The sequence below is a fragment of the Motacilla alba genome, chromosome 24 (genome assembly GCF_015832195.1).
Source record: "Motacilla alba alba isolate MOTALB_02 chromosome 24, Motacilla_alba_V1.0_pri, whole genome shotgun sequence".
Classification (NCBI taxonomy): Eukaryota; Metazoa; Chordata; class Aves; order Passeriformes; family Motacillidae; genus Motacilla; species Motacilla alba.
Window position 1 is genome coordinate 1,928,700 of NC_052039.1, and position 142,891 is coordinate 2,071,590.

The following is a 142,891-nucleotide window of genomic DNA, read 5'->3' on the forward strand; positions in this document are numbered from 1 at the left end:
CTTTTTGGAGGGGAGCGGGTGAGATTCACCCCAAGCAGCCACTGCATCTCTCTGTTGTTTTATTGATGGTTTCCAAGAGGGAGCCATCTATTTTCCCTCGCTCTCCATTGGCCAACCCAAAGGACATCAGTGCGTGTTAGAGCCTGCTCCCAAGTAGGAAGTACAGACAGTGGAGCGAGTATTTTCTGGGTAGACATCTCTGGGATAAACCAGAAGGAGGGATTTGGAATGCTGATTTTTTTCAAGAGGCCATTTGTTCTGGAAAAGTGTAGAAAAAATTAAATTGTTTTGGGTTCCTGGCCTTAAATGAAATTTGTTTGTCCACCTTCCCCCTTGCATCTCTGACCCCACGGCCATCCCTTACACATCTTTAGTGCCCCTGGCTCGTGCATCCCTCTGTGACTCTTTGGAGCCCGTTTTAACAGATCCCTTATCCTATTAACCTGTTCCAAAGAATTCTGGGGTTCTTTCGAGTGACTCTGACCCCCACCCAATGTCTTTAGGAAATGGGCAGAAATTCAGCACTTCTCGTTAAATCCGCTCATGATGGCATTTTTCATTAGGGAAGGAGATGGAAAATTGGGAGAAAAAAACTATGGCCAGGCTGACCCAGAAAAATCTGTCCCTGTGGCTTTTGCAATAAAATGTGGGAGAATTTGGCTGTAGGACCCAGTGCTCCCAATGACTGTGATTCCAGGGAATCCTCATCTTCAGGTCTTTGGGAGAGAGAAGGGCTCCTGATCTCTCATGCAGACCAAAATTTGGGTTGGGGGAGCTCTGTCAAAAGTCCACCCCCCCTCCAATTAGCAATAATTAACAGATATTTCCAAAATAAAGAGTGTTTTGCCTGGGGGATAATACCACAGGAGGGGTTTGGGATGGGATTTCACTGGATACCCTAAATGCCAAGGTTGTGCTGGGGGATGGACGGGTTTGGTAACCCCCCCGGGGGGCTTGGTGGAGGGGGGGCTCCGGGGTGGCCGGGGTGGGAGCTGGGGTCACCGAGGCCACGGGGGCTGGCTCTGAATCTGGGGGGGCAAAAGCATTGGTGGGGGGAGGGGGGCGCGGAAATATGGAGGGGAGCAGATGCTGCTGGGGGGGCAATATGTGTTGGGGGAATAAAATGTGTTGGGGGAATAAAATGTGTTGGGGCAGTATGGGTGGTGCGGGGCAGTGTATCTGGGGCATAAGGCGGGGCGGGGATGCCGCTGGGGAGGCGGAGGGGTGCGGGGGCAGTGCGGGGGCACAGGCCGGGCCGGGGCGGGCTCGGGGCGCGGTCCCGGGGGGTCCCCGGGGGTGCGGGGCGGCCGCGCTGGGGCGGGAGCGGCGCCGGCCAGCAGGGGGCGCTGAGGGCAGCGCCGAGGGGGCGTGGCCGGGGGCGTGGCCGGGGGCGTGACCAGCCATAGGGGGCGTGTCTCGGCGCGGGGGCGTGTCGCTGCGGGCGGTGGGCGGGGCGTGTCGGCGGCGGCGCGGCGGGGCCGGGCGGGCGGGCGGGCGGCGAGCGGCGGCCGCGCTGTCAGGCCGGTGTCGGTGTGATGAAGATTGGCGGGCAGGTAGGGCTGTCACTCACGGCGGGGCCGCCGCGCGGGGGCGGGCGGAGCCGCGGAGCCCGGCGGACAAAGCGGCGCGGGCGGCGGGGCACGTGCGGCGGCGGGGACACCCCCCACCCCCCATCCCCTCCGGTGCGGGAAGTAACTTGCCGTTCCCGCCGCCTCCCCGGCCGTGCGGGGCCGGGGCGGCGCGGCTGTCCGTGCCCGGTGTCCGGTTGCCCCTGCGGGCTGCGCTCCGGCCGGCTGTGCCGCTGCGGTTCTCCGCCGTGCCCCCCTCGGCCGGGCGCGGTGGTTTTGGGGGCGCGCAGCGATCGGGGCGCGGTGCAGCCCCTGCTCCCCATCCCCCGGCCGGCTGCGGGGGGCTGCGGCGAGCCGGGGGGTGTCCGGTGGTCGCGGGTCGCGCACCCCCAGCCGCTCGCAGCCCCCCCAGAGGCTGCAGCCCCCCCATACAAGTTGCCGCCGCTCTCCGCTCGCAGACCCCGGGAGGCTGGCGGGGCTTTCCGGGGGCCGGGCCGTGCCCCGCGGCCGGCTGCACCCCCTCCCGCCTGCCGTGCTTTCAGGGGGGCTGCGTCCCCCGGCGGCTGCAGACCCCCCCCTTCCCTCCCCTCCCCTTCCAGCGCCCCCCGGGGGTCGCAGCCCCCCGCGCTCGCTGCCGTGACCGGGCCGGCCGCGGAGCCCCGGGCGCGGGCAGCGCTCCCCGGCGGGGCTGCCCCGGCGCCTCGGGCCGCTCGCGGAGCCTCCCGGGGCTGCAGCCCGCCGGCCCCCGGCTGCTCGCAGCCCTCTCGCCGGGATGCCAGCCCCCCCAGCAGGGCTCGCAGCCCCCCCAGCTGGCCGCGACCCCCGGGGAGGGCTGGAGCCGCGGCTCGGGGCGGTTGCTGGCCGTGAGTTGCCCCCGGGCAGGGTGGGTGGGTGTTCGTCCGCAGCATCCCAGCTGTGCACAGCGCCCGGTGAGCTCGGGGCGCCCCCCAGGACCCCCGGGGCGCCCGCTGGGCCGGGGACAGCGGCGGCACCTCGCCGGGCCTCCCTCGCAGGGCTCGCCGCCGGTGCCCGAGCGTGGCCCTGGCAGTGCCGCATCCCGCCGGCTCTCCCGGGACGAACCCCGGGCACCCCGAGATCCCCCGGGTGCCGCCTTCTCCTGGCGCACCCTTTCCCCCAGGGCCCCCCCTTCCCCCCGGAACGCTCCGCGGGACCCCTTGGCAGCTCCCCCCATCCCGCAAGGTTGGGGGAATACTCCAGAAATCCCTTTTAGTGCCTCTGCAGCAATGCAGGGAGGGCTTCTTCTTAATAATAATAATAATAATAATGCTTATTATTATTTGAAATTTATCCTGGGATTTTTTGCGTTTCGGTCTGCGGCAGGGTGGCTCCGCCGGTGGCATTGTGCAACTCGGGAAGTTTTGCCGAGGCTTTGGGGTGTCCCTCCACTTCAGCCCAGCCCTCGCCAGGTGTCCAAGCTCAACTTGGGCTCCGGCTCTTTGTTTGGGCTCTTCCCGGTTTTTCTCGCTCCCAAGGATCTTTTTTCCCACTATCTCGCCGCCCACCGGGTAACGGGAAACCCTAAACCCGGCAGGATATTTTCAAACTCCCAGCCGGGGAGATTAGATTGAGGAAAGGGGGGGGATGGATTATTTTTGGCTGGGATGCGGGACAGCTGTCTGCCGGGGAGAAGCAGAAAATAGAAGAGGAAATGGCTTAATTTGGCTTTTTTCAACTTATTTTGCCTTTAAATCCTGAAAGGTTTTGGGGTTGGGGTGGGAAAAAGCAGAGTGTGGCTCAGAGGACCTGGATTCGATGAAACTTTTGGGCATCATGCCTCCAAAACTGCTGACTCGGTGTGGCTGGCATCATCCCCTTGTGGAAAAGTGGGTGCTCCCTGAAATGAAACACCCCAAAACCTTTGGGGTCTGATGTCCGGGGGCTCTTTCCAGCCTCGTGTGAATGGGGAGAGGGGTTTGGGTGAATCAGTTGGATTTTGGATGAAAAAGCAGCGCCTTGTTTTGGGTTTAAGCTGTATGGAGCAGGCGGATGGTGGGATCAGGATTCCCCCTTATTTTTTCCCCCTCCTCCCTCCTATTTTATTTAACTCCCTGCACTGAGATTCCTTCATTAGGAGCAAAAGTTAATTGCTTGAGGCTAATTACAGGAGAGGTTAATAGGGGAGCTGGCGGTGTCAGGAAGAGAAGGCGATGCCGTGTTCCTTAGCATCCCAAAATTGGGCTTTTTAAGGCACTTTGCAGCCCTTGCCCTGCCAAGCCAGCCCGTAAGCCCCTTCATTTTAACCCGAGATCTTTGCAATGTTAGATATTTATTTATAAATAACATTAAACACTCCCTGATATCATGGGGCAAAGGAAAAACAGGGAGAAAAGTGATGCTGAGTTTCCCCACTGAGCTTGCAGGAACATATTCCATTTTCCCTCCATCATTTTTAGGAGGGAGAAATAAAGGAAATATAATTTTTTATGGAAATCTCCCTTTCTTTAAGGACATTGCCTTTTAAAAAAAGTTCCTCCTTTTTTAAGGGAAACTTTTTTTTATGTGAAAAGTGGTTTTTTTTTTTGAAGGAAGTCACCTTTTTTTAAGGAAATCTCTTTTTTTTTTTAAGGTTTTTTTTTTGGTTTTTTTGGGTTTTTTTTGGTGTTTTTTTTTTTTTTTTTTTTTTTGTTTTTTTTTGTTTTTAAGGAAATCTCCTCTTTTGGAATAAATGCATGAAGTTGTATTGGGAGAAGAGTGTTTTACCCCTCTGGCACATCAGGAATCACTCTTTTTCCAACTCAAGGATAAAACAAGACCCTCATGGGGCAGCTTTGGATTTCGGGTGATTTTGGCTTTTCCAGGGAACTTCTGAATTACTTCTTGTCTTCTTTCCAAGGTGATGGACAGCACCTGTAAATCTCTGAGCTGTAACAGGGCTTTTTGTCCTCCCACAAACCTTAAGTGTTGGCTCGGTCCTGCTGGGAAGAGCTTCCTTCACCCACCATCCTCATCCTCAGGGGTGCAGGACTGTCCCTCTGGGTGCCACCTGCATCCCGGCTGGGTTTGTGGGATGGGTTCTTGGGATATTTCCTGAAGACGTGGAGGAAGTTAACCTGGGATGCTGGCAGACCCCAGTTTGGCACCAGTGATCTTCCTGGAGCTGCTGGGGCTTGGGGGAGTCAGGGAAATGAGGCAGGGGGATGGCGTGGGGCGGCCTCGGGGGCATGGGAGGGGTGCAAGGAGCACAGCCCACGCTTCCTAAAGTCAGGAGGGAGCTTTGGCCACCGTTAGGGATAAACTAGGGGAGATTTGGCACCTGCAGTCCTGGTGGGAAAGCCAGATCGAGCATCAGGATCCTCCTTGTTTCAGGCTGATGCATCCCAGCATCCTGTGCCCAGCTATTCCCCATCCTCACTTCTCTGCAGCATGTGGAAAGCTGCTTTTTTGGGGTGGTGGTGGGATGATTTACTGGGTCCAGGCAATTCCCACTTCCATTTAACGTCCCGTGCACTGTCGAATAACTTGATTCCCAAATAATTTTTGCCACCACCACAGAGGGTGTTAACAAATGCCCTCTAATTAGCCCCAAAATAAATTAATTCCCAGCATCATTAGTCAGATCATTAAGATGCCGGCTCCAAATAATAATCCGGAAGGATGGGAATTAATCCTCAATTAAATTTAAACTCGGGTTTATCTCTGCCTCCAGCCTTGGAAGGCCTGAGGTGCTGCTCCAGGTGATGCCCGTGGGCAAACCCGGATGGGATGGGATGGGATGGGATGGGATGCAGCCACCATCCTGCTGGGATGGAGCCGTGCTCCCAGTGGGATGAGGTTGCCTTTGCCCAGCTGTGATTTGCAGCTGTATAAATAAGAAGGGAATTTGGCCTCAGTGCTTCCCAACTGCTTGATTATATCCTATTTTTTTGGCTTTTCCTCTTCCAAGGAGGAACACGAACCCTGGGTAGTCCCAGCTCTGGTTCTTTGGTGTTTGTGAAATAGTTGAGTTGCAGAGGACCTTCAAGACCATGGGGTCCAGCTGTGAAATCCACCACTAAACCACTTCCCAAAGCACCATGTCTACAATTTTAAAGAATTTTTATTTACTTATTACTTATTATTTTATGTTAATTAATTTTTAATTTCGTTTTATTTAAATTTTTTGTTTTCTTTTTATTATTTAATATTATTTAAATTTTTGTTTGTTTTCTTTTTATTTTACATTAACTGCTTTATTTTTGGTTTCATGCTTGTTTTATTTTTTATCTTCATTTTTTAAAAAAACTTTTATTTCATTTTTTTCTGCTTTATCCCTATTTGATTTTTTTTTTACCTTGACTCTCATTTTCCAGGCCAGGCTTCCCCCACCTTTCAGCATCCTGTGCCACCTGTCCCATACAAAGTAAAAGCCCAGATATCCAGGCAGCCTCACCAAAAACCCTCAGGTTTCGGTGTGCAGCACTGCTGATGCTCCCCAAAACCCAGATTATTTTGGTGCAGGTGGAGTAGAGAGAGCGAAACCCGGCTGTGTCGAGGGGAAAAAATCCCCCACTGATGTTCAGTGCGGAGCTTTTGGCTTTAACAAGGTGTTACAAAAACTGTGCAAAGTGTTATTACTGAGCCCAGAGTTCTTGGCCAGGCTCTCCCCTCGCTGGCCGTGCCGGCTGCCTGGATCCCTGCCAGAAATCTCAGAAAGCCAATTAAAAATAATCCCAATTTTGGCCCGGCCATGGGAAGCTTCTATTTTATTTCTTCCCCCGTTTCGGGTTTGTTTGGAGATGTGTTTGGGAGTGGGGTTTCGAGGGGGAGTCCCGGGAGGGAGCAGGAGCAGCCTCAGCCTCCCCAGGACCCGGAGCTCCGTCAGCCTTGGCTCAGAGCTTCAACCCCTTGGAATGTTCTCCATGTCAGGAAAAGCTGATTTTGTTTTCCTTTTCCCCCCATTCCCCCCCCTTTCCCCAAATTTTCCTCCTTTCCCCCTTCCTCTCCCCCTTTCCTCCTTTCTCCTTTATTTTTTTTTACTATTTTCCTTTGTCTTCTTTTCCCCTGTCTTTTCTTTTTCCCCTTTTCCCTTTTTTCAGTATTTCCTTTTTTTTTGTTTTCTCCTATATTTTCTTTCGTTTTTTCTTCTTCTAAAATATTTTCCTTTTTCTGATTTATTTTTCCTTGATTGTCCTTATTTTCCTTCTTTTCCTTTAAAAATTTTTTTCTCTTCCTCTTTGCTTTGTTTTCCTTTCTTTTTTCTCCCTTGTTTCCCCCCCTAAAAAAAAGGGAATATTTAATGTTTTTTTTCTCTTTCCCCCTCTGTCTTTCTCACTCCTATTTTTTCCCTTTTCTGCCCTTTTAAATTTTCTTTTTTGACTTTTCCTCTTTCCCTTTTTCTTCTTATTTTTTTTTTTTTAAACTTCTATTTTTACCTTTGCTATTTTGCCTTTTTTTCCCTCTTTGTTCCCCCTTTTCTCCCTCCTTTTTGGCAGCCCAGCCCTGTCCAAGCAGCAAACCCAGCATTTTCCATCCCAGACTCTCTGATACCCCCCCAATGCCACACGCTCTGCCACCAGCAAGGCAAAACTTGGCCAAAAAATGAAAAAAAATCCAAAATTGAATTGTAGCAGTTCCCTTTCCCATTTCCAGATCAGCAGTGTGTTATTCCCAGGATTTTTTGGTGGAGGCAGGACCATCCTCTCCCAGCTCCATCACTCCCAGGTACATGAGGGCACTTCATGGCTTTAGAAAGCCCTTCAAATGTTTTTTTTAAACACTGCTTGAAGCTTCCAAGGCAAGTTTGAGAATAGCAATTACCAGCTCCCGGATCCCTGGGCGAATTCCCACGGCGCTGGTGGATGTAAACCACTTTAGACATTTTTAATGCTCCTGAGCAATAAATTTAAAAGGGAATTTATTGTTCCAAGCTGCTAATTTCTCCATCCCGTACCGCTGCCTGTTGCCGCTGCTGGTGCCGAGCTGGGAGCCTGCATGGAGGTTTTGATGCTATCCCTGGAAAAAAGTCTTTTCCCTGCTTGATTTTTCTCCTTTTCCCCACTTGATTTTTCTCCTTTTCCCCCTCTTTTCCCCTATTCCCACCATCTTCCTGCTGCCTCTTTCCAAAGGGTGAGTGAGGCTGGTGAGCTGAGCCCTCTCCAGGTCTTGTATTTTATTATCCCCTTCATCAGCTGATAATAAATAATTATAAATAATTGGCTTGGGGGTGGTGGGTGGAGGTCTCCCCTCCAGACCATGCTGCCTCCCATGCTCTCCATCCCACCTCTCATCCTGCATCCCCTCCCTGACCTTGCTCTGACTCACCCCATTTAGACAGAATTATACAAAAAACCCCCCAAAATCTGGATTCTGAGGAGGTGAACTTTACTGGAGGAGTTAAAAAGAAAAAAAAGAAATAAATTCTTATTATTTTTGATCTCAATCCCAAGAAAATCCCACTTATATAAAATGCCTGCAAAGGTCTTTTAATGCATTTACGGGCAGAAATTGCTTGCTTTATATCTTGCTGCCAGATCCAAGGTCTCGTAACTCCTGCAATTAATTAATTGCTCTGAAACAAAATATAATGAAGAGGGGCACTTTGTCAGTGGGATGGTAAAGAGCAAACTTAACTGTCATAAAAAATGAACGATAAAAATAAATAGTAATAGATACTCAATAACCAGTAAAAAGTAAACAGTAAATAATCAAAGATAATAACATGAATTAAATTCTAACTGGTGTCAGAGGGTTGTTTTCCTATAAGGTGATGCTGATGTGCTTTTTAGATTTAGATTTGGTTTAGATCCCCATCCAACGCCAGGGATGCTGGGGCCAGTTTTAGGGATGCCAGGGCAATTCTCATGGGTGCAGTTTTAGGGATGCTCCTTCAGTTTCAGGAATGATGGTGCAACTTTGGGGATGCTCGTCTGCCTTTAGTGGTGCTGATCTAATTTTAATGCTGCTGCTGCAGCTTTAGGGGTGCTGGGGAAATTTTAGAGATGCTGCTGTAATTTGAGGGGTGCAGGTGCATTTTTAGGGGTGCAGATGCATTTTTAGGGGTGCTAGTGCAATTTTAGGGATGCTGGTGTGAGTTTAGTGATGCTGGTCCAACTTTAGGGGTACTTATGCATTTTGAGGGGTGCTGGTGCATTTTGAGGGTTGCTGGTGCATTTTTAGGGTTGCTGGTGCAGTTTGAGGGGTGCTGGTGCAGTTTTAGGGGTGCTGGTGCATTTTTAGGGATGCCTATCCATCTTTAAGTGTTGCTCATCTGATTTGAGCAATGCTGCTCCAGTTTTGTGGGTGCTTATCCAAATTTGAGGCTGCTGGTGCAGTTCCAGGGATTCTGGTGCATTTTTACCAGCACTTGTCCATTTCTAGTGGTGCTCCTCCAGCTCCTGGCTGCGACTCCCCCAGAGCAGGAGCCCTCGTGGGCACATTCCCCATTCCCACTCTCCCCCCTACAAACCTGACCCCCCCAGTCCCACGGTCTCAGCCATCACTTTTTATCAAGTTTTTTTTCTCTCTATTTGAGCATTTCAGTGTTTTCTCCTCATACCAGGAGCCACCTCTTGCTGTTGGGGAGCTTTTCCTTTTTTTCAGCATGACCTTTGCCACCTTAATCCCACCCTGTACCATGCTAAATCGTTCCTCCTTGCCTAAACAACCTCCAAAAGGGTTTGGTTTTTTTTCCCTTTTCTTTCTCTTTTAAATTTAAACACCCCAAACAGTGGAGCTGAAGGTCCTGGTGAGAGTATTTATGCTAAAACCACTAAATAAAGCGATTTAGTCGCATCTTTAATAGCTGAGTACCTGGCAAGTGGCCAAGGTTATCTCAAGGTAGAGACATCAGGGGGGTTATTTTCCCTGCAACCATTTATCCAGGGATTTGGCTCAACAGGGGGAAAGCCGGAGAGATTCCCAGTGCTGTTATCCCTGCAGGAATTGCTGGGAGCGTTTCCACCCTGGCTCAGTTGTGCTTGGAGAGGGGCTGGGTGCAGCAGGGCTGTGATGAGTTGGGAAGGGCTCCAGGATTGGGAAGCGGTTCAGTTGGTGTTCTGGTTCGGGGTAAATCTGGTGTAAATCTGGTGTAAATCTGGTGTAAATCTGGGGGGTGGTGGGCTGAGACCCCGCTGAGGTGGGATTCAGTTCCCTGCGCAGCATTCCCATCGCCCAGCTGCTCCAGCCACGCACCCCACACCCCAGTCCTGCCCCGGGGGGCTGCTCCCCACACCCTGGCATGGCTGCTGTGGGGTGGGGGCACCCCGTGCCCCCTGCAGCCCCCCTGAGCCCAGCAGACAGAATTCCCCCCTTTGTTTCCCGCTGCCGGCTCCTCTTGGGGAGGCTGCAGCGCTCAACAAGCCCCTCTTTGTGCTAATTTAATTAATGGCCGGGGCTGAGGGCACTGGGGATGAGACACCGTGGCTATAAATACCTGCTGGGGGGCTGGCAGCCCAGCAGCAGCTCAACCAGCATCGAATGAATTCCAATTAATTGACTCGGAGTAAAACCCGATGGATCGATTCGGCCTCGGAAGCCAAAGGTCGATTGGGTTCTAACAGAAAATCATCAATGGATCCATTTGGAGCAGAAAGTCAGGAGCTGGTTTGCTCCTAATAAAAATTTCTTGGCTGATTTGGGGTGGGGAATCGTGGGTTGATTGATTTCTAGTGGGAAATTTGTTGATTGCTTCATAATAGAAAATAGTGGGTTGATTCATAGGAAAAAAATATGGATTGATTTATACCAGGAAATTATTGATAGATTTGTAATAGAAAGCAATGGATTGATCAGGCTGTAACAGAAAATAATTGATTTAGAATAAAAATAGTGGTTGATTTGTAGTAGACAATTATCAGTCAGTTGATTGATAAGAGGGAATTATTATGCAGGAGAGCAGTGTGAGTCTGGGCAGTTTTGGGGGAGGAAAATCTTGTCCCCCACAGCAAAGTGCAGCTGGTGATCAACCTGTTCATGCGTTCCTTAAGGAAAATCACTTTTCTGCTGCTAACTAAACATCCCCGTGGTGATTCCCAGGGAAAAAATCCCACTGGGATGCACGTGCACACCCTCCTGGTGCTCCTGCCAGGGCCTGAGTGCATGAGCTTGGTGGATTTTCAGTTTCCTGGCAAATTCCTTGTCCCTGTGCTGGATTTTTTTTGGTTACAACCTGAGTTTCAAACTTTACATTTCATTTGCAAGCGGGGAAGGGGAATAACACGGGCTAAAGCTGCAGCAGTGGAGTCTAGAAGAAATTTGAAACTTGCTGCTGGGTGAGTTTTAGCTGCCAAAAGTGATGTTGGTCTTCCAGAGGAGATGATTTTTCCAGCTGATAAATGATAGTTTTAATAAAGAGATTGGGATATGTTAGTGAACTTTTATGAGGTAGTATAATATATAATAATATATATATATAATGTATATATATATGTATATATACATATATAATGTATAATATATACAATATATTGAATATATATAATATATTCAATATATAAAAATATATAATATGTATAATGTATATAGCATATGTAATAATCAATATAATTAATAGAAATATGTCTAATATAAAGTTCTTTTAATGTACAATAAAATGAAGCTGTGACATGGCTGTGAGAGTGGGGATAATCCTAAATCTGAGATTTTTAGCCCCAAACAGCAAAAATCCTCATTCAACTCATTGCACAGTAGGGGAAAAAAAAATCTATGAGTAACAGTTTTCTTCCAAATTATTTTGCTGTTTTGGCACATGGAGCATCACCTCTTTCTGCTGCTCTGGGTAAGGAACCCTGAGCATGTCACTGGCAGGGAGCAAGTTCTTATTTATTTATTTTTAATGTGCATGGGAAAACTCCCCAAACGCAGTGCAAACATCCACCAAATCCCTCTGTGATCCCAAGCCCTGGATCTCAGCTGCATCTTTGTGTCCACTGTACCATTAATTAACAAGATTTCCAAATATTTGCTGAAATCCAGAGTGCTTTTTGCCCCTGGTGTGCATTTATTCTCCTTCCTAGAAATGAAATAAGGCAAATCTTTAACCCCAGCGATTTGGGTGCCTGTTATTCCATTTACCATTTCTATTTCCATCCCCTTTAAGACGGGGTGTAGCCCCCGTTTATTTTAGGGATGCTGGGTCCGTGTCACATGAAACTGAGGGGAATTGTTGGTGAAATGATATCCCCGATCCTAAAATAGCTGCGTTCCCCGCGATCCCCCGCTGGATCCTGCAACCTGAGCCCCGGCAGCCTCGGGCCAGCGCCTCCCTCGGTGACATCCCGCCTTTATTTACATGAGCTCGCTCCTCCTTTTGCTGTCAGCCCATCAAAACAGCTCGCGCTTGCAGCTCTGGTTTAGTTTTCCACGTGAACAGCTCGAATCCTTGTGGGAAAAATCTGGGAATTGAGAAAATCTGTATTGGGTGCCTGATTCGCTCCCTGTGCGTCGGGAGCTGGAGCATCCCCAGGGACAGCCTGGGATAATCCTGTATCCTTCCTCACAGGGGGCTGGAGCATCCCCAGGGACAGCCTGGGATAATCCTGTATCCTTGCTCACAGGGGGCTGGAGCATCCCTGGGCCAGCCTGGGATGATCCTGTATCCTTCCTCACAGGGGGCTGGAGCATCCCTGGGCCAGCCTGGGATGATCCTGTATCTTTCCTCACAGCGGGCTGGAGCATCCCTGGGCCATTCTGGGATGATCCTGTATCCCTGCTCACAGGGAGCTGGAGCATCCCTGGGCCAGTCTGGGATGATCCTGTATCCCTGCTCACAGGGAGCTGGAGCATCCCTGGGCCAGCCTGGGATAATCCTGTATCCCTGCTCACAGGGGGCTGGAGCATCCCTGGGCCAGCCTGGGATAATCCTGTATCCTTGCTCATTTTATGCACGGGGGGCTGGAGCATCCCTGAGCATCCCTGCTCCAGCCCAGGATGATCCCTGATCCCTGTATCCTTGCTCACAGGGGGCTGGAGCATCCCTGCTCCAGCCCAGGATGATCCCTGTATCCTTGCTTACTGCCCTGTGCACAGGGGGTTGGAGCATCCCTGCTCCAGCCTGGGATAATCCCTGTATCCCTGCTCACAGGGGGCTGGTGCATCCCTGGTCCAGCCCAGGGTGATCCCTGATCCCTGTATCCTTGCTCACAGTGTGCACAGGGAGCTGGAGCATCCCTGAGCATCCCTGGTCTGGCCTGAGATGATCCCTGTTCCAGTCTGGGATGATCCTGTATCCTTGTTTGGTGCCCCGAGAACAGGGAGCTGGGGTATTCCTGAGCATCCTTGATCCAGCCTTGGATAATCCCTGTATCCTTGCTTGGTACCCTGTGCACAAGGGGCTGGAGCATCCCTGCTCTAGCCTTGGATGATCCCTGATCCCTGTATCCCTGCTCACAGGGAGCTGGAGCATCCCTGCTCCAGCCCAGGATGATCCCTGATCCCTGTATCCTTGCTCACAGGGGGCTGGAGCATCCCTGAGCATCCCTGCTCCAGCCCAGGATGATCCCTGATCCCTGTATCCTTTCTCACAGGGGGCTGGAGCATCCCTGCTCCAGCCTGGGATAATCCACCATTCCCATCTTCCCCAGCCCTCAGTGGCTCCTCAACAATAGGAGCATTTTTTAAAACAAAATATCCCCCCTGGGCATTTTCAGGAAAAAAAAAATTGGGATTTTTTTCCCATAGGAAAAAGCTCCCGAGCCTGCAGTGGGGTTTGGGGTGGTCGGAGGGAGCCATCCCAGACAGGAGCTGGCTGTGGGATGCTGCTGGAGCAGCTGGACTCTCACTGCCAGCATGATTTGAGGCATTAATAAAAACCACTGGGTTTTACTGGGATTTTCCTGGGTTTTTTTGCCTCCTGGGCAGGGCCGTTTGATTGGAAAACACGGATAATTTGAATTTTTCCAAGCGTTGCTGATGCCCACTCACATCTGTGTTTGCACAACTTCACAGAAATACTCCACATCCTCTTCTAATCCCAGTTTTCCTGGAATGAAGAGCTTTACTCCTACCCGAATTTATGGGCTGAAGTTTGTTGTGGTGTTTTTGGGGTTTTTTGTCTTTTTGTTTTGTTTTAATCCACAGGGAAAGTTTGGGATGAGTCTTATCTCCATCCCTTTAGGAACAGGGATATTTGTGCACTGGATTTTTGTTCCAGGGCAAGCAAAAATCACAAAGTAATTAAATTTTTACTGGGATGAGGCAGGGCTGGGGAAAAAGTTGGATGGGAGGGAGTGAAAATAGGGATTGGGAATCCCTGGGTGGTGTCCTACACCAGCATCCCTGTCCTGCTGGGCTGGAGGTTTGGGTGGGATTTTTTCTGCTTTGTGGTGGGGAAATTGTTTTCCTTTCTCTGTGAGGGATAAAAAGAAAATTGGTTAAAAAAAAGGAAGTAAAGAAGGAAAAATGGTAATGAGAAACAAAAAATGGGGGAGAAAAGAAAATAGAAGTAAAAAGAAAAAAGAAATTTGGTAAAAAAATAAAAAAGAAAAAGTGGGGGAAAAAGGGACATGATAAAAAGGAAAGGGAAAATTGAAAAAAATGGTTAAAAAGAAGCAATAAAGCAAAACTGGAAAGAAAGAAAAAATGGATTAGAAGCAAAAGGGAAAACGGGGAAAATAATAGAAAAAGGAAATGAAGAGGAAAAAAGAAAAAGGAAAGGAGGAAAATGGGAAAAAAAATTAAAAGGAGGTAAAAAGCTGCTACCCCCAGTTGAAGGTGGAGTCCCATCCCGGTGTTTTTCAGCAGCATTCCTCTCCATCTCTGCCTTGTCCCGCGGCAGGTATCCCCTCTCCTGCTGCCTGCAGCACTCCAGGGCCCTGGAAGATGCTCCAGCTCCTTCCTGTCCCCTCCCTGCCCTGTCCTGCAGGTCCGGGAGTGACCTCGGGACACAGCAACCCCCCTGGCGTTCCCGGGCTCTGTTCGAGTTCCAAAGCTGGGATTAAGTGGACACGATTTCTTCCCACAGCCCATTAATTTTGCTTTATTGCTGGCCTGATGGCCATTACCCTTTTTTTTCCCCCCGCCAGCTCCTTCCCCCATTAGGTTTGTACAATTAGCAAAATGCGAGCCATTATTGCGGCGTGGGGGCTGCAGATGGGATTTTGGGATGCTCTGATGGCACTGAGGCATCCCAGGAGCTGCCCCACACCCTGCAGGGATGTGCATCACCTGCTCCTGGCAGCATTTTGGGATGGAAAGCCATTCCTATAGGTGAGGGATGGATGCAGCCATGTCCTGAACCTGCTCCTGGTAGGATTTTGGGATGTAGCTGAGCTGAGGATGGATGGGGCCACGTCCTGAACCCGTTCCTGGCAGGATTTTGGGATGTAGCTGAGCTGAGGATGGATGAGGCCATGTCCTGAACCCGTTCCTTGCAGGATTTTGGGATGCAGAGCCATTCCTGTAGCTGAGGGATGGATGAGGCCACATCCTGAACCTGCTCCTTGCAGGATTTTGGGATGCAGAGCCATTCCTGTGGCTGAGGGATCGATGCAGCCATGTCCTGAACTCGCTCCTGGCAGGATTTTGGGATGGAAAGCCATTCCTATAGGTGAGGGATGGATGAGACCGTGTCCTGAGCCTGCTCCTGGCAGCATTTTGGGATGGAAAGCCATTCCTGTGGCTAAGGGGTGGGTGAAGCCACATCCTGAACCTGTTCCTGGCAGGATTTTGGGATGGAAAGCTGTTCCTGTAGGTGAGGGATGGATGCAGCCACGTCCTGAACCTCTTTCTGGCAGGATTTTGGGATGTAGCTGAGCTGAGGATGGATGCAGCCACGTCCTGAACCTGCTCCTGGCAGGATTTTGGGATGCAGAGCCGTTCCTGTGGCTGAGGGATGGATGAGGCCACATCCTGAACCTGCTCCTGGCAGGATTTTGGGATGCAGAGCCATTCCTGTGGCTGAGGGATGGATGCAGCCACGTCCTGAACCTGCTCCTGGCAGGATTTTGGGATGCAGAGCCATTCCTGTGGCTGAGGGATGGATGCAGCCATGTCCTGAACTCGCTCCTGGCAGGATTTTGGGATATAGCTGAGCTGAGGGATGGATGCAGCCACGTCCTGCCCAGGCTGGGCTTGCCCACAGAGCGTCCCAGAGCGAGGCAGGAGCGCTGTCACCTCTGTCCTGTCTTCTTGTGTCACCTGGAGAGCCAAGTGTGAAAACACCCACAGCTTCAGGGTAAAAAAACCTCCTGTAAGAGCTGGACATAATAACAAAATCCCTTAAAATAACTTCAAAAATGGCATTTGCATCACTCGGTGCCCGAGGCACCTGGGACCCCTTCAGGGCACCTGGGGGAAGGACTCCAGCAGGGCACCCAAGGTGGCAGAGGCCATGGGGTGGCACCTGCTGGGCACACACCCTTACAGGGCACCCTAATTAGCAAAGATGCTGTGGGGCACAAAAAATAACGATGCCAACCAGGCACCCAAATCAGGGAAGGTCATGGCAGGGCCTTCTAATTAGCAGAGAGGCTGGTGTGGCACCTGCATGGGCAGAGATGGTGGCACGGGACCCAAATTAGCCAAGGGGCTCTCGGGGTGTGTGGGTGAGCCGAGGTCCTTGCAGGGTTCCCAAATTAGTGACCTCATCAGAGTGCCCAAATCAGCTCAGCTCCTCGCAGAGCACCCTGATGAGCAAAGACCCTGACGTGGCACCCTAATTAACAGAGTTGGTACCCCAGTCATCAAGGGTGCTTGCAGGGCATCCAAATTAAGGATTGCAGCCAGGCCCCCTAATTAGCAAAGGGGCCTGTAGGGTACCCCAGTCAGCCAAGGTCCCCATGCAGCACCCCAATTAGCAAAGGTGCTCACAGGGCACCCCAATCACAGCCTCAGCCACACCAAAGGTCTGTGCAGAGCACCAAACTCCAGACCCGTTGTCACTTTTAGATAGAAATTCCCCAAAACTCAACCAGAAGGAAATTCCCCAAAACCCCACAAGTGTCAGACATCCTGTGCTGCCAGGCTGGTCACTCCCAGCTCATCCCAAAATGGAGTTTATCATGCCTGATGCCCAAGATCTGTAATTCCCATCCAATTTTCCATAAAAACAGAGCTTTTCAGTAAAATCTGACCTTCAGATGAAACCAGATTTTAAATACAACCACATTTTTCAGGTTCTTTTTTTTGGTGTCCCGAGAGCGGGATCTGGTCAGCATCTTTAAAGGATAAACTCCTTTTGGCTGACAAAAAAATCAAGTGGGTTTTGCTCAAAACTCATAGCAATTTGTGGCAGAAGTTGGACAACAGTAAATTGAGCCCGAGATGTAGGAAAAATTGGTGGATATTGCAAAAAAATTAAAATTGCTTAAATTGCAGCCTCTGAGTACATTTTAAATTAAGGGCAGTGCAAATAATATTCTATCTATCTATATATATTATATATTATATATTATATATTATATATTATATATTATATTATACATTATATATTATACATTATATATTATATATTAATTATATAGTATATAGTATATAGTATATATTTATTATATATAAAATAATATATATATAGATAATATATAAAATATATGTTTGTTTATTTATTTATTTATTTTTAGGGGAATATAAACTATATTTATGTTGGGGAATATATAGAAAATACTGGCAAATCCTGTATGTATTGAAGAAAATGAGATAATATTCCCTGTATATATATATATATATATATATATAGGGAAATACAATGTTTTATACATCTATATGTATATCAATATGGTATATTGGAGAGTATAGTGGAAGAACATATTTGGGAATGCAGTATATGGGGAATATATGTACTGGGCCTTGCCAGCTGGGATTTAATTTGGGTTTCTCAGTTACCTGTGTGACATCAGGTGGGTCATTCCTTCAGCATCCTTCATCCCCCTGCTCCATCACCTCGCTCCACCTGGAGCCTGCTGCATCCCTGGGTGGTTTTCAGTGAGCTCATCTTCACTCTGCATCTAAATCTCCCAAATTTCCTGGTTTTTTAGGTGGTGATGGCGATATTGTGTCCTTCCTCCAGACTTGGGAGCCGGTGGGGGTGGGAATCATCACTTTAGGGGTGCTCAAACTTGGAGCTGGATGGGGTGAGGTCCCTAGGGATTCCTCTTGAACAAGAGCTATATAAATGTGATTACAGAAATAAAACCCGTGAGTGTTGGCTGGGCACCGATTTTATGAGGTTTTGGCTTTTTTTCCTCCCATTTTTAAGGCATCCTGCAGGACTTCCTGGCAAAGGGAAAGCTTCTCTTGCCCTGAACTGATGATTTTTACAGGTGGCTCTGTGACATCCTGCCAAAGTGGGGGGTTGAAGAACAGTGGGTCCCTTCGCACTCCTCGGGCCGTGTCCTCACCTGCGGGGTCAGTGCTGGTGAATTCTGGAGCAGCCCAGGCTGTGCTCTCAGCTCTTCCAGCTTCCCCTGCACCTCTGGGCTGCCTGAGCAATGCCCTTGGTGTTCTGGCACGTGGAGGCCACGGCGTCACTGGGGACCAGCGTGAGAACACCCACAGCTTTAGGGTAAAAATCCCTCCTCTGAGAGCTGGAAATCGCAACAAAATCTCTCAAAATCACTTCAAAAATGGCATTTGCATCACTCAGTGCTCAGTGGTGGGATGCAGGCACATCATCCCGTGGGTACCACTCACAAATTTTGGGGGTTGCTGCTCCCGCACCTCCAAAATACCTTTTATTCCCCCTGTTTTCTGGGGTGATGAAACGAAAAGCTAATTGCAATTTGCATGATGCAATCAAGGTGAGCTGATGAGATGCTCAAGGGCTTTTCGGGAGCACAGGGGGGGTGGGGGCGGGGGCGTGGTGTCCTCCCACCGCCCCCCCATCCCAAGCCCCCCCATCCCAAGCGGAGCTGCCTGTTGGAGCAGCGCTCTCGATTAATGGCTCTGGTTAATCACCCCCCTGTCCAGAGCAGGATTGTCTTACGGATAATTTCGTTTGCCTAACGAGATTTTCACTAATTAAATCTCCTTTCGGTTGGTGAGGTTCTCCCTGCTGGATAAGGGGAAATGTTTGTGAAGCCAGCGCCGCTCCCGGCTAAATAAACCTTTCCACTTGGCTACTGAAAAATTCCCGCTGGGAATGCGGGATGCAAACACTGCTTTGGCAAATTAATTCATTCTTGCAGCCCTGAAAATGATTTTCCATCTCCCCCCAAAAATTTAGAGGAGTTGCTCCCTGCAACCCCTTTGTGGTCACGCATTGGGATAGTTGTGCATCCAAAAATAGATGGATTTCTGGTGCAAATACCAAATTCCAGAGGGGTTTGGCTTACCTGGGATGGTTGATCAGGAAAAGGCAGAGTGGGGTTTGGAGGATCTGAAGTGGCCCCAAAATCATCATTGGCGTCTTGTGGTGTTGCAGCAAAAGTGGATTTGTTGAAGAATAAATTGGATTTTCTCCAAAGGGCCGCAATGCCAGGATAGCAGAATCCTGCAGAACCAGGAAAATCAGGAAAATGGATTCAGGAATTTCAGGAAGGAAATTCCTGCCAGTCCCATTCACTCCCAGGCTGTGCATCTCTCTGTCAAGGTGTTGGTTTTCCTCCTGAAGATTCCTGTTTCTGCCAGCCTCCATGGGAACCTCTGAGCAAATTCACTTTGGATTAAATAGAATGCAATGGACTAGAATAGATCCTTGTAAACGAGATATTCCCAAATTCCTCAAATCTTCTTCTTGCTCAGTAGATCTCACGTGAGATCCAGAATGGAGCCGTGTTCCATCCCGGGGGTTATATCCCACATTTCTCTCCAACGGGAAGTGATCCTTCAGGGTTGGGATTTTTTTTTTCAGGGTGTCTTTAGGGGCTGAACTGTGGGTTGGGCCTTAAAATCCATATATTTTATATAAAATAGGGGCTGAACCATGGGTTTTCCATAAATTCCATGTCATGCATGTATTTATATAATGATGTGATACGATATACAATGTAGTATAAAATATCTGTGACATATAGTATCATAAATATATGAGATATTGTAGATTATAATAGATATGAAATACCCAATATAGCTTTAGAATATAAATAATATGTATGAGAATGATGGTAATAGACAATATAGACTATAAAAGATAAAATACAAAATATAATATAGACTAGATAGAATATAGATACCTCTATTATATGTATGCAGTATTATTAGATGTAGGATAAGCTGTGTTATCTCTATATTTTTAATATAATAAATATTATAGATAACAATTATATTGTGTGTCTATATATTATATATAGTGTGGTATATATAAAAATAAAAATATAAAATAATGTAATATGTAATAATATAAAATAATATACATAATACAGAATGTATAGTATAATACTATGATATAATAATATAATAATATAGTAATACTATATGATATAACAATATAAAATAATATACATAATACTGAATGTATAATATAATACTATATGGTATAATAATATAATAATATAATATAATAATATAATAATATAATAATATAGTAATACTATATGATATAACAATATAAAATAATATACTAAAATAAATTCTATATACTATTTTAATATGTAGTTAAACATATAGGTAATGTATAATAGATAAAATATACATAATATATTATACATACGTAGTCATAGATATGTAACATTTGTAACTGTATATTTAAATATAAGATATTATTACTTTTTTTTTTTTATTGAGAGAAAAAAAGTGAATTTCAGGAAATCTAATGGGATTTTAAGGAGTGGGAAGGTGGGACATGCTCCCAATGCCCATGCACACTCCCTTGCACGCTCCCTGCTCAGTCTTTACTCCCTCCCTGCTCCCTCCCTGCTCGCTCTGGTGCTCTCTTGGAGTGGCTGCCTGGGACAGAGGCTAGACAGAGTTAGGAGAATCAAGTGGGAATTTATGAAAGGCCTTTAACAGATTCCCCTTGGGCAGTCAGAGCCTCCCAGAGGCTGCACGCAGCATGGACAGTGGCCATGAGTTTTGCCCACAATTATCAGTTTGGTCCATTTACATGTCAGGGGTTAATCCTCCAATTCCAGCTTCAGCTAATGAAGTCACATTCCCCCAGTTTGCTCCTCCCCAATTCACTTCTGTTTACACTTTTTGGGGCCTGAGGCTGTCGGGTGTCCTTGGTTCTCAGGCCGGGCAGGGTTGTTGTGGCTGAGCAGACGTGAACAGAGCTTACCCACGCTCTGCGTGGAGTTCAGAGTTGTCGGAACTCAGAATGTCCCACAGACATTCTCGGACGTTCCAGACCCAGGTCAAAAGCATCTGAGACCCTGGCATGCAGCCAGAGACCCCTGTGGCTTTGAATCTGACCCATGGAACAGTTTACCAACTTTGCAGGAAGAACAAGAAGTCACAAAAGTTTAGGTATTGTAGTAGAAGTAGTCACGAAGTGAAAGGAAGGATTTCTGAGTGCTGTACAGGGGGGTTTTAAGCCAAGGGGTCCAAGTTTTGTACATGGGGGTCAGGGGTTCTAAGATGGAGGGATTTGGGTGTGCCCTGTCCTCTTTCTTTCTCCTTCCCAGCCTCCATGTCTTTGGTGGTGTTGGCACTCACAGATTGGTTTAGAGTAGAAAGTCACTGTTCAATATAGATAGTAGGCATTGGGGAAAAAGTATAAACATGTAACACGTAATATATGATATAAAAGATGGCACCAGCCCCCTGGGAGGGCAGTGTGCCTTTGTCTGAGCTGCTGAACGGGCCACAGCAGTTCAGGAGAAGAATCTTTTAGATAACCAACAATAAACAACCTTGAGAACAGACAACAGAAGACTGCTGAGTCTTTCTTCGAAGGCACGGGTTGGAGGAGGGACTTTTCCATCTTTTGGGGTCACCCCAATCCAGGGGTGAAACCCCACACAGAGTTAGGAATTGTCCAGTACAGGATCTGAAAAACAGAAGAGCTCAGACTTGAGGCGTCGTGTGCTCGCTCCCTGCTCGCTCCTTGCACAACTCCATCTCCCTCCTTTCCTCCCACACCCCTGCCCGCACACTCTCTCACCACACTCCACTACTCCTCCACCAGGAGTATTTCTTTTTCGGTCTCAAAAGCCCCAAAATAGCCCAATTTCCCCCCAGTTTTCCAGAGCTTTGCCCACTGTCTCCCCAGCAGGACTCAGCCTGCCGGTACCCACTGGAGCATCCCAGCTCGGTGGTGGAGACATTTCACAGCTCCTCAATATTTGTGCACGTGGCTTTGCAGAATATTTAATACCATCTAGTCATATGTTATACCATTCAATAACGTTTAATGTATTTGAAATAATTTTACATAATTTAAAATAATTTAATATTATTTAAGAACACATTATTGTGGCATGAGCATCACCTGTGGCTTATGGGAGGCACCAAGGCTAAAAAAGTCACAGGGAGAATTGTAATAATCCCTTTGGGAGCAAAATAATTGGTGACTGAGGAGAAATATGGAAAAGTAAAATAAAGTAAAATAAATTAACAAAAAAACCTATGTATTAACGAAACATTAACTCCCAACATGAGCTGACTTCCATGGGAGCTGGGAGTGGGGGGTGCTCTGCTAAAAAATCCCAGTAGAAGGAAAAGAAAAGAAAATAAAAATGTTTTATCTCTGCTCCCATTCTGTGATAATGATCTTAACGGAGTTGGGAACTGGCAAGGAAAAAAACGTGTGTAGTTTTTAAATGAAAGTTGCCTTTGCTCCAGAGGGCTGGGGCAGAGATTTGGACTGTTTGACCATTTAGGGGGCGATATTTCAATAATTATTCAATATATTTTATTATTTGGGGGAGTAATTTATTATTTTTGAGGTGTAGATTGTTGTTTGTTTGGGTTTTTTGTTATTTACTTAGGGTTATTTTATCATTTACTTTGGATATTTTATTATTTTCAGTGTATTTTGTTATTTATTTGGGGTATTATTTTATTTTGGGGGAATTTTGTTTTTTATTTTGAGCATTTTATTATTTTGAGGGTATTTTGTTACTTCTTTTGAGCATTTTATTATTTTGGGGGTATTCTGTAATTTTTTTAAGCATTACATTCTTTCTGTATTTTATCATTTATTTGGGGTCTTTTTAAATTAAAATTTTATTTTTTTTAAATTCGTTTGGAGGTGTTTTATTATATTTTGGGATATTTTTATCATTGGCCAGGACGTTTTATGAATTTGGGGGCCTATTTTATTATTTTCCCAGATATTTTATATTTGGGGCCATCCTGGTCAGGGCTTGGGATTGCTCCCAGCATTTTTGACTTTTCCCACCTGCCCCAGCCTTTCTACTCTGAGTAGAACAGAAATTCTAAGGAGAAATAGAGCTCCCCTTGCAGAATTTTTCTAGATTTGGGAAAAGCCTGGGGTAGGGCTCTGCTGCAGCCCTTTGGAGCTGGGTTTTGTGGCAGATATTGCAGAGGGGAGAGCTCCTGGGCGTTTTCTGTGTGGAGCCGCCTGGTCTGAGGCCGTCTTCAGCTGCAGACACCTGGCTGAAAGTCCTTTTGTCACAAACCCTTGTTTCAAGTGTTTTTTGGTGCAAAGCCCCCGTTTGAGAGACCTTTTTGGTGCAGACACCCCTTGAAAGGATGTTTTACGATGCAAGGACTGTTTTTGATTCAAACCCTCTATTTTAAGGGTGCTTTTCTGGTGCAAACACTTCTGAGGGAGTTTTTTTTTGGGGTACAAACCCCTTTTGGACAACCTTGCCTTCAGACCCCTGTGTGAGGGTATTTCTGCAAAGCTCTAAGGACTTCTTTTTTTGCTGAGAACTGCTAAAAATACATTTTTGGGTGCAAGCCCCTACTTTTTGGACATTTTGGGGTACAGTTCCCTGCTTGAAGGACCTTTTTTTCTGCAAACCTTTACTTCAGTGGCTTTTTTGGGTGCAAACCCCCAATTTTAAGGGCTTTATTTCCCTAAAAACTGTTTTGGAGGAGCTGCTAAAGCACCACTGGGTTGGGATGAGAATGGGAACAGAGTGTGGATAGTTTTGCAGGGGACAGGGATTATTTGGTGGAAAGAGAAAGGATTTTAGGAGCAGAGAAGGAACCCACCGACAGCTCCTTGTGTTGGGCTTTGAGTGCAATTGATCCCTTTTCCCCCAAATCCACGTCCTTAATGCCTTCTGGTCCTAATGTAAATAATGCAGGCTTTACAACAATAATTGTATTTTGCAAAAATAACTGTATTTTCTCCTCCATCTGATGAGGAGAAATTCCTGTTACCCAGTGATGCTCCTCGATGACGTCCTGTGAGCAAGAAACCATTTCACTTTGCAGCTTTTTTTTTTGGCTTTAAATCCAGCCAGGTGATGCAGGAGCACCACAAGCATCCCCGTGGGCAGCATTTCCCATTCCAGCCATTTGTTTCACTCCTGATAGCTGCGTACAGGTGGGGGAAATCTTTTCCCTGCTGGTTTTTGAGTAAAAACCCAAAGTTTTCTCCACTTTCCCCCCACTCCTCCATGCCGAGCGCTCGCCACCCCGCTGTCTGTTTTTCCTCACCGAGGTTCAGTTCTAATTATGTTGATTTTCTCCAGCCCACCCCCCTCCTGGCAAGCTTATTAGGGGGAATATTTTTATTTATTATCATTTCGCCCAACTCCTGCCAGCATTTCCAATTACTCTCGCCGCTTCCTTGTAATTGTCTTTCCGTAATGGCTGCGAAACAATTGCGCTAAATGAGGTGGCTCCGGCAAGATGAGGGTTTCACTTCATTAAAGGCTAATGGATTCCCAGCTCCAGCTCTGTGGGCTAAAAAAAAAAAAAAAAAAGATTAAAAAAGACGAGATTTAAACAAGTTCTCTTATCTTATTGGGGTAACTTACCCCGGTGTGCTGGGGTTGGAGTGGGATTTGGGTGCTGGATGTTCACGGCGTTGCTCGGGTGTTTAGTGGGTTTTTCCCAGAATCTTTTGAGGGATTTTTAAAAAGGGTTATTTCTCTAAATTGCTGCTAATCTGCAAAAAGCTTCTTCCTTCTTTTTTTTTTGCTGCGTATATACTGATAAATTACATTTATTGCCATAAATATTATCATAGAAAGGTTTGCTACGTAACGTTGATATATAACCTGTAATGAGTGAATCTAATATACAAATATTCATAAATAATTAAATAACTACATGGCATAATCCTGTATCACAGGAGTTGATTAGGATCTATTCACATTGATATATTTATTTATAATGCTTGATGTATAGTGATATACTGATTATAGAATATGTATTAGATTGCTGTATAATGCTTGATATAATAAGGAATTATTATCTTGCTATATATTATTTATAATAGCATTAATTAGAAATACTGTATATCTAGCTATATGTATTTCTCAAAATCATCTATTTATTGCTATAAAATATCCATTTCTGCTGCCAGAAATTGGCCCCACAGGCAGGGGTAGAGGCAAAGCTTTTGGGGGTTTTGGTTGAATTTTGGAGCCTCACTGTTCCTCAGGTACACATTATTTGAGTGTTATTTTTATTTCCAAAAACCTTAAGATTTTGAAATATCTCACTTTTTTTTCCCATCCCTCCTCTTCCTTTTCCCTTCTTTTCTGGGATGCAGATGTGCTTCAGGTGCTGGGATGGACCTGGGATCCATCATGGTACCATGTGGAGTTGAGTGTCGCAGCCCAGGGAAATTATTTTCCTTAAATATTAAACAAAAATCAATTCCCCCATGACCTTTATTTTTGGCTTTTTTTGGGATTTTTTACTTTGAAAAGCAAATTCAAACCCCTGGCCATTGGATGGTGCTCAGGGCTGGAGCATCCTGGCACAGATGGGGGAGTGGGGCTTCGTGGCAAAGGGAAATTCAGCTGGTAACCCAGGGAAAACCCTTCCAAAAAGCAGAATTCACAGGGGAGTGAAACACGAGCCAGAGCCACCCCCACAATTAGCAGCTGCTTGTGGGGATGTCAGAAAATTTGGAAAAGCGGGTGAGAACAGCCAGCTTGTTTTGTGCAGTGTCCCAAGCTGGTTTGGGCAGCACAGTGCACCCCAAAACGGAGGGGAAATGCTTCAATGGGGGATTGCTGATCACGGAAAATGCTGATTTTCACCAGTGTGGGGGAGCAGAGAAGGCCAAAAACTCGAGAAAAGTTGGGGATTTTCTGAAAGTTTGACAAATTAATGAAAAGCAGCAGCAGAAGGGGTTAATGCTTATGGAAGTCAGATATATATGTAATAAATATACAGTTTATAACACCTCCATTCCATTGGTTCCAGCCATTGGATCCATTATATTGGATATTATCTGTAAATCTATATGTTGGAGACACACTGAATGTGTTGGATGTATTGGATATATTTGATATATTGGATATATTGGATATATTGCATTATATCCATCTATTGGATGGTGTTGGATGATTATTTTGAATTTTATATGTATATATATATATATATATATATATATATACATATACTATATATATATCTATATATCAATATCTATATCTGTGGGAGATATATATATACACACATATATATAGGAGATATATACGTGGGAGATAGATATAGATATATATAAACATTGGATATATTGACTATACATTGAATATATTGGATATATTACATTATATCCCACTGGAAATATTACTTGAATGCACTGCATGTATTATATCCTTATATCCATATATATATTATATATTAAGCCACACAATTATATAAATTTAATATTATATCCATTGGAAATGTGAGGTATAATATATCAAATATATTAATCCAATATAAACATACCTTTTTTTCTATCTATCCTCTTTCTGTCTCCTTTCCCTCCTAACATCCTCTCTCTCTGTATGGGATGGGTATGTAAATGTTCTTTTAATGTATATATATAAATAGAAATTATATATATAAATAGAAATACAGAAATATAGAACTACATCTATATAATATAAATATACAAATATATAATTATATAAATAGATATAAAAGATAAATAAATATTTTATATATATACATATATATGGTCCAATTATCTTTATCTTGGATGCTGCCCTTTGCATATTCATCGTGCTACAATTCCAACTCTTCTGGGTGTTAAACCACTGAAATATGGATTTGCCCACCAAACCAAGGGAGCAGATCTTGTATTATCTCAGGAAAAGCCCTTTTTTTTAAATTTAAAAATGCCTCTGAACACCTCTTGACTGGCACTGCATCCTTCACTGATCTTTGTATCCCAGGTTTCCTGCAGCTCTGCCTTGCACACAGCTGGTGTCTCCCCCAAAAACTGCCTGTGCCTTGTGAGAGAAAAAAAACTAAAAAAAGAAAATAATAAATTTGGACATAGGAACAAGGGTGTCTCAGTGTTCATAGTAGTGGAAATATTGAACATCAGGTCCTTCCGGGAGTTACGGGAAATTCCCACCCATGAGCTGCTCACCCTTATTCCTCTAAGAGATAAAATGAGAGAAAATTCCTTTAAAAACTGCAAAATGTTTCTTTTTAAGACCCTACCCGACCTCCAGGCCTCACCTTCCAGCACAGTGTGTGTGTGTGTGTTTTTCCTGGCATTTTCCTGGTTTTGGATAAGCAGTCGCCCATCAAAATACACTGGATTTATCAATCCCCAACCCTAAAAATCCATTTTCTGCACACCTTATTACTGTACCTCTTGTCCTGATCCCTCCCAAGCTCTAAACTGTAAAACAAGAAATCCTGTACATACAATCCTATATAAAAGAGCTTCTATTATAAACTCTTAAGATATTTATGCACTCTCACCTTACAATTAAACCACAAAAATGAAAATTATTCATATCATTACAAATAGATTCTTATAGAATATTTAACTGTAAGGGGTTTTTAGGCACTTTCTGAAGCTGTCTAAAGATAGTAACTACAAAACTGGGGGGACTCCTGATGGGGACAGCTCAGGTCTGATTTAATGAACTGGAGCTGCCGTGGGAGGTTTAGAAAGCAGAAAAAAACCCTAAAATTGGGGTGACGAAACGGGGGCAGTGGTGGCAGCTTGGACAAGGCTTGGAGCTGTGTGTCTCACCATCTCATTTGGGGCAAAGAAAAAAAACACGTGGTTTTTAAATGAAAGTTGTCTTTGCTCCAGAGGGCTGGGGCAGAGATTTGGACTATTTGACCGTTTAGGGAGCTATTTTAATAATTATTCAATAGATTTTATTATTTTTATTATTTATTATTTTTGAGATGTAGTTTGATGTTTATTTGGGGTTTTTGTTATTTACTTAGGGTCATTTTCTTGTTTATTTGGAATATTTTATTATTTTGGGGGTATTTTTTTATTTGGAGTATTTTATTATTTTGGGGGTATTTTTTTATTTGGAGTATTTTATTATTTTGGGGGTATTTTGTTAGTTACTTTGAGCATTTTGTTATTTTGGGAATGTACTATTTTGGGAGCATTTGTTATTTTTTTGAAGCATTTTATTTTTTCTGTATGCTATAATTTATTTGGGTATTTTTTCATTTTTTAAAATTTATTTGGAGGTGTTTTATTCTATTTTGGAATATTTTTATCATTGGGGGTGGACATTTTATGAATTTAGGGGCCTGTTTTTATTATTTTCCTGGGCATTTTATATTTGGGACCACCCTGATTAGGGCTTGGGATTGCTCCCAGCATGTTTGGGGTTGCTGCTGGTGTTTCAGCATCTGATTTGGGGTAAAACTGTGGATTTTTTGCCCAAGTGCTGCCAGCTGCTGCTGCAGAGCTCCATTACGCCAGCGCCGGGTGCCACCAGGTCTCCATTCCGTGCCTCGATTGCTCTTGCTAATTTGCACCCTGTCCTTTTGGGGCTCCTCGTCACCTGGCACCCAGCCAGGGTGGATCTGCACCATTGCCTTCATCCCTGTTTCTCGAGCATCCTCATCCTCGCTGTGTTTAATATAACAGCTGGGTTCGGGGCTGCATCCCTCCAAGCTCTCAGCCTCCTGTTTTCCCAAAGATTTTAAGAGCATCCGTGCCTTTGCTTGTGCCTTCCTGTCTCTGGGAATGCGGCACCGTTTTAATCAGCAGAATAATTCAGGAGATTCTTTGGGATGATTTCGGTGGAGAGCCTTGATGGTGCCAGGCTGGTGCAGCCCCGTGAGCCAAAATCTTTAATTATTGCAGGTGTGACCTTGCTGGGATGAGTGTCCAGACGGCCAGGGATGCTCACTTCCCAAAAAACCCTAGGACAGACTTGATGCAGGGTCTCCTGACGAAATCATCACTTCCCAACTTTAATTAGGCGCTCCTCATTAAGCACAAAGCTCGTAGAACTGTGGCCCAAACTTCTCCAGTGCTGGACTGTGACATTACAGCTCTTAAATGCACGGAAAAAGAGGCTGGAGGGGTTGCAGAGCATCACATCTCACCCTGTCAGAGCTGCATCCTTGTTGAAGTCATTAGAAAACCATTTGGAAATTAATTCCTTTTTAGGATGCGGCATCAAATGGGGCTTTAGCAACACTTAGGTCTTAATTTATCTTCATCCCAGGGCAGAAAAATATTGTAATGTGGCTTCCTTGTGTTAAAAGCTGAACAGAAGAATTAATTTCTGTCCAGTCTGGACACTGGGTGTAATTGGGGTGGGTGGCTGGGGACTGGGTTTCTCCTGCAGCTGGTGCATTGCTATTGGGTTTGCAGGAAATCCATGATTTTTTTGCAGTTTTCTCTTTCCTAGCGTTACTTCTGAGGCTTAAATCTAGCTCAGGTGTGCCAAGGGAGTGGTGAAAAATTTTATGTTTCCAGGAAAAATCACCTATTTTTTAAAATATAAACGAATAAAAAAAGCAGTGAACTGAGTCAGAGCATGAGGCTTTTTAACAATTTTATTTTTGAAGCTGGGTAAAGACTGAATTACTCTCTACTTCAGACATCTCATTTGCCAGTAGAGACAGGTGTCAAAAACCCCCCAATCCCCAAAAAACACCCAAATCTTGAGGTTTTCTGATGAGTTCAAGAAATAAATACAGAGTTTTGGGAAGGTTTTGGTTGGTTTGGGGTTGCTGGAAACCTTGGTCGAAAGCTGAATATCCCTTGAAAAGGAGCATCACCATTTAACAACCAAACCCTGCGCTGGGGGCAGAAGTTAGTAACAGTGTGTTCTGCAAGAAATTTTTGATAAAAAGCACTTTTTGAGCAAAACACCACTGAACTGATGTGCTCGAGCTGTGTCACGAGTTAAATGGCAGCAACAGATGATTTTTGCAGAAAAAACTCGTGGGTAGAAATAGCCCCTGGGCTTTGGGGGGGTTGAGCTGACTTCCAGGCACGCCTGCCCCGTGCAGACAGCCCCAGGCTGCCCTCAGCTCTGCAGCCAGAGCGGGCTGGACCTTTTGTGATCCAAACTGTGCCAGAAAATAGCTCTGCTTATCCCCAGCTAGTTCAGTCAGGTTAATAAAAAAACTCATTGCTGCCTCGCCAGAGGGGCTGTGGAGGGCTGCAGGACCTTGCCAGGCTGTTGGCAGCCTGGGAGACATCAAGATTAGCATTTTTTAAAACGTTGGATGAAAATGGAGATTGCTGAGCTTTGCTTTAGGCCAGTGTCTTTGCTTTGGTCCTGGCCACATCTTCAGTTTGCTCTGCTAGTGGCCTTGGCTGGTTCCAGGCCAGCACCCCTGGACTGATCCCAGCTGACATCCCTGCTTTGGGCCCAGACAGGATTTTGGTTTAATTTTAACTGTCAGAGAATCCCAGAGTGGTTTGGGTTGGAAGGGACCTTAAAGAACATCCAATTTCACCCCTGCCATGGGCAGGGACACCTCCCACTGTCCCAGGCTGCTCCAAGCCCCAGTGTCCAGCCTGGCTTTGGGCACTGCCAGGGATCCAGGGGCAGCCACAGCTGCTCTGGGCACCCTGTGCCAGGGCCTGCCCACCCTCACAGGGAGGAATCCCTTCCCAATACCCCATCTAACCCTAATGTCTGGCAGTGGGAGCCATTCCCTGTGTCCTGTCCCTCCATCCCTTGTCCCCAGTCCCTCTGCAGCTCTCCTGGAGCCCCTTCAGGCCCTGGCAGGGGCTCTGAGCTCTCCCTGGAGCCTTCTCCTCTCCAGGTGAGCACCCCCAGCTCTGCCAGCCTTTCCTCCCAGCAGAGCTGCTCCATCCCTCTGATCATCCTGCTGCCTCCTCTGGCCTGGCTGCAGCAGCTCCAGCTCCTTCCTGTGCTGGGAGCCCCGAGCTGGAGGCAGCTCTGCAGGTGGGGTCTCACCTGGGGGGCAGAGGGGCAGAATCCCCCCCTGCCCTGCTGCCCACGCTGGGGATCAGCCCAGCACAGGGGGGTCAGGGCCAGGGCCTGCCCAGCTCTCACCCACCTGCACCCCAAGTGCTTCCCTGGTTGTATTTCCCTTTCTCCTCTGGTTGTTTTTCCATTCCGTGCAGACTGCCACTTCTCAAATATGATGCGTAGTGGCTCGACCGCTTTTTCTGCCATTTTCCTCAGGAAATACATCCAGTGGATGCATCTTACCAGGTTCCACGGATTTATGCACCTTCAGGTTGCATAATGGATGCATTCAATGTTCTTGGACCTGATCTGCAGGCATGGTTTTAACTTTGGCCCTTGTGGACATCCTCATTTTGTATTTAGCTGGAAGTTTTAGTTTGATAAGAGCCAGTATCCCTGGATTGATTCTTGTATCCATGAGCTAATCCTGCCCAGCATGCTTGGTTTGGTGCTTTTCAGCATCCCTGGCTTGATACCATTCCCACACTTTGATTTCAAACATCACTTCTCTCCTCATCCGTGTCCTCAGTTTAACACATTTTCCAGGTTGTACATGTACATGTATCTTTATAAATGGGCATTTTTTCCTGCCCATTCCCGTTCTTTGCAGCAGTTTTTCATGGAAGAGCATCCTGGTGAGAGAAGGGTGGCAGTTCCCCAGCTGGTGTTAGTGCAGGGGGCACGGTGGTCATGCATGCAGTCAGACCTGACAAGGTCAAGCCAAGGGTTTGTTTTCCTTAAAAAAAAATGAGCCCAAAATTACCAACAAGCCGTTTTACCGAGCTGAGTAAGAAGTCAGGATGTGCAACCCCAATCCCACATCAACCCTGTTGTTTTCATCTCTTGACTGAAAATTCAAGCCAAACTGCAGGAAGAGCCCTTTTCCCTGGCTTTTCGGGGGTGCTGCAGCTTCAGCGTGGGGATGCTGGCCCCTCTCTGCTCCCGCACCCGCGGAAAGCTGCGGCAGCCGGTTGCATAGTCGGGCTGTAAAGATAATTAAGTTGCATTTCTGTGCGTTGTTTACTGTTCCTGTGATCCAACTGTTCCCCCGAGACTCCAGCTCGGGGCTCGTTTTTGTTTTGCAAACCTCCTCGCGAGTGTGCCCTTCACTCTGCTTCGGGAGCGATTTTCATTTTACTATTATTAAACCATCCCAGACGTTGCCTTATTATGTGCCTCGGAGCTGAAATTCCTGAAGGAGGGGGGGAACACCGCTCACATCTGGGCTTGTTCTGCAGATGTTTGCTCTGCTCGAGGAAGGAGCAGACATTAAAGGCTGACGTTGGAGTGATTTTGCCCCGGGATGGGTTTGCGCAGGTCGGCGCGGGATGGAAATGGCTTTGGCACAAAGAGGAACCCCAAAACTTAATTCATCCTAGGCGGGAGATGGGTGCGAAAAGATCTTGTCTTGGCTTCTTCGGAAAGAAATTCATAGTTTTTTTCCTCCTGAAAAAATAATTTCAAAGGAGAACCATAATTAAAAATTAATTAAATAAGTAGAATGAATAGGAAGGATCTGCGCCGCTCACCTGGGGAGCCAAAACCTGAAATTTTGGCACGGCCTCACGATCAAACCCTATTTTGCACTTTTTAAACTCTGAATGGGATCCCAGGAGTGCAGCCAGGGCCTGGGCTAGAGCAGGGATGGATTTTGCTGGGTAGCTGTCGGGGTGTTGGCTCCGGCTCCGTGTGCATTTGCACCTCTGCGTGTGTGCTTGCACATGCGTGTCCCACGCGTGTTTGCCTTTGCCCGTGCGTGTTCCTCGGGCGTTGTGTGTGCTTGCACATGCGTGTCCCACGCGTGTTTGCCCGTGCGTGTTCCTCAGGCATTGTGTGCTTGCACATGCGTGTCCCACGCGTGTTTGCCTTTGCCCGTGCGTGTTCCTCGGGCGTTGTGTGTGTTTGCACATGCGTGTCCCACGCGTGTTTGCCTTTGCCCGTGCGTGTTCCTCGGGCGTTGTTGTGTTTCTGTTGGGTTGCTCACAGGTGTGCATTGGCCGCCAGGCTGTGGCTGCACGGGTGTGTGCCCGTTTCCACGTGCATTTCCAGGTGCACGTCTGCACCCCGCGCACACCTCCCGGTTTCCCCCGTGCCGTGGCGCATTTGCAATGCAATACATTTGCATATATGCAAACACACGGAGGCACATAAATCTGCATAGAAAAACATCCGCTTTTGCCCACTAAGACCTGGGGAAGCAGAGCAGTGTGCACTGAGCTGTCCTCACGCGTGGCCATTCCCACACCCAGCTCTCGTGATTTACACACCCTCGATAACTTTCTTCCCATTAGCCCTAACCCACAGACTCGGGGAAGTTTAATTTCTTCTCTCTAGTAATCACCATTAAATAGAAATTGTCTTTTTCTGTGTAAACACGTCATTAGCGAAGCTGCTTTCTGCAGGGTCCAGATTTCATTTTTATTAAAATGAAACATTTTTTCGGCTCCTCACTGTGTCCGGAGATGAAGAGGATAATTTTAACCCGTTGGGTTGGCCACAGATAATTGCACCGGCGTTTGATTGGGGCGATTAGGGAAATATCTTCTTTTCATGCAGAATTTGCATTTTTCCCTCTTCCTTCTCTGGAGCAGAATCGTGCTTCCCTACCCAGCCAGTTTTAATGATTGTTATCAATCCTAATAAATAGCTTTTCTTCTTCCCTTTATTGACTTCTCTTTTAGGGCTAAAAACCAGGTCCTGGTAAAAACTTGAGGCGGGAAAAGGCACCAAATTTCAGCTCCTTTTTGTGAAGTTGATGCTCAATAAGGGGATTATTTTTTTTTTTTGGCACTGAAAGCCTCCCTGAAGTGATGCAATGGAGTTTTGCAGGGGGAGAGACGTGGGTTCAGTACCAGCATCTTCCCTTGCCAGGTGTGCAAGGGCCACATCCCCCCCAAATCTGGGCTCTGCACTGATTTTACAGTGGCCCCAGGCCCAGCAGGTACCTCTGGGAAAAGATGTTTTCCCCACCAAATACCCTAGAAAATCCTGAAGCTCACACATAGATAAATCCATCTGTTTGATACATCTCACATCAGACAAATAATATATGGCAATGATAGATAACAGACATTGGAATAATGCATAATATATGTTATTCCCATCACATCATGCATATATAACCATGAGGAAAGAATACCTATATATCACAGATATGGAACCATGTGAGGATATGATAGAGGCTAAATAATTTATTGTTCCCATATTTTATAATAAGTATCATATGATATAAAATAGATTAATGTATAATCTGTAATTGGAGTATAACTAATAAATATTGACCCAATATATTATATATTATATATTATATATTATATATTATATATTATATATTATATATTATATATTATATATTATATATTATATATTATATATTATATATTATATATTATATATTATATATTATATATTATATATTATATATTATATGATATATATTATATATTATATATATTATACATTATACATTATACATTATATATTATATATTATACATTATATTATATATTATATATTATATAGTATATATTAATTATATTATATATTATATATTATATATTATATATTATATATAACATTTATAACATATCTATAATTATATTATATAATATATAATATATAATATATAATATATAATATATAATATATAATATATAATATATTATATATTATATATTATATACTATATAATATAATATATTATATTATATATTATATATTATATAGTATATAGTATATAGTATATAGTATATATTAATTATATTTTATATTATATATTATATATAACATTTATAACATATCTATAACATATATAGCACATACAACATATATATAATATATAATAACACATATATAATATACATAACATATATGTAAGGTATAACATTTATGACATGTAATACTAGAGAACACCTAAACTTCTATAAATGTAATCCATAACATAAAACATATATAATATGGTATGTGATATAAAATATATAATAGAAGATGCACAGTGGCATTAGGTGACGTGGTGGCCTCCCCCCTCTCCCTCTGCCATAATCACACCTTGAATTTCTGCCTAATTTGGGATAAAAACCCCTGAATTAATTCTGAACATACACCTATGTGCCATATAGAATCCATTCATTCCCTTTGCCTTTGAAAATCAAGTTTACCCTTCCAGCGCTACCTGGAGAACCATATTTTCACATGTGGGAGAAACAGATTCCCCCAAGCCCAGCTTTGAGCATCCTCCAGACGCAGATTCCCTGCCGGGACGGGGGTCCAGCCTCTCCCCCTGCCCCTGGCTGCTGCTGTTTCCCGTATTTATTTAAAATCCCAGCCCCAGGAGCGTGGCCAGCGCGGCCGCTCCGATGGTGTTTGCACAAGCCCACTGGGGGCCAGCGAGGGATTGTGGGGCGATGGGAAAGCTGCTCTTTTTCCCAAACTGCACCAACGAGCTTGCCTTTTGCTTGCTTTTTTCCGCCTTTCCTTGCTCTGCCCCCACACCTTTCCCTCGCTTTTTTGTTGTTTTGCTTTTCCTCTGCTTTTTCTTGCTTTCCTTTCCTTTTTGCTTTTTCATGCGTTTTTAGCTTTTTTTTTTTTTTTTTTTAATGTGGAGGCATGCAAGCAGCCAGGCCTCCTCTCCCAGCTAGGAATTCGAGGTGAAAAACCCCCTTTTTGGGCCCACAGCCTTGTTTTTCCCCCAGTTTTTGGGGCTTGGGGGGACATTGCTGCCAAAGGAAAGCGTCACCTGGGTAAGTAAATTCCCGCGGTTGCTTCTCCACCCCACGGAGTGTCCCACTAACATCCACAACGCCCCAAAACGGAGATTTTCCTCAAAATGCAGCAGGATTGTGGCTTGGTCCTCTAGAGAAATGAAATTATGCGGCATCCCCGCTGTTTTGGGAGAAAAGGCAGTGGAAATTGTTATTTGTGGCAACACCAGGGTGCCACGTTGTCTCTGTCACCTGAAGTTTTGCAGCTGGGACTGGGGGGAGTCCAAAGCATCAGCCTGAATGTTGTTTTAAGGAGACTTAACCCTTGTTAAACTGGTTGATGTTGAACTGATTCAGCTCTTCCAAAGCTCCAAACCCTTGGGACAGTGTTGGAAAAGCATCCAACAAACCCACAGCACCCCACGGAAACCCTTCCAGCCCTCAGCACTCCTCTGGTGCTGGCAGAAAGTAATTTTATTGTTGTTGCCAATAATTAGTTGCAGTAACTCTGTGTTTTTTTTGATACTGGGAGGGGATTCCCTCTTCCTTTTGCCTTTGGAAACTCAAGTTTAATGATTGGAATCTTCCTGTGTGATGTGGAATATTGATGTCCCCTTCTCACTCACGATCCTTTCGTTATCACTCAGCTTTGCCAGGCTGACCATTCCCTGTGCTGGTGATCCCAAATTTACTCCTTATTAATGAGCAAAACATTATTTATTTTCCTTTGAGTGTGGCTTTTCCCTGTTTGGGCTGAGCAATTTCACTCAACAGCAGCTCCAAAAGTTGCATTAAACCTTTTCGAAGCTCTTGCTGCCACTGAACTGGGGATTCTCTGCCTGAGCATCATTAGCTCTGGGGCCTGATTATTATTATTATTATTATTAATATTTCTTAACAGATTGCAGTGTATTTTGAGCAAATAAAATTAACCTCGGAAGCTTTTTTTTTAAAAAAAAAAAGATGCAGAAATGAATTTTGTATCTCTTGGCCCTGGATGATCAACTCCTTGCCCTGATTCCAGGAATTATCCGTGGGGCAGATTCCAAGGCTGGATGGTGAGAGGTGATTCCACAAGCCAAGACTAATCCTTGTTTTTAATTTAAAAGTCACTTAGATTATTGAATTACAGATTAATGTATCTTATTAAATTATAAAATTGATATTAAATGAGAAAACAATTTCTATTTTAAAATTTACTCTGCATTGAAATTTTAAAATTTATAAATGTATTCCTGGCTTGGAGATGCTTGCAGCTGTGGGAAAATATCTGTGAGGATGTTAAACCTGGCAGAAGTCTTGAAATTTAGTTTTTTTGCTCCAAAACCCTCAAACCCACCAAAACACAGATGCGAAAACAGGGATTTAAGGATCGAAATTAGTGTAAGGTTTAATTCTGGTATTTTCAAACTCCAGAGTTTATGTTCCCATGGCAACCGGTATTTTTATCCTCTTGGTTCAGCGCTTGTGAGATGGGTCTGTTGGGAAATATTTTCCCTCTGGGACCCATGAAGATGTTGGGGTTGGGTCACAAGAAGCACAGAAATAAATCCCCACCAGCCAATAAGAAGAGGCAGGATTCTGGAGGTTGTGCCTTTCTCCACAAACCAGAAAAATACAATTTTGGGGATGCTTCAACCCAACAGTCAACGGGTCCTTGTGCCACTCTCCAAAATGCGCCAAAACTTGTGCTGGAAAAATCTCATTTTTCTTTCTCTGCGTTGTTGTTAGATTCTCTGCTTTGGGATGAGCTTTATGGGCTGAGTTGGAACCCCAGGAACTGACAAAAGTGAGGGGAAATATCCCAAATTTTAAATGCAGTAACATTATCTAGACCCAAAAGAGTCTTTTTCTCTGGGAAATTATTTATATTGAGCTGCTTTTGCTCAGTCAAATCTCATAACCACTTATTACCTGACATTGTTTGCTGGCTTGGTTCGTGTTATAACAATTTCTCAAGCTTTTCAGATCTGTTATGCATTGTAATTTTATTTTTTTTCCCCACTGGAGATGAGCTACTTGGTGGAATTCCTCACAAAAAGAGTAAAAATGGAAAATATTTGAGATTTTGTGACTTTTCCAGAAATGGACTTGGTGGTAGGAACCAATACCTGTGGATTGTGTTGGCAAAATGAGATGGAGTGGGAGAGAGAAATGCAGATTTCAAGATGGAAAGGACATTAAAACTGGAGGATTTTGCTCCTAAACCCCCAAATGAGGGGAAGTGCACTGAAAAAAAAATTCCAGAAATTTAGCCAAAATCTAGATTGGGCCAAGGTTACTACCCTCTTCTCTTCATATTGAAATCCTAGATATTAATTAATTTTTAATACTGTTTTTTTTCCTGTGACCAGGGTGTTTCCAGCACCAACTGGCTCCTAACCATGGGTGAAAACACTGAATTAAGGAAAAATTACAGATTATTGTGCTGTATTTTTTCTCTTGCCTGACTCAAACAATGCTGTTGGCATAGAAACAGCCTTTTGTGGAAAGGTCACCTGTGAGGAGGGTGGTTGAGGTGTAATTCAAGGAGATTACAGGGGATTAGGCTACACTTATATATATATTTTTATAGAGATAGGGTGTGCATATCCCACTGCCCATATATTCATGGACACCTGCACAGCTACATGCATATATATATATATTTATATATATATTTTTTAAAGGGAATGTGATAAGGGAGCAATATCCAGGAAGCTTTGCTAAATTAAAAAGTCGATGATGAAGGGGGTGGGGTTTTTTTTTCCTTTTTTTTTTCCTTTTTTTTTTTCCTCTATGTGGTTTTTTTTCCCCCCCATTTTTCCCCCCTCTCCCTGCCACATGTGGTGGGGCGATATCAGAACCCAGTGCTGCTCCTCTGTGTTTTTCTCTTGGCTTTAATTAAACCTCAGGCAGAGCTGGAAAAATGTGGCGAGACGAGATAATTGCGCCTATTCCCCGCGCGGGGCTGCAGCCTGGGCTCGGGGAGAAAGAGGAAAATAGAAATTTGGAGGAGATGTAAAGGTGATGGAGGGTGGCTGAGCTGCGCCATCAAGGATGATGGAGCTGTGAGATTTGGAGCGAGAAACTTGGCTGATAAAAACTACCAAAACTACCAGTTTTCATCCCATTTTCCAGCTCTGCACCCTGCCCTTGAAACCAGAAAAATAAACAAAATTCTTTTTCTTTTCAATTTTTTTTTTTTTTTTTTTTTTTTTTTACTGTGACTGCCCTGGATTGCTTGTCTTCTCTTTGCTTTCCTTTCCTATTTTTTTTTTCCATTTGTTTTTTTGGTAACACACGGGCAAGGCAGGAATTTGAAAGGTTAGATCACTGGATAATTGCATTTACATTGGATAAAGCCCCCACACCCCGTGCACGTGTTCCCTGCAGCCAGCCAGAGTGTGCTAAAAACCTCCCAGCTCCATTTCCCCCAGACTGGCGGGGTAAGGTGTCATCAGTGCAGAATACAGGGAAAATAAATTCAAATCCCCCCCAAATTCTCATTTTTTAGAGGAGAAGAACCATCGTTTTTTGAGGCTGTTTTCCCCACTCTTTGGGAAAATCAGTGCATTGGAAATGGTTCTGTGTGGTGGAAGGAGCTTCCTGCACCCTGGAAATAATTGGCAAAAAAAGTGTTCAGAGAGGCTACAATATCAAAAATCCCTTTCTCTTCTCTTGCCATCAAGCTCTAGCAGATTGTGGTAGCAAATATTTGGCTCAGATTGCTTTCTGGTGATTACAGCTTGTCAGAAAATATTGTTTGCATCCTAGAGGAAATATTGTATTTTAACTTTGTTTTCATTCCAAGAAGTCAAAATATTGATTTATATATATGTATATATATATATTTAATTTTTTTTTTTCCTTTCCATGGTAAAATTCCAAAAGTGTTTTCTGTTTGGACACATGGAAGCAAAAAACTACCGGCACCGTCTGCAGACGTGAAATGTTTTGACATTTTAAAATGTTAGTTTCCAATTGACATTTCAGCATAAAATAGCATTAAAATGGCACCGAGTGAAGCTGTTGATTCAAACCAAAAATTAAATTTCATTGAGGCATTTCAAAACTGAATGTTTTTCTCCATTCTGAACTAGCACTTTGGGAAAAGGAGCATTTATTGCTGAAGAAATAAAATGTTTCTCCCCAGTTTTTTGGTATTAAATAGTCCTGACCCACTTGGCTGTAGGATGGTGGTCACTGCACTGGGTCACCCTCAGCTGCCGACTGAGGCAGGGATGAGACAGCAAAGAGGGGATTTTTCCATGTAAATGCAGTTTTGGATAAATCACCACGTATTCCTTAGCAGGAAAAAAAAATCCCCAAATAATTCACATCAACTGAAAAAAAAAAAACCCAGAACTTGCATTTATTCCCACATTGGTTGATGGCCAATGGTATTGGAGGTGGGATTTTGGGATTTGCCTATTCAGCAGGGAGCAGCTGTGTAGGAGATCAGCCAATAATATCTCATCAGAGAGCTGAAAAGCTGCAGCAACCCTCAAAATCACTTTTATTTCTCTCAGTCCTTGAAGCTCCCATTTCATGGGAAAGCAATGAGGGCAGACTTGGAGCACTGTGTCTGGTGTGGCGAGTGGATTGTGCAGCTTCAGCAGCTCCCAGTTTATTGATTAACTCAGTTTCTTGTTCAACTTCAGTCCTTGTTTGGCAGGTCGTGATTTTGAGCCGGTTTTGGACATCTTGGAGGATCCTCTGGTGAAGGCAGACATTGGGGAGGGGAAGGCAGGGAGGGATTTGCAAGGTGTGGTGGTTTTGGTGTTTCCTCTGATGCTGATGGAAGGGTTGGAGGAAGGGGCTCTCCTTTCACTCCTCTGTCTTGGAAGTGGTGGGGAAGATCTTCTAGTGAGGGTTTTGGTGGGAGAAGCTGCATTTCTGAATGCCCAAAAGGTGGTGACCTTCTGCAGCTGGAGAAAGTGGAAGGAGGTGTTAGTCCTTCTCATGGTTCTTCTTTCATCACCCCAACCAAGAAAAACAAACCCCTCCTGGTTTTGGGTTTGGGTCCTCTGGTGGTGCCAGTCAGCCCCTCCAGTGGAAATCCTCACTTTTTTTCCCTGAGACGTTTTTACCCTCTGACATTTTCTCACAGACTGCTCCTCCTGGAACAGACCTCACAGCCTCTTTCCACGAGTTAGAACTAAGAAATATTGAATAAAGAGGCGATTTAAGCTTTGGGGAAAATTCCCTATGAAAAATTGCCATTTCCACTGGGTCACACAATGGCTCTTTAGAAAGATCTCAAGTTTGACCAGAATTGATGGCCAAGGCTACAACTGCAGAGTGTGCTTTCCACCCAAATTGCCAAACGAGGTTATAATTAGTCTCTAGAGATTTCTTTCAATATCTGAAATCACTTAATAGTAGCATTTGATTTTTATGGCAGCCTTTAGGCAGTTGGCTTGAGTCAAGATTCTACCCAGAGTAGTCATCGATGCAGGGCTGGGTCGTCTCTGTGGGATCAACAGTTTACTCGTTGCCTTTGTGGTCATTAACTCAGGGCTGGGTCTTTGAAGGGTTAATTGATGTGTTACCTGCTGCTGTTGTAGTTATCAATACAGTGCTGGGTCTTCTCAGGAGGGTCAACGTTGCTCGTTGGTGTTGTTTAATAACAGCTCAAAATGTGCCACTAAAGGCTTCACGGCCACAGTTTCTGGGGGAAGTAGAGCATCTCTTTTCAAATTCTTTCCACAATTTGCCCTTTTCTTGCTTGGAATTTGACTAAAAATAAGGAAGTTCTCAAATTGCATTGGGAAGAAAGAATTGCAAAATGACGGGCCAGGAACGTCTGTCTTAATGTTGAATTCTTGGCCATGAACATTATGGCTTCCATTTGTTTTCTTTCAGTATTAATCAACATGAATTAATGTGTCAGTGCTGTGGGTTGATACCACACCTGACACTCCAGAGAGTAAATGCCACACCCATGCTTGCTCTTCAGCTGTCAGCTTTCATTTTGATGGGAAAAATCCCCCAAACATTTCTCTTTCCATGAGAAATGTCTGATTTCCTGGAACTGCATTTTTCATGGAAGACCTCTTGATTTTTTCGCTGTGCACCGAGCACGGACATTGGCAGTAACAACTTGTACCAAGGGGTACTGATCACATGCAGCTCAAATCCATCACAGCCTTACTGCAGGCTATTAATACTTTATTAACTCCATTTAAACTCTGCCTTAATGCTCCTGGTGTGACAAGTGGCTCTGCGTAGAAATTATTAAGAAAAGACGGTTTTTAATCGAATTATGGAGTGGTGCTGGGACATGTATGCAGCCCACACTGTGCCCTGCGCAGCCACATTTATGAAAATATTCTGTGTACATTTGCATGCAACAGAATATTGGATCTGGGGGGATATGCTCCCAAACTATCACTGGAAGAGAAGTGCTTCTCAGGAGCTTGTTTCCAGCTGAGCCAACCCAAAGCCTGGGGTTTTGCATGAGCAACCAAAAGAGGACTGAATTTTGCAGGGGTGAATATTTGAATCTGAATGTCTAAGAGTAACTCTGGTCAGGGGAAGACCCTGAGGTTTAGAAATCTCTTCCCATCACAGGAAGAGAAGTTTTTCTGGCCTGTTCCTGCCTGTGGAGAAATTCAAAGTTTGGGTGGTGAAAAATTTTGCACTGCTGGAAGATTTTGCCTCAGAGATGGGAACTTACATTTGCTCTTATTGCTGCTCCCCTTATTTAATCTCAAGCACTCCCTTCCTGCCCAAACACAGAAAAATACTTCTAAGATTCATTTTCTGCTCCTCTTTTCACTTTGCTGTGGTGGGTTTTTTTTTGTCTCTCGTTGGTCCCTGAGTATGGAGAGTCAAGGCAGGACATTAATATTGATGCCGACCTCGGTTATTAGGAGCTGCATTTCCGAGTGTGCCGGCAGCATATAAATACTATTACTGGGTAATTAGTGAGCCTCAAGCTGAGGCTGGATTGAGCAGGGCTCCGTGTCCTACTTTTGGGATTGGGCTTGGGTTTTTTTGTATTGGGCTGTTGGGGTTTTGTCCCAAGAAAAATCCAAAAATGTTGGAAATGGAAATCCGAACTCAGAAGCACCTGGATGCTCAATGAAAGAGATAGAAGCAAAACAGAGAGGAAAAAATGGAAGAAAAAGTATCTTCCAAGGCTTTTCATTTTTTGAAAACCTCCTGTATTTGAAATGCAAAATAATAATTTTTGAATTTCCTATTTTTTTTTTTTAGTTGTTTCTATCCTTTCTTGCTGGATTTCTTGGTTTGCAATTTCTCTTCCCAAGCCCCACTTGAATTTGACTCCTCTGGTGCTATAAAAGTTTGGAAAAGCTTCAGTGTTGCCAAAGGGCAAATGCAGCCAGGATTCTCTGGTTGGATGCACCTGAAAAATGTGCATCCAAAAATGGATACTCCTTGGAATCCACACTCTCCAGCCCTTTCTGGGTACAGAAAACCCTTTTATTTTATTGTCTCCCCCATTCACTTCTCCCCAGTAAATACAAGAAGGGTTTTCCCATCCAGGCAGAGATGGGGAGACATCCCCAGAGTCGCCAGATCCTTCCCTTTACCCCATGGTGTGCCTTTGATTGAAACACCATGTGAATAATTTAGGGGTGTTTTGCATCTTTTATACCTCTGAACTTCCACTAAAAGGGGTTTTGAGTTGCTGCTGCTGGCGAAATAGCTCTGAAGGTGAACAACCCCTGAATTTTGCATGAGCTAAAAGGGCTGTGAATGGGGAGTTGGGCTTTGCCTCTGAAGTCAGGTAGGTTTAATGTATGAATTTCATGAATTAGCACGGGAGGAAAGCAGTGGTTCCCTGCTTTGGGGGGTAAATCCCTGCAGCTCACTGGGCCTCGGGGATCACTGCAGGTTTTGGCATCACTGCACCTCACTGCGCTCAGGGTTGCAGCCCTAACTTTTGGCCCCGTGTTACTGCCCCCCCTTTCTTTTTTAATTGCAGCTGAGTTGCCAGCTTTCCCTCTGCATAGAGATGTTTTGGGTCAAATCATCCCATTTGCAGACCTCCTCATTGGCCGAGGCTTTTGATAGTTTTTCTAGGAGGAGGTACAGCCTCGTTAGTGCCTCGCCACCAGGAGCATTCCTGTATCCCCCTGCTTCTGGAGGCTCACAGAGCACTTTGTTGGCACTGAACTGAAGGAGGGGAGCTTTAGATATCAGAAAGAAACTGTTCCCTGTGAGGGTGCTGAGGCCCTGGCACAGAGGAGCTGGCTGCCCCTGGGTCCCTGGCAGTGTCCAAGGCCAGGCTGGACAGGGCTTGGAGCACCCTGGGGCAGTGGAAGGGGTCTTTGCCAATCACAGGGAATTGGAAGAATCTTTAAGATCCCTTCCAACCCAAACCATTCTGGGATTCTATGATTCTCTCACTTCTTTCAGAGCTGACTGGCTCCCAGGGCTGCGTGAGCAACAATATGTGGGCTTGACAGGGTGCCTGTGTCAAGCTGCTGGAAAAGATTTAAAATTCCCCAATAATTTCTTTTCCGCAAAACAAATGAATCTTCAGAAGGGCCTTTCCTCACAGTTGCTAAGCCATTTAATTTATCTGAGTCATTTACAATTTGTGATGGGTCTGTTAATAGCCTGATGTGGGGATCAACATCACTTAGATGTGGGGGTTGTTTTCTTTCTTTTTTTCTTTTTCTTTTCTTTTTTGGCCTTTTGGGTTTTAATTTCTTGCCGGATTTGCCCCCAGAGGCACAAAGCTGTGTTTGGAAAACGTCAGCTCTGTCTCCCCAGCCCCTTTGTCATGCTGGTGCAGCTCGGGCTGAAAGCACAAACCGCAGCCCACCCATGGGGACGTGCTGCCCTGCTACTACTTAACTGCTTCAAAGTACCTGTCTGTGATATGAAACATGCCATAAAATGAATATATTCCAGATGTCCCAGCACATTTCCCCTCAGCTCCACCATCCACCTGAAGGCAGTGCACGCAGCGAGGTTCCTTGGTCCCTGCTGCCTCGCTCGCTGCCGAAGGAGCGCAGTGGTGGCTCATGTGGGGTTGCACTTTGGGGGGTGGCCGTTACCAGACCAGGGTGATGACCCCAGGTTCTGCTCCATGCAGTGTGGGGTGAAGATTTCAGCCACTGATGTCCTAGGGGGTGACTGCCCTCAATGGGAGTGGGGGAAATGGGGTTTGCATCCTTAGGTTTGGGGGTCTTTGTCCTGGAGGGGATTTCTCTCTCCATTCTTGGGTGGGGGGATCCCCATCCTCGGGGTCTGCAGAATCTCTGTCCTCAGGGTTGTGAGGGCCATTGGGTTTTGAGGCTCTGCATCATCAGGGTTGGTGGATCCCCATTCTCAGTGTTAGGAACTCGATCCTTGAAGTCTGTGAGTCTCCCTCCTTGGGTTTGGGAGATCTCCATCTGCAGGGCTGAGAGATCCCTTTCCTTGTGGTTGGGGGGATTCCCAGCCTTGGGGTTAGGTAGATTCTTCCTTGTGTTTTGTGGAGCTCCATCCCTGAGCATCTTCACCTTCAGAGTTGGGAGCATATCTCCATTTCTGGGGTATGAGGATCTTCTACCTTGGCTTTGGAGGAAAATCTTCAACTTGGGGGCTGGCAGATACACCTGGGATTGGCAGACCTCCATCCTGGAAGGTTCTCCATCTTCAGGTCTGGGTGATCTCCACCCATGTCTGTCCATGGAGGGAGGACCTCTGTCCTCCATCCTGGCTGAATCCACGACCCACAGCCTCCTCCACACCACACCACAAGACCCACATTGCTCAGGGACTACCCTTGGACAGGCAGCTGCTGGTTTGGGATGATGGGCACCTCTGTGAGCAGAGCAGGCTCCCAGCCTTCCAGCCAGCTCAGCAAATATGACTCCAATTTATTTAAAAGCTTCCGAGAGATCACGCTGGGGTGTGTGTTTGCTGTTGAGTTGGGTATTTCCAGGAGACACAGCCAATAATTTCCTTGGTGTGCTCTGTGTAGGCCCTGGTTGGCTGGGAGGACCATGGAAAAGCTGGAATAACAACCATGTAGAAGGCAATGAAGTAGGTACAGAAGCTGAAATTACTGTTCGTCGCTAATACGTTGCATGGCACTAATTAATTTTTAAACAGCCTCGCTGGGGGCCTCATTGCTAAAACATGATGTTTTCTTCTCCGGAACTATAACTGTTAACTCCAAACAAAGCAGGAGAAAGTCAGGAAGGATGAGGAACCGCAGGTCCATTAGACTGCATCTGAGTTGCCTGACCTGATGGCCAGATCTGATGGCCACTGTCCCTGGGGGGATGCTCTGTCACACCCCTCTGAAGGGATTTTTTTTGGGCTGGGGAGTCAAATGCAGCTTCCTGGGGGTGCAGAAGTGTTGTCTGAGCTGTAAGCATGCTGGGAGGAAAGGGAAAAACTATTTTTGATTCTGCTCTCACCTGTCTCACTTTCCCCGAGTGTGGCTTTTCTGGAATATTTTTAACCATATTTTATTACTGGTCTCACAAGCCTCAGACTGGGGGATTGCTGTCATTGCACTCACTCACATGTAAGTTATTTAATTCAGTCTTTGTGAGTGTTGAGAAAAGACTTTCTCAATGTTTTTATTGCTGCTGACATCTAGATCAACACCCAAATTTATTTATTTGACATTTCCCATTTCCAATTAATCTGTGAAAAATTCCTCCTAGAATGGTCTGAGCTGGTAATGCTTTATCTTCCATTTAATGTTTAATTATTCTTTAATTATTTGGACACTTTCCTTATCACCACCTCGCGTCCACCTATTAATTCCGTCCTTTAAAATTTCATCATCTCCAAAAGATGGGAAGTTCAGCAAGCTTTGGCTAAGTTTATTTTGAAAAAAATATCAAGTTCAGTAGTCTTACTCACGCCTCTCTGTTTTGTTCTTTATTTTAAAATGAGGAAATGTGGTGGTGGCTTGGGGTGAATCTTTTTTGATGTCCTCTGGGTCTGATGGTACCAGAATCCGGCCTGAGCCAGGCTGAGTGTAGAAAATGACAATTGCACCATTGGAATAGTGGTGTTTTGCTGTTGGAGGGAGCCTTTGCTGTGTGCCAGTAGCAGCCCTGGGGTCAGGGAGGGCTGGGACTGAGGGGAGCACACGGCCCCCCCAGACGGGGAGATTTCTGTTTCCATATGGAAAAGGGATGTGGCATCTGGTTTCACTCCCAGCAGCTGGCAGCTTGAAGCCTGTGTTTTGCATGGTGTGGAGTAAAGAGAAAATAAAGTGTCGAATTGTTTGGCATTATCAAGGATTTCTGCTCCCCAGGACTCCTGCATAAAGAGATGGAAATTTGAGCTGCTGGAGCCAAGAAACACACAGAAGTATATGAATTTATTACATTTTATCTCATTCCCTTGCAAACAGTGCTGGAAATGTCAAAAGATCATCTATTGTTTCATCGTTTAGAAAGAATTTTTGTTTTCTAGTTGTAATTTCCTTGATGCCTGGCTGTGGGGAAGGAAGAGAAATTGGAGCAGGAGCTGGCAGGGCTGCGGCAGGTTGAACACGCAGGTTTGTCTGGCCATGGAGCTACATGCATTTAAATTTCTCACATCCCAGGTTTTTAATTTAACAAATGTAATTAAGGCTGGGGTAGGTACTCGGATTATTCATTTACTCCAGATGGAAAAAATTAAATTGAATGCAAATTCCGTAATCAGACGTGAAGTTGAGGATGTCGGACGTGATGGGGAAGTGTCAGCACATTAATCGGACTGCTTTCCCTAAACAGCACCCAAATCTAAGAGCCAGGGATTATTTGAATAATTGAGGTGGCATTTGATAAGATATCTGATTGCTGATATCTCCTTAAGACGAAGCCCTAATTGTAATTCTCCATCAAGAAGGATTAATCTGCGCCACGGAACGCGCTGGGAGTGCTGTGGTGTCAGACTCCCTCCCCCGAGTTTTGGTTTTTTATCAAGGGCTGCCATGCCCAGGGAAGGTGCCAAAGTGATTTATCGCTTCTCCTGTTACTTTATCCATGTGCCAGGAGGTCGTCAGGTAGCACAGCTTGGCACTGGGGATCTGGGCATCCGAGGCTGCCCGAGTCCCACAGAGTTGGGGCTGTATTCTGGAGGCGCCTGCTGTTGTTGGAGAAGGATGCATCATTGCATCTTGATGTCCCTTCTTCGTGTCTTCAGGGCACAGTTAGACCTTTTTCTTCTGGGAAAAGGAGACAAAATGGAGACAAACTGTCCCAGCTTCAGCAGAAGACTGTGTTGGAGAACCATGACCCCGTCCATGATCCCAGTCATCTGACAGGATCCAATCTTGGAGAACTTTTGGGGGTTGATGGACACTGACCCCCAACTCAGTCTTGGCTGGGGTAGAGTCATGGTTTAGGAATGGTCCCCCCAATTTAGTGCTTCTACTGAGACTTTGCAAGCCACACTGCCTCTCACTGGATTTCCCCTCCCCTTCTCCTCCTGGAGGAGAGAATTGGAGGCATGAAAGGAAAAGATCATCACCAAAAGATGGGTTGAGAAAAGAACAGTTTACTGGAGACCAGGATGAGGAAACAAACAGTAACAGCAACAATATTAATAACAGAAGGGTACCCAGAAAGAGTGATTCACATACAAAAATGCTCACCTTAAGCTAGAGCTGCTCCGGCTGGGAAGGGAGTCCCTTTCCTGCCCCTCCCCCCAAAAATGATGTGAAGTGGTATAGAATAACCAGGTCCTGGCCATGCCCCCTCCCAGCGACTGCAGAAATTAACCCTCTCCTGCCTGGAACCAGGGAGGTAGCAAGAGTTTCCACTCAATCTGGCTTTAGACACTTGGTCATATCATAGAAATCTTTTCTTGTGGAGTCTGTTTTGCTGCCAGCACCGTTGGCCCCTCTTAAAACCAGGCAAGGAAGGGTGGGGAGAGAGGGGTGAACTTTCCTCCTTGATTCCCACACCCTGAGTGAGATTAGAAAGGATTTAAATTGCTGAAACAACAATTTAAAAAAAAACGGAGATCCAGTCTTGTACACAAATACTCATCATGGTCTTTCCTTCTCCCTTCCTCTATATAGCAGCAACTGGAAAAAAAAAACAAAAGGGAAAAAGATGAAAGAGGGCAAAGGCAGAAAGCTTGAAAGAGTTTGCTATTTTTTTGGGGTTTTTTTGAGAGATTGAATATTGTGAAACAAGCTGTGAATGGAAATTCTTCCCTGTGAGGGTGGTGAGGCCCTGGCACAGGTTGCCCCATCCTTGGAAATGTCCACAGCCAGGCTGGATGGGGATTTAGACCAGCCTGGGATAGTGGGAGGTGTCCCTGCCTGTGGCAGGGAGTTGGAGGAAGATGAGTTTTAAGGTCCCTTCCAACCCAAACCGTTCTGGGATTCCTTGATTGTATGTAATAGAAAATAAAAGGTGTTGGGGAGAAAATAATCCTTAGCTCTTCTGCAGTCAGTGGTTTGCCCAGAAGTGATGAGGGTATATTAGATTTTTCCTGTCTGTAAAGCAAAGTGAAATGCAGAGATTTTTCATTTTTTCTCTTTGTTCTACAATCCCTCCTCCTCTTGTGACCGTGTGCCAATGGTCACTCCTGATGGATTGGGTGCACTAAGGGATTTTAGCCAGGCTCTGGACAGTGCACTCACAGCCCGAAAAGCATTATATCCCCTCAAAGAAACCCAATCCCACAACCCGAAAAAAATAACTACCCCCGCCCCCCCCCAAAAAAAAAAAAAACAACAAAAAATCCCAACTTAAATCACTTGAGATAAGTTGGGTGTTATCTTCAGTTGCAAATTGCTTGTTTGCTTCTCCAGCTGGAGCTGTTAATTCAGAACAATTAACACACCGTTTAAAACCCAGACAAAGCATATGGAGGCAGTCCTTGGGAAAAGAGCCTGTTTGGGGTGGAGTGCCTCCGTGTGAAATCTGAAGGATAACTCCAGTTTGTCTTTCCCCTTAGATCCTGGCAGGTGTTGTGGGAAATGACACAAACACCAGAGAGTTTGGGCCCTCAGTCCCCTGCTGGATGCTAGGTTGAGTGATGCTCAAAGCAAGACCCAGCTGGGTCTCTAGACCCAAAAAGAAATCCAGTGTTGACATTCATTGTTGGGATGAATTTATCACTGGGACAGTGCCTTCACCCTCCTGCTCATCCTTCAAATATTTCTTCTTGGTGAAGAAACAGTGAATCCTAGAGTGACTCCTGAAATAATGTCTGAATTTTTTTATTGGCCCCTTTGCAATGCCATGGAACACCTCCCTGGCTCCATCCCTCAGGCCTTTTGTGGCATCATTTTGGACACCTGCCATTTATTTTCTCGGGTTCCCTTTTGATTTTTGATGCAGGTGAAGAGCAAAAACCTAAATCTGGAAAATTACCCTGGAAATGCAGCAGTTCAACCTTTTTAAAATACTGATGTGAGCTCAACCTGCTTAAAATACCTGTGGGTCAAGGAGCAAGGAGGTGAGCTCATTGCTTTTTCGCAAGGACATAAGCCACTGTTGGACTTTTATGGGATGCTGTAGGAAATGCTGCAGCAGTTGTTGCATTTTTGCAGCCCAGTGGTGGCTTATGGGGTGATCCATTCTTTCTTCCACCCTTGCCTCCATGTATCCATGCATCTTTTCACCATCCACGCAGCCTTGCATCCCTGAATCCATGCATCCTTGCATCTGCCCATCCATCATTTTTGGTCTTATATTTCTGACTAGGACTGCACACAAATTTTATTAAGGGCACCCATGATTTTTTTTTTTTCTCAAGTGAGAAAAATCCCACAAATCCAAATGTTTTCCTCAGAAACTTTACAGGAATTGGCACGGCTGAACGTGCAGCAGCTTTTAGCATCCCCTACAAATAATGGGAAAATAAACTTTTCCATCTCAAAGTTGGCACGAGGATTTTGGGGTTGGGGACCCCTGTAACATGAGCCCCCCAAAACCTTCATCCCCCTGAGCTGTGAAAGCCAAGCAGGTCATCTTTAAGAGCTTTCTCTGCAAACCCTTTCCTGCTACTCCCCCATCCGAGGATGGATGTAGGCAGCATCGGCAAATCTGAATAACTAATCAGAGTCCTCATTAACCCCCCACTGAGATGCTCAAACATTCACTTTGCTGTTTGTGAAGCAGGGGAAAAAAAAAAAAAGAAAAAAAAAAAAGGAAAAGGGAAAAAACCGCACAAGCCACCCTGCATTAAAATTGATGTGTTATTAATCCCACTGTTCCAGACCTCATGGGTACCGAATTTTCCTCCGTCTCGCCCGAGGCCGAACAGTATGGTGCTGCTTCTGCAGGGCACTTTGCCTTTCCATTATTTATCAGCGCAGTGGAGAGAGGCTGCTTTTGTTCCCTGCATCCAGATGTGCTCACATGCACATGTCTGGGGTGGGGATGTCCAGTATTTCTCTACATGCCCCGTTTGGGTAAGTGTGAGCCCCCTGCAGCAGGGCTCTGCCAGCAGATACGTCTGTCCTAACTGTGTTTAGCCTCAGAGCAGCTTTGCTTTTGCAGAAATACAACAATATTTGGGCACGTCTCAAATCTTTCACTCTGAGAAAGGGTGGGGTTTGTCCATCACCAGTTTAACTTCTGAAATGAAAATATTATACTCTTCTTTGCCCCAGCGTCCCCAACACCTGGCCCCAGCCCTTATCCAGAGGCTGCAGATGCTACAGAAATTTCATTGTGTGGGGAAAAGCCCAACACACCGAAGGTTTTTATCACAAAAGTCCTCCTGGCAGATGGCAGCAGGTGTTGTCAAGGTGTTTGGAGAGTCATGATCATCCCTTGGAGCTCCTTAAAGGGTTAACTGAATCTTGAGCTTTGATTTCTGCATTTGCACTGTTTTTCACACCTGCAGGGTTTCTTTGGTTGTCCCAGGGGTGTGGAGTTTGGGCCCAGTAGAACTTGCTGCTGGGCATAGTGTGGGGGATACAAATAATTCAACAAAAACCAGCATTACTGGGGATTTCACCATTTGTGGTTTCCTTCTAAATCAGAGGAGCTGGCACTAAATTTATTAACACATGATAGTCACAATTAAACAGCATTGACACGATGAGGCTGGAAGCGCCACGGCCTGCTCACGTTGGAAGAAACAAAGTGACATGCTGGGAAAAGCCTTCTTGCTTCAAAATCTTACACTTTTTACAAAAACCCTGAATTTTCTTTTGCTGAACGTCAGCTTTATTAGCATTCCCTTACACTTCATTAAAACTTGTTAACGGGGATGCCCTTGGCTTTTTGCAGCCGGGTGGAGGCTGCTGTCCCAGGACGCTGGGATGTTGGATGCTGTTCAGGCCAGCCAGTCAGGGTTTAGGGCATTTGTGGGGATTGAGGACTTGTCAGAAGTGGTGTCTCATTTGTGACCCCGGGGCAGCTGCTGAGTGCAGCCACGAGCAGCCGTGGGACACCGTGGATCCGGCTGCCTCGCGTTGCCTGTGGTGGAGCATCTTGGAGGAGGCATCTCCTCCGTTCCCTTTCGCACCGGGAGGACTTCAAAGGCCTCTGCTAAACTTCAAAGGATGCCTTTTGAAGTTGCTAAAAGTGCGTGCCAGCTCAAAAAGACTTCTCTCTCTCTGTTAGGGTGTTCAGGGAGATGTCCCTGGTGGGGCTGGCTCTTTGTGTTCCTCGTGATGGGGACAAAAACGGCATCCTTTCTGCAGAAGGTGCACGATGGTTTTGTCTTAAATGCATGCAACACCCAAGGCTGGCCTCCTCCAAGGATGAAAATCAGTCTACCAAGAGCTCTTTTAACACTGACAGAGCCTTATTTCTGCCCCTTTTCCTCCAGCCCTCATGTTTTGTTCACACAGCAAGCCCAGACAGCAAAAGTCTTTCCTGTGGGATAGAAAAAAGTCTCTATGAGATGAAAGACTGGTGCAAAACATGAGCTTTTCCATCATGATGTCAGGACAAATCCAAAGAAAATCAAGTCCCAGGTTGAGGATATGTATTTGGCATCAGTTCATTCATGCTCCTCCAAGGCACAAGCATGAATTATTTACCATAAATAACCTTAATATTTCACCTGCTGTTGTGCTCAGGTCCTTCTGAGCAGATTGGGTCTCTGCATCTCTTGGCTGGACCTACACTGGCCTGAGAAGTCAAGAGGCACCTTGACCTTTTGCCTCTTCCACCACGTTTTCCACATTTGGAGGTTTCTGCTGTGTTTTGCCCTGAAATGTTCCAGGTGTTTCCAGATGTCTCCTTGGGCAATGACCTCGGGCCAGGTTTCCAGGGGTGCAAGCTTCCCCATGAACTCCTTTGGACCCACGTTCCTGGGGAAGATGACGGACATCTGCCCCGAAGGCACAAAACTGCACCTGCTGTTCTTGCCAGGGGTTTGGGATGGAGTTAAATCAGGGGAAACAGTTCCCATGGATCTCCTGTCTGGCCTCACCACACCGGACACGGCTCTCTGCTGGTGATGTGCAGCAGAGATGCATCCCTGGGGTGTGGGGTGGGCATCTGAGGAGCTCTCCAGAGGTTCTGTGCAGGTTGGGAAGTATCTCAGTCGTATTTTGGGCATCTGAGGAGGTCTTTGGAGATTCTGGGCAGGTATCTCAGGTGTATACTGGGCATCTGAGGAGCTCTCCAGAGGTTCTGTGCAGGTATCTCAGTTGTATTTTGGGCATCTGAGGAGCTGTTTGGAGGTTCTGGGCAAGTATCTCAGGTTAATACTGGGCATCTGAGGAGCTCTCCAGAGGTTCTGTGCAGGTTGGGAGGTATCTCAGGTGTGTACTGGGCATCTGAGAAGCTCTCTGGAGGTTCTGTGCAGGTTGGGAAGTATCTCAGTCATATTTTGGGCATCTGAGGAGCTCTTTGGAGGTTCTGTGCAGGTTGGGAGGCATCTCAGGTGTATTTTGGGTATCTGAGGAGCTCTCCAGAGGTTCTGTGCATGTTGGGAAGTATCTCAGTTGTATTTTGGGCATCTGAGGAGCTGTTTGGAGGTTCTGGGCAGGTATCTCAGGTTAATACTGGGCATCTGAGGAGCTCTCCACAGGTTCTGTGCAGGTTGGGAGGCATCTCAGGTGTGTACTGGGCATCTGAGGAGCTCTTTGGAGGTTCTGTGCAGATTGGGAGGTATCTCAGGTGTATTTTGGGTATCTGAGGAGCTCTGTGGAGGTTCTGTGCATGTTGGGAAGTATCTCAGTTGTATTTTGGGCATCTGAGGAGGTCTTTGGAGGTTCTGTGCAGGTATCTCAGGTGTATACCAGGCGTCTGAGGAGCTGTTTGGAGGTGGTGGTGGTGGCATATATCAGAGGTACATTCAAATCAGCAGTTCAGAAGGTGGAGGTGTACACACATCTGCCTGTATTCGACATTTATCAGCAATCTGAGGAGCTCTGAACGGGTTATGTGTACCAGGGTGGGTGTTTTGGGTGCATATTGAAATCTGAGGGGCTCTCTGGAGGTGACACATTTGTCAGAGCTCTGAGGAGCTCCCTGCAGGTGGTGTGTGCCATGCTGGACGTTCTGGATGTGTAACAGGTTTGAGGAGCTGTTTATCAGAGGGGCCATGCCAGCTGTGCACTGCTGAGGAGCTGCTGAGGGCGGGGTGGTACCGAGGTGACACATCAGGGGTGGGCTGAGAGGACTTTGTGTGTACCAAGGGACATATATTGGACTATTTATATCTGTAATATAAGGGATTTACACTGGAGATCCGAGGAGCTCTTTAGCAGGAGATAGATATCAAGGCAGATGCATCAGACATGTATTGGAGATCTGGGGTGATGTTTGCAGACAGAGAGGCAATATCTGGGGTGATGTATATTGAGGGACGTTCAGCAGATGGATGCTGAAGGTCTGAGGGGCTCACTGGAGGTGTTATATATGGAGAGATCTGGTGAATTTTATCTCTTGTATTCCTTTTTTTTCTGCAGTCAAACTCAAACCACCCCTGTGTGGGTGGCTGTGCTGGTCCTTGCTCAGCCCATCTTCGTTTTTCCTCTGAAACTGCAGAGATGGGCCTAGAAATCCCAGTCCCATAAGGGGCAGGTTCTTGGCAGCTGCAGAATCACCTCTAGCACATGGATGGACTTTTCCTTATTCCCTGGTGTCTGGGAGCTCCCCCATTTTGGAGGAAGTGGCTGTTCCCCCGTTCACTCAGTGTGAGCCCAAGTACAAAAACACCTTTACACTGAAGGAAATATTATAATTAACCAGGGAAAAGCCAACTACCAGCATGAACTGGGGGCACAGCCAGCATCGGTGCTATTTCATTACTTTTTACCGTTTTTCTTCTTTTCAGACCTGGACTGTAGCAGAAACCCTCAGTGTGAACCCGTGAGGAGCTTTCAGCACCCACCAGGAGTGGAGAAGGAGGGGACAGGACAGCCCTGGCTCCATCCTCTGTGCACAGACCAACGAGGAGCCGCCTTCGTTTCCTGGACACATCTCGGTTCGACCTCTAAAAATCTGATTTATTTTTGTCCTTTTTTTGGAGATGTTCAGACCTGCTGGGGAAAACTCTGACCTAGCTCAGACATCAGTCTTGCTTTCATCTCCAGGGGATATTCCCACTTACGTTTTCCTTGATTTTTCCTATTTTCCCCACCATCCTTCAGATAAAAATCATTAGGAAAAAACAACATTAAAAAAAAACTTGCCATCCATGGCTCCACTGCCACTGCACTTTCATAGTGCAGACCTTCATCCTTTGCTTAAGATTTCACTTTCTTATTTTATAATTTCTCTCAATATTCAAATATTTCGTTTTTGCTTTCCCAGGTTGTGATCCCTACCCAGTTTTCAGGGCAGTGGGAGGACTCTTCCAGGGCAGTGGCTCCCTGAGCACCCCCTAACAGTAAGGCTTCTTTGCTTTATATTATTTAAGCAATTATATGTATTAATTGTGCAATTATGTATATTAATTGAGAAGGATGTGGTGAGTCATGACCTTGGTGTGGCTTTATTTGGAGGAATTTCTGCTGTTTTCTGTTGATATAATTTAAATTGTTTAAACCCTTCCCTAAATGCAGAATGCAGTGAGGATTTCAGAGCAGAATTACACTTTTTTTTTTTTTTTTTTTTAAGAAATCATTCTGTGCGGGGAGTCTTGTTTTAAAGCTCAAGTGTAGATAACATATTGTTGAGAGCCCCTACAAGGCATAAGCAGCCTGCAGGAAAACACAGATATATTTTTGTGAAAATACTCTGAAATATAGGTTGTTATCACTGCAAAATTTTGGCACAGCCGGATGTAGGGTGCAAAGGAATGGTCACCAACTAAAAATAAATGAAATGCAGAGCTTAAAATAAGATGTACATGAAACCAAGGGTTTCACAGTCCTTTAGTCAACCCTGATCACTAAAATTAGGGCTTGACAGAGTGACAAATGTGCTTGATCCGTGCCAAAACCAGGGCACCCGGCAGGTGACAGAAAATAAAACCCTGCTGGCTGCAACTTCCCTCCTGTAGGAGCAAAGAGAAATCTTTGGCCACTGAAAATGGGAGTGGCCCCTTCAATTTGTGTAAATATTCTGCAAAAGTGCCTGGTTTAGCTTTAAACTGGTTATATTTAGCTGGGGGCTTCTCAGGGAAAAACCCAACCCTTCATTTGGGCCATGGCCCAGCAGAGCATCTTTTCTTTGAGTCTTTGAGTCTTGCCTCCTCTGAAAGTCCCCTTTTAGTAAGAAGCAGCCAGCAGGGGCAGGATTATTTCCCCTGGGCTGCTTTGATTCTTCTGGTGACCCTGCTTCAGCCAAAACAAAAAACACACGATGAAGGAAGTGATGAAAATCTCCTCGGCTTGATTTTACCCCGTTCTGATAAAGGTACAGGTCGGGTTCATGTTGAAATTACTTTTCTGGTGAGTGTGGGGGGGTTGGGGTCACCACAATGACCACTTTTTGGGGGGATCCTCCCTGCTTGATGCCCTCCTTCCAATCTGTATTTCAAAGTGAGTGGCAGTGCTGCCTTGGAGTGGCTGCCTGGGACAGAGGCTAGACAGAGTTAGGAGAATCAAGTGGGAATTTATGAAAGGCCTTTAACAGATTCACCTTGGGCAGTCAGAGCCTCCCAGAGGCTGCACGCAGCATGGACAGTGGCCATGAGTTTTGCCCACAATTATCAGTTTGGTCCATTTACATATCAGGGGTTAATCCTCCAGTTACAGCTTCAGCTAATGAAGTCACATTCCCCCAGTTTGCTCCTCCCCAATTCACTTCTGTTTACACTTTTTGGGTCCTGAGGCTGTCGGGTGTCCTTGGGTTCCAGGCCCAGAGGAATTGTTTTGTCTGGCCAAGATGTGAAGACAGGAGCTGACACCTCATATGGAGTTCAAAGTTATGCACTAATGCAGCACAGGATTTGGAAAATAGAAAAGCTAAAATATTATGGCATCAAAAGTACTCTGTGCCCTGCCATGTATTTTGTGTGCGTTGGGTTGTTCTCTTTGGAGGAGCTGTGGCTGTGGAGGACACAAAGTGCAACCTGGCCTGGAAGCATCTCCAGCAAGGAGACCAAACCAGAACTGCAGAGCAAATTGTGCCAGCAGGGTCCAGACTCCTCCCCTGAAGGGCACGGGAAGATGTGATGGTGGCGGGTGTCTAATTACCCTCTGGGACACTGGGCTGGCATCACTCTAAGTGCTAAATGATAGAAATTACCTGAAGGCTTCTGAGACACAGCTTGGTTTCCCTTGGCTTTCTCCACTGTGTGTTAGAGCCCTCAGTTTCCAGGCACCAAACTATTTCAGCTTTCCTCCTCCTGAAGCCCCTGTGACCACAAGATGCACCTCTGAGGCCAGGCCATACCTTTTGTCATTGTGCAAAAAAATGTTGTGAAAAAAAAATTTAGCACATCTGTCCCCCAGCATGAACACTTTGCAGTCCTTTTTTGATCTCAATTTCCTCATCGTGTTGAGTTCAGAGCAGGCTGAGATTTACTCCCATTTGGAGTAAATGGAGAAGACAGTCTTATTAAGCATTACTAAAGGAGTTTGAAACCCATTGTAACTCCCTATAAATCACCATGTCGTATTTCAAACTTCTCTTTCATCATTGAGGCTGGAAATATGGCCCAAAAATTGCTTTCAAATGGGCAAATGAAAAATGTTTCAATTGTGGTGATTAATCAAGGTGTTCCCATCTCAATCTTTAGTGTCTTGGCTTGGGGTTTGCAGAGGGACAGCTCCCTGTAGGTGCCAGAAAGCCTGACATGCCTCAAGGAAAGCCTCATTTTTGTTTTCTGGTCAGCAGAGTCATTTTTCATAGGGAATTTTGCATTTTACATAGGAAATTCAGGAGGAAGGCAAGACCAGGAGGAGGCAGAGAGCTGCAAAAGAGGGATGTGCAACGGAAACTCAGCGAGGCAAGAACTCTGATTTATCTGCCTTATGGGGCTCCAGAGGGAGTTTTTCCCCCCTCCCAAGGGGAAAATTTCCAAGTGTGGTAGCAGGATCCAGCAAGAAATGAGGCAGATTTAAGGGAGGATTTTATTGGGTGTGCTGTGGTATTGCTGCTTTCCTGACTTTCCCTTTGTGTGCTGCACTCACACCTCACCCGTGTTTCTGCAGTTGGGCTCACTCTGCTCTTTTTAGTCCACCAAAAAGCAGGTACACGTCCGTGTTCACTCATGGAGGTTTTGGGGCATTTGCATAAAACCTGTGAGATTTGAGTTGCAAAACAGACGCCCCAGGAAGGCATTAAGTTGAAACTGTATCTAAAAATATGGAAGATTGCAGTATTGACTCTGGGGCTTTCATGGGCTGCAGAAACATTTACAAAAACTCCCTGGTCTGTGGGGGGATCTGTGCCAGAATTGTTGGCACTGTTCAGGTGGGTCTTGCACTGCCATTGGTCTGTTTTTCACTTTGTGGTATTTGCAGTGGCAGAGACATTGTTTTTTGTTGTTTAATAACAGTATTCCCCAAGTTAGTGCCCCCTCCCCAAGTCTCCAAAACTCCATGCAGCTCGCTTGCTTCCCTTCCCTGCCCCTGTAGAGAAAAGATTGGAGGCACAAAAGGCGAAGATCACGGGTTGGGATAAGAACAATTTACTGGAAACAGCAAGGAGATGAGAAAATGAACTTGTAACAGCAGCAATACAAATAACAAAACTGCCCAACAGAGAGCACAGCGCTGAACCTGACCACAGCCATGCCCCTAAAGAGCTCCCTCTGGTCAGGACCAGCATTGCCCCACTGATCTATCCTCCATGCTTGCTCCAGGAATTCCCTTCTTCTCAGAAGAGAGAGAATCCCTTTACCCTGCCCCTGGCAATGGTATCAAACAACAACAACAACAACAACAACAACAACAACAACAACAACAACAACAACAATAATACTAATAAATAAATAAATAAATAAATAATTCTAGGGTCTGGTCAAGCCCCCCTCCAAGCCATTGTAAAAATTCCCTCTGTCCTGGTTGAAACCAGGACATGGGTGAAGGACTGCAGGTGTCAGTTTGGAATGGAAAAACTTGAATAATGGTTTAATTTTTGCAGAGCAAGACAGTTTTTGAGCATGTTTCTTCTCAGCTACCCATCCTCAAGCAACAGTGCTGATGTCACCTTTGGTCTTGGGACAGAAGTTTGTAGAATTCACAAATATTACAGTTTCCCATGACCTCGTTCACCTCAGACCCACACTTAAACCTTTTCTTCCAGCTCGTGTCTCCAAAACGCATCGAAATTTTTGCCATCACGTTTTTTTGTCCTCTGAGAAGCTCTTTTTAACCTGGCAGGGACCTTGGGGTGGAGCCCTCAATACCACCTGTGACAGCATCCTCTGCACAGAGTGTCCCCAGCTGGATCACCGTGCGGGAGCTGCTGGCTCACGGGGGGACACGAAGGGTGACAGTGGCTGGGTGACATCAGGCTTGCAGCCTGTCACTGGTGGGGTCCTGCAGGGCTCCATCCTCCACCCCGTGCACCTCAGCAGGAATCAGATGCAGGACTGGAAGGGATGTCAAGCAAGTTTGCAGATGATACAGAACTGGGGTGATCTGTTGACTCCCTCGAAGGCAGGGGGGCCCTGCAGAGAGACCGTGACAAATTAGAGGGCTGGGCCACCACCATGGAGCTCAGGGAGAGCCTTGGATTCTGCACCTGGGATGGGGCAGCCCTGGAGGTACAGACAGACAAAGGAATGAGCTGCTGCAAAGCAGCTCTGCAGAAAGGGCCTGGGGGTCCTGGGTGGAAGGTTGAATTTGAGGCAGCAGAGCCCTGCCAGCCAGGAGGGACATCCCTGCCCTGGGGGGCTTCAGGGCCAGCACCACCAGCTGGGGGAGGGAGGGGATCGTCCTCCTCTGCTCTGCTCTGTGCTGGGGGAGCCTCACCTGGAGTCCTTTTGGGCACCACAGCGTGAGAACAGCTTTGGACTGTTGGACAGCATCCTAAGGAGGGCAGTGGAGATGGTGAAGGGCTTGAGGGAAGCTCAGGGAGGAGCAGCTGAGGGCACTTGGTCTTGGAGGAGATTGAGGGGAGACTCATCACAGTCTAAACTGCCTTGTGAGGGGGAGAGGAGGGGCAAACCCTGACTGCTGCTCTGTGGTGCCCAGTGGCAGGACCCAAAGGAACGGCCTGAAGTTGTGTCAGGGCAGGTTTAGGTTGGATATCAGAGAAAGGTTCTTCACCCAGAGGGGGCTTGGGCACAGGAGCAGGCTCCCCAGGGCACCTGGCATGGCTCGAGGCTAGCAGAGCTCCAGAAGCAGTTGGACAGGACTCTCAGGCATGTGCTGTGACTCTTGGGGATGGTGCTGTGCAGGGCCAGGAGCTGCACTCGAGGATCCTGGTGGGTCCTTTCCAGCTCAGATCATTCTGTGATTCTGTGACTTCTCATTGCCAGTGTGGGTTTGGGATTTGGAGTTTGCAGGATAAAAATGTGGGTGCTGGTGATTCCTGACTCACCTCTCTCCAAGCAATGGAGAATGAAGAGCACAAGGCAAGGTTTGAAAGTGTAGGGCAAGACTTTAGACTTTGGACATTAATTGTTCTCAGAGAAGAACTGTTAAAACATTCATCTGCTCACTGTTTTTTACATGGCAACCAGAAATTTTTTTTTTTACATTTCATGCCCAGCAAGAGGAAGTCTCTACCTTTTTGGGGTTCCTCAGCTACACTTCACTTCAAAGCTTTTTGAATTGCTGAAAAAAAAAAATCACAACTTGCTCTTTTGGGAACTTTTCTTGGGCAGAGAGCTGGGTTGCACAAAATTCAAGTATTCTCAGGTTGCTTTGAAGAAGCTTCTTTGATGTTTCCCTGTGCCAGTTTGTTTTGGAAGGTGCTTTAATGGTCTTCCCCTATAAAAATAACACTTTAAAATGTATGTAGGTATCTCAGCTCTCCACTTAAAAAAATGAGCAAAGTTGTTTAATGCTGCCGTTCAAGGTACATTAACCTTGTCTGCTGAAGCTCTGACTGGCTCTTGCAGGTTTTATTCTCATGTTTATGTTGCAGAGATATCCCTGGAGCCTTTCAGAGATGGGTATCTTTGGAGAGGAGAGAAATATTTACCAGTAATTGTTGTTCTCATCAGAAATCCACTGAAGCAGCTCCATCCTTTCTATGGAGCTGAAGTTGTTCGGAGGATTGAGACATATTAATTAAATAAATACAAATAGCAAATAAATACATGTAAATATTAAACAAAAATAAAATATTAAATAGCTAGGTGAAAATATTGAATAAATAAATGCTCCTTTTCCTGGTGCTCAGGGGCCCATCCACTGGCATTCCAAACCAGTGTTTGGCAAGAGTTTTTTTGGCATTGTCCAGCATGGTGTTTCCCTCTCCCTTTTCTCCCAGTGCTTATGTTCTGACCAACTGCTTTTTTAGGAGAAAACCAGAAAAGGTATTTGCTCTGGTCTAGACTTTGTTCTGCAGCCATATCGAGTCACTATCTGCTTTAACTCATGCTTGTAGCAGAAACACAGACTCAATCTCTCCATTTTTTACCAGGCAATAACTAAAAACAGGATACTGGGAGGGTGTGGAGGTCAGCATTTAGTAAAACCAGCATCTTGGCCAAGAGCAAAAGATGCTCCCAGTCAAGAAAAGCTCCTGGAATTGGATTGAGGAATCTGGCTGTGATATAGTCTTAAAAAAACTAAAGCTGTTTGATGGCACAGTGGTGTCTTTGCACAAATGTTCCTGATCTCCCGAGATGAGATGTTACATGATCCTGTTTGGAAGTAACCTTGAACATGGAGGAATGGCCAAGAATGGGTAATGTCTTGAAAAATTGGGTTCTTTTCTGGTTTTGACCATTTAAAGCACTTGGTTTATTTTTAACAAGCTCGGGGTGGCATAAAGGACTTCCTGTAATGACATGAAAACCTGCTGTTCATCTTTGAGGGTAATTTTGGTAAAAACAGGCAAAAAGGTGGAGATTTGTTGATAGAAATGAGACATTCAAGAGGAGAGGGTCACTCTTAATTCACTTTATGGCCAATCAAGAGTTGGCATCACCCCTCGGGGGCGAGCCTGTCCTGGTGGCTCTGGGTGAGATGTATTGTCCTCTGGAGGACCCTCTCCATCCCTCCTCTGCTGTATTTCTTCATTTTAACTTCGCTGAATGCATATATCATAAACTTCAGCCTGCAGAAGCCCTCTGTGAAGATGGGGACATAAAAAACTCACAGCCTGCTGTGGAGAGAGCGTGACTGACACGGCGCCCTCGCCAATCTCACAGCATCCCCCCTTCAAAAAATCCCCTTCAGAAAAGGCAATCTTCCCTTAATACAGAAAAATACCTTCCATGGCTGGTAAAAAAACCCCAAAAAACCAAACATTCTCAAGTATCTCTAATTATTTTGATGCTTCAGGTGGAGAAGAAAAGCCTGAGAAGCTGATTTTCTGATTTTTCTTGTTGAATCCTCCATTATCAATTGCATGTGTTGCTGTGGGGCAGAAACCTCTCAGTAAGCTGGAAAAAGTGATCCTCGTTTTCTCACTGGCTCAGAAACAAGAGTTGTGCTTGACAGAATTAATATTAACATTTTGCTTTGGGAACAGTGATGTAGAGTCCATAAAAGGGAATTTTTTTTCATTCAGCCCCAATCCTGACCAGCCCTAACCATTCTAATATGGGTTTATGGCTGTTTTATTAATCAAGTAGGCCATATTCACCTGGAGGGTGACTGGCAATCCTTTGGTATTTTTAGTGTTTTAAGGCATCATGGAAAAAAACACCCAACTTTTCAACTTGGTCTTTAATTATTTTTGTTTGAAAAAGGATGTAATAGATTGCTGGTAAAAAAACCCCAGCCTATAAATCTGAGAGTCTTTTAGATAGGCACAAGCTCTTCAGGAAATCCGTTTCCAGTGTAATGGCAACATTTCAGTGATAGCTGAAATAATTTTATTTCATAAGGAAATTTAGGATACTTTGATCTCAAGTTACTGCCAAAATGTGAAGTACTGCTGCTTCCGGAAATGAAAGAGCCTTTATGGGTTTTTATTGCTCACCATTTCTTTCTTCTGTGCAAATCCCCCAGGAGCTGGCTGCAATTCCTGCCCTCCCTGATCTCCAGATCCCCAGAATTCACTCTGCACCCAAGAGTTCAACATTCCTTGAGCTGGGCTGGAAGGAGTTGGCAGGGGTTTGGTGATGCTCTGCTCCTTCCCATATCTGGATGCCCATAGTCAAGAGTCAAAAATTAATTTAAGAAGTGGGGGGAAAAAAGAAAGGAGAGGGAATTAATATATAAAACAAAGCTACAAAAAATAAGAAAGGGTTAATGCATGTAATGGCAGCTCTCCACCCTTGCCTGTGCTGGCTGCTGGTAAATCCATGGGGCTGACAGCTCTGCCCTGCTGTCCTGAGATTCATGGCTGGGGGCTCCCACGTGGAACACCTGTCCAGCTTTTCCTGTGGCCACCAGACACCTTCCTGGATATTTACAGTGCTGAGTGCATTTGTTTCCCCCAAGATAAATAAATATACTGCTATTGGCAACAGCAGTCTCCCACTTTCATCCCCCTTTTTTTTTTTCCCCCCACATTTAGCTGTCAGTCCTGTTCTCCAAACAAACCAGCACCCAGAAACCTCAATGAACAGCTTGATTTGAGCAGCTCAGATATTATTCAGCAATTAAATTGGGCTCTGGGCTGCCACCTTCTGGGAATACTCACCCAAAAAGCTCACACCCCCCAGCAAATCGCCACGTGCTGGTTGTAGGATCTCTCTTGGCAGGAACAATAGATGCCAAGCAGGGTATTTTTCCCAAAATAGCAATGTCTTCTTTTTTTTTTTAGCTCCCCACACAGATGTCCAGACTGTCACAGTGCTAAATTCTGCTTTTCCCCAGCTGAAGCTGTTGCTGGTGGGGAGGTTTTTCCCTGGGTGTTGCCCCCCGAGGACACGGATATTTGTGTGCCTGCAGCTGCGAGCTGAGTTTTGACAGTGGACATCAAAGGTTTTAAGCTGTGACTTCACTCAGGAGCAGATAATTTTGCCTCCTGCTATTTTGCTGTTGGGAGGAAAAAGATGAAAAGCATCATTTTAATCCCATAAATGCAATATCCTCGCTGCTAGTGGTCTGTGTCATGCAAGAACCCTGATCTACCTTCACAATGCACGGGATTTCGGGTGGGATTTCTTAGTATTCAATTCATGGGTTATCCATATTTGTGCAAAGTATAAGAAAGAATAACCTCATTTATTCATGCAAAATAAAGAAGAATTGTTGATGCTCATCCCATGCACTTGGCTTTCCATTTGGATGTGGTGCATTTGTGAGCTCAGTGCCTGGCAAAGCCTGGAGCCTCAGGAAAATCAGAATATTGCACCTCTTCCCCCAAAACAACCTCATAGAGAGGACTACATTTTTCACAAAGATTCCCAAATGTGCCTCAGTTTGGACTGAGCTCATCAGTGCCTCTGCTCCTCTTCCTTGCACCTTCCTGCCTGCCACCATTTCCTGGTGAAAGCAGAGCTGACCCTGGTTTTGGGTTATATTCCCTGACAATATCTGGGGGCTTTCATAACTTTCTGCATTTCCTCATGGGGTGGTGCCATGGCTTTTCTCCAGATAAGAAGCCAGTGCATCACAACAGGGAGATCCCCTGGGGAGGTGTCATCTCTTAGAAAAAGGAGGCATTGCAAGAAGAAATGTCCTTTTAGGACCCAGCAAGGTTTGCTGTGTGACTTTGTGAGTTGGCCCGAAACAGAGCTCCAAGCCACAGAGAGGACAGGACAGAGTTTTTTAAGAATTCAGGCAAGATTATTGGCTTTTCTTTCTAAAGCAACCACTCAGCTGCAGTTAAATAGTGAGAGAGGAGGTATTTTCAGGGCCAAGAATTGCTTTTGGGTCTACCCAAATATCTATAGATATACCAATATCTACCTCCAGGTCTGTTTGTTGGGGACCTTTCCCAGCCAAGTGCTCCATGACAAATCTGTCCCTTCCTGGTGCCCCTCCTTTTTCTCCATCTCCTTTGCACCTGAAGATACAGAAAAATTAATGTGTTTTCCTCCCAGATGACTGCATTCTGGAGAAAGCAGCAGCTTGCAGAGAGGTTGGAGGCAGTGTGAGGACCATCTCCTCAGTTTATGGGATGTGCAAACTCCAGGTTTGCTCCCTGGTTCAAATCAAACAAGGGTTCCCACATTTCTGTGCATTCAATCATCATGGGGTCAGTCACCTCAGCACAGGAGACAGCTGGGTTGGACAGCACAGGGCAGGAATATGTTAAATAAAATAATTAATAAATATATTGAATATGTTGGTGAATCTCCACATTGGATTCTCAATGTCCCTTCTGAACTGAGCATGAGGATGTGACTGTGGTGACCAAAGGCAAAGAGACACATCATTCTGGGACAGTTTGGTGTATAATTTAAAAAATAGCAAGTTTTGCCTTTATGGTTTCACTTTCTGCTTCCAGAAGAGAGGAATAGCTGGCAAGGGGATGGAAATCCCCATTTAGGCATTGTGGTTAGGCATGAGGGGTGGAAAGAAAATGCCCTGGGTGTGCCAGGGTTCACAGGGGAAAGGATATCATGAGTTTCACTGATGGCACCTTCATCTCCAGTGAGGATCTCCCTGCCAGTGCCCTGCTTCTCTTCCCCCCCAGTGCATTCCTTATCCAAAATCACAAACCTCAAAAAATCATCAATTCACAGTAGGGCTCATCAAACCACCTTGAGTTTCTTCCAGGGACCGTGTGGCAGAGCGCAGTGTGACGAATGTCACCTCTCCTTTCTGCCTTTTGTTTTTCCTTCCCTTTCTGTGGGATTTTTCTGGTTGGGGAGATCCCTGGTGATCCAGCAGCTCTGCTCTCCTGCCCACAGGTTCTCGATGTGACTCCCAAGCAGGATGCACCATGTCTCCCCTGCCCCAGCTCTGACCATGATGGCCACGCAGACAGTGCCTCCTCCTCCCTACCAAGACACCCCACAGGTGAGCGTCCTCCCGACCCCCCAGGGCCCCCAGCTCCTGCCTTAATTGCCTTGATTTCCCAAATAATGGCCATTACAGAATATTTCACCCCAGAGCATTCATCTCAGAGAATTGAAACCCCTTCTGTCAGTCTGCAAGATGGAAAGATTTTGGGTAAAACGATGGGGTTTTTCCTTTTTGGCTTATGTCGTAAGCTGCGCCAAGGGAAATTTAGGCTGGATGTTAGAAAAAAGGTTTTTTTACTGAAAAAGTGATCAGAAACTGGAATTGTCTGCTCGGGGAGGTGGTGGAGTGTGGTTTAACCCTGGGTGTGTTTAACACAGCCTGGATGTGGCACTGGCTGCCAGGGTTCAGTTGAGGCGTTGGGGCTGGGCTGGACTCGACGATCTTGAAGGTCTCTCCCAACCCAGTGAGTCTGTGATTCTGTGATTCTGTGATTTTGGGGTCTTCTTGGAAAGCTGACATGGTGGCATGATTGTAACCAGCAGGTTTATTAGCTGGGAAGATGAAACATTTGACTAAACCAGGGCAGGTTTAGTCATAGGAATGGCCTTTGATTTATTTCAATGGCGTCTTTTAATAACCTGTGGCAGGGGAGAAAAAAGATTTCATCTCCAATGGTGCTCTAAGCAGTCAAAGAACTTTTTCAAGCATCATTGTGGAGTCAAGTTATTGTAAGAAGAAGAGTTTGTCCAAGAGAAACTCTTCAGGAGCTCCAGCCCCAGTGGGCTCGACCTGGGAGTTGAGGATGGATTTTAGAGATGGCCCTGCACCTTGAAGCCCATCCTGAGGTTTTTTGGGGGTAAATTTAAATCACCTTTCTGCTTTTCAGCTACAGTGCCTGAACAGGGGTGTTCTGTATTGTGCACTGAGCCAGCTCCACGTTCAAAGCAGCTTTTTTTTTTTTGTGCTCATGTGGATGATTTCAAGCTTTCCCTCATTTGCTGCATTTCTCATCTGCAAAAGCAGAAAAATCTCCCATCCCAACAGCAACAACAAAAAACCCCAATAAACAAAAAAAACCCCACCTCACCAAAAACCCACCAAAAAAATTCCAGCCCCCAAGCCTGTCCTCTGCAAGCTAAAATAAATAAGTTGACTTTTCCACCCCCCCTTGAAGCCACCCGTGTCTCCTTTCTCCTCATTTCCTCTGGTGGGAAAAGGTCACTTCTCACAAACGACACCTCGGTGGGGTTTTATGGCTCCTCCAACTTCTGTGTCATCATTTGCTCGCTCCGCTGCTCTGCCTTGAGTAGGGCTTTTTTTTTTTTTTTTTTTTTCCCCAAATTTTTTTTTCCCTTTCTCGCTCACACAGCGGGGGAGCCACGGCACCGTTTGAGTCCTAATGGGCAATTTAAGGGACTCGAAAATAGCCGACATTTTCCCTGGCATCCTTTGGAGACTTCCCCTCTCCCTTCTCCCTCCCTGTCCCTTCTCTGCCCCCTGTTTGAATACATTGAATTTTGGGGAGCCTCAGGAGCGTTGCTGACCAAATCCTTCCTTTTTTCCCTTATCAAGGCGCTTGCTCAAGCGTTCAGGGGCTTTGGAGGAAAAGCTGCAGCCAAGAATTGATTTTTTTTTTTTTTTTTTTTTTTTGACTCGCCTGCGACTGCTGTGAACTTTTCACCTGAAAATTTGGGATTTCTAGGGATTGGAAAAGCAAATCACACAAATTTCTTCCCCCCCAGAAGGGGTGAAGAAAGGGGGAGGACCGGATAAATGGAAAAATTATTGATTATCAGAGCTACACTGAGCTCCTCCTCATCAAGGGAAGCACTTTGGGGAGAAAAGTGCTAAAAAAAAGGGATTTGGGGAGCTTTGCATTCATGTTTCACAGCAGAGGCTGTGCAAGCTGCCACCCTCACTGTCAGAAAGAGGCAAAAACGGAGCAGAAATGGTGGGAAAAGCTGCCTTTTGGGAGGAAAAAATGCTGCATTTATCCCTGGAATCTGTTGAAGGAGTGGAACATGGAGCATCTTTTACACCAAGCATGATCTCATTGAGTTCTCTACCTGCTGAAAATTAAAGTCTGCATTAAAATCAGTTTTCTGTAATGAATGAAAACCAAAAGCTGAGGCAGAATCTTCAGCCATTTCATTGGCAAAAAGAGTTTTTCTTTAAATAGGTATTTTTAGCAACAAAAGTGGTGAAAGCAGCTTTACCCTACCAGAAAAATGTTTCTTAGATGGTCACAAGAGGAACAAAAAAGAGAGAAAGGGGGGTTATTTATTTATTTATTTATTCATTCATTCATTCATTAATTCATTCATTCATTAATTTATTCTAAAATATATATTTAAGAAAAAGTGTTATTAAAAATTGGGTTAATTTTTCATAAATTTCAGCCCAGAAATTGATAAAAAGCACCTTCCCCCCAAGTGGTTATAAGAGGGACCAATAAATAAATACATGAATCAATTGCCCTACAAATGTATTTTGAAAAAAAAAATTAAAACCAAGTTGACTTTTCATAATTTTCAACACAGAAAGTGATAAAAGTATCTTTCCTCCTCCCCATAAAAAGTGCTTTTTTGGTGATTATAACAGGGACAAAAATCAAATAGCATGAACATAGTTCTATCTTTTTAATTACAAAAATGTTTTTTAAAAAGTCACAGGTTAAAAAATTGGGTGGGGATTGGGATTTTCCAGGAGGAGCCCCAAACCCCCCCAGTTCCTGGTGTCCTCAGCAGATTTTTGGGCTCAAAATTGCTGCGTTCAGCATCCCACTAAGGAGAAGGGTAAATGATGATTTAGGGATTTCCTCTCTGGGCTTGATGTCTGTGTCCAGTCCTCAAATCAAATCTAAAAATGGGGAATTATTTTACTGAAACCTGTGGGAAGCCCCCCAGAGCCCAGGAGCAGCCACCAACACCAGCAGAGGATTTCCTTCCAAAAGAGGAGAAGAACTCACAAATGTCATCCCTGAACCCCAGAAATTTATAATTCCCACACCCAGAATTATCACACAGAACCCCAGAAATCTGTAATTCCAAACCCAAAATGCCATCCCTGAACCCCAGAAATCTGTAATTCCCAAACCCAAAAATATCATCCCTGAACCCCAGAAATCTGTAATTCCCAAATCCAGAAATGCCATCCCTGAACCCCAGAAATCTGTAATTCCAAACCCAAAAATGTCATCCCTGAACCCCAAAAATTTGTAATTCCAAACCCAAAAATGCCATCCCTGAACCCCAGAAATCTGTAATTCCAAACCCAAAATACCATCCCTGAACCCCAGAAATCTGTAATTCCAAATCCAGAAATGCCATCCCTGAACCCCAAAAATTTGTAATTCCAAACCCAAAAATATCATCCCTGAACCCCAGAAATCTGTAATTCCAAACCCAAAATGCCATCTCTGAAACCCAGAAAATCTGCAATTCCCAAATCCATAAATGCCATCCCTGAACCCCAGAAATCTGTAATTCCAAACCCAAAAATGTCATCCCTGAACCCTAGAAATTTGTAATTCCAAATCTAGAAATGCCATCCCTGAAGCCCAGAAATCTGTAATTCCCAAATCCAGAAATGCCATCCCTGAAGCCCAGAAATCTGTAATTCCAAACTCAAAATGCCATCCCTGAAGCCCAGAAATCTGTAATTCCAAACTCAAAATGCCATCCCTGAACCCCAGAAATCTGTAATTCCAAACTCAAAATGCCATCCCTGAACCCCAGAAATCTGTAATTCCTAAACCCAAAAATATCATCCCTGAACCCCAGAAATCTGTAATTCCTAAACCCAAAAATATCATCCCTGAACCCCAGAAATCTGTAATTCCTAAACCCAAAAATATCATCCCTGAACCCCAGAAATCTGTAATTCCAAACCCAAAAATATCATCCCTGAACCCCAGAAATCTGTAATTCCAAACCCAAAAATGTCATCCCTGAACCCCAGAAATCTGTAATTCCAAACCCAAAATACCACCCCTGGACCCCAGAAATTTGTAATTCCACCCAAAAATGTCATCCCTGAACCCCAGAAATCTGTAATTCCCAATCCAGAAATGCCATCCCTGAACCCCAAAAATCTGTAATTCCTAAACCCAAAAATATCATCCCTGAACCCCAGAAATCTGTAATTCCTAAACCCAGAAATATCACACGCAGCTCAGGCAGCATTGAGCAAACACCATCCCAAAAATATCTGCTTTACTCAGGAGCCCTGCAAGAACTCAGGATTTTTTAAATGTTTTTTTTTACTATTTCTTTACTATTTTTAAAATTTTGTTGTTACTTTCCTTAAAAAAAATCTTATTTTTTACATCTTTGAAGCCTTTTGTCATTTCTTTGCATGTTCTATATTTAAAACTTATTGTTAAGGAGATTTTGAACGTAATTTAATTTTGTTCCAACATTTTAGCATCTCTTTTGTATTTTCTACATTTTAAAACATTTTGGATTTTCACATAATTGCAAAAAAATTGTATTTTTACACTTTTCAGTATTTTAAATGCATTTGTAGCATATTTATAAAGCTATTTTTGACTTTCACATCTTTGAGTGTATTTGTAACATTTTAAAACTTTACTTTTCCAGTATATTTGTAAACACATTTTGAACACATTTGAAACATATTTGGACAAATCTTTAGCAGTTTACATAATTATTGTCACCATTATAATTTTTTCTTGACTTTTTTGCTGCTTTTCAAACATAACTTTATGTGCTTTTAATTCTCCTTTTTCCTTTACCTTTTATCCCCCTCCTGCAACTATTTTTGGCCATTTTCCGTGGGAAACAAAAACAACAAACCAAAACCCACCTGCGTTTTTTATCAAAATTTACAACTTTTACACCCAAATATTTCCTCCTATTTCCCATTTTCCCTCCACCAGGAACCTGCTGCCTTTTCCCTCCCCACCTGCTCCCCCAAATGCCATTTTTGGCTCCATTTTTTCCCCTCCTCCTTATTCAGCTGCAAATCCTCCCCATCTCAGCATCCTCTCCCCTCTTTTTCCATAGGCTTGGAATTATTTTTTCCTCATTTTTTGTTCTTTTCTTTAGTCCAAGGTGAGGTAATGGCCTCAGAACAGCCCCAAAGGAGGCTTTTTTTTTTTGGGTAATAGCTCAATTAGTCGCAGACTTGGCTGGAAATATTCAACTTGGCAGGATGCAGAAAGGGCTTTGGAATCCTGGTAAATAAGTGTGATGGGGGGAAAGGGAAAAGGCTGGGGGGAAAAGCCATTTTCCCCTGCATAAGTGTAATTTTCCAGGGAGATAATGGGGAGAAAAAAGGGGGGAAAGGGAAAAAGGATGAAGAGATCTTCAGTGGTGTGGCTGGATTGTCCCAAAATCTGCTCCATTTTGGTTTCAAATGGAAAATGGGGGGGAAAAAGGAGAAATCCCAACTGCTGGGATCAGGAGGGGAAGGGAAGCCCAAACTTCACTCCTTTCTTTAGCACCAGGGAGGGGAAGAGGGACAGAAATGGAACCTGTTGGGAGAGTTGGAAATTAAATAGAGCCAAGTGAATTTGCAGGTGCTGGAGCCCAACTTTGGAGTTATGAACAATAAAGGAGATTGAAAAGGAAAAGAAAAAAAAAAAAGTGGTAAAAAAGCGACAGCAAAAGGTCAGGCAGGAGATATTAAAGGCAAACATTTTAAAATCAAAAGGTGTCATGATTTTGGTCCAGCTTGGGCTTATAAAGTTTTACATATTTTTGTAAAATATATATATGCATTTACACTAATTAATGACACAATCATTTATGTGTATGAACATTTTTATACATTAACAATCAGACACAAATTTAAAGGTATATTAGGCAAATAAATTAAAAAATACATATACCTCCATTTCTGTATAAATACAGAAATAAATATATAAATGTATCAGACAAATAAATAATATGTGTTATTTATATCAAAACACAGACAGGAAGAAACAAATGTATTAGACAAATAAGTAAATTATATATATAGTGTTTAGCAAGAACCAGAGCTTCCTTTTGCTCTGAACCTCGAGGGAAGAGTGAACATTTACAGGTAAAAATAGGCAAATACTAATTTTTTCACGAATTTCAGCAGAGAGGCAGGCAAACCAACCGCTTTGCAACAGCTTTCCACTGGGATTTGAGGCTGAAACCCCTGGATTTGGGGTGCTGCTGATGCACTGGAGCCTCAGTTGTTTCAAACTCTCCATTCAGGTTTTTTTTTAATGGAATCTTGTGATGATAATGCAAAGGCCAGGTTGGACCTGTCCTAAGTCTGACAACGAGTAATTCAGGGATATTTTTTTAAGTTTTAAGTGAAAACTGCCCCTAAATAGGTGTTGCCCTGTTCCAGAGCGTGGCGCTTTTGGGGTGATGCTGGAGGGACGCTCAGGGATTCACAGGAGCGATGGCACAAGCTCATCTCCCATCTTAAAGATTCATATTTACCTGAAATCATTGCTGTTTTTAAAATAAGCACAATGTTTGCTGTCAGGGTGATTTATTGCACAGGACATTCCTGTGCTGGCAGCATCGGGGCTAAAGTTGGGTGATTTGGGCATGGGCACCAAAAAAATTGGGATTTTTTGGCTGCCTTCTCACAGCTCTGAGGTGACTCATTGCTGGGCTTGGCGAGCTGGAAGAGGCTCACCTAATTTTGGGATGAAATTGAAAATGACTCTGTCTAGACAGTAATACCTGCTTTGAAGGAGCTCTTGGCAAACCACGGTGCTGCAGCTGATTTAATCTGGGGCTGCTGTGAAACATCCCTTCCTAAAGTCCCCCCCACAGCAAAGATGGTGGGAGATTTCCCCTGTATTTCCCCTGGTGAAAAGTGGGGGGAAATGTAAAAATCTAAACCTTCTCTTTCCAGGCACAGACCAAATGCCTGGGTGTGTTTTACCTGCGCAGAGCGCCGCATCCCAAACTTCCAAAATCCCGCGTGGAGCGCCACAAAACCCATCGGGAAAGCACAGCAAACCCTGCTGTTATTTTATTGTGGGTTTTTTCACATTCTTTTTCCCCTCTCTCCTTGATTCCCTGCCCTCCCCAGATGACAGCCACCGCCCAGCAGCCCACCAAAGCCCAGCCCGTGCACCTCACCACGCCGGCGGCCGCTGCCAACGCGCCGGTGCCGGCCGCGGGCGGCGACCCCCAGGCGCAGCTGGAGGCCGACAAGAGGGCTGTCTACAGGTGAGGCAGGATGATTGCGTTCATTAATGCCTTTTAATTAACGGTTCCGTTGTCGTAATGCACCGGTTATTGCATTATTGTGGGTTGTTGCATCATTGTGGCCATGCATTAATTAATGCATCGGCTGCCGGGTCGGCTGGTTGATGCATTCGTTGTTATTATGCATTATTAATCGGCTGTTCCTCTAATGCATTAATTAACACACGGGAAGGGGGGAATTGGCAATTAGCTGCTTTTTAGCAATAGTAGCCATTGATTGTGACGTGTGGGGATGGAGCTCCTTCGTGGACTTTGTTCTGCAGCGTCTCTGCCCCTTCAAAATACTCAACCCCTCCCCCCCATTTACCTTTTGGGGGCAAAGCCATGTGACCCGGGGCTGAACAAGGACTGGAGTCACACATCAGCCTGAAATGTGCAGGTCCTGCATCTGCACAGGATGTAGGCAGTGAGTTGGGTAGCTCCTCCAGTCCCTTTTTTATCAATTTGGGCATAAAAATATATTATATTTTAATATATGCAGCAATGTTATTGAATAACTACTACAGGTAATATTTTAATTATGTAAATAGTATAATTATATAAGTAATATGCAATTATACAAGTGATATGTGATAATGTACAAAGTTGGAACATAGAGCAATGATGCAAGAGGATTAAAGTTTAAAGTTTTGGATTATCCTATCAGTGACCAGGGCTGTGGGGGCTTGTGAATCAAAAAATTGCAGGTTAGACTTGAAGGAAATAAAATATTTGTCCTCCAGATATTCAGATATTACAAGGCTGAAAGGTCTGAAAAGGGGGATGGAAATATGGAATAAACTCACTCTTTCCCAGGAAAACACCAAGGATTATTCACTGCAGGTCTCCCAGTGGTGGAAATCATTCCCTCAAAGCAAAAGAAGCCATTTGAGGACAAAAATACCTTCTTTTTGCCCTTCCTTGAGGAGTTCTGCAGCATTTTTGGGATAAAGGGATAAAAACAGCCCCACTCTTGGAGTTTTCACAGCCTTAATTGGAAGGTCAAAGACATGCAAAAAGCACCTTGTGGGAGGTATTCCCCCTGAAAACTGGGGGAAATTGTTGTCCAGTTCCATGTGTGCACTTATTGCCCAAACCTGGGTGCTTTTTTTTGGGTACTAGCCTAAACAACCCCACAAACGTTTTTTATATAAAACAAATATATCCTCCTGTATATTTATGCAATGCATCATATATTTACATAAAATTAACCTTTTTTTGCTGAATATCTCCCCGTCCAGTGGTTCAAATGGATGGTGTGGATGTCATTAGGCATCAAATGCACACAAGGATTTTTCTTAGCCCTCCTAGGTCCATTTCCCTCCACCCAAAACAATGGATTTTTGTTAATTTTCAATAATTGCACCAAGGCAGAAGGCACTGGCTGTGAGCACCGGTTGATCAAGCTGGAGGGAAATTGCTGGGAAAATGTGATGGGAAATACAAAAGCCCATGGACAAGTCACCCCGCCGGGTTTCACGCCCTAGCAGGAGGTTTATCACCCGTTAAAAATATAGAAAAAAGGGAAAAAAATAAATCCTTCCCCACCCTTGTTGGTGTGGGAGCAGCTTGGCAGGGGCTGGTCCAGCAGTGCCACTCCTCAGCTGCAGTTTTCTCCCAGCTGAAGGGTTTTCTTGACTTTCTGCAACAGCGGGGCTGGGACTTCCCAATGGATTTTGGACCAGAGAAGATGCTGCTCCTGAAGGGAAATGATGCTTAAACCACCCGAGCACCACAAATTGGATTTTTCCAAGTGGGAAATGCCTGGATTTCTTTGCATTAAGTTTGGTCGGGGCTTTTTGTGGGTTTTTTTTTGTTGTTTGGGTTTTTTTTTTTTGGTTTTTTTTTGTTTTGGGTGGTTTGAGGTTTTTTTGGGGGAAAAGGGGCGAAAAAAAAAGATCCTGTTGTGCCGTGCCTGCTGTGCTGCTGGCTCGGCTGAAGGTGGGAAATTAGGCCATTAGAGGAATTCATTCCTCTTTATTAGCCCGTGTCGAATCCTTTTTATTAGTGGCTGCAAACGACCTCTCTCCTGCAGGAAAATGTCAGGGCTGGTTCAGCCCTTTCATTTGGAGGATTCCCTGGCAGAAAAAAACCCCTCAACTAAACAAACCAGGGGTTTTTTTTGCAAAACCATAATCAGCAAAAGTAGATTTTTCCACCCCAAAACTCTCCTTTGTGCCATGGGGTTGGTTTTCCTCCTCTGTAGCACCCACAGTGGGGAAAATCCTGATTCCTCTGTGCATCCTGGATATCCATCTATTTCCCCCCACTGCAAATTTCATGGCAAAAGGGGCTCCAGCTCTTAATTTTTATGCCACAACCTCCACCTGCCGTGGTGGGCCGTCCTTTCCTTTGCATGGTGTGGGCATGGAAAGGCTGGAAATGGAGAAAACAGTGGTTTGGGTTGGTTTTTCCCATGCAAAAATGGAAAAAAACCCCAAATTCCGGAATAATTTGGCATAAATCTCATGACAAACCCCCAAATTCCAGCACTCCTCAAGACTGCTCTCATAGGGTGCCCTTGGTGCCCTCCTTTAACCCATCCCTGGGGGTCTAGGCCCCCTGAGTTCCCCTTGTGTTTGTTTTGGGGGTTTTGTTAAAATATAGATACTTTAAGGTTTTAATTTTTTTGTTTGTTTAATGTTATTTTGTTTTGTTTGGTGTTTATTTTATAGTTTTGTTTCATTTAATTTTTATTTATTGATGGATTTGATCAGATTGGGTTCCATTTTGTTTTTGTTTTTTTTTTTTTTTAATTTTATCTTAGATTTTAAATTCCTCATTCCATTTTGTTTTCCGCCGAAAAGCAAACCATTCTCCCCTCAGCCATGTTCCTTCCTCCTCCTGCTCCCTGCCAGCCCCAAAACCTTCCTGGGGGCCCAGAGCAGCACTGTCCCTGTGGTCAGTACTGAGGAGCACGGGGTGATGCTGGCCTTAATCCCCCTCCAAGAAAAGGGGCTCCAATTGCTCAGGGGCTGCAACCCCTTCTCCCCTCCCCAAACCCCCGTCCTCGGGGTCATTCCATACCTCTGCTCCTAATTGTTGGAGCAGCCCTGGAAATGGCAGCAGGCACCTGCTGCGGTGGCACCGCTCATAAGTCCCAATAATTCAACCTTCCGCCTGGAATTTGCCTTTCATATCCCTTGGCTAAGCTCCAGCGGGGCTCCTGAAATTATGAAATGATTTCCCCCCCTCGCCACTCTCCGCTCCAGCCTCGGTGAATCTTGCATTAAACCAGGATCAGGACAGATTAAACTATAATATGCTGTGGTATTAGCGGCTGCAAATGAAGACTTAGCCAAGGGGTTTAACCCCTTCGCCCGGCTCCCACTCAAAAAGGCTGTCAGGAAGTGATTCCTAATCATCTTTTGGGCCATCTTGTGGAGATAAAATGGTGGAGCCAATCCCATTGTGCCCGGATAACTGGAGTGCTCTGGGAGACCATTCCTGCAGGAGCATTTTGCATTTCTGCCTGGAAAGACTCCATAAAACGTTTTTGATTTGAATTTGCACAGCTGGAGGGGCTCATTGAGGCTTGCCCTCAGCCGTGGTCTTCACCCCCGTATTGTCCACGTGCTTTGGTGCAGTTTGTGTGTTTGCATTTTATGTTGCCTCAACTTAGCATCATCATTGCAGAGATTTAGGTTTCAAGAAGAACTATAAATCTTTGGGTTCAAGATCATCTCATGGTAAGAAGGAAGTGGGATTTGACCCATCTTTGTGGACTTGTCAGAGGTGCAAAGAGACCTCTTGGTGGAGGAGCAGCCCGTAACAAGGCTGGTCCATAGGATGCTGCAGGCAGATAGAAGTCCCCTTCCATCATCTCCAACCAACAGAGACATTTTGAGGTAAAATATTACCATCAATGAGCAGGAGCTGATGTCCATCCTGGAAAGGAAAAGCCACTTGGACAGCAGATGGCTCCAGGACACCTTGGCTATGTCCCAGACTCAGCCTTTTTGCTTATTTAGGAAACGCTGACTTTGGTGCAATGATGGAAAACACCAAGACATTGGAACCAGCCTTGGAGGAGATAGGGAATTTTACAATTTTAAAGCTTTTCTTTTTTGTTGTTGCTGAAAGAGATCTAGAGGGAGCACTTCCAGTGTGACCTGGGAGTGAGGATTGCACCACCAGGTTCTTACAGATTGGGAAGGAATGGATGGATGGATGGATGGATGGATGGATGGATGGATGGATGGATGATGGATGGATGGATGGATGATGGATGGATGATGGATGATGGATGGATGGATGATGGATGGATGATGGATGATGGATGGATGATGGATGGATGATGGATGGATGATGGATGGATGGATGGATGGATGATGGATGGATGATGGATGGATGATGGATGGATGGATGAAGGGATGGATGTATGGATGATGGATGGATGATGGATGGATGGATGATGGATGGATGGATGGATGATGGATGGATGATGGATGGATGGATGGATGATGGATGGATGGATGGATGATGGATGGATTATGGATGGATGATGGATGATGGATGATGGATGGATGGAGGGATGGATGGATGGATGGATGGATGGATGGATGGGGGGATGGATGGGTAAAGATGGACATGGGACCCAAATCAGTGGGCATTATGTGTGCTCTCCTTTGTCCTCTGCAGGCACCCGCTGTTCCCACTGCTGACGCTGCTCTTTGAGAAGTGTGAGCAGGCGACGCAGGGCTCTGAGTGCATCACCTCGGCCAGCTTCGATGTCGACATCGAGAACTTTGTCCACCAGCAGGAGCAGGAGCACAAGCCCTTCTTCAGTGACGACCCCGAGCTGGACAACCTGGTATAGGCAGCTGGGGCTTGGCAGATGATTTTTGGGGGGTGTTGAAAAAGTAGGGGGTGAGGAACAAATGAAGATCTACCACCACGTTTCTGGGCTTTGTAGTGCTGGTCATCTTGGCAAGGTTTTCCACAGACCTTTTGAGACCTTCTCCAGGACCTTCTCTGAGACATTTTCCAGAAGATCCCCTGTAAGAGCAACCCCCCTGCTCCCCTTTGGCTCATTGCCCCACACAACCTCCATGGGGTCAGCGAGGTTCCTGAAAACAGCTGAGGTCTCTGGCTGGTTTGTGCCCCAAAACTTGCAGTCTCTGAAGGAATTACTGCTCCTCATGCAGCGTGCAGTAGTGTCAGCATGCTCGTCTGGCACCGTCTGGTTTGAAGTGTCATGGCCAGCTCATGTCCTAGAAGCAGGGCAGAATGATAACTTTATGGAAAAAGTTATGGAAAAGGTCATGGATCCCAACAGTTTGGAACACTTGGACCAGTTCTGGTGGATTCCCTGCCACACTCACATTTCTACTGCATCAATTGCTGCTGGATGGTGCCTCGGAAGACTCTGCTTTGGATTTCTCTCGTGTGGACCTCAGGAAATATCCCCAAATCCCATTAATTTGTCCAGAAAAGCATCCAAACGTGGTCTCCATGGCAAACCTGTGGGTAGAGAAGTTCGTGGCACTGTCCCAATGCTCCACAAGCAGATTTTCAAGGTCTGAGAGGGAATTTTGTGCACCTCTGCTGATTCAAACAGCAAAACACCTCCCCTGAGGGCTCATGTGTCCCCTGGGATTGTAGGAGAGGGATTTCCATCCCAAAAAAGAAGCAAAATCAGGCAATTCACAGGCTCCTGTTTCCAAGTATTGCAGGTATCAGGGAGGTGATTTTGAATGATCCCATATCACAAAGGGAAGAACTAGCAAAACTTGGTGCAAGAACGACTGTTTTTTAAAAAAAGCAAGAGAGGATTTGAAGGTGAAGTAAAGTCCCATATTTTTGTGCCCAACTTCAGCTTGTGGAGGAGATTTTTTTAACATCCCTAAACCAGGAGTCTGTGGAATGCCCTCCAAAAAATTTGCAGGCCAGGCAAAGCCCCTTCTGCACATTGCTAAAACCATTTTGCAATAATTTGTAGTCAAGAACAGAAATCGCTCTAGGACAAGCAATCAAAAAAAACCCAAACAAAATTAAACAAAACAACAAAAAAACACCCAACAACCCAACCAAAGTTTTGGATTATTTCAGTTTTTGGACTGAACAAATGCTGAGGTGCACCAACAAACCCCTATTGCATCAAATTGCATAAAACTGGGTGTAACGGTCTAGCAGGAGAGAAATGGAGCCAGATGAAGAAAAAAAAATCTAAAATTTTGGGGAAGGAAAACCTATTTCTGTACATATCAAGATGAAACATCACCAGCAAATAATCAGTGCAGGAAATGTATCCATACTGGCTATTTTCAGGTTTCATGTGGTGTCTAAAAAAAAACCCCACAACACACTAATCATGGTTTTTAGGCATAATCTGAAGCAACTTTTGCTGCCAAGGTGAAATTTGGCCATGGGCAGTTGGATTGATCCCACTGGTGCCATGTATGACCTTACAGCACTTGAGACATTCATACTCATATATTTCTACATCTGTTGCTCTGTCTTTCTGTATATCTGTAGCTCTGTTTATATGGGTTTGCCCTGGTTCTAGTACATAGCTGGATGCATATTTTCTATCCAATGCCCAGAACGCCACCAAAAAAGGAGGAGCCACGCACCTCAGTGTGGGTACCCTGCATCAAGACAGAGGAGATGGTTGATATGATGCTGGAGAAGCACATTCCTGTTGGCAGGAGGCAGTAGGTGAAGGGAATTTTGGGTTAAAAATAATTGCAGTGCTCAAAACTCCACATTTCAACCTGCTCTTGAGCTGACACTTTCCCCCTGTTTACACTACCCTTTTTTCTGCTGTTGTTATTTTTTGGGTTTTGTTTTTCCTTTGTTATGAACGCCGCCCATTTGCCAGAACTCGGCGATGGCACAGCGGGGCCGAAAAGGCCAGTGGCATTAGCTATCATTAGAATAAGAGTCATGTATTCCTCGCTGCCAAGATGCACATAATTAGAAATTAGAAAAAGGTCAGATCTCACCATTATCAACTCAATCAGCTGCCGAGTGCCACACAGTCAATTAATTCAGCATCTGTATTTTTTACAACCCCGCGCACGTACGCCGCCGGACTGTAACTCTTTATCCGGACAGATATACGACGCAGCGGAGCAGGGACATAAAATGAGACCCTAAGCAAATGAGCTGAGATAATTGAGAGATTTATTTTTTTACATATATGTGTCAGGTCTTCTTGCCTTTGCCCTTGAATATTGACTTTCATGGCCGGTGAGCCCTGGGAGGATGCGGAAATCCTGGGCACGACACCTCCACCTTGTGCTTTGCCCGCGTCAACTGCGGAGGAGGGAAAAAAACCCAAGGAAAAAAAAAAGAAAAAAGCAAAAAAAAAAAAAAAGCCAAACAAAAGATTTTTCCAGCCTCAACCTATCATCCCTGTTGTTCACCAACCAAAAATTCACTTTCTCCGTCGTGGAGCTGCCGCTGGAGTTTGGCCCTGGATTTTTCAGGATGTTTCCCAACCATGGCAACTTGCAGTTTGTAAAGATGACCACTAAAATTTGCAAGTTAAAAACACTCTTTGAAATGCAAAGACGCTTTGTTACATAAAACCGGATTTATTGCCCCGGAGTGAATAGCTGAAATTTTATATATTATGCAAGATTTCAAACAGCGGCTGTAAAACTTAAGGTTTCAGCTCGGTGAGAGGAATGTTTTATGTGTAAATTTTTTAAGGTTTATGGGGTACGTTTTAATGAGGCCCAGGCTTTGCACCAGCAACAGCTCACGGCTGAGTTGCAGCCCCGTAATCTTGTTAGAAGAAGTGGCCTCCAGAGAATAACCAAACACTTCTCAACAACGAGGGGCTGGGCTTGTACTCTTTTTTTGGGGCATGGGGAGCAATTCCCATGAAGGCAATGGTGAATTTGGTGAATTTTTTCCTCTTGGATCTCAGGGTTATGATTGATAGGCAAGGAAAAGGAATGCAGATATGAGAGGGATGGGCTCTGGGATGGGTTTGGGGCAAGAAGATTCATTTCTTGTGTGTGTTGAGTGAGGAAATGAATTTCATTCTGCTGTAGGGAATCAGTTCTATGAGAGATTTTGGGGGAGAGTATTGATTTTAACTTTGTGCCCTTGTGTAGATGGTGAAGGCCATCCAGGTGCTGCGCATCCACCTCCTGGAGCTGGAGAAGGTCAATGAGTTGTGCAAGGACTTTTGCAACCGCTACATCACCTGCCTCAAAACCAAGATGCACAGTGACAACCTACTCAGGAACGACCTGGGGGGGCCCTACTCCCCCAACCCCTCCTCCATCAGCCTCCACCCCCAGGTAATGCCTCAAAATTCCTCTCCAGTAACCATTGTTGCACCTTGGCCAACGGGGAGTTGGGCCAGCAGGGTTTCAGACTTGCTCTACAAGAGCTGTGGCCTCCTGAAAAGTCATCAGAGTCCATCTCCAAGAATTAAAAAAAATCCTGTGCCTTGCTCATAGAGCGCAACAAATGATGCTCTGGTGATTTTTTCCCCTTTATTTTAAATTTTTTAATGCCTTTTTTGCATGTGTTGGCAGAGCTGCAATCCCAAGGTTTGTGGCTCTGCAATAGAGAGAGTGAAGGGCTCCTAAACTCTAATGCTGCAGCAATTAAAAGTGAGGGCAAGGGAGCCGTGCAAGTGTATGGGAATATCAACAAGAAAGTCACTTTTTTAAATGAAAAAATTCTATTTATCAGCAGGAAGGAGAAAAACATCAGGATTTTCTTTACTGTTTCTCTCTACTTTTTGTTTTAAGGCAGCCCAAAGGATTTTTGGGTCTCAGGTAGCCCTTTCTGGCTGCACTGCTCCTTTTTGTGTCTCAGCAGATCTTGCAGTTTTCCCCCAGCATGGTCAACATTCCCTTTGCTTCTTCTTTTGCATAATTTGGATTTTAGCTGGGAGAAGAAGACAGTTGGTGCCTCAAGGAGAGTGGAAGAGTACAAGGAAATGCCTGAGAACTGCAGAAATATCACCTGAAGTAGCCACAAGAAGTTGAACCTTGGTGGCTTTTGGGGCAAAATGAGGGACTGTGACTCAGTATCCAGAAAAGAAGCTGCCCATGGGTTGGGGTTTTCAGGTGCAGCTGCAGTGCAGGGAATAAATCTTGGCTGGTTGCATCCCAAAAGTCTTGATGCTAGATTGTGTTCCCCTAGGGCATTTCTCTATGTCAGGCACTTGGTTTTTGGGGTAGAAAAATGGAATTTAGGGTTGCACAATCCCACCAGAAATAACTGCAGTGAACCCAAAATAACCTAGGCAGCTCCTAGAGCTTTCCCTAAAAAGGAGGCAGGTGGTGGGGCCTCCTTAGGGCTTTTGGGGCATTTTTAAGGTGGTGGAAAGGAAAATAATATCATTTTTAGCAGCTCAGCTGCTGGTGCTGCAGAGTTTGAAGCTCCCAACACGATGAGGGAAAAGCCCCCCAGAAAAGTTCAGTTTCTTATTTAGGTTCCCTGAAAGCACCAAACCACTTAATCACTGATCTAAGAAACCCCATCCTCACTCTATATTCTAATAATCTCTAGAAATAGACTTATTATCCCTTCGCTGCTTTATGGAAGCATTCCTTATGATCAAAATTAGCAAGACACTTGCATAAAAGAGAACAATAATTGCTCAACGAGCATCTCGTTTGTAATTTATTAGTTTCTATTATTGTGCATTGCCATGGCAACAGCTCACATCCCGGGTGATGAGAGAGATGTTAGATATGAGCCGACAAAGCTCCCGGTCCCAGCAAATGGAGATGCACGTTTTTTATCAGTAATTTTCATGAAAATAATAAGTGAGGGAGTTAATGAGATGGAAAGCCGTCCTGTGGCTATTGTGAATTTTTTTCCCCCTCCTTCCCTTTTTTTTTTTTTTTTTTTTTTTTTTTTTAAAGTGTTGATCTAATTAGAATGCATCGGTCAGGAAAAGTAATGAGGATTTAGTGTCTCACAAAGAGGTGGGGATCATATCAGAAAATTAGCACAAGTCTTTGGAAAATAATCAGGCCCATGGAGAGGTACCAAGCGCTTCTGATTCCTGGAAACCCAGAGCTGCTGCCATTTCCCTTCTGGGCCAGACTTGAAAGTTGAGGAATCCAAGTGAGGATTTGGAGGCAGTTGTGAAATAAATGGGAACACACCCAGGAAAGACCCAGCTGGAGGGGAAATGGCTCAGCCCCTGAGGGAGTTTCAGCAGGTGGAGCTGGAATATCCACAGAGATGGACCATGACAGAGCCACCATCTCATCTGCTCATGGGATAAGGATGACAGAGCAGGGACCACACAAAGGCAAATATTTTCCACCTACACCATGTCAGGTGCTTGGGTGCTTCAGCTCATGGAGTATACTTGAGTTTGTACAGATAAAAACGGGTGGAAATGCTCCATACCCGTCAGTTGAGTCTTTGAGGCTAAGGATGCTCCAGAGAGCTGAAAAGTCATGGGATTGGTGTTTAAAAAATGGCAAGTGGGACCATTTCTCTAATTTTGGGCCTGTTGGTTTCATGCTGAGGGGACGTGCAAGAGCAAATAGGCCATTAATTCAGGATTAAAAAAAAAAATCTAAATAATGAAATGCAATTAGTGTCAATGTAGGAGATTTCTCAGCAAATAGGTTTTCTTAGGGTTTGGAAGGAGCGCCGATCATTCAGTGTTGAGATACACCAGGTTTGTCATGAAAGTGAAATATTTCAGGTTTCGGCTAAGTTTTTTACCACAGGACATGTTTAAAAAATTATGGACACACAATAACAGGGATATCAACCAAAACTGGGAAAACAATGTCTGGACCTGTCAAAATGTCATCTCAGGACAATCTGTTGGATTTCCCTGGTGTATCCAAAAAGGATGGTCCTTTGCCTGCTGCTATTTCTGCTTTCTAAGATGGAAAATGCAAGAATCTTTGGAGATGCAAATGCCTGAGATGATGGGAAGATGAGAGAACACTCAGACAAGGTGTTTTGACTGTTGCTGAAATCTTCTCACTTTGCCAGGTCCAGAGATGGTTCCTGGTGTTGGCCAAGTTCGGGTGGCAAGCTTGGGGCTTTCCCACGTGATGAGTCTTCCCTGAAGTTTCATTACCTTACAAAGACTTTTGAACCCTCTTTTCTCCATTGCTTCCTCGTTTTGTGCTTTGCTTTGTCTTGTGATTGAGTCGTTGCCTCTTTGTCCTGCAAGTCCACCAAACAATCAATTCCTCTTCTATTTTTGTTGGTTGCTTTCCACTTGGCTTCATTCTTCTACCTCAAGTCTTCTTTGGCCTTTTTTAGCCCCCTCCCTTAATTTAATGAGTATTTTTTGAGCTGTTTCTGACCAGGAAGGGAGAGGAGAGGTCCTTCTTTCATGGAAGAGGGAGGAAACCAATTTAAATCAATGTTTAATTTCAACTTTCCTTTGACATCAAAGGGGTCCTCATTGTTCCCCACTTGCAAGAAAAAAACAGTTGCAAAACCAATCACGTTGGGAACCACAGTGCTGCCAGGGACATTTAAATGGAATCAAATTTTGGTTTTTTCAGCTCTCGTTTCAGATTGGCAGTGCTTGAATGGGCATTTTCAGGACAGCATTTCTTCTTCTCAGATCAGTTCTCCACAGAATCACAGAATGGCGTGGGTTGGAAGGGACCTTAAAGCCCATCTTGTTCCAACACCCTGCCAAGGGCAGGGACACCTTCCTCTGGCCCAAGCTGGAGATGGACAGTTGGTTTGGTGGGACTCAGTGCAGTGCTTCTCTGTATCTTGATTTATCCACGTTTGCCCTGTGATCAGCCCTGCCTTCCTCTTTATTTCAAGCCAGCTTTCTTTTCATCTCCACGCACCATCCATTCACAAAGGAGCCTTGTGAATTATCTTGCATGGCTTTGAGTTTGGCCAGCTCTTTCTTGGCAAGCCCATGGGTTTCTTTTTTTTTTCTCCAACTAATCCAAATTATCCCCAGCACAAGTAATTTTCAGAGTTAGGATGAGACAGAGATTTTGACACATGGTGTACCACCCAAAAAAGAATGTGTGTGTCACAGAGCACAGGGGCAAGGACAGCAGCTCAAGTAGCACTGAATTTTAGCACTTTCTTACAATTTGGCACTTGGACATTTTCCTTACTGTAAGGAAGGGCTCTTTTTGTGTCATTGTCCCAGATCTTCTTCTCCATTGATGTGACTTTTAATTGGGGCAAATCATGTTTTGCTGTTGATCAGTGCTGAGATGTGGGTCTGCAGAGACACCTAGTGATGCATTTGTTTCCACATTCAGATTTCAAAATTGCCAAAAGCATTTCAACCTGAGGGTGGGCAGGCCCTGGCACAGGGTGCCCAGAGCAGCTGGGGCTGCCCCTGGATCCCTGGCAGTGCCCAAGGCCAGGCTGGACAGGGCTTGGAGCAGCCTGGGACAGTGGGAGGTGTCCCTGCCATGGCAGGGGGTGGAGCAAGATGAGCTTTAAGGTCCCTTCCAACCCACACCATTCTGTGATTCTGTGAACTTCCTCGAGTCTCAAAATATAAAATATATAAAATATTTTCCACTGCAGCAAAACTGCCGAGCCTAGCAGAATTTGGCTGACATTTGCAATCTGAGGCAATTGGTGTGCAAAATATATATTTTAAAATCTTCTTGGAGATAGCTCTCTATATTTATTTGAAGGTGGAGCCTCCACTTCCATTGGGTCACTTTGGTTTCACAGTTCTGTTGCAGAAAGACCATTAATTCCTTTAATAACTCTTTCTGATAATTACCAATATTCTGCCTTTTTGGACACCAGTGAGATGGTGGGAGAGTTTTGGGAGAGTTTTCCTCTACACCACAAAAACAAAGACCATTTTTTTCATCACAAACTACTGTTGAAAATGGCTTTGACCACTGTATCTGGAAAGAGCAGTTCCTTGTTCCTGTTTTCTGATATTCCAAATTGCTTCTTCCCAATGCACTTCCAAAAATGGTGCTCTGGATGCCCTTCTTCAGGAAAAATCGTGGAAAAACAAGGCAGGGGAGGAAAGCTAGAGGTCTTCAAGCTGCTCCAAACTTCTGGTTGCGCCTGGCCATATCCAGCTGCTTTCTGGTGTTCTCCTGGACCCCATTTGGGTTTTTATGAATATTTCCACTGTGTTTATCAGCTGGATCCTTTTCCAGGGCCAAATCCAAGAGTGTGCAAAAGACACTGATTTCTGCTCTCTATATCCTGAGAGACGTTCATCTCTCAAACTGAAAACTACATCCCCCAGAAGACTGGAGGTGGGGAAGGAATACTAACAGAAAAGTGCAAGTATTTGACAGTCATATTTGCATTTTTTAAATTAATTCAACTGTGGAGAGGAATGTCTGGGAAGCAAATGAAAAATTCACAGCAATTGCAGCAAAATTTCCAGATAAGAAAAATAACAGAAGTGACTTGAGGCAGAGACCTCAAGTTGGGTCCAACATTTTGGAATTGGCACCACAGGAGGGGAAAGTGCCATAAGGGAGCTTTAATAGCAAAAGCACGACATTTATTGAGAATGATGGCACAGGTAAAGCAGTGGTGGTTGATGGGGGAAAAGTTACATGAATGTGATGGGGAGAAGGGGAAAAAGAGGAATAGACATCAGGTTTCCCCCCCCCAGCAATGGGAAATGCATCGAAGGGGACACAGAGCACCCCAGCTCCCCACGGCACAGCACAGCCAGGTCTTGGTGTGACATGGATGGATTTGGTGCATTCAGAGTCCATCTCTGGAGTTCATGACCTGGGGAAAGGGAGATGCAGCTTTTCCCACCCTGATCACATTTTCTTAGTTGGCTTTTCCAGTGTCATTGGACATCAGTAATCCAGGGAATTTCTCTTTTCTTAACCCAAATAATAAGATTCTTGAAGAAACGCATCAAAATCCAGGAAAAACTAATTAAAATATGAAAACCATCCCCTTCATTGACATCATGTTCAACACTTTGAGAACCAGCTGGACGCCAGGGAAGTGATGTAGAATGGGAAAGTCGGTGGAAAAGGGACAAAAAAAAAAGTGCAGTTTTATTTCCATTCCAGTTGGGTGAATTATAGAGATGTAGTTCTCTTTGGTTTATTTTAAAGTGATCATTTTATCAATATTACCAATATCACTTGCAAAATCCTGCCCATGTGGAAGCTTGGGGTACATTGCCCTGTGTTCCCCCTGCAGCCTCAGTCGTGGCACTCCTCCCTTCCCAAAATTCCACATTAAGTACTCAAATAGTCATTTAAATACTAAAATAAATAATCAAATAATCATCCCATTTGAGGTCTTTTGGTGGTTGCTCCAGAGAGGGGCCTTAAGGTAAAATTACTGCTTTTGGCTCAAAAAATTGCCCATTTTTGCAAGAAATCAGCTTCAAGCTGCAAGGAGTGGTATTGATGGGGTTATATTAGTATTAACTTTATTATTTTACTCTACGGTAAACCGTGGTGCTCACCCTGAGTTTTAGCAAAGCTTGCATCATCCAGTCCCAGTCAAAGCACCAAAAAAAAGAGAAATGTTAAGAAAGAACAAGATAAAAGAAATTCCTTTTGGTCCCTCATGATCTGTTTTTCCCCTTTCATTTTTTTTTTTTTATGGAAAAGAGTGACTGCAGAAAGAGAACAAGTTTGGTGAAGGTGCTAAATGGGGGCTGAGCAGAGCACAAACCCTTATTTTTCCATCTTTTTGTTGCATTGCGACAAGCTGAGAAAACCCCTTTCCTGCGATTTTTCCCGTCGGACCACCGCGATTTAAAGAAATACTTTAGGGAGGGACAAAAAATAAGCTTTTACGGTGAAATTCACGGGTGTGGTGTTTTCTCTCGTGCAGGAGATGCTGCAGAGCTCTCCAGCAGCGCTGCCGCCGGCCTCCAACCCCCCGCCGGGCATCGTGGTGCCCGCGGCCTCTCTGCCCCCCGGCAACCTGGCCATGGGCACGGGCAGCAGCTCGCCCGCCGTGCCAGGTAGGCAGCCTGGGGAGGTGGGGGCAGGTGGGATATGGGGGTTTTGGTGCCCCCACACGTGTTTTTTGCCATAGGTGGAGCCTTGTACCAGCCCGTGACCATGGTGACGTCGCAGGGCCAGGTGCTCGCCCAAGCCATCACCCCTGGTGCCCTGCAGATCCCCAACGCCCAGGTAAGGCCTTCCCTGCTCCACTTGGGCACTGCAGCAGGCAGAACACCCCCCTTCTCCGTGAATTCAATCCTCGGAGTATCTTAAATATTTAATTAGCAAGAAACGTTGATTAAACCCATCTGCCGGGTGCCTTTGGGGTGCCTAAGAAATTATAGCAAGGACCTAGGAAGTTATAACGATGCTTACAGTATTGTTATAAAATATTACAACATATAATAATAATAATAATAATAATAATAATAATAATAATAATAATAATGTACATCATATTATTTAGTGCAATATATGACATGTAACAATGGCTGTTATTTGTAATGTGTGATAGAACATGGTATTTTATTCTGTATGCTTTATTATCTGTGTGTGTGTATATATATAGATATATAAATATACTGTGCATTGTACATATTGCACATTCTATACTCTATATTAATAATTATATATAGGAGACTATATATATCTATTGATATATATTATATATCAATATATAATATTGAATATATATCTATATATTGATAGATATTATTGCTGATATTATTGCTGATATTGCTGATATATATATATATTGATAGATATTATTGCTGATATATATATATAGATAGATATTATTGCTGATATATATATATTAGTAGATATTATTGCTGATATATTATAGACCTGGGATCTCTGGCATTGCCTGTCCAGCACAGCAATCATGGCACTTGTGGGAAAGGCTCATTTTTAGGTCCTCCTTTCTGAATCTGGGGATATTTTACAGCCATTTGCTCTGGTTTTATTCCTTTTTTTTTTTTTTCCCTGACATTGCAATGAGTTATGCAATGATCCCTGCATTCTTGCAGTGAGACAATGATTTGGAGCAGAGCTGGATTTATCAGCACAGCTTGACCATCAGCTCTTCCCAACCCCAGGAATTAGGAAAAAAAAAAACCCATTTATTTCTGTAACACTGCTTCCTGGGGGCAGGGCAGCAGAAATTCACCCCCATTATTCCTGAAATGCCCCATTTTAATTGCAGGAGCCTCCTATCAAGCGATCAATAAACAGCATTTTGAAAAGAGGTGGCACCTCCCTGGCAGGTTTTTTTCGCCTGTGCAATGCTTAAAAATTTTCTTTCTATAAAATCTCTCCATTGCAGGAATAAATCTTGCAGCAAAACCCTCTGTGGTGGGAAAAACATGTGCACAGGGAATATTGGGGCAGGGAGAGAGCCTGGACAAGCACCTTTGGATGCTCTTCCTGTGCCACTGGCATGATTTATTCAGCTGCAGCCCAGGGGAATCACAGGGACCTGCTGGCCTGATGTTTAATTCATCCAGGAGAAGTGTTTTGATGAAGACTTGGGGAAAAAAAAAATCCCTTTTTAACTCAAGTGCTTAGATTTCAGTTTGGTTCCTGAATCCTCATTAAAACTCCTCTTGCAGCAAGATGCTTCTTTTTCATTTCTGGGGGGCAAAAAAGCAAATTTTGGCTCAATGAGCATCTCCCTCCTTGTGGTGGAAATCATCTGGGTGAGGAATATGGGTTTGCAAGGGGTTGGTGAGTGGCAGGGTTTTTTTTTAACTTTCAGTGGAGAAAATAATTTTTTATGAGGTTTGGGGCGTTTTTAATATATTTTTTTCAGGTAAAAGTGTTTTCCTCCTGAAGCACACATTGAAATTGGCCATGGTGTCGTCACTACACTCCCCAACAGTGCCATTACCCCTTGCAAAGTACTAAAAAAAAAAAAAAAAAAGAAGAAGAAAAATATTAAAAATTCAGATCCTGGAAGAAAATCTGCATTCATGCAAATTTGGTGGAGCAGGAAATGGGTTTTGGATGCTCCTTTAAGTTGCAGGGTTTTTTTCACTCATCCCACTCCCATTCTGGGTTAGTTTTGCTCATTTTTTGGGTTGCCTATCACCATTTTCAAGCAGTTCTCTCCCCATTCCTTTTGCCCTGACAGGTGAACCTGGATCTCACCTCCCTCCTTGATGGTGAGGACAAGAAGTCCAAGAACAAGCGGGGCGTCCTGCCCAAACACGCCACCAACATCATGCGCTCATGGCTCTTCCAGCATCTCATGGTGAGCACCTCAGCCACCAAAACACCCTGAAAGATGGGGAGAAAAGGACAAAAAGTGCAGAAATTCTCAAATCCAGGTGGTGGTTTGTCTGAATTTGTGTCTGGAGGCGCAAAGTGGTTTGTATTTTGGGAGTATTTTGGGAATTACCATTGTCACTGCTGGTGGGAAAAAAATACACAAATCTAGAAGGGGACTCTGGGGACTTTTTGAAGATGGATAATTGAGCATTTTTTTGCAGTTAACAGCTCCAAAATATCCTTTTCTAGCCAGCTGGAATGTGAGAGCTGCTCGCAGGTAGGGTTGTAGCACATCAGCCACCAGTCAAAACACAGAATTGCAAAGTCACTCTGTTTTGGGGGATTGGAGATGGAAGATGGAGGGAGCTTAGATGCAAACTGGATATTTTTGTGCATGAAGAGTTCTCTCTCATCAGCAGGGCTGGGAGAAGGGCAAAAAGCCAAAAATCCCACATTTTTTCCTGCATAATTCAGCCAAGAAATCACTTGGAAACTGGTTGCAAAGGCTGGCTCTCCAGGAAGACAGAGTGGTGGGAGATCCCCAGTAAGGCAGAAGGTAACAGCTCCAAGGAGCAACTTCTGGAAAAATCAGCCAGGACATGAAGCAGCAGCAGGTTGGGAACTTCCCAGCCTTTTTTTTTTAATGGAAAATTCTGAATTTATTGCAAAGAGGACACGAGCATTGCTGTGTCGGGCATCTCCTGTGTTTCTGGAGGGCACAACTGCAGATTTGTGGGCACAGAAAGGACTTTAAAGACCAGAAACTGCAAAGCAATTTTCTTCCAAGTGCTAGGAGGACCCCATAGTTTAAGATTTCCAAAAGGGAATTGAAAAACTGAAAAAAATGCTTCTGCTGGATGGTTGGATCTTTGCTCACAGCCCAGTCCTTGTGGTCAGAAGAAATTTGGGCTTCTTCGTGAGATTTCTCCGTCTGGAGTCAGAAATGATGTGGTTTTTAACCAAAAATGCTCATCATTTTACTGGAAGTTTTGGAGCACCAGCAGGAGGAAAGAATGCTGGAAATAATACACCAAAACTGGGATATTTCTGCCCCAAAATTGCCATTTTTAACCACTGAGGCCCCAGCAGGAGGTGAATATTCAGTGTGTATTGACTTTGGGTGGTGTTGTCAAGGAAATCACAGTGTTGGGGGCTGACTGCTGAAAAACAAGTCATGGTAATTATTACTGGTTTGGGGCTCCAAAACATGGCATGTGGGGCTGCTTTGATAATAATTTCATTTCTGGGGTTGGAGAAGAGCATTTTGGCACAGTTGGAAGGAGGTTGCTGCAGCTTTCAGTGCTGGTGGTTCCCAGTGCAGATGTTTCAGGGTGTTTCATTGATGCCTCTGACAATAAAGCAGCAAAAAGCTGCTTTTGAAGCACAAATTTCATGTTTACCAACAACCATCACTGGAAAATTGCTAGAGTTAAAAAAAAAACAACCCAAGAACATTTTCCTTCAAGGAAAGCATTTGATGGAAAGCCTTGGAAAAGCACTAAGTGCACCCAAAGAAATCTTGATGCTCTTGCATGCCACCCTTCAATCTTGCATTCAGGAAATGCAAGAAGCCACCAAATTTAGGGTGGGAAAAAAAAAACAACAGGTTTTCATTATTTTTCACTCAGGGATGACATCTTGCATGCAGGGATGCAATCTTGCTACCCCATCTCTATTTTTTTCCAGCACCCCTACCCCACAGAGGATGAGAAGAGGCAAATTGCTGCCCAGACCAACCTGACCCTCTTGCAAGTCAACAACTGGTGAGCAGATGCTGGTGGCCCAGCAGTCATTTTGCTGGCTTTGGGACCTTTTGCACCCGGTTTTTGGGCTGTATAATGCTTTTGGGGGGTAATTTGGGTGGTTAAGGCTGATTCTTGGGGTCAGGGAGGGCCAGGAGCTGGACTCAATGATCCTGGTGAGTACTTCCAACTCAGCAGATCCTGTGATTTGTGACTCTGGGACTCCTGGGAGATGAGCTCAGTGGTGTTTCGAGTCAGCACTGGTTTGCAAGGTCTCAGTGCCCTCTCCTGGCAAATCCAATGTGCAGCATTCTCTCAACTCTGCAGGAAAAATTATTGCAGCTCTATAATGTGCCACAGGCAAATAAAAAAAACCACCCCAGCTTTTTGGACCATGAAGCTGCTTTCTTAAAGTATTATCATTGCCATTGTATTGCAAGCCATTGATTTGCCATAACGTTGTTCTAACCCGGTGTTGGTGTGACAACTCTCACTCACTCCTGTGCTCTCCCTTTTCCACGGCAAGGTTCATAAACGCCCGGCGGCGCATCCTGCAGCCCATGCTGGACGCCAGCAACCCGGACCCAGCCCCCAAAGCCAAGAAGATCAAATCCCAGCACCGGCCCACGCAGCGGTTCTGGCCCAACTCCATCGCCGCCGGCGTCCTGCAGCAGCAGGGGGGCAATGCAGGGACAAATCCTGACGGTAAGGACAAGCCCACGGCCCCTGCCCTTCCAGGAAGGAGCGGCCATGCATTAATTATGGCCTTCATTAGTAATTTCTAGAGGCCTTTACTGAGCTGTGGGGAAAGACAAGAGGTGGTCTGTGGAATTTTCTGGGTTCCCCAGATGAAGGGAGGACGTGAGTGAATCTGACTCCATGTTCTTAGAGAGCTAATTTATTATTTTATGATGCTATATTATATTAAAGAATACTAAACTAAACTATACCAAAGAATAGAGAAAGGGTACAGACAGAAGGCTACAAATAATACAAATGAAAAACTCGTGACTCCTTCCAGAGCCCTGACACAGCTGGACCATGATTGGTCATTGAGTCAAAACAATTCACATGAAACCAATGAAATGGTAAACAATGTCCAAACACATTCCAAGGCAGCAAAACACAGGAGAAGCAAATCAGATAATTCGTGTTTTCCTTTTTCTCTGAGGCTTCTCAGCTTCCCAGGAGCACAATCCTGGGCAAAGAGATTTTTCAGAAAGTGTGACAGTGACAGTGGTCCTTGCAAGAAGGTCCTTCCAGTTGGCCACCAGGATGATGATCACCCACTATGGGCTTGGGTCATCTCCCGAGGAGCTGGGGAAGGGAGGGAGGGGAAATATGGAAAGATGGAGATGAGAAGGCAGATTGAGACAATTTGGGAAGAGAGAAGATGAAGAGAAAATAGATGATGAAAATGAAGAGAATAGAGAAGGTGATGATGATGATGATGATGAAGAGAGACGATGAACAAAGAACAGATGAGGAAAATGAAGAGAGAAGATGAAGAGAAGGTGAGTAGAGCAGAAATGAATACACACCAGATGAGATGAAGAAAAGGAAAGGTAGGACTTGAGAGAAAATGAAGAGAAGATCTGCCCGAGGAATTTGGGCATCTGTTTGCTCAGAACTAAAGTTTCTTGTTATTTAATGATGCATTAGCCAAAAAAATTAAAGATTGGACCTTGGGGCGTGACTGGGGTAGGTGGGACACCCTCTGGGTGAAACTTTCCAAGCTTTTCACTTGACTTATTTTTGTTTATGCACTTCTTTTGTCCTTTCTGTATTAGCTGGGGAGTCCTTATTTCTGTACTTTTAATTCCAGGCTCGCTCAGCATGGACAACCTCCAGCCCCTCTCATCAGCCACTGCCACCATGGCCATGCAGCAGGCGATGCTGGCAGCCCATGACGACTCCCTGGATGGCACCGAGGAAGAGGAGGAGGATGAGGAGGACGAGGACGAGATGGAGGAGGAGGAGGAAGAGGAGGAAGAGCTGGAGGAAGAGCCTGGTGGCCTCCCAGCAGCACCTGGTGCTGACCTTGGTTTGGACCACAGTGACTCACTGGAATAGCTCCTCCTGCACCCTCCCAAATCATTGACAGCACCAGATACAAAATTCCCCCCGAAATGCAAAAAAAAAAAAAAAAAAAAAAGGCAAGAAGAAGAAATTAGTGAGAAAAAAGCAAACTGGCAGCGCTGGCAGAGGCCCTGGCTGCCCCCAGGAGCGCGGGGACCACCACGGCAGCGCACGGAAGTGAAGGACACGCGTTTACAAGGCACATATTGTGGCCAGATTAATCTTTTATTTCAGGTTTTGTTTTTCTTTTTTCCCTTCAGTTTTTGGTAAGCAAAAGCATTTTTGGGAAAGTTGTTTTCCCCGCGTGACGCTCGGATGCTGGCGGGCGGTGGTGGGTGGGCCACCGCGGCCATCCCTTGGATTTCTTGGTGCAAAGAAAAGCCAAACCAACCCCAGGACTTGATGCTTTTTGGATTTTTCCCCCAGAAAGGTCATTCACAGGCATAATACTGGCATGGAGGGGGAAGAAAAATAATCAGTGAGTGCAAATTCTGCTATATCCAAGGAGGGTTTGGTGCTCGACTCATGGGATTGCCCAAACCTCCCAACTTCGGCCCCGATGCTGAGGCTGCTTGGTGACTCTGGACACAACTTTCTGGAAAAGGGAGGAAATTCCTCCAAATCCTTTAATTTATGTGCTAAAACCTCTGCTGAATCTGGAAAAATCCAACTCGCCCCATTCTTGTCCTTAAGGGCTGAGATTGGAGGCAGAGCTGGGGCAAAGGCTGCCGGAAGTAAAACTTTTCCAAAGGCATTTTGGCACAGAGTTAGTTAAAAACGGGGGAAAAAATTGGTTTTAAAAAACTCAAGATTTCGCCCAAAATTGAATGGCGATGCGCAAGACTCGTCTGGGTGGAAGGAAACTGAGTATTGTTGCTTAAAAGATGATTTCTCCCTGGTATTGTCCCTCCGCACGGCAAAATGGTGGAGCTTTAGCCCCATGGGGGAGGCCAACTGCCAAAAACCCTGTATTTTGGGTTTTTTAATTTTGAATGCTAGCAAAAGGGTGTATTCGCCTTAAAATGCGGCATGGGAGGAAATGCAAAAGCAAACCAGGGCAAAAATAAAAGGAATTGTCTTCTGCAGGTTCCTGCTCTAAATGTGAGATTCTAGGAGAAGGATCATTTTCTTGGAGGCTTTTTGCCCACGTTGTCCTTTTTTTTTCCTGGCTCTTGAAGAGTTGACAAAAGAACAAGAGCTGGGATAAAAAAAAAACCAAGTGATGCAATGGGCAGAACTGCCTGTTTTTGGATACTGATCTGGCGTGAATGTAATCTGTAATTTCATAAAGGATTCATTGTAATTTAGTATTAATTCCTGGCCATTTATTATAAAGTGCTACAAGATGAGGGGTCGTCCCTGTATTTTCTTGGCAGCTTCTTCCTTTGAGTGGAGAAGACCCAAAATGCAGGAATAACCCCCCAAAATGGGCAAAACTCCCCTCGTAAAACTAATTTACCCCCCAAAATGGGTGGATAGACCCAAACTGGTGATTGAGTGATGTAGAGAAAATTAGATTTATACTTCCAAAACTGATGGTCCACCAGAAATGAAAATGTTCCCCCTCAAACAAGCTCCAATGGAATTTTGCCCACTAATGAATGAGTCACACCCCAAAATGAGCTGTTCTCTCCAAAAATGAGGGATTCTCCCCCAGAAGCTCCCCCAAAGTGTTCCAGACAACCCCAAAATGAGTGATGGTCTCCAAAAATGAGGGACGCTCCTCAGAATCAAATGATGACCCAAAAGGGGCTAATGTCTCTCAGAATTGAGTGATTGTGCCCCAAAATGGGTGCTCACTCCAGAAGGAGTTGTGTTCTCCAAAAATTCTCCCCCAGCATGAGTGACATGCCCCCAGAGATGCTGTCCCAAACTGCTCCTTCTGGAAATGAGTGACTTCCCCCAAAAGGACTGAATTTGTCCCAAAATGGGCAACACTCTCCAAAAATGAGCAACAACCCCCACATTAGGCACTCTTCCCTAAAATGAGTGACAAACCCCAAACCAGAGCAATTCTGCCCCAAACGGAAGCAATGGAAGCCCCCCCCCGTCCCTTAATGAGCCATTCCTTAATAATGGGTTGATTTTCTGGGTGATTTTGTACAATTTTTAGCAGAAAAATTGGGTCACAGAAGAGTGAAAAAATGGGAAAAATCCCCAAGAATGGAATTTAATCTGAATTTTGCCCCTCTGATGGTGGCAGCAGCTCGTTAACCAGAAGTTTGTGTTTTTTTAGAGATCCCAGAATATTCATGAGTTAAGTCTATGTTGGGATTTTTTTTTTTTTTTGCTTAAAAACATAATTTTCCTATCAAAAAAGTTGCAAAGCACCGCCAGGAGCAAGGGCAGACACAGACACCGGACACCAGTTGCCTAATTAATGTAAGGAATTCTTTATTCCCAGCTGTGCAAAGGGGGAAGTGCAGGGTGGGGCAGCCATGGGGGGGTGACCCTTTTTCCTGGGGTTTGGCCCCGTTTTGGAGGCTCCAGGGGGGGAGTGTGGGGGCAGCACCACGTCAGGTCGGGCAGAGCACTGCAGAGAGAGAGACAGAGAGAGAGAGAGAGAGAGGGGCTGGGGCACTGCACGGGGCACCGAGGGGCAGGGAGGCAGGAGCGTGCACAGGGATGCAGGGGGATGCACAGGGATGCAGGAGGATGCACAGGGATGCAGGAGGATGCACAGGGATGCACAGGGATGCAGGAGGATGCACAGGGAGGCAGGAGGATGCACAGGGATGCACAGGGATGCACAGGGATGCACAGGAATGCAGGAAGATTCACAGGATGCACAGGGATGCACACGAATGCAGGAGGATGCACAGGGATGCAGGAGGATGCACAGGGATGCATTGGGATGCAGGAGGATGCACAGGGATGCACAGGGATGCATTGGAATGCAGGAGGATGCACAGGGATGCAGGAGGATGCGCAGGGATGCAGGAGGATGCAGGAGGATGCACAGGGATGCAGGAGGATGCAGGAGGATGCACAGGGAGGCAGGAGGATACACAGGGATGTGCAGGGATGCAGGAGGATGCGCAGGGATGCAGGAGGATGCACAGGAATGCAGGAGGATGCACAGGAATGCACAGGGATGCACAGGGATGCACAGGAATGCAGGAGGATGCACAGGGATGCAGGAGGATGCACAGGGATGCATGAGGATGCACAGGGATGTACAGGGATGCACAGGGATGCAGGAGGATGCACAGGAATGTACAGGGATGCAGGAGGATGCACAGGGATGTGCAGGGATGCAGGAGGATGCACAGGGATGCAGGAGGATGCACAGGGATGCACACGAATGCAGGAGGATGCACAGGGATGCAGGAGGATGCACAGGGATGCACAGGGATGCAGGAGGATGCACAGGGATGCATGAGGATGCACAGGGATGCATTGGAATGCAGGAGGATGCACAGGGATGCAGGAGGATACACAGGGATGTACAGGGATGCACAGGGATGCAGGAGGATGCAGAGGGATGCAGGAGGATACACAGGGATGCACAGGGATGCAGGAGGATGCACAGGAATGCAGGAGGATGCACAGGGATGCACAGGGATGCACAGTGATGCACAGTGATGCACAGGAATGCAGGAGGATGCACAGGAATGGAGGAGGATGCACAGGGATGCAGGAGGATGTGCAGGAGGATGCACAAGTATGCATGGAGATGCATTGGAATGCAGGAGGATGCACAGGGATGTACAGGGACACACAAGGATGCATGAGGATGCACAGGGATGCAGGAGGATGCACAGGGATGCACAAGGATGCAGGAGGATGCACTGTGATCCATGAGGATGCACAGGGATGCACAGGGATGCATGAGAAGGTGCTATGATCCATGAGCAAGCACAGGAATGCAGGAGGATGCAGGAGGATGCACAAGTGTGCATGGGGATGCACAGGGATGCACAGGAATGCACAATGCAGTGCTGCACGAGGGTGCACAGTGACACACAGGGCTGCACTGGGCTGCACGTGCAGGGACAGTGGCGCCCAAGGGTGCCTGGGGGCCACACAAGGACACACGAGTGAGCACAGGGACAGCCAGGAGGGCACAAGGACACACACAGGGACAGCCAGGAGGGCACAAGGACACGCACAGGGACAGCCAGGAGGGCACAAGGACACACGAGTGAGCACAGGGACAGCCAGGAGGGCACAAGGACACACGAGTGAGCACAGGGACAGCCAGAGGGCACAAGGACACACGAGTGAGCACAGGGACAGCCAGAGGGCACAAGGACACACACAGGGACAGCCAGGAGGGCACAAGGACACACACAGGGACAGCCAGGAGGGCACAAGGACACACGAGTGAGCACAGGGACAGCCAGGAGGGCACAAGGACACACGAGTGAGCACAGGGACAGCCAGGAGGGCACAAGGACACACACAGGGACAGCCAGGAGGGCACAAGGACACGCACAGGGACAGCTAGGAGGGCACAAAGACACACGAGTGAGCACAGGGACAGTCAGGAGGGCACAAGGACACACAGAGGGACAGCCAGGAGGGCACAAGGACACACACAGGGATAGCCAGAGGGCACAAGGACACACGAGTGAGCACAGGGACAGCCAGGAGGGCACAAGGACACACACAGGGATAGCCAGAGGGCACAAGGACACACGAGTGAGCACAGGGACAGTCAGGAGGGCACAAGGACACACAGAGGGACAGCCAGGAGGGCACAAGGACACACACAGGGATAGCCAGGAGGGCACAAGGACACACACAGGGATAGCCAGGAGGGCACAAGGACACAGAGAGGGACAGTCAGGAGGGCACAAGGACACACACAGGGATAGCCAGGAGGACACAAGGACACACGAGTGTGCACAGGGACAGCCAGAGGGCACAAGGACACACGAGTGTGCCCCACGTGCACAAAGGTCAGGAGCAGAAAGGCTGCACGAGTGTGAATGAGGCACCTGGGCACACGAGGATGCAGAAATGCTGCACCAGGCTGCAGCAGGAACAGGAAAGGGACACACAAGGAATGCACACACAGAGCAGTGCACAGGAGGAGCATGAAGGACACACGAGGACTCAGGAGGATGCACAAGAGATGGACAAGGGGGTGTGGGACATGCACAGGGATGCACAAGGATGCCCAGGAGATGCAAGAAAATGGATGGGGATCCCCAAGGGAGGCAGAGGAGGGTGCCTGATGGGGCCTGGGGGGTGAGGGAGGGTGCACAGAGGATGATGAGGCTGTGTGGATGAAGCAGATGGGCCCCAGGATGGGGCAGGAAGCTGCACAGGCACCTCCAGAGACAGACAGCTGTCTCGGGACAGGAGAGCTGTACAAAGAATGCCCGAGGGATGCGCAGGAGATGCACCCAGGATTCCTGAAGGATGTGTGGGGGATGCAGCAGAGATGCGTGAGGGATGCAGGAGGAATGCCACAGGATTTATCTGGGATTCCTCGAGGATGCACAGCAGATGGAAAAGGGACGAATGAAGTTGCAAGAAGGATGAGCAAGGGATGCACAAAGGATGCAGTGGAGCAGCAGGAGGATGCAGAAGGGATCTGTGGTGCAGGCACAGAGCTGCAGAGGAGCTGGGTGAAGGATGCACAAGGGGGGCCTGGGGCAGGTACCTTTGAGGATGTAATCCGTGAGCAGAGTGGGCACCTTCTCATTCCCCTCCTTCATGGCAAACAGGACTGGGAGGGAGAACACAGCTGTGAGCCTGGCCCTGCTGCCCCCAAATGTGCCTTCCCCCCCAAGCCAGCCCCACAGTTGCCATACAATTTATGCAGCAGGCCTGGGAACGCCCACACAAAAAGGACTGCCATCCCCAATGAGCCAATCTGTGGCAGTGCAGAATGGGTGATTTACCCAAACCAACCCTGGTATAAGGAGAATAAACTGGGGGGAGGTGTTGGCTGCCAACCAGCTGTGCTGCAGTGATGCAAACCAGGGATTTTCCCCACCAGGTAGGTTTGTTGCAATGATGATGCAACGTGGGTGGTAGCACTTTAAACTGCCCATGCTGCAATGATGCAAAAAATCCCCCAAACTGGCTGTGCTGCAATGATGCCCCAAACTGCAGCCACTGAAGCAAAGCAGAATGTGCCTTTGTGTCCCCAAAACACGTGATGCTGACCCAAAACAGCAGCTTGAATGAATACTCACTGTTGGTGAGCATCTGCAGGTCCTCAACAGAGGGTGGTGAGCCCTTCTTCTCGTAGGGAATCACCGTGTTCAGGTACTGCAAAAACAAAAGCCACCCCAAAACCACCCAGATGGCACAAAACAGCCTGGTTTTTGAATCATCCTGAGACAGATTTGTGCAAAAATAGAGTGTTTCTGCAAAATTCCTGCAATTGCATTTAATTTGCAGGTATTTTGGGGGTGCTGCATACTCCACCCAAATCCATCCCTTCTCAGGGAGGAGTTTTTGAAGTGAAAACAGGTAATTTTTTCACAAGGGATTAGCAGGGTGTAGGGGATAGAGCAGTGTTGTAAAATGAAGAAAGATTTTTACAGGGGGTTGGGGGATGCAGGGAATGGGGAGTGCAGGGAGGAGGAGTGAAAACAAACAGATTTGGGCAATTTTTTGGGGGAAAAAGGGCACCTGCTTCTCGTTGGTGGTAGGGCCAAAAGTCTGCCGCAGGCCGGAGTGCAGGATGCTGGAGATGCCCTCCATGCTGAAGCGCTGGGGGGACAACAACCGTGTCACCCTGTCACCTCCCAGGGACAGCGACATCACCCGTGACACCTCCTCTGCCGCCAGCATCCCCCACGCCTCCCTGCCCCCCACATCCACACCCTGCCCAGATCCCAGCACCCTGCTCCATACCCCCATCCCATATCCCTTTGTGTCCCTGCTCCAACTCCCCCTGCCCTGCCCTGTGTCCTTCCCATGCCCTGTCCCATGCCCCTCTGCCCCATCCCGTCACTATTCCCATGCCATGCCATGCCATGCCATGCCATGCCATGCCTCATCGCCTTGCCCCCGTGTCCCTCTGCCCCACCCTGTCACTATTCCCATCCCATCCCCCCCATGTCCCTCTGCCCCACTCTGTCACTATTCCCATCCCGTCCCATCCCTCATCCCCTCCCATCCCATCCCTCATCCCATCCCTCATCCCATCCCATATCCCATCCCATCCCATCCCATCCCATCCCATCCTCTCCCTCATCCCATCCCATCCCATATCCCATCCCATATCCCATCCCATCCCATATCCCCTTCTCCCATCCTGTCCCCACTCCCCCATCTCCTCCCGGCCCCCGGCCGCGGTGCCCGTGTCCCCGGTGCCCGTGTTCCCGGTGCCCGTGTCCCGGTGCCCGTCTCCCCGGTGCCCGTGTCCCGGTGCCCGTGTTCCCGGTGCCCGTGTCCCGGTGCCCGTGTTCCCGGTGCCCGTGTCCCGGTGCCCGTGTCCCGGTGCCCGTCTCCCCGGTGCCCGTGTCCCCGGTGCCCGTGTCCCGGTGCGCACCTTGCGGGGCATGCTGCCGCCGCGCTCGGAGCGCGCCCCTTGCAGGCTCAGCCCCTTGTCCCTGCGGCGGCGCCGGGCGGCCTCTCGCTGCTCCCGCTGCTCGCCCTGCACGGCCAGCAGCGCCCCGATGAACGCCGTCTTCACCTCCTTCTCGAAGGCCAGCTCGTCCCGCCGCGCCAGCTGCGCCACCAGCTCGGCCGAGAGCGCCCGGCTCGCCGCCTCCGCCCGGCCCGCGGCCGCCAGCAGCTCCCGCGCCGACAGCTGCCCCAGCCCTGCCCGAGCACAGAGCCGCTCGTGTCCCGGCACAGCCCCAAGGGGGCTGCAGGCAGCTCTCAGCCCGTCCCGATCCGCCTCCCCGCCACGGGCAACCACCCCTTCCACGAGCCCGGGGAGCTCCGAGCCCCGTCCAGCCCGGCCCCGGGCACTCACGGGGATCCAGGGGCAGCCACAGCCGCTCTAAACCTTGTGCCAGGGCCCGACTGCCCTCACAGGGAAGTTTCTTCCCAATATCCCATCCAGCCCTGCCCTCTGGCAGTGGGAAGCCATTCCCCGAGTCCTGTCCCTCCATCCCTTGTGCCCAGTCCCTCTGCAGCTCTCCTGGAGCCCCTTCAGGCCCTGGAAGGGCTCTGAGCTCTCCCCAGAGCCTTCTCTTCCCCAGCTCTCCCAGCCTGTCACCCCAGCAGAGGCGCTGCAGCCTTTGGGACATCCCCGTGGCCTCCTCTGGACTCGCTGCAGGCAGTGCCATGCATGGGGACAGGAGGGAAGGGCCCGGTGCAGTCAGGGCCACCCCAGTGCAGTCAGTGAAACACACACTGCAGCCATTACAATGCATCTCGTGCTGAGCGAGATGGGCTCTGCATTTTCTGAGACAGCAAGACACAAACCCGTTGTGCGATTACTGATATGCCCAGCGCCACAAACGATGTGCCCAGAGCAATTAAGGGACTTCCCGGCACCATTGGTGACATGCAAGGTGCACTCAGTGACATCCACAGTGCAATTAGTGGCAGGCAGGCTGTGATTAGCGACGTGTATGGCGCGATTAGTGACATGCATGGTGCAACTGGTGACATGTGTGGTGTGATTATGGACATGCATGGTGCAGTTAGTGACATGCACGGTGCAGTTAGTGACACGGTGTGATTAGTACCCTGCACAGTGAGATAAGGAGCAGAGCAATGAGTGAGGTGCCTGGGCTTGTTGGTGACACAGCCCACGCCACCAGTGACAAATCCCATGTGCGTGGAACGCCCCATGCAGAACACAAAGGCTCCTGGTGAGCCCCACGTGCCTTTCCACACCAGAAGCCAGATCCCTGTGCTCTTCACAGTGTTTGCAAGAGCCCTTCTGGCCAAGTCCCAGAGCAAGCCAGCACTAAGGCCTGGAGAGACTCAGTTGTCCAATTTGGTTGGAATTGTCCCCAAAAAGTGACTGGCCTGGGCTTTGCTGGCCGTACCTTCGTGGGAGCAGTTGTTGTTGAAGGCAGGGGAGAAAGCATGCAGCTCCCGCAGCACGATGGGCTCCGTGCCCCCACCACCACCTTTGCCTTCAGCATCAGCCTTGGTTTCTTCCTCCTCCTCCTCATCCTCCTCCTCCTCCTCTTCCTCTTCACCCTCAGGGTCAGCCTCAGGGTCAGGTGAACTCTGCATGAGCTCCTCCAGCTCCTCGATGACCTGTGGGGCATCAGTGACCTCCATGTGCACCTGCATCCTACCTGCACCTTGCACCCCACACATCCTGCACCCAACACCTGCAACTGCTCCCTTCATCCTGCACCTGCATCCTCTATCTCCATCCTCCATCTGCAGCCTGCTTCCTCCATCCTCCATCCTTATCAGCATTCTGCATCCTGCACCTGCACCCTCCCCTTCATCCTGCACCTGCACCCTCCCCTTCATCCTGTGTCTGCATTCTGCTCCTTCATCCTGCATCTGCATTCTGCTCCCTTCATCCTGCATCAGCACCTGCATTTGCATCCATCTGTACCTTGGGTCCTCCATTTGCACCCTGCATCTGCATCCCACATTCCCACCTACATCCAAATCCCACATTCCATGGACACTGAGGACCTGCATCCCCATCGAAATCTGCATCCTGCACCTGGCTGCATCCAGCTCTCTGCACCCGCCTCCTCCTCCTGCATCCTGCAGCCTGTCCTTGCACCTGCACCTGCACGGGCTATCCTGCATCCACACCCTGCTGCTGCCTCCCCACATCTGTACCCTGAATCCTGCACCCCACATCTGCACCCGGCATCTGGAACCTGCATCCTGCTCTCTGCATCTGGAACCTGCATCCTGCACTCTGCATCTGCACCCTGCATCTGGCACCTGCATCCTGCACCCCACATCTGGCACCTGCATCCTGTATCCCACATCTGGAACCTGCATCCTGCACCCCACATCTGCACCTCGCATCTGGCACCTGCATCCTGCATCCCACATCTGCATGCACCCCACATCTGGCAGCTGCATCCTGCACCCATCTGCACCCTGCATCTGGCACCTGCATCCTGCACCCCACATCTGCACCCCGCATCTGGCACCTGCATCCTGCACCCCACATCTGCATCCTACATCTGGCACCTGCATACTGCACCCCACATCTGCACCCTGCATCTGGCAGCTGCATCTTGCACCCCACATCTGCACCCTGCATCTGGAACCTGCATACTGCACCCCACATCTGCATCTGCATCCTGCAGCTGCATCCTGCACCCATCTGCACCCTGCATCTGGCACCTGCATCCTGCACCCCACATCTGCATCCTGCATCTGTACCCTGCATCCTGCACCCCACATCTGCACCTCGCATCTGGAACCTGCATCCTGCACCCCACATCTGGAACCTGCATCCTGCACCCCACATCTGCACCTCGCATCTGGCACCTGCATCCTGCACCCCACATCTGCATCCCATCTCCACACCAGCACCTGCAGCTGCTCCCACCTCTGTCCCCCCCCTTCCATCCTTGCCCCCATGCCCCCCATTTTGCGCAGCAGCACCCACAGCCCACCTTCCCTCGTGCACCCAAATCCCACAGCAGCCCCCACAGCCTGCACTTCTGTCTACATCCACATTCCAGGTCCTGCACGCCCCACCCCAGGATGCTGGGATTTGCCTTTTTCTCGTGCTTTCAGCTCGTGGTCATGGGCTGAGGTGCCAAGCCTGGCTTCTGGAGGACATGCAGGGCTCCAGCTGCCCATGGGTACCTGCTCAGCTGTCAGCAGCGGCTCCTCGTTGATCCCAGAGTCCTGCTCGCTCCTCTCAGTGAGCTCCTCCTCCTCTTCCTCCTCCTCCTCCTTCCCACCGAGCTGCAGGAGACACAGGCTGGGCAGCCTTGGTGGCACCAGAGGCCCAGCCTGGTGTGGGCACGGCCCCAGCACGGACACAGCCACAGCCCTGGCACGGGGACAGCCCCGCCCCGGCTCAGGGGGACACGGGGGTGGCACGGGGACACACAGGGTGGGGAAGCCCTGCATGGGGACGTGTTGGATTGAGGGATTTCATGGAGATGCTGGATGGGGATGTTGGAGAGGGCTTTGGGCAGGGACGCTGGAGACAATGGACAGCACTGGAGGGGGAAGTGCTGCCAGGAGATGGACGGAGATGTTGGACAGGGAGCGTTGGATGGAGACTGTAGAATGGAGCCATGGAGTAGGAAGAAGACAGGGAGAAGTGCAGGTGTGTTGGATGGAGGTGCTGGATGGAGAGTGGTGTTGGACACGCTCGGTGGAGACACAGGGGATGCTGGAGATGAGGGCTGGTGGGGCTGAATGGGAGAGGTCTGATGGACACACAGGGTGGGGACACCAGGTGGGGACGTGGCAGAGGGGAACACCACCAGGGAATGGATGGAGATGTTGGGTGAGGAGGCATCTTCTTTTCTCCCACCTTTCACCACCTTTTTAGCAGAAAACAACCCAAGGAAGTTATCTTCTCTTCCCCCTTCAGCAACACATCCAAACGGGTTCAATCCCGTGGATATTGGGACACTTTTACAACCCCAAAAGCAGCTATGGACAGCACAGACTCACTTCAAATGAAAACCCATTTTCTACCCCCAAAACCACCCACCCCAACGTGGCATGGGGGCAAACTGGCAAAGACCAGGTGCTACAACAACCCTTCCTGGGTGGTCTGCAGTGCCATGATGGCTGGTGAGCCTCGGGGCTGACTGACAGCTGTCAATCACACTCAGGGGGCCACGTGGGGATGTCACAGCCATACCTGGGGGTCGGTGCCATCGAGGGCCTCAGTCCCAGGGAGCTGCCACGGCCGGGGGGAGCTCCGGGGGGCAAAGCCATCGGTCAGAGCATCCCAGACCCTGCAGGGAGGCGGGTGGTGAGTGCTGACCCCAAAACATTGCACCTCAGAGACACATCCCAAAAATGGCACGCCAAGATGCTGAAAAGCATCCTGAAATGCAGCCCAGAAACATCCCGAGATGCAGCCCAGAAACATCCTGAAATGACTTCCAAAAATCCCCAATCACCACTGAGATGCCTGAAACACCCCAAAACACCCCAAATGATATCCTAGAAAACCCCAAAAGCTGTCCTAGAAGACCCCGAAGCTTCTTAAAATACCATCATGAAATACTGCCTTGAAATACCCCAAAATGCTGCCCCAGCACCTGAGATGCTCCCTAAATGTCATTTTGAAATGCTGCTATCAAAACACTCCCACAGGCCACAGCAATGTCCCAAAATGTCTCCAAATGTCCCCAAATGCCACTCAAAACCATCACCACGATGGCCTGAAGTGGCACAAAACATTACCTTAAAGCAGCCCCAAAGCCCCAGGACTCTCTGAAAGGCCCCAAAACCCCTCAAAATGCTGCCCTGGAACACTCCAAACTGTCCCCAAATGCTCTTCTGAAATACCCCCAAAATGCCACCCTGTCATGCTGCAACCACCCCACCCCCTCACTGAAACAGCCCAGAGATCCCAAAATGTCACTTTTCAACACCCAGAAATACCCTGAAATGCTTTCCTGAAATAGTGACCCAAAGAGGGGAAAATAGAGAAGGAAAAGAGGGGAAGGGGGGGGAAAAGGAAAGGGGGAAAACAGGAGAAAAGATAAAAAAGGAGTAAAGGAAAAGATGGAAAAAAGGGCAAAAAGGGGGAAAGGGGAAGAAGTGGGGGAAGGAAAATTTGGGTAAAAGGGGAGAAATGGAAGAAAAAATGAGAAAGAGGGAAAAGAAGAAAAATGGTGGGAAATGGAGAAAGAGGAACAAAAGGGAAGAAAGGGAAAGAGGAGATAATAAGGAATAGGAAAAGGGCCAAAAGAGGGAAAAAGGAAAAATCAGGAGAAAAGGGAAATGGGGAGAAGGAGAAAATGTAAGAAAAAAGGGAGACTGAGGTGGAAAATGGAGAAAAGGGCAGGGAAAGTAGAGAAAGGGAAGAAATGAAGGAGAAAGAAAATGGGAAAAAAGAGCTGAGAAGTGGCAACATTGAGAAAAAGGCCAAAAATGGGAGGAAAATGTCCAAAATGGGCAGAAAGGCACAGAAGGAGATTAGACATTTTCTCCCCATCTCAGGCAAGTCCCCCCATTTTCCCACCAGAAATGGGGGTTCAGTCCAATTGGTTCCACACCCCAATCCTGACAATCACCCCAAAACCATTTGCCCCCTTTCCAGCCCCAAAACTGCTCATTTTTGGGATTTATTACATTTCCCTTCTCACCAGGGCTGAATTCCCCTTGGAATTACAGATTTTACAAATTAACATACAAAAATGCGGATGCCAAATCTTAGACACTTATTTTTTAACAAAGCACAGCAAATTAGTAATTATGCCCCCAAATTTGCCTTTTTTTTCTTTTTTTTTTTTTCCCCTCTGCTCTTAAAGGACCAGCACCCCACAGGGGCAGGCCAGGCCCAGCAGGGATTTCTGAGTTAATTATGGCAAGAAATGGTTAAAAACTCTGGAGATGCAGTGCCTGTGAGGCCATGGCCCCTCCTCCAGGCCTGCACACAGGGCTCATTCAAAGAAGACTGAAAAAAAAAAGCCCTGTTTTGCCCAAAGTGACCCAAAAAAGACACAATAAGTGGCACAAAGCGGTGACAGCGCGGCAGCCCCGGCGCGCAGCCAAGCTGCATTTTGCTCTCAAAAACCACCAATTCAACCAATTGCAAAAATCACTGCAGCCTCAGTGGGTTTGGGGGAAAAAAAACCCAAACACAAACCAACAGATTTGGGGCTTTTTGCATTGAAAGCAACCCCTTTGCTTGGTGAAAATAAGGGTTAGGGATTTCGGAATAATCTCAATGAAACAGACAAAAAATCCACTAGAAATGTGATAGTGTGTAATTGCCACGAGGAAAAAGCCCGAGGATTTGCAGGAAAAAGCGGCATTTTGTAACAAAACAAGGTTTTTAATGAAACTGCAGAATTTAACACAAAAGGCACAATAATAACTGGGGAGCCTAGAGGGAAATTTCACCCTGGGGGATTTGGCCATCCCCTAGCATGGTACAGAGAGGGTCTACTCACACCTTACTCAAGGTTTATGCTCAACCCCTGGGGCTTTCCTTGCACAGGCAGAGCTGTGGCCCCCTGCAGTGTGGCATGGGACACGCTGCTCCTCTTCCTCATAGGCTGCTACTCCAGGGACCTCACACAGCTACTCCCAGGATCCTACACAGCTACTCCAAGGTGCTGCATGATCACAGCACAGCCCAGGTGCTGATTTGCAAGTGATGGGCTCATAGTAGAGCGCATGGAGGTGCAACAGGCCGTGGCGGGGGGTGTTACTCACAAGATACTACACCACTACTCTGAAGTGCTACACAGTGAGCTGGACTGCACGCTCTGGGAAAGGGGAGTGTTTCATGACCATGACAGGATGCATGCAGGCTCGAGGGTGGCCTACTTATAGGATGCTACACAGCTACTCAAAAGATGCTACACAGCTACTCAAAAGATACTAGGCAGCTATTCCATGCTGCTGCACGACTGTGCTGTGCTGCAAGGGGCCGAGCTGCACGCGGGCTGTTCCTTGCCAGCACGCAAGGTGGCACGCAGACCCTTACTCACAGGATACTACAGGGAGTACGGTACGGAGCACGGCCGTGCTGCAGTGCTGGCAGGTAGCCTGCCCTGTGGGGGGTTCAGGGTGGGAAGAGGCCCCAGGAGCAGGGGGGCCTTACTCACTCCTCATCCTGCAGGCGCTCCTCCTCCTCCTGCGCCTGGAGCCGCCCCCGCACGGGCGCCAGGCCCTCGGTGGCAGCGTCGTAGTTGCGGAAGCACACGGTGAGCTTCTCGTCGAACTCCTGCACCAGGTCCTCCATGGACTTGAAGCTCATCATCTCGGCCGAGAAGCTCTCCAGCTCAGCCAGCGCGGGGTCCGCGGGGCGCGGCAGGGACCCCCCATCGTCCGCGGGCCCCTCCTCGAACTCCTCCTCCAGGCTGACCAGCGGCGCCTCCATCCTCCTCAACACCGGGGTGCTGCCCTAGCTGCAGGGGACAGGGCGCCCGTCAGCCCCAGCCTGCTAACAGCTTACAACACCCAGCTCCCCATTCCCTCACCAGCATGCTAACAGCTTACAACACCCAGCTGCCCACTCCCTCACCAGCCTACTCACAGCTTACAACACCCAGCTGCCCGCTCCCTCACCAGCCTACTCACAGCTTACAACACCCAGCTGCCTGCTCCCTCACCAGCCTACTCACAGCTTACAACACCCAGCTGCCCGCTCCCTCACCAGCCTACTAACAGGTTACAATGCCCACCTCCCCATTCCCTCACCAGGCTACTAACAGCTTACAACACCCAGCTCCTCGTTCCCTCACCAGCCTACTAACAGCTTACAACACCCAGCTCCCCATTCCCTCACCAGCCTACTAACAGGTTACAATGCCCATCTCCCTGCTCCCTCACCAGCCTACTCACAGCTTACAACACCCAGCTCCCGCATTCCCTCACCAGGCTACTAACAGGTTACAACGCCCAGCTCCCCGTTCCCTGACCAGGCTACTAACAGGTTACAACGCCCAGCTCCCCGTTCCCTGACCAGGCTACTAACAGGTTACAATGCCCAGCTCCCTGTTCCCTTTGCCGTGCTCACTGAAACCCTGCTGCCAGGGCTGTTACACAACCAACAGTATCTCTGTAGTATCCTGGTAGTATCCCAACAGGACGTGCTACCTTCAGAAGAAATATTCTGATTTTGTGGCACTATTCTAGTGGTAATTTACTCATTGCAACAAAGCGCTGATAGTGGTCCAAGCAGCTCAGTGCTACCCTGATAGAAGGTAAAACATGTCACACCACCATCCATCTCCTGAAGTGGTAGTATCTTAGTTGTATCCTTATACTATATTGTCAGATTATGGCCTTTTCTGACCCAGACATGAGAGGCATTTTAAAAACTTTTATTCTGCTTTCAGTCTCGTGTGAATACAGATGTTATACAGATGTTACAATTCACACCACCACCATCAGAAGCTATTCCCTAATTACAATACACTACAAGCATTTCTTGGCCTCTCAGCTTTTGCCACCTCTCAGTTACCCCATCTCTGAGTCAGAAAAGGCCTTAATCTGACACCATATCACTACCAAGCAAACGGCCTGAAAGTATCAGTAATGTGCTGCCAGTACCCCAAAAATGTGAGCGCTGCCCTGATGGCATCCCAGAATTATCTTACCCCGATCTTTCCTAGTGCCCCTGCAGCATCTTGGAAGTTTCCTACAAATAACTGCACTGCTATCCTGAGAGCATCCCACTGAAATCTGAGCCCTGTCCTGACAGCGCCTCGGGAGCGCTGCGATCACATCCCGGTACTATCCTATAGTACCAGAAACGTTGTATCCTAGCAATGACCCTGTAGTATCTTAGTAGTGCCTCATTAGTAATACTCATTAGCATTAGCAATACATTTACAATTAGCCAAGCGATACTTTGGAGTGTTACCCTGATAACATCTTAGCAACATCCTGACAGTACCTTTGTGCTACACTGAGAGTATCCTAGTAGCAGCTCAGCACTGAGTAGCTCAGCACTGTCCTGATGCTGCACCAGCACAGGCAGAAATATCCTGATTCTGTCAGGAGCACGCCAAGAGCATCCTGGCGCCCCGATAGTATCACAGTAGTAGAGAAGGAGTGTGCTGATCGGATCCTCGTAGCGGTGTAGTGGCACACAGCTGTTATCCTCAGCGTGGCGGTGGCACTGCGGTAGTGCCAAGTGTAATCCAGATATTTTCTGATAGTTTATCTGTTATATTTTCTGATATTTTCTTACTATGCTGAATGCCACCTGAACGTATCTTGAGAGGAGCCTTGTGTGAGCTGCTCCAGTGGTTCCCTCATACGAGTACCTCAGTATCAGCTCTGGATGTATCTGAGTAGCAGCCTGATAGTACCTCAGTGGAGCTTTTGCAGCATCCCAGTAGCACCCCCAGAGCATCCTGAGAGTAGCTTAGTGCCACTCTGCAAATGCCTCCCTGCTGAAGGCAGAGCAGCCTGTCCTCATCCTGGTGAACTGGCATGTCAGCAGCATCCCAGCAGCACCCTGAGAGCATCTCGCTGTGTCTTGACAGCATTTCACTGCTCCCTCAGGAGCTTACTGAGAATACCCCAGGAGCATCCTAGCAGCAGCCTCGGAGCAAGCAAACAGTAACCCAGTAGTGAGCCAGGAGCAGCCCAGTACCGGTGTCACAGCCCAGCTCACCCCCCAGCCATGGCCATGCTTCCCTGGGGAGCACAACCACCACAGCTTGGGGGAAAAGCTGCCCGGAAAGGGTTTGAGTCCCACCCGCCTGCAGCACAGCCACACCCCATGCACGTGTGCCCCACTGGTGCCCTGAGCCCGTGCAGCACACGCCCTGTGCATGCACACCCTGCACGTGTGCACCTGCAGGTGAGCCCAGCCCTGCACACACCTGCAGCACACACAGAGACACATGGGACAGGGCCCGCTGCTCCCTGTGCACACGCATGCCATGCACAGACAGATGCAAGGCACACCCACGGAGCAGTGCATGCGTGCACGGAGTGTCTGCAGACAGTGCATGCGTGCTGCAGTGGTGCACATGCGCTGGGCTGCACACACTGCACACGCATTCAGCCCCATGTGCCCTGGGGATGCACACCCTGTCCCATGCAAGTCTGCATGCATGCACACCTCCGCAAGCACGCATCCCCACATGTGCATGCACGCACACCTCTGCAAACATGCATCCCCACATGTGCATGCATGCACACCTCTGCAAGCACGCATCCCCAACAGTGTCTGTGTGCGCACCCATGCGCACCCATGCATCCCCATGCGCAATGCCACGCACACACACACAGTGCACACCAGTGCATGCCTCCCCTCGCATACATTGTGCACTGCTGTGCACTCGTGCACTCCCACACATGCATCGTGGACCCCACCGTGCCCACAGCAGCCAGCTCCGGGCCCCACAAACACCAGCACCACACTGCATGCACACACACCTGCACACACACCTGCACGTGTGCCCCTGCAGCTGCACACGCACACCTTCACATGCACACACATCTGCACACACAGAGCTGCATGCACACATACAGCTGCACAGCTGCACACACAGAGCCCTGCATACACATCTGCACACACACAGCTGCACACACACAGCTGCACACACATGCAGCCCTGCACACACATCTAGACATGCACACACATCTGCACAGACACACAGCCCTGCACACGCACATCCCTTGCACACATACACACACATTGAACACACACACTCACATCCCTCGCACACCCGCACATCCGTTGCACACCCGCACATCCCCCGCACACCCCTCGCACACCCGCACACCCCTCGCACACCCGCACACCCCTCGCACACCCGCACATCCCCCGCACACCTGCACATCCCTTACACTCCCGCACATCCCTCGCACACCCGCACATCCCTCGCACACCCGCACATCCCTCGCACACATGCACATCCCTTACACTCCCGCACATCCCCCGCACATCCCCGCACACCCCTCGCGCACCCGCTCAGCCCTGCGCGCACACGCACACAAACACTCGCACACGCACACGGACCCGCCCTCGCTGCGCTCGCCGCCCCTCCCTCCGCCGCCCCGCAGGCGCACGCCCCGCGTCCCCAAGACCCCCCGAACGCCCCCGCAGTGTGCGAGCGCACCCCCCCTCCCCGCACGGCCCCCCGCAGCGGCGCTGACACCCGGCGCAGCCCCGGCCTCGCAACCCCTCCGCCCCCGCCCTCCCCGCTGCGCCCCGGCCCTCCCCGCAACGTCAGCCCGCGGTGCCCCCAAACCCGACGCCCCTCGCAACACCCCCGCGGCCCCCGCACCCCCCGTGCGACCCCCGCCTGCGCCCCTCACCGCCCCCCCAGCATCGCCCCCCCTGCATGGACAGCATCGCCCCCCCTGCAGGGACAGCATCGCCCCTGCTCCCCCCGAACCCCGCACCCTTCATCGCGCCCCCAGCCCCGCACCCCACCTGCAGCCCCGCACCCCTCGCCGCGCCCCGTTGCCCCCAGCCCTGCAGCCCCCTGCACTCCCCCAGCCCTGCAGCCTCCCTGCACTCTCCCCCCTGCAGCCCCCTGCATCCCCTGCAGCCCCCTGCACCGCCCCCCCCTGCAGCCCCCCTGCAGCCCCCCTGCACCCCCCAGCCCCGCACCCACCTGCAGCCCCGCATCCTCCGCTCCGCGCCGGGGGGTGCTGAGCCCGCACTGCGCAGGCGCGGGGGAGGACCGGTGACGTCACCGGGAAGGGGGATGCGGATGGTGGCCAAGGGAGCCGTGACGTCATCGCTCATCCCTCGTCCCGGGGGGCGCCATCCTTTCAGCGATCCCCAAAAATCCCTCGGACCCCCGCCGTGTGCATCCGTTCCTCTGTGCACGCGGGTCTGCGCGTGTCGCTGCCACCGGGGGACAAAGGGAAAAAAGAATTGAAACCGTGGAAATGACAATGGAAATTTATAGATAGGAAACATAAAAAAAGATGATATGAAGGTCGAGGCATAGATCCAGAATTTTTTTTTTCTTTTCTAAAATAAAACAATTAAAAGTTGTAAAATAAAAATAAAGGGAATTAGAAAATAAAAATTCATTTTCCTCTCAAAAAATAAAATAGTAATCACAAGAAATGAGCAGCTTTTAATAATAATTTTATTTCAGTTTACACCTTTAAAATTTATTAGCAAAGTCAACAATTGCTTTAGATGAATGCTGTCATGTATGCTGGGTTGGTTTTTTGGGGGGAGGGGGGCTGTTTTGTTTTTGCTTTGTTGGTTTTTTTAACCTGGGTTTAGTTCACAGCCAGGTGGACTGTCTGGGCTTAAGCTCAGTTTCCCAGATCTCAGTAGGCTCTGCTGCCTGCAGCTGCCTGCTCCCTCTCCATGCTGGTTTTCCATGCAGCAGGAGAGGAGAAGGTTTCTCCTCTGGCACATGGCTTCAAGTTATTCATATTAAGGAAAAAACCTCAAAAGAGTCTGTGAAATGGTTGTCGTTAAGTTTAATGGAATTTTGCCAAGTGCTGGCTGGAGCACCGCGTGCTTTGGCTCAGTGCCGAAGAAATCCTCGAATGCCAGAATGATTTGGGCCGGGAAGGACAAGGACCCTAAAGCTCATTTTGCTCTCAGGGCTTGGGCCAAGTTGCTCCAAGCCCCATCAAACCTGGCCCTGAACACTTCGAGGGAGGGAGAAGCTCCCGTGGGATACCTGTGCCAGGCCTGCCCACCCTCACCGGGTGGATTTCTTCCCAAAATCCCTGTCAAAATCTCTGTCATTCCCTTGGTCCTGTCCCTCCAGGCCCTTGTCCCCAGTCCCTTGGGTGGTCCGTGTCATGTCAGCCAAAGAGGCAGGACCAATCCTTCTCACACCTGAAAGTACAAATTGACAAATAATGACAATATTCTGCTCAGGGGACGAGGAGGAAACGCTGGGCCAAACAAAGAACGAGACTGCCCCGCATTTACAGGGATTAAATATTCACATTCCCGACTCAACATGGCAAGGACCACGGCAGGAGGGGACATTTTTAGGTACCTGATGATTGGGAGGATGGAAAATGGTGCCAAGGGGTGCAGAAGGAAAGAAAGAACAAGGAGGAGAGGAGAGGAGAGGAGAGGAGAGGAGAGGAGAGGAGAGGAGAGGAGAGGAGAGAGAGAAGAGAAGAGAAGAGAAGAGAAGAGAAGAGAAGAGAAGAGAAGAGAAGAGAAGAGAAGAGAAGAGAAGAGAAGAGAAGAGAAGAGAAGAGAAGAGAAGAGAAGAGAAGAGAAGAGAAGAGAAAGCTCCCCAGTGTGGAACACATGTCAGAAGAATAATGAAGCACCAGCTGTTTACCTTGCTGCTCTCCAGGAGCAGCCACCCCGCCTGCAGGGGCACCCAGCACCATTCACACCCCTTCTGTTATTTTTTCACATGTGTCCTCTCACGTTCATCCTCCTCATTGGTGAAAGTGGAGTGGTTAAAACTGAAGGGGATGTAGCTCATTGTGGAGTCTCTGCCCTGCATCACTGTCTCAAACTCAGCCAGCAGTGCAGCTGGGGCTTTGGGAGCACTCTGGAACTCATCTCCTCACCCAGCTCCTCCCCAGCAGCTGCCTCTCCCCCTGCCCGCTGCCTGGGCACCCGGGGGTCCATGAGCTCCTGGAGCTTGTCCAGCCCTGGGGGAGCTCCCACAGCCATGGCTGGGGTGCACTGCCTGTGCCTCTGCCCTGCTCACCCTGCTCCAGTGTGGGAAATGGATTAGTAAATTGTGTTCATGCTGATAGGCCAAGAAACGCTCATTGTGTTGTAATTAAGAAATAGTCGGCTTCTGATTGTGATGCTGTGAATTGTAACATCTGTGTTGTCTCGCCCTTCACATGAGACTGAAAATGGAATAAAAGTTGTTAAAAGGCCTCTCAGTTGTCCCATCTCTGGGTCAGAAAAGGGCATAATCCGACACTCCTCCACAGCAGGAAAGGCACAAAGGATGAGCTCCAAATGGGATGGAAACAGCCAAGAGAGGGTGCCAAGGGGGCTGGATGGCCCCAGCCAGCTGGGGAACGCGCCCAGGAGCAGCTCACTGAGCCGCTGGGGGGAATGCACCCCCCACCCCCCAGGCTCACCTGCTCTGTCCCCCTGTGTCCCCTGTATCCCCCTGTGTGTGTGTCCCTTGTGTCCACCTGAGTCACCCTGTGTCCCCTCTGTGTCCACCTTTGTGTATCTCCCTGTGTCCCCATTGTGTGTGTGTGTCCCTGTGTCCCCCCCGTGTCTCCCCCGGTGCGTGTCCCCCCCGGTGTCCCCCCGGTGTGTGTCCCCCCGGTGTGTGTCCCCCCATGTCCCCACGTTGTGTGTCCCCCCCCGTGTCCCCCCGGTGTGTGTCCCCCGGTGTCCCCCCGCTGTGTGTCCCCCCGCTGTGTGCCCCCGGTGTGTGTCCCCGGTGTGTGTCCCCCCGTGTCCCCCCGGTGTCCCCCGGTGTGTGTCCCCGGTGTGTCCCCTCCGGTGTGTCTCCCCGTGTCCCCGCTGTGTGTCCCCTCCGGTGTGTCTCCCCGTGTCCCCGCTGTGTGTCCCCCGGTGTGTCCCCGGTGTGTGTCCCCCCGTGTCCCCCCGGTGTCCCCTCCGGTGTGTCTCCCCGTGTCCCCGGTGTGTCCCCCCGTGTCCCCGGTGTGTCCCCGCTGTGTGTCCCCGCTGTGTCCCCTCCCTGCCGGGGCTCTCCGGCCGCGTCCCCCCGAGTGCCGGGCCGTTCCCACGCTCGCGGCTGCCACCGAGCGGCCAAAGCGCGGAACTGCAGCTCGGTACCCGCGCGGTGCTCCCGCCGGCGGCACCGGCAGCAGCGGCCGAGCCCCGGGAACGGCGTGGCCGAGCACCGGGAAGAGCCTGGCCGAGCCCTGGGAACGGCCTGGCCGAGCACCCGGGACACCCGGGCCGAGCCCCGGGAACGGCCTGGCCGAGCCCCGGGAACGGCCTGGCCGAGCACCCGGGAACGGCCTGGCCGAGCACCCGGGAACGGCCTGGCCGAGCACCCGGGACACCCTGGCCGAGCACCGGGAAGAGCCTGGCCGAGCCCTGGGAACGGCCTGGCCGAGTACCCGGGACACCCTGGCCGAGTACCCGGGACACCCTGGCCGAGCACCCGGGACACCCGGGCCGAGCACCGGGAACGGCCTGGCCGAGCTCCGGGAACAGCCTGGCCGAGCCCCGGGAGCTCCGTGCGGCGGCGGCCCCGGCGGGTGCGGGGGGCGGTCCCGCCGCCGGTGAGACGAGCGGCCCCTCGGCTGCGGCGGCGTGTCCGCGGGGCCGCCGGGGGTGCGGGGCGGCAGCCGCAGCCCGCCCGCCGCGGCTCCGGCACAGGGGGGCTGGCGGAGCGGACACTGCCCGGGGCTGGCGGTGAGCGCTTCCCCATCTCGCCAGAGCTCCCCTGAGCTGTCCTGGCCGCGCTCCGTGCCCGGGAGGCTTTGTCCGCTCCCGGGAGGCTTTGTCCGCCCCCGTGGGACACCCGCGGCTGCTCGGAGCACCGGCACCGCCGAGCGCTGGGAGAAGGGAGCGCCTGGACTCCTTAGGGCTCCCGGGAGACCGAAACCGAGAGCTGCGGGCAGTGGCGGGCCCGGGGGCCCTGCTGCCTTTCCCCTCCCCTTTCCCACACCGCTGCATTTTCTTTTTCCTCCCCTGTACCTGCATTTCCATTTCGCCCTGACCTTGTCCCCATCTTTTCGGTCCTCCCTAGCTCTGCCCGTGGCTATTTTCTCGTTTGCCAGCTCTTTGTTTTTGTGTCCAGCTCTCAGGTACCATTTTGCATCTTCCCCTGTGTGTCCTGTATCCCCGTGGTATTTCTGCTCTGTCACTGTTGATCCAGGTGAAAAAACCCCTTGAAAATCAAGAGAAAAATTGTGGAAATAAAAGGGAAAATCTGGGAAAGGGGGCAGAAAACTTACAGACAAAGTGGAGAAATGTGGAGATGAAGGGGGAAAACTTGAAAGAGAAAAACCAGAAATAAATGGAAAGTTGGAGATAGAAAGTGAGAGATCTTGGAAGTAAAGTGGAGGACTTGGGAATAAAAAGGGGAAAGGTAAGAAAGTAGAACACTAGAAAATAAGGGGAAAGCTGGGAAAGATGGTGTAAAATTTGGAAATAAAGGGGGAAATGGGAATTAGAGGAGGAAAAAATGGAAAATGGAGCACAGAACTGGGAAGGAGGAGAAATTGGACAACAAACTTTATAGGGAAAATAAAGTAGAAAACCTTGGGAACAAAGTGGAAAAACTTGGAAACAGAGAACACTGCCAGGAAAGCCAGCTCCTCACCTGAAGGGGCACGAGGACCCCCCAACTTCCCAGCAGAAATGGGGACTCTGGAGAAGATTTTCCTCTCCTCAGGGACCAGGGTGGTGATATCTTACAAACATGAAACAAGCTTGGGATGTTTTTAAACTCAAGGATGTGTTTAAACTCAAGCCTTAACACTAAATGATCTCCCTGTGGATTCTTAGGGCACTTCCATGAAGAGTTTTATTAAAAATAAGAAACAAACGAGTCCAGTTTGCCCCATTTTGGCTGCAGGCCCCAGAAGCTTTCCCCATGCCACAGCTCAATTCCCACAGCCTCAGGCGAGGGGATGCTGCTGTGCTGGGGTGCTGCTGCTCCAGGGTGCTGGTGGCCGCAGGGTGACAGGGTGGCAGGATGGGGGTGGCCAGTGGGTTTGGGGGCTGGTGGCCCTGGCCCCTGGCCACTCCCCAGGACACAGGAGGCTGGGCTGGGGAGCAGGGCGAGTGTGGTGGGGCTCGGCTGCTTCACCTGCAGGATGATCCTCTGCGGCACCTGGAGAGGGTAAAAAAAGAATGGAAACAGTTTTAAAACCACCCTAAATCTGGCGCTTTTTAACCCACAAACTGCTTGAGGTTGGCGTGAATGCGTGAGGAGCAAGGGATTCTCTGGCCCTGCCACCAGAGGGTATGAGGAAGGACAAGAAGGATCAGATTTGAGGATCTTCGAGGGTTTTCCAAACGAAAGGACTCCAGGATTTGGAGAATGTGCTGCAGAGCTGCCCCTCTCAGGGTCTGAACCCCAGAAATGGGGGTGTGTGCCCCAAACCCACCCATCGGGGATCTGTGGAGGGAGGTGAAGATTGAGCCAAATAAAAGCTCAAGTATTGGGATCTTTGTCCCCGTTCTTCTTCCCCTTCCCAGAAGAAAGAGCTAAAGAAACGAGATTAAAATAATAGGACTAAAAGAAATAAGAATAAAAGATACAGAATTAAAAGAATGAGCAAAATTAAAATCCAGAGGAATTTAAAGAAAAAGAAATGGGACTAAAAGAACTAAAAAACCCCCTGAAAACCAGAACTTCAAACCACAGAACTTCAAAAGCATGTTGGGAGAGGATAGAAGTGACCCTGGAGGGGGTGGAAGTGGCCCTGGAGAGGGTGGAAGTGGCCCTGGAGAGGATGGAAATGACCCTGGAGAGGATGGAGGTGGCCCCAGAGAGGATGGAAATGGCCTGGGAGAGGGTTGAAGTGGCCCTGGAGAGGGTAGAATTGGCACTGAAGAGGGTGTAAGTTGCCTTAAGACGGTGGAAGTGGCTTTGGAGGGGATGGAGGTGGCCCTGTAGAGGGTGGAAGTGGCCTTGAAGAGGGTGTAAGTGGTCTCAGAGAGGATGGAAGTGGCCCTGGAGAGGATGGAAGTGGCTGCGGAGAGGATGGAGGTGGCTGCGGAGAGGATGGAGGTGGCCCTGAGAGGATGGACGTGGCTGCAGAGAGGATGGAAGTGGCCCTAGAGGGGATGGAGGTGGCCCTGGAGAGGATGGAAGTGGCTGCGGAGAGGATGGAGGTGGCCCTGGAGAGGATGGAAGTGGCCCTGGAGAGGTTGGAGGCGGCCCTGGAGAGGATGGAAGTGGCTGCGGAGAGGATGGAGGTGGCCCTGGAGAGGATGGAACTAGCTTTGCAGACGATGGAAGTGGCCCCGGAGGGGATGGAAATGGCCCCGGCATGGGTCGCCACGCCGAGGGGCTGCACTTGCCTGCTGCAGGAGCACGACCTGCGGCGCCGGCAGGGCAGCGGCCGTCACCTGCTGTCCCCGCGGCTGAGCGGGCCCCAGGCCCAGCTGCAGGCCGGAGAAGGGCCCGAGGGGCTGCACGAAGGGCTGCAGGAGCGGCTGCTGGCCCAGGGCCGGCTGGGCGCCGCCGGGGGCGATCTGCGGGGCGCTGCGGCAGGGCACGGAGGGCTGGAAGCTGCCCGGCTCCCGCCTGGCCTCGGCCTCCAGCAGCTGCTCGGTGATGCCCGCGGCCCACAGGCACTGCTGCAGCAGGTCCCGCGGGCAGCCCGGGCCCGCCGCCACCCGCGGCGCCGCTCCCGCCCGCTCCCAGCGCGGGGAGCGCTCCCGGACCTGCGAGAGGAGGGAAACAGAGAGGGAACTGAGGAGGAAAACTGGGGAAAAGAGCGAGGGAACTGGGGAGGAAAACTGGGGAAAACAGCGAGGGAACTGGGGAGGAAAACTGGGGAAAAGAGCGAGGGAACTGAGGAGAAACATTGAGGGAAACAGAGAGGGAACTGAGGAGGAAAACTGAGGAAAACAGCAAGGGAACTGGGGAGGAAAACTGAGCAAAAGAGCAAGGGAACTGGGGAGGAAAACTGGGGAAAACAGCGAGGGAACTGAGGAGGAAAACTGGGGAAAAGAGCGAGGGAACTGAGGAGGAAAACTGAGGGGAACAGAGAGGGAACTGAGGAGGAAAACTGGGGAAAAGAGCGAGGGAACTGAGGAGGAAAACTGGGGAAAAGAGCGAGGGAACTGGGGAGGAAAACTGAGGGAAACAGCAAGGGAACTGGGGAGGAAAACTGAGGAAAAGAGCGAGGGAACTGAGGAGGAAAACTGAGGGAAACAGCAAGGGAACTGGGGAGGAAAACTGAGGAAAAGAGCGAGGGAACTGAGGAGGAAAACTGGGGAAAACAGCGAGGGAACTGAGGAGGAAAACTGAGGAAATTGAGGGAAACACAGCGAGAGAACTGAGAAGAAACATTGAGGGAAAACAGAGAAGAAACATTGAGGAAATTGAGGGAAACACAGCGAGAGAACTGAGGAGAAATATTGAGGGGAACAGAGAGGGAACTGAGGAGAAACACTGAGGAAATTGAGGGAAACACAGCGAGGGATCTGAGGAGAAACATTGAGGGAACTGAGGAGAAACACTGAGGAAAACAGAGAGGGAACTGAGGAGAAACATTGAGGGGAAACAGAGAGGGAACTGAGGAGGAACATTGAGGGGAAACAGAGAGGGAACTGAGGAGAAACATTGAGGGGAAACAGAGAGGGAACTGAGGAGGAACATTGAGGGGAACAGTGAGGGAACTGAGGAGAAAAATGGAAGAAAAACACACTGAGGGAATTGAGGAGAAAAATGGGGGAAATTGAGGAAAAACACACCGAGGGAACTGAGGACAAGAATTGAGGACAAAAATTCAGGAAATTGAGGAAAAACACATTGAAGGATTTGATGAGAAAAATTGAGGAAAGACACATAGAGGGAATTGACGACAAAAATTGAGGAAATTGAGGAAAAACATGCTGAGGGATTTGAGGAGAAAAACTGAGGAAAAACAGACCGAGGGAATGGAGGACAAAAATGGAGGAAACTGAGGAAAAGCACACTGAAGGATTTGAGGAGAAAAACTGAGGAAAAACACACAGAGAGAGCTGAGGACAAAAATTGAGGAAACTGAGGGAAAACACACTGAGGGAATTGAGGACAAAATTTGAGGAAAAACACACTGAGGGAATTGAGGACAAAATTTGAGGAAATTGAGGGGAAAAAACCCACCAAAAACCAAGGGAATTTCATTCCCTTTTCATGGGAAAAAAGCAGCAGCAGGAACTCAGACCCCAAAAATCATGACCTTTTGGGAGGTTTGATGTAAAAATCCAGTTTTTCTTTCAAGAAAATGTTTGTGTTACGGAAGTTGTGTGGGTTTGGGGAGGGAGCTGAGTGGTCACTCACCTTTCCAGATCCAGGCAAAAAATCCTTCAAGGCCTGAGGATGGCTGCAAAAACCAGAAAAAGGTTTAAGGAGGCAGTGCCAGCACCTAATTAACAAATTAATGTTAACAAATGCTACAACTAATGATGGACACATATTTCTGGTCCAATAATTATGTTTTATGACCAATTTAAATGATCAGGCGGGTTCTCAGAGGCAAGTTTTTGCCTCCTGTATCACTCACACCTTTTTCTCCTTTCCCCCATAATGGTACAAATCAACAATTATTGACAGTTTCATGATCAGATCAAGAAATGAACCATTTGTCAAAATACTGTTTGGGCAGCAAACATAGCCCTAAATGCCATAGCTGTGGGTAAAATAACTGAAAAGCAGGGTTTATTCCCATTCCATCATTATTCTCTGTACTCTTGGGGTGTTTCCAGACCTTTGGAGGATGTTTTCCAACCCATCTCAGGACTTTTCAGCCCTTCTGGAGGACACCTCAGGGGGTTTTGGCTCTGGGAGACCCAGCCCAGCAGCAGAGAAGCCCTGATGGAGATGAGGGTGGTGGAATCCCCTTTCCCACCCCATTCTTGTGGGACTTACTAAAATACACCTGGCACGCCCCAGCTGTCGTTGGCACCTCTGTCAACTGCAAAGAACAGAGAGAGAACGTTGTGTCAGGAGAGCAGGGGGCTGGTGGTCGTGATGATGATGATGATGATGATGATGATGGTGATGATGGTGACCAGACCCACGGACACCTCAAGAGGAGGCTCCACTACTCCCAAGGGCATCAACCCGCAACCAGGAATCTGGAGAAGTTCCAGGATGATTTCTTATCTGTCCACCAAATGGATTTCACTCTGAGTTCTCCCAGCAGGAGCTCACATTTCACTCTGAGACCCAAACCAGCAGGTTTTTGGCTCATTTTGGGCTCACCAAGGGGCACTGGTGCCTTGCTGGCTGTGTGTGGGATGGTCCTGGGGATCCTAAACACTGGGAGCACCTGAAGCTGGGTGCTGGCAAAAAACTCACCTTTAACATCACTAATTTATTCAACTTTATCCCTAAAATTCCACTGTGGCAAAATGGATTTGGAAGGATTTGAGGATTTTCTGATGATAACCTGGAATCAGCACCAGGCCACCTCCTCCCAAACCCCTTTTGATGAGCAGATCTGGGAAACTCCGGTTTTGGGGTTTTCCCTGTTTTCCTCAGATCTGAGCTGGATTTGGAGGTGCAGCAATACGAAACTGCTAATAAAATCAAGGAAAACAAGAAAGCAAACATCCATTACAACAATAAACTCTACAGATAAAAATATCTTCCGCTACCATCCCCCAAAATGATATTTATGAAGATCTCCCCCCGTGTCATTCCCCAGTGGGGGGGATATGTGCATTAAGGTGTTTTGCAGCTGCCTGGATCTCTGTGAGAGGAGTTGAGTGAATTAAAGCCAGTGATCCCACATGAGGGATGGCAGCCTCTGACCCCAGGGCTGCTCCATGGGGGCTCAGAAATCACATTTGCAGCATGAGGGTGAAATACCTTTAAATTAGACCCCAAATATTCCATATTATTTTCACTGATTCCAAAGGAGCACAGTTCTCACGAATTAAGGTGCAGGAGTGAACAACGGGGCCTGAAAATAACCTTGCAAATAACCATTAAACAAGCCCTTGCAGGGGTCAGAGTTCTCCCTGTAAACATAAATACCTGATATTCCTTAAATCAAAGTGCTTACTTTGATCCGGGGGGTTCAGGGAAAAGAGGAAGCTCCATGGGCGGCACCTGGCCATGGCTGAGGGCAAAATTCCCTCGCTGGCTACATGGTCATTTCCAAGGCCCACCTGGTTATGTCATAGGGCTGCAGTAGCAGGTCTGAGGGCCACGTTCTGTTGTTGGCAACCATCCCAGGACTGAGGTCAACGTTCCCTTGTGGCCACCCTGTCACGTTTGGGGACCCTGTTCTGTTGCCATGGGAGAGGAGCAGCACTGCTGCCGTGTGCCCCAGCTGTGAGCAGGGGAATCGCCAGAAAAACGGCTTCAGAGTCAATCAGAAGTGGAAGAATAAGAGATTTGATGTGTTTTCTCTGTTGTCAAGGCAGAACAAGACAGTCTCCTTTTAGCCTGGAGAAAAAGAAACTCAGAGGTGACCTTATCACTCTCCCAGCTCCTGGAAGGTGCCTGTGCTCAGCTGGGGCTGGGCTCTGTCTCCAGGCAGCACTGACAGAAGCAGAGCACACAGCCTCGAGCTGCACCAAGGGAAATACAGGCTGGAGATCAGGAAACAGCCAGAAAGGGTGATAAAGTTCTGGAGTGGCTGCCCGGGGAGGTGGTGGAGTCCCCATCCCTGGGTGTGTTTAACACAGCCTGGATGTGGCACTGGCTGCCAGGGTTCAGCTGAGGTGTTGGGGCTGGGCTGGACTCGATAGTCTTGAAGGTCTCCTCCAACCTGGTGATTCTGTGATTCTGTGAAAACCAAAAGACAACAAAAACACCCCATGGAGTGATGAAATGCTGCCTCAAATATCACCTTCTCAGCCCCTTCTAACCCAAAGAGTATTTTGGAGCAGGTTGAGAGGAATGACAGGTTTCTCTTTACAAGCAAGCTGTGGGTCTGCTGGTAGATAAAACCAGCACTGAGAGATAAAAGAAGCAATGAGAAGGATTCCACTGATTGATGAATGGAAAAAGATATTTGCCTTTACAAACAAACTGTAGGTTGGCTGATAGATGAAACTGGATATTGAAAGATGAAAGAAACAATGGAGAAAAACCCTAAATTCCATAAGAATTAAAAATTAAAGGGAGGGTTATACATTAGAGGGATATCTCTGGTATCAGGCGTTTTGGGAAGTCTGAGCCTCTCAAGTACCTCAGCCAATGGGGAGAGAGAGAGGGAAGTGGGGATAAAAAGGAGGCTGTGTCCTCCAAAAATTGCAGAGACCCCAAGGAATGCCCCATGGCCTCTCCCTTTATTGGAATAAAGTAAAAGAACTTCTCTGTCTCCTTTGTGGACATCAACCTCTGATGTTTGTGGATTAATTTTCCTGACAAGGTTCAGTCAAAACAGAAATTCCTGCAGCCACAGTGAGGGTCCCTCATCTTGCAGCTTTCCTGCACCCTCCCTCCACCTCCAGCATTCAGAATTTAGTAGCTTTTAATTAATTTTTACCCCTAAAAACACACTTTACAGGGTGACAAGAGTTTGAAGAATAAATTATTGGGAGAGTTAAAACTCTTTCTGAGGCAGGAAGTGGAAGAAAAATGGTTTTAACTTCATGGTGTGAGACAAGGTGATGAAAAAATGGGCATTTTTTATGATTTTACTTCATAAGGTCCTGATGAAATTGCTTTTTCACAAAAATGTAGATTGTCCTGGGCCTCTGCAGAGGACTTTACGTTTCTGAAACACTTTAATCCTCATGTTGTTCCATGAGGAGTGTCATGAAGCTGAAAGCCTGTGAGCTGAGACACTTGGGGGTAAAAAATAACTTGAGAAAAATGAAATAAAGGTCAAATTAAGCTCTTCCAACTGACTTCCATGACCAAACCACACCCATAAGGCGATTTTCACCCCGGAGCCCTGTCCAAGGGGGATATTTTGGAGTACTGGGTTGTGAGATGAGGAAAAAACGGGATTCAGCAAAGGGGTCACGGGAGAATGATGCAAAAATCCTAGATTTATTTCCACAACTGGTCTTCCATGGCACTTCACACCTTGGTAAAGTAAAACCTGGTCACTGGAGTAGTGGGAAACACATTGGGATCCACAGGGAAACATCCTTGGAGAAACCATCTTAATGCAGCTGGTTAATTACCACCATTAAATCCATATCCATACATATAAATACATGCTTTATATACATAGAATGCATTACAGTGTTGTTTAATTAAATAATTGCAATAAATATTCAGAAGTTTGGAGGCTGCTGGTATGTTTTGAACAAATCCTTCCCCGATTCTTGTCCCCAGATTTATTTGCAGTCTTTGATGCCATTGATTTGAAGGATTTGGGCCCATCTCAACCTATCTGAGGTGACCCCAGGTAGATTTGGGATATTCCACACTTCTGAACACAGGAAGGGAAAGGCAGGGAAAAAAAAAAAGGAGGCAGAAAAGGGAATGGGTAGAACAAAAGGGAAATGGGGGTGAGGAAGGAGCAGGAAAGAAAGGAGGAAAAAGGCAAGAGGGAAAAATGGAAGGGGAAGAAAAGCAAAGCGGGGGGTCAGGGTAGATGTTTATATTGATTATGCTTCTTTTTACTTGTTGCTTTTGTTCCATTTTGGTCTTTTGGGAATGATGTTGAAGAACTGTGGAGTTGTGCAGTTTTACCTTTTTCATGCAAGGTGACAAATTACAAAAAAAAGAAAAAGAAAAAAAGAAGAAAAAAAGAAAAAGAAAAAAAAAAGAAGAAAAAGAAGTGGGGAACAAACCTCTTTTGCCTTCTTGTTTCACTCCAGCACTGCCGGGTTCTGCTGAGCCTCTGCCCTGGAGCAGGGGGGATCTCCCCAGCCCAGCCCTGCTGGTACACCCAGCTCCAGGACATGGGAGCTCTCACCTTTCCCAGCCCCTGGGCATCTCCAGGGACAAAGATCTCCCTCCACACCCTGCCTGGGGCCGCTCCAGCTCAGTGCTGTTCCTCGACCTTCTTCCCCAGCCCTTGGCCTTCACGCCTGCTCGCAGCCCCCTTGGCAGGGAGTAGGTCCCTCCCCGGGCTCTGTTAAAGCCCTTGGGGTGGTGGGGGTGGAAATGGGGATTTTTTATAAAAGCCTCTGGCTGTAAACTTTGGAGCGAAATAAAGGCAGAACCCATCCTTTAATTTAGAACTCTGCCAGCCCCCCTTCAGCTTTACCCTCTCTTTGGGCGCCTCAGGGGCCAGAAGTGGGATGGGGACACGGGTAGGAGAAGAAAGGCTGGGGAAGAAAAATGAACAATTAAACCCCCTTTTGCTCATCAGCCCATTCCAATCCCACTGCCATCTGCTCCTGGAGAGGTCATTCCCTCCGTTGTCCTCGCCCAGCTGATGGCCAGCCTGGCAGCTGGCACCGTGGGCATTCACCTCTGCTGCCAGAGCTCACACTCAGCACAAGGTACCAGCACTGGAGATATCAAGAAATCTTGCACAAATTCTCTCTTGCTGATTTCACTGACTTTTTTGGAAGCATTTCTTTTTGGTCAAACTTGCCTCAAACTTTACGGAATTGAGGCCACACTGAGGTGATGCCCACAGGGATGCATTTCCTTGTGAACCAAGTGTCACAGACCCCTCCAGAACAGCTCTCTCTCTGCTCCACGCAAGTTATTTATGGTGTTGTCACAGAAATGGACATGGGAGAGCAGCCACTGGCACTGAGAGGGACAGACAAGCACGGTCTGGCTTGGGACGAGAGGCTGAGCTCACAAACAGCTCTGCTCTGTGCAAACACCATGTCCCTGATCATGGCACGTGGATGGCTCTTGCCTTTTCAGCAGCAGCTGGAATAGATGGCTTCTAGAGAACCAAAATCTCCCCATTCACCATTGTTTCATCCTGAGAAGATCCCAGTGTGCCATGGTGAGGGTGAGAGTGCTTGTCCTTCCTCCTCTGTGATGGTGTGGGTGTTGCTTTTCTTTTAACCTGGAAATGCAACTCAGGATCATTTTAGCAAGGAGGAAATATAAAAGTGGATCTTTATTTGAAGGCCTTCAGGGCAGTTATGGAAAGATGCCCACAAAAGCCCACCCCCACAGGGGTGAGGACATTTTAAAAGGTTTTAGGAAATTAGCATAATTGCTAAAAAGCACCAGTTAGGAGGACAAGGGGTGATGCAATTCCCCCCAGGTGAAGCTCTTTCTTTGGAGTCTCCCCCTTGCACTGGCTGTGTTCTGTCCATGAAATGCATCTCAAAGAGTTCTCAACTCTGGTAGCCTGGAGGAACCAAGACAGCACTGGGGCCTTGTACCCCTGGGGTTAGGAGCTCTGGAATTTGTCTTTCTGCCTAGGGAAAGGCCACAGAAAAGTACTGGGAAAACTGGCCACTAATACAATAGGTGAGAGAGCTCCAAATGTGTGTGTGAAGAAAACAGAGAACATAGAAAAGAAAAAAAATGCAAAACTTAAAATGGCATCACGGGTGCCTGTGTTACACTGGGAAGCACAGCAGCCACATCAGTCCAGCTCTGTGGCTCCACTTCAGCAGCTTTCTGGGCAAGCTGATGCATTTCCACTCCCAGCTGGGAGCCTTGAGACACAGAGCTGCAGGTTTTAATGTTCTGCAGCACAGCTGTGTCATGGTTCAGTGTCTCCAATTTAGTATTTCTGCCAAAACCACGTGCTGCTTCCCTTCCTCCTCAAGCTCCAGCTGGAGGCACAAAAGGCAAAGATCATAGATTTAGAAAAGAACAATTTACTGGAAACAGCAACGAGATAAGAAAGCTAACAGTAACAGCAACAGCAACACTATTAATAGCAAAAGGTATGAGAAAAGAAGGATTTGCATGGAAAGCCTGTCACAATAATCAATACCAGATACCCCAACACTTTTTCTCAACCAGAAGGAACCCCTTGTCCCTGGAAGAGATTCCCTTCACCCCTGCCCCAGCAATGTTGTTCAGCCACTGCTGACCAGCACCCCCAGGTCCTTCTCACCTGGGCCACTTTCCAAGCACTCTGCCCCATCCCGGAGTGCTCTGTGGGGTGACTGATGTGTAGGACCTGGCACTTGGTCTTGTTGAACCGCGCACTGCTGGTCTCACGCCATCAATCCAGCCTGTCCAGAGCCCTCTGCAGAGCCTTCCTACCCTCCAGCAGATCAGCACACCAAATTTGGTGTGGTCTGTGAATGTGCTGAGGCTACACTTGATCAACTCATCCAAATCATCAGTAAAGCTACTAAACAGGAACTGGGCCCAACACTAATCCCTGGGGGACACTCGAGGGACCAGATGCCAGCTGGATGCAGCACCACTCACCACCACTCTCTGGGCCCTGCCTGGCCATTACCCAGGGAAAAGTGCAATAAATAACCTCTGGGTTAACAAACCTGGATAACCTCTGGGTACAACAAAAATTATCCCCTGTCCTGGCCAGAACCAGGACCGGCTGTCACAGCTGTAGCCAGTGAGGGGCAACCCACCAGCATGAGACAAACCAGGACTTCTGGAACAGGATGGATCCCACCTTCCTGATGCCCAGCATCACCCCAGGAGATACAGGACACCCACAGCTACCGCAGGAGTGTGGCCAGGACCCACCAGGGCAGCATGGAGGGGCCAGGACTCAGCACTGCAGCCTTTTCTGGGTGTGTCCATCCAGGGCTGGGGACAGCAAGGACACACTTGCCACTGACCCACAGTCCAGGGGGGTTGGAGAGTTGAGAGCTGGCAGACAAGGTTTAAAACCCAAGTCGTCCTTTGGAGGGCCCAAAGCCGTCTTTTACTGCTTTCATTCCAAAGGTCAATCACAGCCCTTAGCAGGCTTTGACTGCTCTGGCTGCTGCAGGTCCTGGCAGCAGCAGGAGCTCTGCTGGCCCGTGGTCAGCCCTTCAGCATCAGCACCTGGGTGGTCCAGTGACTTCCAGCTGCCAGGATGTGGTGGCCACAGGGCCAACAGTGTGTGCTGCCCTGTGTCACAAAAGTAGCAGAGATGTGGAACCTGTGACTGGTGATTGTGAGCTCACCTGTCCAATGCTTGGTACCCTGAGGAGTGGGCCAGCAAAAGCCCTTTTGGACTGGGCTGGCCATTGGGATAACTTGGCTCTTCCCCCTGCTCCTTGTATGCCTGCCTTTTCCCAAGTATTCTTTGTCTTTGGCAGCAGCCACAAGCAACAACAAAACACTTCTGGCAGCTGAAGGTGCTTTTTTGGGTAACATTTGGGGTTTTAAAATCATTTTATTGAGCTACAAATATTTCCTTTCCCAACAGGTGATCTTTCTGGAGGAGGTCCTGATATCCTTTGTCACCCAAAGCTTTTCACTCTGTACCTGAGAGGAGCAATGGCTACAACAGGGAAGGACATCTCTGAGTAACATTTGCACCAGCCAGCTTGACTTCGTGAATGCCCACGGACCACGGACATGGCCACTGCTGCATCCCGAAGTGCTGATGTGCTGACAGCCTGGAGTGAATTCTGGGGCATTCCCTGAGAGCAGCCGACCCAGGTGTTGCTTCTTTTCATCACATTACAACCAGGAAAAGTGATGATCTGATAATTTGAGGCTCTAGAGGGAAAGGAAGGCAGTCTGAGGCCCAGAAATCAGTGTGGATTTGTTTGGCAGATTAGGCAGGGGAAAAGCCTGTTTTCCAGAAGTGTTTCCCTATCAGTAGATACCAGTAGGGTGTTAGGCTTCCCCTGATGTTTCTGGGTTAGAGCTGTTGTCCTTGGTGTCATAGAGTGAACTCTGCATTTAAATATTCACATACAGAATCACAGAGTCAATTAGGTTCGAAAAGACCTCTAAGGCATCGAGTCCAACCTTCGATCAAACACCACCACATCAACCAGACCATGGCACTAAGCTCCATGTCAGTCTTTTCTTAAATACCTCAGGGATGGTGACTCCATCACCTCCATTGGAATGGGCAGCCCTTTCCAATATCTAATTACTCTTTCTGTGAAGAAATTCCTCCTGGTGTCCAAGCTGAACCTCCCCTCGGAGAGCTCCAGACTCTGTATCCTCTTGTCCTGGTGGCTGTTGCCCGGGAAAAGAGGCCAGCCCCTCAACCTCCTTTCAGGTAGTCACAGAAAGTCATAAAGTCATCCCCGAGCCTCCTTTTCTTCAGGATAAAATGTCCCCGTCCCCTTAGCTGCTCCTCATAGGGTTTACCCTCTAGACCCTTCCCCAGCTTCATTGCCCTTCTCTGGACATGCTCCAGCACATCAATGTCTTTCCTGAGCTGAGGAACCCCAAGCTGGACACAGCACTGGACACAACACAGTGCTGAGTACAGAGGGACAATCACTTCCTTAGTCCTGCTGGCCACACCATTCCTGACACAAGCCAGGATGCTTTGGGCCTTGTTGGCCACCTGGGCACACTGCTGGCTCGTGCTCAGCCACTCCTGACCAGCACCTCCAGGTCCTTCTCACCTGGGCCACTTTCCAAGCACTCTGCCCCATCCCGGAGTGCTCTGTGGGGTGACTGATGTGTAGGACCTGGCACTTGGTCTTGTTGAACCGCGCACTGCTGGTCTCACTCCATCAATCCAGCCTGTCCAGAGCCCTCTGCAGAGCCTTCCTACCCTCCAGCAGATCAACACGCTAAATTTGGTGTGGTCTGTGAATGTGCTGAGGCTACACTTGATCAACTCATCCAAATCATCAGTAAAGCTACTAAACAGGAACTGGGCCCAACACTAATCCCTGGGGGACACTCTAGGGACCAGATGCCAGATGCCAGCTGGATGCAGCACCACTCACCACCACTCTCTGGGCCCTGCCTGGCCATTACCCAGGGAAAAGTGGACCTATGCCCCATTGTCCCCCACTGTCCCCCATTTTCCCCTGCTGCCCCTGACCCCCTGACTGTCTCCCTCACCTATTGTCTCCTCTCTTTTCAAATGTTGTTTGCCCGCAGTCATTGGCAAGGGAATGACTCCACCACAAAAGACCCTCTTTCCCCCGGAGAAGATTTGCATGGACTGGCGGCAAAAACGGAGACCTGGAGCAGGACTTCACAACCTTGGTAGTACTTGCTACCTCAACGTCATCCTGCAGTGCCTGACATACACTCCCCCTCTGGCTAATTACCTGCTCTCTCGTCAGCACAGTCGGTTCTGTGAGTACTTTCAGAAATATCTCCTTTTAAATCTCTCGGGCTCATCACAAGGATTCCCAGAAGCTGCAGGTGGGTTTAGGAGAACAGCAGCCCTTCTTTGTTAGCCCTTTGTTAGCTTATGTTCCTCAAACACAAACTAAAAGCCACCTGTCCTATCAAAGTGCCTTCATCTTCAGAAAGGCACCTCTCCCTAGCCCTGGGTCTCTGTCCCTTGGAGTTGAACCCTCTTGGCTTATTGCACAGAAAACTTGTGCCAGTTTAGCCTCCCTATGAAGAACACTTTCTATGCACTAAAATGTCCCAGGCTTGTCAGGACATTGGCACCTTGGGAGAAGAGGAGTAGAGGGTGTACAATTTCAAGATCTCCGTTAGGTTTTCCACCAGGGGATGGTTTTGCTAAGCTGAGAAGCTTCCCTCCTCCCGCAGGCAGTCAGCAGGGTTTCTGCATGATGTGCATCATGGAAGCTCACGTTCGGAAGGTCCTGTATTCCTCAGCCACTGCCATCCGGCCAAGGGCTGTCATCAGGGACCTCAAATGTAAGCAACTTCAGGTGCTTCAACAGGTTTTCTTTCCTTCTGTGAGGGGAGAACTACTAACTTCTTTCTTAGTCATAGGAGAATTTAAGCCTGACATCCCAGGAGACGCCTACGAGTTCTTGCGCTGTACTCTCAATGCCATGCACAGAGCTTGTCTGAGTGGAAGCAGCGAGTAAGCACAGGAAAATTCCCTTTTCACTGTTCCTGAATCTGCTGCACTCCTTGAAGTGCTCGATCAAGGAAAACCTACACCCATGGCTTTCAGTGCTAAACTCTTGGAGAAGGTAACTCTCTGCCTTGCCATTTATTTCCAGCTTGGACGTCTCTTCCCAAGAAAATACCATCATCCATGAAATATTTGGGGGCCTTCTGAGATCCAGAGGTATGCTTCCACAGCTTCTTGGCATTTTCTGTGCCCTTATGTGCCTGTGACATGCAGCTGGTCCTGTGAGGACTGGCCTAGGAGTAGCCGTGAGCATAAACTGACATCACTTAACTTCCCTCAGCATTTTGATTTTCCTTCCAGTCACATGCCTGAGCTGCAAAACAGTTTTTGATTTCTTCAAGGTCTTCCTGGATGTCCTTCTGAAAATCAAGGTACGAGGTTTGCCATTGTGGTTCAAGAGGTCCCAAGGCCCCTGTAGCTTTCCAGAACCAAAGCATTTGTCTTAAAAATCTCTTTTGTGAGCGCAAGGGATCTTGGTGGTGAGTGGGAAGTGGAATGGACAGTGTTCTCCTGCAGAGGCCGTGGCACTGGTCTCTCTGTGGTGCTGGGTTTAAGGAGCATTATCCCCTCTGCACCCTTGGTGTACTCTCCTCCCTCTTCCCTTTGCCCTCCCTCAACATCCATCTGACAAAGGATATCAGGACCTCCTCCAGAAAGATCACCTGCTGGGAAAGGAAATATTTGTAGCTCAATAAAATGATTTTAAAACCCCCAAATGTTACCCAAAAAAGCACCTTCAGCTGCCAGAAGTGTTTTGTTGTTGCTTGTGGCTGCTGCCAAAGACAAAGAATACTTGGGAAAAGATGCAGGCATACAAGGAGCAGGCTGATGGGTTGGATCAGTTTTCACTTCTGATGCTCCTGCATGCCATCAGCAGCTGAACTGAGCAGTGGCACAGAGAGGGGGCTCTAGGTGGCCCCAGGAACCCCTGGAACACAGGGAAATGTTCAGTATCACACCCTCTTTCTGTCTCCCTACAAACACTGCCTGCAGGGTCATGGTGGGTCTCCTCAGCATCTCCCCAGCTGCCTGAGCCTTCCTGTCAGCTCTGGGAAATGTTTGGGTGAGGGCATTTCCCACAGCTCAGCAGCTCCTTTCTCACTCCTCCAGGGAGCTTCATCCCTCACCACAGCTCTGGAGGACTTTGTGAAACCCAAGGTGATGGATGGGAAAAAGGTCTTCAAATGTAGCAAGTAAGATGATTTCTTACAATACATCAACACCAGATTCTGCAGAGGGGCTGTGTGAAATCGAGCAGAATCAGTTTCTCAGGTTTAATGCACAATAATGGGGTACAGCTTTTTTTATCATGGCCTCACAGCCTGGAACAGCCTTAAAGTTAGTGCCAGGGGGTGAGACAGGAAAGGTTGTCAGGCACTGTTGGGGTAAGACTGGCTTCATTTCAGCACTCAGCTCTGTGCTTGGGTTCAAGGTGCAAGAAGAAGGTTGCAGCCTCCAAGGTGGTCACAGTCCATCATGCACCCAGGGTCCTCACGGTGTGTCTGGGAAGGGCTGATCATCGGAGCAGCAGGAAGCTCAGCCAGGTGTGTACCCAACCAGAGCAGCTTCCTTTTTGGAGAGAAGATTCCCTCTGTCACAAGCTGCTCATGTTGGGCTTTCCGTGTTCCCTCCTGGGGACAGGAGACTTCCTGTGGAAAGCCAACCTGGACCCTGCTCTGGCAGAGAACAGTTTCCTCCCACCCAACCATTACACATCAAAGGCTGTTTCATGTGGTAGCTCAGGAATGTTCCTGAGCCATCTTGGTTTCTCCATAGGTTGTGGAGTATCCTGAGTACTTGGATCTTCGGCCATACATGTCTGACCCAGCTGGAGAGCCCGTTCTCTACTCCTTGTATGCTGTTGTGGTGCACACTGGTCACACCTGTCTTGGTGGACACTTCTTCTGCTACACAAAGGTGAAGAGTGACTTCCCTCCTGACAGGGAAGAACGTGTGCTGGCAAGTCAGACTATCCTGGCAGCGTTATGGGCAGCCAAGGCTTTGGGGGAGTTGCTGCTTTGAGGCCAGATTGGACTTGGTGTGCTCTGGGTTTGGCAGTTTTCTGTGCAGAAACACTGTCCTTCCCCTCCAGAGATGGATGCCTTCCTTTGCAGGCCAGCGATGGGCAGTGGTACAAGATGAACGATGTGTCTGTGGATATCTGCTGCATCCACACAGTTCTGGGCCAGCAAGCCTATTTGCTGTTCTATGCCAGGTAATACCAGGGTGACCTGTTCACAGTTTGTTTCCTCCTCCTGGCTTTGCTGTTTGTGTCTCATCCTCCTGAGGGTTTCTGCCACAATTCCTCCCTGCATCCTTCAGTGCTGTCAGTTCTGAGCTATCCCACACCAGTCCTCCTCGTCCCCTGCTGGGCTTTAGGCTGCTGTCCTGTGTAAGCTGCTCCTTGTCCGCTCTCTGAAGCTGGCTAATGCAGAGAAGAGGACTTAAAGGGGCTGCCAGGAAAGATGGGGAGGGCTCTTCATCAGGGAAGATTTAGATTAGATACAAGGAAGAAATTGTTCCCTGTGAGGCTGCTGAGGCTGCCCCTGGATCCCTGGAAGTGTCCAATGCCAGGCTGGACGAGGCTTGGAGCAGCCTGGGCTAGTGGAAGGTGTCCCTGTGCGTGGCAGAGGGGTTGGAATGGGATGAGCTTTAAGGTCCCTTCCAACCCAACCCTGTGACTCTGTGAGCCTGTGAAATGGAGGCTGTAGGGGCTATAAAGACAAGGACTTCCTAGGACAGGGACAGACCTGGTAAGAAGGCCCCAGGTGTCTGAATTTCCCATTGGTGACCTTGGTTCTCTGTCATAGAAACCACTCTAAAAATGACTGAATCCCAGACAAGTCTGCAAGAAATGCCCTTAACAGAGATCCCTCTTTTGTTCTTCAGGTGCTCCAATTCACAAATGGAAGAAATGGCATCTTCATCGTTCCCTTCCTTCCTCAGTCAGGGGGAGACCAGCAGCCAGGCAGGTCCTGCAGGACCACAGGGTCTGCCTGGTAGGATGAGGGTGACAAACAGCCGGAGGAACAGTGCCAAGGAGAGGAGCAGATCCCCACAGTGGGGCAATGAACGCCGCAGAAGTTTCATGAACACCACCAACCACAACAACTCAGCAGGAAAGAGGAGGAAGAGAACGAGTCCTCCAGATCCTGACAACACTGACAGCGATGCCACAGCTCCAGGGCCCTCCAAGAGGAGCTTCCAGCCTCCTCCAGAACGCAGGGCTGCTGGGGAACAACCCCTGCCAAGAGAGAGACGGCAGAGCAGACCCTCGCAGCAGGGCTACGAGTTCTGCAGACGGTTTGTGAAGCTCAGGGAGTACCACCAGTCAGAAAGTAAAAGGAGGAAACACTCTACTTGGAACCTGCAAGCCTAAGAGCCAAAGCTATAATTAAAACCCCTTCTTGGCCTTTCATAAATATTTTACAGAGTGTTTCCTTCTCTTTAGGTTTTGGGGCAATTGGTGGAAACACGCAGTGAGGGATGTGGGTGTGATGGGATTTTGAAAGCTGTGGGCTTGCATGTGCCCACCTGGTAATTTTGGTTTTTTAAATATGAAGCTCAATTCACTCAAAGGAACATGGGCTGCATGAGCCAACAGTGACCAGGACTGAAAAGGGCTGGACAGCTGGGCCCCAGGGTTGCTGCTCAGCAGCACCAAGTCTAGCGTGGAGCCAGGAACAAGCAGGGTGTCCCAGGAATCAGCACTGGGACCCGTCCTCTTTAACATTTTCCTTAACTAATGGTCTGGAAGCTGGGGCAGAGGGCACCCTCAGCCAGATGGAGATAACACCAAAATGGTGGTGCTTAGGCCAGGTGCTGTGTGCACCTTTACATTTGTGCTCTCTCTCTGAATCCAGCTCCAGAATTTTAATCTGGAAACAAAAGAGGAGGAAACAATTGCTGGGTTTCACATTGACTTTGAAGGATAGCAACAAACCAAGGCCATGAGCTTCCCTTTCAAACTCAATGTCCTCCTATGACATTCTTTCAGTCTTGCAGAGCTGCTGAAACTAAACTAACTGTATCCAATGTAAATATTGGTGACAAAAGGTTCCAGCTCAGCAAGCTGTTGCTGTCTCCACGTTTAACTTGCATCCTGGGAAAAGCACTCCCCTGGTCAGCTGTGGGTCCCATCTCCTTCTTCCACTCTTGCAGAGCCCAGCTGCAAAACTTAAAATGTCCAGGAACTGCTCCCACACCAGAGATCCTAGAACAAAAAGTAAGTGTTGGCCTTCACTTTCCCCTTGCAGCTCTAAAGTGCACACCCAGCTCTGTGTGCTCGGCTCAATGAACCCTCAGGCACTTCCACAGGGTCCAGTTCCAAAGCTAAGAACATTCAGGAGCTGAAAACTTTCAGCATAGAAAAGGAAGAAAGAGGCAGTGCTGGAATTCACTTTTGCAGCCTATAAACTGCACAGTCAACGATGAGAGAATTCATCTTCCTTCCCAGGAATGTGCAGCATCACATTCTGGGATTCTCCAAGAGGCAGGACCCGCAGGGGAACCCCGACATGACCCTCACTGTTCCCACACTGACAGTGCCAGGGTACAAAAGCTTTTTTGGCTTTCACCTGGCAAAGGTCAGCGCTCCTAAAACCGCCACACAATGGCGCTGTGGACTTGCAAAAGAAGCCAATGGTCCTTGCCCATGGTCTCTAAACCAGCAAAGGGCAGATCCGAGCTGAAAACGTCACTGCTCTCGGATAAACTCTGTCAGGACAAAAAGATTTCACGGACCTTCCCCTTCCAAGTACAAAATCTTATTTGCACCACACTCAAACGGCAACACGAAATCCTTTGTGCAATAACTATTGTCACTATCACAAGAGTTCAGCTACGAACCCAGAAACATCCAGCAAAAGCAGAGCTCACAAAAGTGCCAGCTGAGAAAACTGGCACTAAACCTGTAACCTGAACTGCACCACACCCTGGTGTCTGCACCTTCCCCCTCAGCTCTGGGCACCATCATGATCCTCTGCCTGGCAGAGTCAGGAACCAAACTGAGCAGCACCAGGGACTGCTTGCATGCTAAAGGACAAAATGCTCGCCAGCTTCCCTTTGCATTCCCCCTGTAAGAGTTCAACAGCTCTAACAGACAGAAATGTATACTAGAAAAAGCAATTCAATTCACCAAGACCACCCAATGTGTGGATCCAAAACTGGTTTCTTTGCCAAAGAGAGGAACTGTGACCCCATCTCAAAAGAAATGGGATCCCCTCCTCCAAACCAGCAAGCAGCCAGGGACTGATCCCATAAACCAGAGCCCTGTTACTGGGTGGTACCTGCCCTGGCACCAGCTGCACACCAGAACTGAGCTGCTTACCTTGCTGAAAATAAAGTTGCTGCCAGGAATTTCAGATCACCACCTGTGAAAGGTGGAAATGATTCACCAAAATGAACCTTTCACAACAGCACCTTCAAAACACGGATACCAACCCCATAACTGTACAAGGTGGGGGAATGCTCCCACACCAAATATGCCAGGACAGAAAGTTGCTGCTGCCCTCAACCTCCACTAGGCAGCTTCTTATCTGCACCTCAGACACTGGGGCTATGTGTTTTCCTTCCCATGGAAAAGCACTGCCACCCTCGTTCAGGAACTCGCCAGCTGCAGGGTGGATACCACCTCCAGTACTGGGTACACCCAAGAATTGCTCCCACAAGAGGTGTCAGGACACAAATGTCCCCCTGGAATTTAACTCCTCATGGGGTCTCACAATGTGGTCCACCAACACTGGGACCACGCCCTTTGCTTCCCAGGCAGAGGCACTCTGGGTCCCTTGGGCTTGCCTTGCCTTCAGTCCCATGGCCCAGATTTGCCTGGGCTACCATGGCTTGGTCTTTCCTTGCCCACATCTCCCTTGCCTTGCCTCGCCTTCCATGCAGGCAAAGCAAGAAAACTGAAGTGCAGACAACTCTGGGCAAGTCAAGGGAGACGCAGGGGAGGCAAGGCAAGAGCTGTGAGGGGAAAGCAGGGCAAGGCAAGGCAAGAGAATGCCCAGAGACTGCAGGCAAGGCTGAGGCAGAGGAAGGTGAAGGGCAGTCCTGTGATGGGTAGGCCAGGCAAGGGTTGATACAGCTAGTTTAGTTTCAGGGAGAGCCAGGCAAGGAAATTCCAGGCAAGGAAAGGGAGGGAATGGTTATACAAGGCAATGCCAGGCACGAACACCGAGGGGTCGGACAGGCAAGGCAAGGCAAAGGAGAGGAAGGGAAGGCATGGCAAGGCCTGGGGAGAAAGCAGCGAGCAGGTTAAGGCAGGGGATGGGTATGAAAGGCAGTGCAAGGCCAGGGAGGGGCAGGAAGGGCAGGGGAGGGACACAGATGTGTCTGTAAGGCAATGCAAGGTTGGGCTGGCAGGCCAGGGCAGGTCAGAGGAACAGGCAAGGCAAGGCAAGGGTTAAGGTTTGGGATTAGGAGGTTATGGTTAGGGCGAGCTAAGGGTTATATTTAGAGTCATGGTTAGGGTTAGGGTTAAATTTAGGGTTAGGAGTTAGGGTTAATTAGGATTAGGGTTCGAGGTAGGTTTGTAAGGTTTAGGTTAAGGTTCAGGTTTATAAACCTTTAGTAAATCTAAACCTTAATGTTTAGATTTTTAGGGATGTGGTGGTGGGGATGATGTTAGGGTTAGGGCTGGTGGCTGTCAGTGCTACTTAGGGTAGGGTTTATAGCTGGGATTTATTGTTAGTTTTAGGGCTTGTGGCCTTTAGAAGTACCTAGTGCTAGTGTTAGTATTTAGGTTTTTTGGTTAAATTAGCATTTAGGGTTAGGGTACCTTCAAGGTTAGAGTTTAGTTATAGTTAGCATTAGAATTTGTGCTGGGGTTGACCTAATGTTTAGGGTTAGGATTAGTTTCAGGGCTAGGGTTATGGCTATGTTTAGGATTAAACAAGTTTGGAGTTATTGGCATTCCAATATCCTGGAGTGCCCTGCCCAGGGCAGAACAAGGCACAGTAGCAAGTTTCACACAAGAGACTCGGGTTGGCTGAAGTTGCATCTCACATCACAGAATATCACAGATATTCCCAGAAATATCAGAATATCCTCTGTACTCAGCATCAGGCCTCTAACCTGTTTACTATCTCTTCCTTCTCAAATTCAAGAGGTTCCAGATTCTTCCCAAAGCTTCCCACGAGCTCCTCTTTCTGCTCACAGGCGTAGGTGCTGCCGAGGAGGATTGTTCAGCAGACACATTTTGAACAGGATCCATCCAGGAGAGGTTATTTCCTGAATGGAAATGAAACTTCTTTACACGGGCTGGATTAGGGAGTCAGTGGCCAAGCTGTTCCCTTCAGACCTTATTTTCTTTGGGCCTTAAGCATACCCCACATGAGACATCTGGCGGAGTTTGCAGGATACAGTTTGCTTTGGCACTGGCCAGATTTTGGAGCTCACAGTGTTTAAAAAGGATTTTATGAATTGAAGATCTCACTCTCTTCTGTAATGCTTCAAATTAAGGTTTCCACATATGCCTTTAATAGAGATTCATTAAGACACTTATTGTATGTTAAATAAACATCACTCAGTGAAACAGAACTCCCTCGCTGAGGATTAACAAACACACAGTTCAGTCAGGGTCCTGCAGCAGTTAAACCTCAAACACAACTTCAGTGTCACTACCAGTCTTTTAATTAAGATCATACTTGCCCTGTTAATGCTAATTAAAAGATGAACACCTTCCCACTGTGGCACTGTCACCCCAAGGCCCAGAGCAGCAATTCCCTCCCCATCTCCAGGGGGCCCAGGTCAGTTCTCAGGACAACCAGAGCTGCCCACTGCCCACATGAGCTCCCAGAGAGCTGGTAGAGAAGTGTGATGTGGATTTCAGGAGACTGAAGGGGGGTGTGCAAACCTGATGTGTTCCTGGAAAATGCTGGGCAGGTTAGTTAACCCTGGTTTTCCCAGGCAAGCAGGGCAGGGCTGCTGCTTGGACATTTCCCAGTACAGAGCCAACGAAGCAGGAAGGGATTGCTGCCCTAACACAACACCTCCTTCCACTCCCATCATGCCAAGAACACCTCACCAGGACCCTGCTGGGAGGGCTGGGGAAGCCCAGTGCTCTGCTGGGAGCCCCTCCAGCCATCCAGGAGCCAGAAGGGAATGGAGGAGCCTGGATCCCTGCCTGCACGACCTCACAGGCTGCTCTGTTTCTGCAGGAGCACCTCAAGCACGCAGACTCCCAGCTCCAGACACAGCTGGCCAGCCCCAGGAGCCCAGGCCCTGTGCAGCACTCAGATTCCTGTGCCTGGCTGCCCAGGCTGACCTTGCAGCAGGAGATGGAGCAGATGTTCCAGCCCAGGCTCCAAGGGGGCTCAGCAGCCCGAGCCAGAGCTGTGTTGTAACACTTGGCTGTCCACGCACAGAGATTTCCCTGCCCCTCATTCCTGGGGTTTTGGTAGTGATTATTACTATAAAAGCTGAACAGAAAGCAAGCAACAGTGGATTCCTTGCACCCTCGTTATTTTAATTGGATTTATCTTCCTCAAATGAGGAATATAATTGACCTCATTTCAAAAGAGGCCCAGAGGAGCAAGTTCTCCTTCCCCATGGGACAGTCACCTTCCCTGCAGCCCAGGGGTTCAGCCTGAGGGGTTCAACACGGCTCCCAGCTGTTAGTCTGTACAATAACCCATCACCAAGCCCTACAGCACACTGCACATTTAGATATTGATCAATGGTTAAAGCATCTCTGAAATGTACTCTGTTAAAAGGGAAATGACCTTATGCTTCCTTTGAGACTCTTCACCTTCCTCCTCCAAGAATTCCTGCAGCATGACCTGCTGCATTCCCTGCCATCCCCTTGCTGCGTGGGACTCTTGCATGAGCTTTTTTCAGAGCTCAGTTTCCTCTCCAAAGCAATGCCAGCCAGAGGCAGCACAAAAAAACCCTAAAGAGACTCTTGGTTAACCTGCTCCCCTCTCACTCAAACTTCCTCTTCTGGCAAAGAAGGAGAAAAGGCACCGAAAGGGGGGAAAAAGAGTCAATCAAGGTTTGTGGAGACTGACCTCCATGGTTCAGGTCACTTTATAACTTGCCACACCACTTTGATATGGAAAAACAAGACTGAGGGAAAATATAGAGCTGGGCTGACCCCTGGGAGATTTTCTGTGGCAGTACAGTGGCCTGGTGAAGAGAGAACCCACCCAGCCACCCCACAGCACTGCAAACTCAGGGCTGCAGCCCTAAATAAGCCCAGAAGCTGCAGAAGCCTTCATTTCAGTCACCCTTTTCCTGTTCTGAAGGATCAGTGAGGAGACAGGAGCACCACGGGCTCCCAAGATACCCAAGCACACAAATGTCACCCCAGTGTGACAGAGCAGCACATTTGGAATTGAAGGTGCTGGGATCAGAGTGTGATCTCAACAGGAGGCAAATGCTGAATCCTGCTCCAAGCCCAAGGCTCCAGAGAAGACATCTGGCAAGATCAGGAAAGGGAGGCAGGTAACCATGACAACCACTCATTTCTCAGAATCAGACAACAAAAATTACTCCTGGAGCCACAGGCCCCACGGCCACACCTCTGCTTCCACCTGGCTGGAGGACAGGAGGACCCTGGGACTGTACCACAGGCTCCCCCCAATCCAGACAGCCCCCATTTCACTCCTCTGCTCAGCACAGGCAGGGGAAACCTGCCCAATTTCCTACTCCTAGGTCCCAATCTTCCCTGTTTCACCACTGACACAGCAGCCAGGCAGGCCCCTCCAAGCACTTTGCTTCCAAAAACCTGAGAGAAACAAGTGGAAAAGCCATATGAAAATTACCATGGGTGCTGAGAAACAGGCACAGCTGAGGGAAATCCACCATTTCATGGCAGAGCTTCATCCTTCTAGAACAGCAGGACAATTCTAAAATGTGCAAGTGCACTATCATTGCTATTCACTGTACACATCAGGTGGGAAGCTTTCATCTCCACTGGGCACCCACATCACTGATTTTATGAGCTGTGCACACACAGAAAGCTAGGAATAAAACTGAAATGGTTCAGAGCTGAACACGTTAATGCTTCAGGCAGAAGGCGCTGAGCTGAGCAGCCCCCTCACCCTCGCAGCCCACCTCCCCAAATCGGAACAGAATCCCAGAATATTCTGGGCTGGAAGGGACCCACACACCAGTTCTCCCTCCCACCTTTCACTGCCTTCCTCTGCATCTTCCCAGCACTTCGAGGACCTTCTGGTTGTGTTGTCCTCTCAAAGTGCCCATCCAGGCACAGAGCAGAGCTGCTCCCACAAAAGCTTCAGTTCTTCAAGACAGACATTTGTGGTTGTTTTCTGCCCCTGCTGTAGGTGAGAAAAGGGCATCCAAGGATGGGATCTAGCAGCCAGGTGTGCTGAAAATGGAAACTGAGGGGCAGGGTGAGACCCTGCATTACTTTTGCACGTTTCTTAGAGCTTGGTGTCAATGTTTTGGTTTTTTTCTGGATAACCTCTGCTGTCTCAATGAGCTTTTTTAAAAAAAAGCTAAACCACCTTGCCTGCTCTCCCAGCAGCATTGCCAAGCTCTCCACTCCCCCGAGAGTGATCAGACAGAAATACAATCACTGCACAGTTTTACCCCCCACCCCAACTCCCACAGCATTTGTGCTCAAGCATTACATTGTACCTGTAACATCCCACCTTGCTTTTCCAGCATGCTGGATCTTCACAGCTGCCCAGCTCAGTCTCCTGAATCTCCTGAGAAGGATTTTTGGTCAGGCTCTCCAGCACCCATCTCTTGCAAAACCACATTTTCCAGTATAAGATCTTTGCCTTTTCCTTTGCATTCCCCAGTACAAGAGCCTTGCCTTTTCCATCACTTTTCCAGTGTAAGATCCTTGCCTTTTCCATCACTTTTCCAGTGTAAGATCCTTGCCTTTTCCATCACCTTTCCAGTGTAAGATCCTTGCCTTTTCCATCACTTTTCCAGTGTAAGATCCTTGCCTTTTCCATCACTTTTCCAGTGTAAGATCCTTGCCTTTTCCATCACTTTTCCAGTGTAAGATCCTTGCCTTTTCCATCACTTTTCCAGTGTAAGATCTTTACCTTTTCCATCACTTTTCCAGTGTAAGATCTTTACCTTTTCCATCACCTTTCCAGTATAAGATCTTTACCTTTTCCATCACCTTTCCAGTATAAGATCCTTGCCTTTTCCATCACATTCCCCAGTAAGATCCTTGCCTTTTCCATCACATTCCCCCGTATAAGGCCTTTGCCTTTCCCTCCAACCTTTCACCTTCCCAGGAAGGGCTGGAGAAGCTCCTGGAGCAGAGGGCAGGGTTAGCCAGCTCTCCTCCCCCAGGGGCAGGATTAAAGCCCAGCCACTTCC

At 47.7% G+C, this 142,891-nt stretch overlaps 2 protein-coding genes across 6 annotated transcripts; one reads left to right on the forward strand and one right to left on the reverse strand.

Annotated features, from left to right (window-relative positions):
* Positions 1-1,466: 1,466 nt before the first annotated feature.
* On the forward strand, positions 1,467-95,056 carry PKNOX2 (PBX/knotted 1 homeobox 2). Of its 5 annotated transcripts, none has more exons than XM_038161524.1 (14): positions 1,496-1,553; positions 45,266-45,327; positions 54,502-54,651; positions 54,981-55,056; positions 65,494-65,602; positions 72,596-72,735; positions 77,395-77,566; positions 80,823-81,011; positions 87,490-87,622; positions 87,697-87,794; positions 89,737-89,856; positions 91,560-91,636; positions 92,142-92,320; positions 93,441-95,056. In XM_038161524.1, exons 5-14 carry the CDS (start codon positions 65,519-65,521, stop codon positions 93,686-93,688), a joined length of 1,440 nt encoding a protein of 479 aa, XP_038017452.1. In that variant the 5' UTR covers positions 1,496-1,553; positions 45,266-45,327; positions 54,502-54,651; positions 54,981-55,056; positions 65,494-65,518; the 3' UTR covers positions 93,689-95,056. The 5 variants fall into 5 exon arrangements, with proteins under 5 accessions (XP_038017453.1, XP_038017452.1, XP_038017456.1 ...); XM_038161528.1 differs by having other exon boundaries at positions 1,508-1,553; positions 45,266-45,331; XM_038161527.1 differs by lacking the exon at positions 1,496-1,553 and adding an exon at positions 46,723-46,807 and having other exon boundaries at positions 44,558-45,327.
* Positions 95,057-96,063: 1,007 nt separating this feature from the next.
* Positions 96,064-112,924, reverse strand: FEZ1 (fasciculation and elongation protein zeta 1). Its single transcript, XM_038161638.1, has 10 exons — positions 112,792-112,924; positions 108,313-108,615; positions 105,384-105,480; positions 104,366-104,467; positions 102,610-102,826; positions 101,154-101,425; positions 100,289-100,369; positions 99,847-99,922; positions 99,309-99,374; positions 96,064-96,227 (listed from the first exon to the last, which is right to left on the reverse strand). The coding sequence occupies exons 2-10, from the start codon at positions 108,585-108,587 to the stop codon at positions 96,211-96,213; spliced, it is 1,203 nt and encodes a 400-aa protein (XP_038017566.1). The 5' UTR covers positions 108,588-108,615; positions 112,792-112,924; the 3' UTR covers positions 96,064-96,210.
* Between the last annotated feature and the right edge of the window lie 29,967 nt (positions 112,925-142,891).

Excerpts from the sequence above, each read along its gene's own strand:
- FEZ1 (XM_038161638.1), bottom strand. The coding sequence starts at position 108,587 with ATGGAGGCGCCGCTGGTCAGCCTGGAGGAGGAGTTCGAGGAGGGGCCC. Across the intron at positions 105,481-108,312 it reads GAGCGCCTGCAGGATGAGGA|GGTCTGGGATGCTCTGACCG; the intron begins GTGAGTAAGGCC and ends GCCTCCCTGCAG. Across the intron at positions 104,468-105,383 it reads TCGATGGCACCGACCCCCAG|CTCGGTGGGAAGGAGGAGGA; the intron begins GTATGGCTGTGA and ends TGTCTCCTGCAG.
- PKNOX2 (XM_038161525.1), top strand. The coding sequence starts at position 65,519 with ATGCACCATGTCTCCCCTGCCCCAGCTCTGACCATGATGGCCACGCAG. Across the intron at positions 65,603-72,595 it reads CCTACCAAGACACCCCACAG|ATGACAGCCACCGCCCAGCA; the intron begins GTGAGCGTCCTC and ends TGCCCTCCCCAG. Across the intron at positions 87,623-87,696 it reads CAGCTCGCCCGCCGTGCCAG|GTGGAGCCTTGTACCAGCCC; the intron begins GTAGGCAGCCTG and ends TTTTTGCCATAG.